This window comes from Canis lupus, chromosome 5 (genome assembly GCF_011100685.1).
Source record: "Canis lupus familiaris isolate Mischka breed German Shepherd chromosome 5, alternate assembly UU_Cfam_GSD_1.0, whole genome shotgun sequence".
Taxonomy (NCBI): Eukaryota; Metazoa; Chordata; class Mammalia; order Carnivora; family Canidae; genus Canis; species Canis lupus.
In genome coordinates, this window is record NC_049226.1 from 57,060,787 (window position 1) to 57,193,534 (window position 132,748).

General features: G+C 53.0%; 8 protein-coding genes and 5 long non-coding RNA genes across 38 annotated transcripts in view; 6 read left to right on the forward strand and 7 right to left on the reverse strand.

The window, feature by feature from the left end:
* Positions 1-328: 328 nt before the first annotated feature.
* On the reverse strand, positions 329-1,875 carry LOC119871890. Its single transcript, XR_005359784.1, has 2 exons — positions 1,539-1,875; positions 329-588 (listed from the first exon to the last, which is right to left on the reverse strand). It is a non-coding gene; the product is annotated as an uncharacterized LOC119871890 (long non-coding RNA).
* Positions 1,876-2,003: 128 nt separating this feature from the next.
* Positions 2,004-28,045, forward strand: ATAD3A (ATPase family AAA domain containing 3A). 3 transcript variants are annotated; one of them, XR_005359782.1, is made up of 16 exons: positions 2,004-2,293; positions 6,533-6,609; positions 7,322-7,423; positions 7,743-7,802; positions 9,196-9,265; positions 9,570-9,735; positions 9,933-10,002; positions 14,459-14,614; positions 15,571-15,627; positions 15,851-15,976; positions 16,219-16,343; positions 16,826-16,877; positions 17,205-17,275; positions 18,132-18,299; positions 19,511-19,704; positions 27,147-27,280. XR_005359782.1 is itself a non-coding variant. In XM_038537615.1 (16 exons), exons 1-16 carry the CDS (start codon positions 2,092-2,094, stop codon positions 27,309-27,311), a joined length of 1,776 nt encoding a protein of 591 aa, XP_038393543.1. In that variant the 5' UTR covers positions 2,013-2,091; the 3' UTR covers positions 27,312-28,045. The 3 variants fall into 3 exon arrangements, 2 of the variants coding, with proteins under 2 accessions (XP_038393544.1, XP_038393543.1); XM_038537615.1 differs by having other exon boundaries at positions 2,013-2,293; positions 19,596-19,704; positions 27,147-28,045; XM_038537616.1 differs by lacking the exon at positions 14,459-14,614 and having other exon boundaries at positions 2,009-2,293; positions 19,596-19,704; positions 27,147-28,045.
* Positions 28,046-28,125: 80 nt separating this feature from the next.
* On the reverse strand, positions 28,126-34,259 carry TMEM240 (transmembrane protein 240). Its single transcript, XM_038537620.1, has 4 exons — positions 34,203-34,259; positions 33,658-33,764; positions 29,122-29,330; positions 28,126-28,914 (listed from the first exon to the last, which is right to left on the reverse strand). Exons 1-4 carry the CDS (start codon positions 34,257-34,259, stop codon positions 28,766-28,768), a joined length of 522 nt encoding a protein of 173 aa, XP_038393548.1. The 3' UTR covers positions 28,126-28,765.
* LOC119871891 lies at positions 29,133-30,511 on the forward strand. Its single transcript, XR_005359785.1, has 2 exons — positions 29,133-29,302; positions 29,998-30,511. It is a non-coding gene; the product is annotated as an uncharacterized LOC119871891 (long non-coding RNA).
* A 1,072-nt stretch (positions 34,260-35,331) lies between the features above and the next one.
* On the reverse strand, positions 35,332-64,782 carry SSU72 (SSU72 homolog, RNA polymerase II CTD phosphatase). The gene is made up of 5 exons (NM_001252325.1): positions 64,631-64,782; positions 53,457-53,600; positions 37,883-38,022; positions 37,244-37,362; positions 35,332-35,828 (listed from the first exon to the last, which is right to left on the reverse strand). The coding sequence occupies exons 1-5, from the start codon at positions 64,708-64,710 to the stop codon at positions 35,727-35,729; spliced, it is 585 nt and encodes a 194-aa protein (NP_001239254.1). The 5' UTR covers positions 64,711-64,782; the 3' UTR covers positions 35,332-35,726.
* On the reverse strand, positions 39,585-49,105 carry LOC119871892. The gene is made up of 3 exons (XR_005359788.1): positions 46,065-49,105; positions 43,624-43,878; positions 39,585-40,774 (listed from the first exon to the last, which is right to left on the reverse strand). It is a non-coding gene; the product is annotated as an uncharacterized LOC119871892 (long non-coding RNA).
* Positions 64,783-65,141: 359 nt separating the features above from the next.
* LOC119872026 lies at positions 65,142-66,594 on the forward strand. The gene is made up of 2 exons (XR_005359789.1): positions 65,142-65,414; positions 65,930-66,594. It is a non-coding gene; the product is annotated as an uncharacterized LOC119872026 (long non-coding RNA).
* Positions 66,595-75,159: 8,565 nt separating this feature from the next.
* On the reverse strand, positions 75,160-77,183 carry FNDC10 (fibronectin type III domain containing 10). The gene has a single exon (XM_038537638.1). It carries the CDS (start codon positions 77,181-77,183, stop codon positions 76,491-76,493), a length of 693 nt encoding a protein of 230 aa, XP_038393566.1. The 3' UTR covers positions 75,160-76,490.
* Positions 77,184-77,466: 283 nt separating this feature from the next.
* Positions 77,467-79,986, forward strand: LOC111095962. 2 transcript variants are annotated; one of them, XR_005359787.1, is made up of 3 exons: positions 77,467-77,701; positions 77,848-78,165; positions 79,412-79,986. It is a non-coding gene; the product is annotated as an uncharacterized LOC111095962 (long non-coding RNA). The 2 variants fall into 2 exon arrangements; XR_005359786.1 differs by lacking the exon at positions 77,467-77,701 and having other exon boundaries at positions 77,713-78,165.
* Positions 79,987-94,765: 14,779 nt separating this feature from the next.
* Positions 94,766-107,701, forward strand: MIB2 (MIB E3 ubiquitin protein ligase 2). Of its 9 annotated transcripts, none has more exons than XM_038537625.1 (21): positions 94,769-95,022; positions 96,679-96,832; positions 97,337-97,431; positions 101,176-101,445; positions 101,517-101,688; positions 102,638-102,744; positions 102,829-103,023; positions 103,187-103,329; positions 103,449-103,544; positions 104,477-104,581; positions 104,665-104,827; positions 104,909-105,042; positions 105,145-105,293; positions 105,379-105,535; positions 105,627-105,787; positions 105,887-106,013; positions 106,088-106,321; positions 106,768-106,946; positions 107,018-107,205; positions 107,298-107,363; positions 107,444-107,700. In XM_038537625.1, exons 4-21 carry the CDS (start codon positions 101,199-101,201, stop codon positions 107,680-107,682), a joined length of 2,862 nt encoding a protein of 953 aa, XP_038393553.1. In that variant the 5' UTR covers positions 94,769-95,022; positions 96,679-96,832; positions 97,337-97,431; positions 101,176-101,198; the 3' UTR covers positions 107,683-107,700. The 9 variants fall into 9 exon arrangements, with proteins under 9 accessions (XP_038393554.1, XP_038393553.1, XP_038393550.1 ...); XM_038537622.1 differs by having other exon boundaries at positions 103,437-103,544; positions 107,444-107,699; XM_038537627.1 differs by lacking the exon at positions 103,449-103,544.
* Positions 107,702-107,936: 235 nt separating this feature from the next.
* On the forward strand, positions 107,937-111,538 carry MMP23 (matrix metallopeptidase 23). Of its 4 annotated transcripts, none has more exons than XM_038537635.1 (8): positions 107,954-109,378; positions 109,709-109,848; positions 109,930-110,069; positions 110,203-110,301; positions 110,672-110,836; positions 110,910-111,020; positions 111,111-111,237; positions 111,318-111,538. In XM_038537635.1, exons 1-8 carry the CDS (start codon positions 109,220-109,222, stop codon positions 111,490-111,492), a joined length of 1,116 nt encoding a protein of 371 aa, XP_038393563.1. In that variant the 5' UTR covers positions 107,954-109,219; the 3' UTR covers positions 111,493-111,538. The 4 variants fall into 4 exon arrangements, with proteins under 4 accessions (XP_038393565.1, XP_038393564.1, XP_038393563.1 ...); XM_038537634.1 differs by having other exon boundaries at positions 107,960-109,378; positions 110,134-110,301; XM_038537637.1 differs by lacking the exon at positions 110,672-110,836 and having other exon boundaries at positions 107,937-109,378.
* A 982-nt stretch (positions 111,539-112,520) lies between these two features.
* LOC489591 (cyclin-dependent kinase 11B) lies at positions 112,521-128,398 on the reverse strand. Of its 4 annotated transcripts, none has more exons than XM_038537632.1 (20): positions 128,259-128,398; positions 127,661-127,784; positions 126,763-126,878; positions 124,620-124,747; positions 122,844-122,982; positions 118,242-118,378; positions 117,627-117,749; positions 117,216-117,305; positions 116,979-117,137; positions 116,628-116,693; positions 115,990-116,165; positions 115,506-115,596; positions 114,503-114,624; positions 114,246-114,351; positions 113,894-114,015; positions 113,708-113,815; positions 113,514-113,630; positions 113,247-113,395; positions 112,965-113,154; positions 112,521-112,867 (listed from the first exon to the last, which is right to left on the reverse strand). In XM_038537632.1, exons 2-20 carry the CDS (start codon positions 127,769-127,771, stop codon positions 112,775-112,777), a joined length of 2,343 nt encoding a protein of 780 aa, XP_038393560.1. In that variant the 5' UTR covers positions 127,772-127,784; positions 128,259-128,398; the 3' UTR covers positions 112,521-112,774. The 4 variants fall into 4 exon arrangements, with proteins under 4 accessions (XP_038393560.1, XP_038393559.1, XP_038393558.1 ...); XM_038537631.1 differs by having other exon boundaries at positions 115,990-116,159; positions 117,216-117,311; XM_038537630.1 differs by having other exon boundaries at positions 117,216-117,311.
* A 1,698-nt stretch (positions 128,399-130,096) lies between these two features.
* Positions 130,097-132,748, reverse strand: part of LOC489590 (solute carrier family 35 member E2A) — a 23,778-nt gene continuing 21,126 nt past the window's right edge. For all 9 annotated transcript variants that reach the window (XM_038537641.1, XM_038537646.1, XM_038537642.1 and 6 more), the window contains one exon: positions 130,097-132,748. This exon is cut by the window's right edge and continues 377 nt beyond it. The gene's annotated coding sequence lies outside the window, so the exon portion shown is untranslated.

Here is a 132,748-nt window from a genome sequence, read left to right on the forward strand (position 1 = left end):
ATAGGGATGCCTGGGTGGCTTAACGGTTGAGCATCTGCCTTTGGCTCAGGGCATGATCCGCAGTTCCAAGATCGAGTCCCATATCGGGCTTCCTGCATAGGGCTTGTCTCTCCCTCTATGTCTCTGCCTCTCTCTCTGTCTCTCGTGAATAAATAAAATCTTTTTTTTTAAAAAAGTATCTACATAGAGAGAGAGGGAAATTGCAAAGTACGGAGCTCTTAGATGAGGGAAACTGGGACCCCCTCTCCCCCCATCAAAGGGAGTGCACCTACCTTACCTAAATCCTTAAACAACCATCACCTCTTTCTGTTTTTCGAATTAAGGCAAGTTAAATGAAACTGATTTTATTTTTTTGAAACTGGTTTTTAAATGCAAGACTATTCTCAAAGCCATTCCTTTTTATATAAAAGTACACAAGCTTGCCAAATGCTGGCCTGGGCTGGACGGAGCAGAGTGGATGCCTTTTACCCACTTCCTCTTCTCGTTCCAGCAGAGCCTCTATGGGGTGCTGTGGGAGGTGCAGCTGGTGGCCGGTCCACTGCTGTTGGACAGGGAGGGCATCTGGCTGGGAAACTCATCTAGCCTTCTCTATGTGGGTGGGTGAAAGATCACAGAATTATCTTTAATTTTCCCCTCCTTTTCTTTGAGGGGAAAGACACGGGGGCTGGGGGGGGGGGGCAGAGACAGAGAGAGAGAGAGAGAGACATAGACAGGGCAGCCCTGGTGGCGCAGCAGTTTAGCGCCGCCTGCAGCCCAGGGCTTGATCCTGGAGACCCTGGATCGAGTCCCACGTCGGGCTCTCTGCATGGAGCCTGCTTCTCCCTCTGCCTGAGTCTCTGCCTCTCTCTCTCTCTGTCTCTATGAATAAGTAAATAAAAATCTTTAAAAAATAAAAATGATAAAGTTAAAAAAAAGAGACATAGGCAGAGGGAGAAGCAGGAAGCCCGATGTGGGACTCGATCCCGGGACTCCAGGGTCACGCCCTGGGCCAAAGTCAGAGGCTCATCCGCTGAGCCACCCAGGCTTCCCAATTTTCCCCATATTTTCACCCAGGCTCAAAATTCTCCAATCTGGTAGCCCGGGTGGCTCAGCGGTTTAGCGCCGCCTTCAGCCCAGGGCGTGATCCAGGAGACCCAGGATCGAGTCCCACGTCGGGCTCCCGGTGCATGGAGCCTGCTTCTCCCTCTGCCTGTGTCTCTGCCTCTCTGTGTGTGTGTGTCTCATGAACAAATAAAATCTTAATTAGAAAGAAACTCTCCAATCTAGTGTGTGTGTGTGTGTGGGGGAGGTTCCCCCTCATTCTGGGACTTCACCGGCCCGTCAAGGAGACGAAAAGGGCAACTCAGATGTTGGCCCCAGAAGCGAACTTTGCTAAGTCGAAGCAGCGCCTTCTCCGTCCACCCTCCCCCGGCCCCGGCCCCGGCCCTCGGACTCCCGGGCGGGGCCGGCACGCAGCCTCGGAGGCTCCACCTCCGCGGAGGGCGCCGTGTCGTGGGACTCCTGGGCTTGAGATCCGTATCCATCCCATCCTCACCCACCCTGTTGCGGCACGAAGATCGCAGGCGCACTGAGGATGGAGCTCTGCGGAGGCCCCTTAAGGAGCTTGTCTTCCGCCGCCTGGGGCCCCACCGGCTTCCGCCCGACCGCCGCTTTCCGCAGGCTCTCCCTACGCCGCGTTGCCCGGACCACGCGAACCCCGCTCCGGCTCCCGGGCACCGGTCTCTCCGCCCCCGCTCCATTGGGGTAGCGCGGAGGCCTACAGCAGCAGGACACGTGCGTCCACCAACCGACTTTGTCCCTGATCGGTCCCCGTAACGGGGCGATTCGCCCCGCCCCTCGACGGCCCGCCCCCAGGGCCAGTCTGGGCAATCGTGGCGACGCGGCTGGTGACGTCGCGGAGCGGCGGCTAATCGGAACGCCGCACCATACGTGGCCCTCTTGCGCTTCCGTCGCCTGGGAGAAAGGGGCGTCCTTGCGCCTGCGCAGGCCCTCTGACCACCGGCTCGCTCCGCGTGGAGGTTGCCCGGACCCGCACGCTTCAGCTCCGCCAGAGCTCCCCGCGGCGACCGTGCCGGGCGGCTCTCGCGCGCCATGTCTTGGCTCTTCGGGATCAAGGGCCCCAAGGGCGAGGGCGCGGGGCCGCCGCTGTCCCTGCCGCCCGCTCAGCCCGGGGCCGAGGGCGGCGGAGACCGCGGCGGGGGGGACCGGCCGGCTCCCAAGGACAAATGGAGCAACTTTGACCCCACGGGCCTGGAACGTGCGGCCAAGGCGGCGCGGGAGCTGGAGCACTCGAGTAAGTGCAGCGGCGGGGGCGGGGGGCCAGCCTTCCGAGCGCCGGGCGTGCCGGGTCCCTGGGCGCAGGAGAGGTGCGCAGCTGTGTCCGCCGCACCTGCCCGGTGGGGACACCGCTCTGCGGGAATCAGCCTGGTGGCTGAAGCCGCCGTGCGTGCGGGGAGGGTGGGGTACCAGCACCTTCCCAGTTGCGACGCGTCCTTTGGTGAGGAAGCTGGTGCAGACGAACTTTGAGAGGTCGCAGGTGGCAGGTGCTCGGGCTGGAGTTCCTCAGTTACTGTCGACCAGGGGAGCTGCAGCCACGTGGCCGAAGCCCGGCCAACTCTGGGAGCCGAGTGCAGTGTTGTTAGCAGTTTTCCCCTTGAGAAGGGACCCGCAGTTGAGGGCCACTGGTTTTATGGAAAATAAAGCAGATGTGTGCTCGTTGGAAAGCATTAGCGTTCCGATAGGTGGGGTCTGTAAAACCACCAGATCAGTCTGTTCCGGCCCCACCTGATGGCCTTCCTGACCCAGGCCTTTGAGGCACCGTTATCTGCTGGACCTTCACTAAACTCACGTCTTTTCTTCCCCACTCTCTTTTATCACATTGGCTTAACGATTTTTGATTTAGGCTGTAGGGTAAGGGTGTGAGGACCTAGGATACAGAAGGTGCAGAATAAATATTGATCGGAAGAACACAGTAGTTCTCAAACTTTTGTTTGAACGGAGATAGTCTTTTTTTCCGAGGTTGTATGGAGAAGTCACGTTGTAAACAGGTCTAAACAGAAGTCTGAGGAGGGGGAGGCCTGGCACTTCGTGGTTCAGTCCCTGCACTTCCCCAGGGCTGTGAGAACACCCTCGTGCAAGGATCCCCGGAGGAACATTAAAAACATTTACGTTTGGGTTGGGCCTAGGACAGCCTGCTTCCTTAGGCCTAGCTGGAACACCACTGGTCCCAAACCACGTGTATTGAGTTTGCAAGGTAATTTCAGTTACCAGGGTAGTTTGAGAAACCCTGGTTGGGCTGGGCATCAGGGCACCTCAGATAATGACAGGATTTTCTTTTTTTTTTTTTTTTTAAAGTCAAGTGTTTTTTTTTTTTTATTTTAATTTTTATTTATTTATGATAGTCACAGAGAGAGAAAGAGAGAGGCAGAGACATAGGCAGAGGGAGAAGCAGGCTCCATGCACCGGAAGCCCGATGTGGGATTCGATCCCGGGTCTCCAGGATCGCGCCCTGGGCCAAAGGCAGGCGCCAAACCACTGCGCCACCCAGGGATCCCCAGGATTTTCTTTTTTTTATTAAGGTTTTATTTATTTATTCATGAGAGACACCCAGAGAGAGAGAGAGGCAGAGACACAGGCAGAGGGAGAAGCAGGCTCCATGCAGGGAGCCTGACATAGGACTTGATCCTGGGTCTCCAGGATCACGCCCTGGACGGATGCAGTGCTAAACCGCTGAGCCACCCGTGCTGCCCAGATGACAGATTTTTGACACATGACTCAATTTCTTGTCAGAGGTTTAGTTGGGGCAAATCTTTCTGCCCAGCTCTTGGGACATTTCTTCCACTCAGTCGTGCATAGAATTTCAAAGTTCTCTCTTTCTTGGAAGCTGAATCCTACTATCTCCAAACACATGTAATTATATGGGCTTTGGTGAATAGCCTTGAGTGTGTCTAAGAGGGGGTACGTAGGGACCCTTCCTCATGGAATTATGTCTCTGAATAGCCACAGAGCTCCTCCCCCACAATATACTCCACCTGGTCCTCAGGGCCTTGGCTTTTGCTCTCCCATGACCACGCCTTCATTTCTCCACCAAGCAGCATCTTCTGCAGAGTCCCCAGGGGCCAGTGTCTGGAAGTGATGGTCCCCCATCAGTCTCTACATCTAGGAGTTCTATTCTAAGTGTGGGCCCTACTTCATTTTATTTTTTAAAATTTTTAAGTAATTTTTACACCCAATGTGGAGCTCAGACTCCCAGCCCTGAGATCAAGAGTCACACGCTCCACCAACTCCGTCAGCTGGGTGCTCCCTCCTTCATTTTTGTTCCTGCCATCTTCCTGGCCTAACTGCTAGCCAGTGGGAGAGGTTTTACCCTGACGGATCACCTCCTTCTGTCCCCAAACACTTCTTCCCAGGGTGCCGCCTCATGCCCCTTTACTCAACAACCCCTCTGCAAACCCGTCTTTGTGGCATGCTCAGCTCATAGGCAGCAGTGCCTGCCTGGTTAGGCCCAGGCTGTTCATTTGACCTTACTACTGTCTCCAAGCAAACTAAGATGTCCTCAGCTGCTCCTGCGGTATGACCACTTGCTCTGTCCTTTGGGCCCAGCCTGATGCTTCTTCATTCTCTAGTCTCTAGGCTTACCTGAGTGCTCCAGGTATAACCCTATGAAGGTGGTTGTGTAAAAGAGCACTTTGCCTGTAGTGGGTACTAAACTAATGCTTTGGAATGCACCACTCCTGTTACAGGATGATTTCAAGGCGGTAAATGATCATCGGTAGTGTTGAAATTGTAGCTTGTGCTTAGTGGGGCATGTGGATGCCAGGCACTGTGCTGAGGTTACCTGCTCTTTTGTTTCCCTCTTTTGACAGTCAGTGGCTGAGAGATCTCTGTTTTCAGGTGAGGTTAACCTGACTGGCCGAAGGTCATGCTGTGAGTACAAAGGGCAGCTAGGACCTAATCTCAGCATTGTTGATCTGTGGCACCCACGCTCCTCTATGCTGCATCCAGATGAGCACTGTTGTTGGTCTCACTCCCTCCTGGTCAAGTGTCATTTATGTTAAAGGGGCTCCTAAAGTCTGTTCAAGCTTTGGCTTTGTGGCTTCCCAGATTTACAGTGCAGGGTATGGGACCTGGTGCCTTTGTGCTGCCTCTCCTTGGGGGCAGGTCCTCAGGTGTCCTGCACCCCTGATCACCAGGGCCCTAGGGAAGAGCCTTGAGGTGAGTTGTGGAGGCTGTGTCAGCCCAGTCTGGACTGGCTCTGAAGGTACTTCCCAGGGTTAGGCAATATGTTCTCGCCATACTGCCTTCCCTAACAGACTGAACACCGTGACTTCCACGTCCATTTCGATGTGTGGGTTGCTTATAGAACTACACACAGAAGTCATGCTCTAATTACTGATGTGTTTGCTGCAGCTTGGGCGTGTTGGGTACTGGGTTTGAAGGCTTCGAAAAGTAACACAGACCATGACACCGAGGTTGAAGGATAGATGTGAGGTCCGCAAAGGGAGAAAGCTATGTACGTTGTAGTGTCAGGGAACTGGGTTCACAGAGGTTCCCTACCTTCTTTCCATGCTGTTATGTATTAGAACATTTTTTTATGGTGAAACCTTATATATGGGGGAGAACTGTGTCATCACTGAAATATTTAAGAAGCTGGGTGCACAGGCTTTTTTGGCAAGGAGAGCACCAGAAATTAGTTTTTTTCCAGAATAGCCAAGTATTGATGGATATGAATTACGCCTTATGAATAAGATACACAAAAAAGATATTTATAACATATGTGTTTATAACACGAAGTCTGTGAAGAGCCATCACTCTGTGCGTTGGCTTATTTCTAACATAATTGTTTATTCCTAATCCTTTGTGTTACCTGTGTGTGTTTGATAGCAGATTAATAATAGGTATTGGAGGGACGCCTGGTTGGTTCAGCGGTTAAGTGTCTGCCTTCAGTCTAGGGTGTAATCCTGGAGACCCGGAATCGAGTCCTGCATTGGGCTCCCTGCATGGAGCCTGCTTCTCCCTCTGCCTCTGCCTCTGCCTGTGTCTCTGCCTCTCTCTGTCTCTTGGGAATAAATAAATATAACTTTAAGAGTAATAATAATAATAGATACTAGAGACTTAAAAGAAATGGGCCTACCACGAAAAATATGGTACTGTAGCCACCCATTGTTTTTTGTTTAATTGGGAAATGACTGCCATGTTGACCATCCTACTCTCAACTAGCATGGGATAGCCTTTCTGATAGCTCTCCAGGATGTGACAGCTACGGGCGGGGGGGCGGGGCGGGGGGGGGGGGGAGGATAAGGTCTTGTATGTGGGATTTTCTGTTGGGGGTGGGGCAGACATAGGTGACGAGAAGGGGCTGTGGTCTTTGGAGGGTGGGGTCACCAAACAAGATCTGGCCTAGGAATGAGAGTGGGAACATGTGTTTTGTGGTTGAGATTAGCTGTGGTCTCCCTGAAAGCCCCTTGGCACGCATGAATGCTTGCCTGGTGCCCCAGTGTCCTGACACCTGCTCTCTTCCTCTTCCCTACAGGACATGCTAAGGAGGCACTGAGTCTTGCACAGATGCAGGAGCAGACATTGCAGCTGGAGCAACAGTCCAAGCTAAAGGTAAGTAGTGGGTGTGGTGCTGGCAGTGGTCAGCCTCATCCCTGCGGCAGAGGAAGGACCTGGAAAGAGATGTGCACGTAGGCAGTAGGCACAGGGTGGGTGCTTCAGACCTCTCCTTTCTCAAATTTGCTTTCTTGCTTATGGTTAAGAAGGAAATAGGAGGAGGTCAAAGACAGTGGATTTGTGGCCCGAGTACAGTAGCAGAACTACCTGGAAGGGCTGTTGTAGGTGAGGACCATCTGGTCTCCCCAAGGGAGATTCTGACCTGGTTTCTCTGCATCCGGCAGGACCTTTATGCTGAGCATGTAGCAAGCATAAAAAAGGCACAGGCTCTGCCCTCCACCATTGGCTGTTGTAAAGCATAATTAAAAAGTGAGCACATTATATAAGGCACTGTGGAAGCAGTGTTGGGGAAGGGAGTGACAGACTTCCCAGGATACTGTCTCGCTCCTTGGGGGCCCACCCTGTCTGGTTCCCTGGTGCTTCCCTACCTGTGGGTCTGGGTCATCCTGGGGCTTGGTGCCCAAGTGGCCAGCAGATACGTAGGGTGCTGGTCCAGGCTATGTCTTCTGGACACACCGCCTGCTCCTGTCCAGCCCCTTTGGAGCCCACAGGGGAGAGGGTTGTTGAGGCAGTGTGAGCCCTGAGCTCAGAGCCCTGAGGAGGAGGCCCCAACAGTCTCTAGGCTTGCAGCAGCTGGTATATTCTATAGGAGTACGAGGCTGCTGTGGAGCAGCTGAAGAGTGAGCAGATCCGCGTGCAGGCTGAGGAAAGGAGGAAGACTCTGAGTGAGGAGACACGGCAACACCAGGCTGTAAGGATCACATGGGCACAGGGGGGCCAGGGTGGAGCACTTTGGGGGCACACCAGGGTCCTTAACGTTCAGTCTGGGTCAGTTACTGCCTCGTTGAGGCTCTGGGATGACCTTGTGCAAACCTCAAAAACCCATGGATCCGTCAGTGCTCAGTATGATGGGGAGCACACGAGTCCCAAGTGTGTTCGTTAACAGCAGGTGGAGGTGGGTGGCTTCTCTGAGGCCAACACCCAGTAAAGTCTGGATTCTTATGCTGGTTTCAGGCCATACACCAGTTTTTCCAGCTGAGCCATATTCACACTGCCCTCTTCCTCCCTAGAGAGCCCAGTACCAAGACAAGCTGGCCCGGCAGCGCTATGACGACCAGTTGAAGCAACAGGTGAGCTTAGCACACTTGCATGGAAGGGGTGCTGCCTCTGTCTTCCCTGAGAGCACAGGCATCTTTTGGGGCAGCGGGTAGGCCAGAATTCAGAGTTGTTTTACCAACTGTTAGTGCTGGGTCCCAGGAAAGCGTGCATGTGCATGCTTTTACACACACAACACACCGGCCCCCAGGCTCTGGCTGTGCTGAGGGTTCTGGGTGAGAATCTGGAAACCTGGCTGTGACATGTTCATGGTAAGGTGGTTTCCAAACATCTGTACCCGTTACGGCATTACAGCTTTTAAATTTCCCAGGGAAACTTGGGTTATCTGAAAGAATGAAATCTTACCATTTTCTACAACATGGTTGGAAGCTAGAGAATGTTATGCCAAGTCAGTCACAGAAAGACAAATATCGAAGGATTTCACCCGTATGTGTAATTTAAGAAACAAAACAGGTGAACATGGGGGAAGGGGGGAGAACAAAGGATGGAGGGAAACAAACCATAAAAAATTCTTAACAGAGAACAAACAAATAGATTTGTTGGATGGGAAGAGGGGAGGGGCAGAGGGGGATGAGCATTCAGGAGGGCACATGATGGGATGGGCACTGGGTGTTGTAAGTGATGAACCACTCAATTCTACTCCTGAAACCAATATTGCACTCTGTGTTAACTACAATTTAAATAAAAAATTTAAAAAAAAAAAAAGAAAAGTAAACCTAATAGGGGAAAGACAGTGTTTTGAAGACTAGACTGGGGGATCCCTGGGTGGCTCAGCGGTTTAGTGCATGCCTTCGGCCCAGGGTGTGATCCTGGAGTCCCAGGATCAAGTCCCACATTAGGCTCCCTGCATGGAGTCTGCTTCTCCCTCTGCCTGTGTCTCTGCCTCTCTCTCTGTGTCTCTCATGAATAAATAAAATATAAAAAAAAAAAAATGAAGACTGGACTGGGGATGCCCAGAGGTCTGCCCTGTGGCAGAACTTTGCTAGAGCATGAGCTCCTGTGCCACCGCCCCCCACTTCATGCACATGTGCACATGTCCTAGGTGAGATTCAAACTTGCTTGTAGAGGGCTATAGTGTGTGTAGGCCCTGGGGCGTCATTCTCAGAGAAGTTCTCAGGGGAACAGAGGCTTCCCCACAGGTTGGAGTATCTCCTCTCTTAGATTGTTGATCTTTCATAATATTTTTTAAATGGTATTTATTTATTCTTGAGAGAGAGAATGTGCATAAGCAAGGAGGAGGCACAGATGGAAGAGGAGTGAGATTCAGGCAGTCTCCCTGTTGAGCACAGAGCCCGACATGCAGCTCAATCCCATGAGTCTGACACTCAGAAGACTGAGCCACCCAGGTGCTCCTGATTGTTTCATAATTTTGAAAACTTTTCCCTTTCCTCTGTGGCTGCTTCTCAGCAACTTCTCAATGAGGAGAATTTACGGAAGCAGGAGGAGTCGGTGCAGAAGCAGGAGGCCATGAGGAGAGGTAGAGTTGTCATTTCTGCCTGGGGTTTGGGTGGCTGTGTCCTTGGAGCTGACCTGGGCTCGAGAAAGGCTTCTAGGGAAAGCAGGCTGTAGGCAAGCAACATTCCAAATGCTCCCGATGGGGTCTCCTAGGGGCTCCATGTCCTTCAGTTGGGACTTTGTAGCAGAGAACCTAGGCAGGCTAGGTGTTCCCACAGGGTCTGCCATGTGTTGCCTCCCTCCTGTGAGAACAGTTGCCGGGGCCTCACTGGAAGGGATTAGGGACCCTGGGCTGAACACCATCTTCCTGTTGTTTCCCTGGGCAGCCACAGTGGAACGGGAGATGGAACTGCGCCACAAGAATGAAATGCTTCGCGTGGAGGCCGAGGCTCGGGCACGGGCCAAGGCTGAGCGTGAGAACGCGGACATTATTCGTGAGCAGATACGCTTGAAGGCTGCTGAGCACCGCCAGACCATCCTGGAGTCCATCAGGTGAGGCCCAATCCCCAGTGGGCCCCTGGCAGAGTCCTGTCGCAGATGTCTTCTGGCCCTTCACCTGTGTCAGGAGGCAGCCTCAACAGGTGCTCCCATGTGCTCACCTTCAGGGCTGACCTTCAAAGCCCTGGCCCTTTCTCCAGCCAACTGCCTAGATCCATTCTTCCCTGGTCACATTGCTGCTTCCTCTACAGGACAGCTGGCACCCTGTTTGGTGAAGGATTCCGTACCTTCGTGACAGACTGGGACAAAGTGACAGCCACGGTAAACATCCCTGCCACATATTCCTGCTTGTGGCCTATGTCGGGGTCTCCGGTGGGTCATGTCCCTCCCTCCTGCCAGCACTGAAAAGTGCCTGGTACTCAGTGGTGGGAAGTGTGCCAAGCAGGTCCAAGGTGTAAGCATGTGCTGCCGTTGTTCCTTCTCGCTCCCCTCTGGTGAAAACAGGATGTGGTGCAGCCTCTGGGTGGAGGGCACGCGAACAAGTCAGTGTTGACACTGGCAGCAGATGTGCTGGTAGAGGGGCTGGATGATGTGGGAGGAGGTGCTAGAGTTTCAGTTTCCCTCTTCCTAAAAAGGGTTGCCCTTTAGAAGGTGTAACTGGAAATCTACCTGGTGGCCTCAGGTGTGAGGCCCAGCTAAAACTCCAGGGGGTCCCAGAGATGTGGCAGTGAACCCCCTTTAAACCATGTGCCTGTGAGGGTTCCCACCCTCTGGTGGGAAGCAGAAGGCAGCCAACAAGGCTGTAGGACTCCAGGCACATGTTCTGTGCCATGCAGCTCTTTAGCACTCAAGGCAGAGGGAAGGGCATTGGCTAGGACTGGTTCCTAAAAAGCCCCCCAATTCTGTAAGTACTTCTGCATGCCAGCATTGTACCAACCCGTCTAGGCTGCACAGTGTGACTGGGTGCCTGCTCACATGGTACTGATGTCTTAGCAAGGGGTGAGGCAAGTAACCATGCTGACCGTGAGTGTCCTGAGCATCTGCGTTCCTGGCCTTCTGACCTTTGAGGTGGTTTCTGCAAGTGCCTTGCTTTGTATGGAGTTCCAGCATCATTCTGGAGACAGTGAGGGGTGATAGATGAGGTCAGTTTGTGGCTCGAGGAAAGCAGGGTCTGGACTATCTAGGGAAGGTTAGCGAGGAAACCTGCAGCTAGTGAGAATGCTGGGATTTTTTTTGTTTTAAGATTTTATTTATTTGTTAGGATGTGTACACACGAGGTGGGGGGGTAAGCAGACCCCCTGCTGAGCAGGGAGCCTGACCTGGGGCTCCATCCCAGGACCGCAGGATCATGACCCTAGTTGAAGGCAGATGCTTCATTGATGGAGTCACCCAGGCACACCTGACTGCTGGTTCTTTTTTTTTTTTTTTTTTTTTTTACTGGTTCTTAAAATGGACCCTGGAGTCCTCTGACTCAGCCAGTGACTTGGGGTGAACAAGGGCACCCATCACACTCTTCCCAAACATCTTTTGAGTAACACCTGGTTGGTAGTGGGGATCCTGCTAAATGTGGGTGTAGGCTCCGTGGGTAGTGCAGCCTGAGGCCTGTTGGGGCTGGGTAAGCGGGGCAGTTGCTCTGGCTTCAGAACAGGGCTGCCTGGAGGTAGGTGCTGGCTTGGGGGTCTGACCATATCCTTCCATTCATTGCACAGGGAGCTGCTAGGACTGCAGCCTCGTGTTCAGATGAAGAAAATGGGCTTTCCTCCTGTCTGCCTTGGGTGCCCTTGGCTCAGAGCAGGGTTCATGCAGGAGGGACACCCAGCATTCATTCTAGCACAGATCTGGGTAGGGATACACATCCAAACCTTGTGGACAGAGCTGGTGTGGGCTTGGCTGCACTGTGTCCAAGCTCCTACCTCAAGCCTTGGTGCCTTACCTGCATGCTTACCTGCCCTCCTGACCCTCCTCCTTGCCCATCTCTTCTTTGGGACTCTGGCACTTGCACATTGTCGCAGGTGCTGTGCCAGGTGACACAGAGTCTGGAATCTAAATGTCAGTGCCTGTCAGTATTGACAAAGAGAGCTGTACATGATAAAATTGGTGCAGTCAGTATGCTGACCTGTTCATTGTTTGAAGGAACTACTGGCTTTCGTTTAACTGTGGAATTCATTTATTCAGAAAAAGAAGAAAGAAGCTTCAGAAACTTCAGAAAGAAGTTTAGCTTTGAGTGATGGAGGGCATGGCCTGTACACAGGAGACCTGGCCACCACTCTGAGCTGTGCTCAGCCCTGCAGTGGCCTCTATGTGGATGTGGAGGCTCGCAGTTGAAAGCCACAGATAAAGATGTTCTAAACCTCAGGGGCTTGCTTCCCAGCTTATGTCTGAAATTGGCCACTGGATTGTGAGTGTTGCAGGGAAGGAAGAGGCTAATGAACCTGCAGGAAGAACTCAGGTCTTGTTACTGTAGTTTTGGTAAATAAGCAGTGGCTTTTCACCATCTACTCACATGTCTGATGTCTTTCTCATGACCCTGCATCATGCAGGGCTGAAGGAGGTTATGTGTGGGTGGTCAGAGGCCCTTAGGGCCAGTTTAGGCAGAGACCCAGCAAAGTGGCAAGAAGTTCTGAGGAAGGAGCTGTGTGGCTTTTTTTTTTTTTTTTTTTTTTCTTTAAGCTGTGTGGCTTTACATCTGGGTGAGCTGCCATGCTGCTTCCTCTCCATTCTTTTTTTTTTTTTTCAAATTAATTTTTATTTATTTATGATAGTCACACAAAGAGAGGGAGAGGCAGAGACACAGGCAGAGGGAGAAGCAGGCTCCATGCACCGGGAGCCCAACATGGGATTCGATCCCGGGTCTCCAGGATCGCGCTCTGGGCCAAAGGCAGGCGGTAAACCGCTGCGCCACCCAGGGATCCCTCTTTTTTTTTTTTTTTAATATTTATTCATGAGAGACACAGGCAGAGAGAGCAGCAGACTCCATGCAGAGAGCCCAATGTGGGACTCAATCTTGGGACTCCAGGATCATGCCCTGGGCTGAAGGCAGACGCTCAACCGCTGAGCCACCCAGGCATCCCTCCATTCTTTTTTTTTAAATAAGTTCTACATCCAACGTGCAGCTTAACTCACGACCCCAAGATTGAGTCACATGCTTTTCCTATTCAGCCAGCCGGGTGCCCTCCCTCTGTTTTGATAGGAGAGGCAGGTTGGCCTTTCTGGGAGGCACCTGTAGGCGTCTCACTGTGTCTGGGCTGTGAAGGTGCACACCCTCCCCAGTGCCCACTGCTGCATGGTCAGAGTAGCATCCTATTGTAGCATCTCTCTCTGTGACAAAGGGTCACAGAGAGAGATGTGTGAACTGGCTGAGGCACAGGAGACAGTGAGAGGAGCCCTGGGTGGACTTGACCTTGGGGGTAGCTGAACCTTTATATCCTGGGGTCCTGACACCAGGTGACACCACTTTTTCCTACTTTTGGCTTTGCCACAGTGTCTCTAAAAGGAACTCTATTTTAACTTTTTAAAGAAAACTTCCAGTGACCCACATCCATCATCCCCTGCCTCCAGTGGGGGTCACCTTTCTGGGGTGTCCATTTTACTACTCATTTTTCCCTGAAGTGTTTTATTTTTTATTTTATTAAGAGTTTATTTATTTTAGTGTGAAAAATGGAGACGTACGTGTGAGCAGTGGGGAGAGGTAGAAGGGGAGAGAATCTGGGCAGAGTCCACACTGAGCTCAGAGCTGGATGCAGGACCCAATTCCATTACTGAGAGGTCATGATCTGAGCCAAAACCAGAGTCAAGACACTCAACTGACTGCCCCCCCCCACCTGGCCCCCCGCCCCCTCAAGTGTTTTAAGGTGAATTAAGAGCATTCCGACTAGTCTTGTGGTACCCCGTGTACTCAGATCTCTTTAGTGCTTTCCAGCTGTTGTAAACATCTGTGTTTGCTAGTTGAGTCTCTAATGTCCATCTTCAGTTTGGAATCCCTGCCTGCCCAGGGCGGTGTTGTGGGCTAGCAGTCCCGGCCTGCCCCCTGACAAAACCAGCAGGGATTCTGGACACAGGACTGGCTGAGGGGGAAAATGTCCTCTTGGCCATTCTTCCTGTTTGATAAGCTGCTCCTAAGTCAATCATCAACCTTCCCAGTGAGATGGGTAGAGGGGTGGTCGCTGGAGAATGCTGGGCAATGTCAGATTCGGAAGCTGATGGCTACTTTGGGGCGGGTGCAGTCCCACCTCCCCCATCACAGTCCCTTTGGGCCCTTGTTTCTGTCACTGTGATCGCCATCTGGTCTCCTGGAACCTTGTGTGTGTGGTTTAAGAGTCGTTGTTTTCCCCTGCAGTGGCCAGGTTGTCTTGGAGGGAAGATGTTTCGGTTGAGTTTCTAAGTGTTGGTGTACTTTCCAGAAACCTCTTCTTACTGTTGGTCATGTGCCCTGTGATTGTGCTCCCCACCCCTGCCCCCGTGTTTGGTCTGTTCCCCATGAGCCTCAGGATCTCTGTCTACAGCTGAGGCTCTTGTCGCCTGGAAGCTTCCCTAGTATAGCTGGAGTGCATCCTCCAGTAGCTTTCTGAGAAAGAGTGGTTATGGTAAGCTTTTTGATAGGTCGCCTGTCTGGAAATATCTGCAATCATATGACATCGAGCACCAGCTGGGATGCTCCTGTGTCAGCCTTGTCACCACCTCTCATGGGATGGGATGAGGTGAGGGCCCAGTGCCGACTACTAAACAGTGTGGCACAGGATGGGTGGAAGGCATTCACCTTCCTGCTGCCCCGCTCCAGGTGGCTGGGCTGACACTGCTGGCCCTCGGAGTCTACTCTGCTAAGAATGCCACATCTGTTGCTGGACGGTACATTGAAGCCCGGCTGGGGAAGCCGTCCCTGGTGCGAGAGACGTCTCGTATCACGGTGCTGGAGGCTCTGAGACACCCTGTGCAGGTAATTGTGGGCTCAGTCCTCACTGGAGTGGCATGTCCTGCCCAGTTCCTTCCGACATTTCAGCCAAGTTGTGAACATGTATTTTCACTTTCCCCTCTTCATCCAAATACTGTCTATTCTCTCTGGCTCATTGGATTTGGTTGTGGCTTTTTACTCCTTGATGTTGTCCTGGGAGCCTGTGCACATTTGCACTGCAGAGACCCTCAGCCTAGTCCACTCCGTTGCCTCTGGATCTGTTGATGTGCCTGTCCTCCTGGGGCTCCTGTGAGAGAAGTTGCTGGAAGTAGTATGGTGTCTGCTCTCCTCCTCTAGGAGAGCCAGGCTTCCTGCCCAGCTTCATGTCACTCCAGTTGTCACTCCATGTCCATCCATGGGCTGTGGCTGCATCTCCAAAGCAATCACTTGTGCTTGTGGATAATTGGAAAAATAAAGATCAGTAAAGAATTTTTTTTTTCTTGTAAGATTTTATTTATTAGAGAGCACAAGCAGGGGGGAGGAGCAGACTCCTTGCCAAGCAGGAAGCCTGATGTGGGGCTTGATCCCAGGACCCCAGAATCATGACCTGAGCTGAAGGCAGGCACTACCCGACTGCACCACCCAGTTATCCCAAGATCAGTAAAGAATCTGAAGGGCCTCCTGGGTGGCTCTGTCACTTTAGTATTTGGCTCTTGATTGCAGCTCAGGTCGTGATCTCACTGTCGTGGGATCAGGCACCGAGTTGGGCTCTGTGCTGTGGCGCTCTCGTGTGCTCTCTCTGTAAATCGTCTAGCCCAGTGCCACAGCCAGCCCTGTGTGACCCTTCTAGAGCGGGAGCAGGGCCCAGTCCTGTGCGGCCTGGAGTGTGATCGCCACGGCAGTTGTTTCCATGCGGTGGTCTGGTTGTGCCCGGCACTCCATTCCTGTTTGATAGGCTCTGCAGATGAGCCTGTGTCCATGTTCCTCCTTTCTGTCTGTAGGTCAGCAGGCGGCTCCTCAGTAAGCCTCAGGACGCACTAGAGGGCGTCGTCCTCAGTGTAAGTGGTACTACCCTTCTGGGGGTTGTCACGAGCATTGGGGTGGGAGGTGCCCTTCTGCTGGGGGAGCTTTTCTATAGGATGGGGCTGCTTCTTATTCCTAAAGTAGAATTTGCTGCCTGAGGCCCAACCTGGGGTAAGCTGCCTCTTGGGGTTGGTCCAGATGCTCAGGAGGAGCATCCTGGCAACAGAGCGTCCCTCAAACTGCCATGTGCCCTGGCAGCCCAGCCTGGAAGCACGCGTGCGGGATATCGCCATAGCAACGAGGAACACCATGAAAAACAGGAGCCTATACAGGAATATTCTGGCATATGGGCCTCCTGGCACCGGCAAGACACTGTTCGCCAAGGTGGGGGCACTTGGCCACACAGCGGGATGGGTTGCCATGGGCAGGGGCTGCAGCTGGGGCTTGTAGGGATACGGCGCTGGGAATCAGGGCTCATGTGGGGGGCCAGCTCTCCAGGCAAGGGGGACCCCTAGCAGCAGCTGGTAGTGGGGCTAAGCTCAGTCTACACGGGCTGTGAAGGGTAGGGGAGTAAACACGCTTTGCCCTCTGCCCGCGCCACCTGCCCCCCCCCCCGCCCCCCCCAGAAACTGGCGCTGCATTCAGGCATGGACTACGCCATCATGACAGGCGGGGATGTGGCCCCGATGGGGCGGGACGGCGTGACTGCCATGCACAAGGTCTTCGACTGGGCCAGCACCAGCCGGCGAGGGTGAGCTGGGCCCCTCCTGGGATGGCTACCCCCAAGCATGCGCATGCAGTCCAGATTTCTAGTGGCCACTGAGCTCTAGCTGTCGGGGTAGGGGGTAGGGGAGGTCAGTGACTTTCCCTGCAGCCCAACTACATGGTTGCACACAAGACTGGAACGCTCTGGGATAGAATCTGAGGGAGAAGTTCACCCCAAGGATGGATTCCTGGTGGCTTGTGCTTATCACAGGCCTCTTCCTGCCTCTGACATTGACACATTGAAGTCACAATAATTTACTGCCAAATTAGGATGTTTAGTATGAACCAGTTGCTTTCCCACAATACTGGCACTGGGCATACCCCTTTCGGGCCTGGGGTCCCTACCACCACTGAGGTTAGCAGGTGCTTTGGGTTCCTGAAACTGAGTTCAGTTGCTGTGTGCTCAGCACCTTAGTGTGCATTGGGTGGCCCTCACCTACTTCTCATTTGATCTTTTCTCTTTCACAGCCTCCTGCTCTTCGTGGATGAAGCCGATGCCTTCCTCAGGAAGCGAGCGACTGTAAGTATTCTGGAAGCTTCTTTCTGGCCTGCTGGGCCTGGCTGGCATAGGTGAGCGATCAGGAGTGGTGTGTTCAGTGGCTGCATTGGCACTTTACAGGGAGATTGCTGGTCGCTCACGATAGAGTCTCACCCAAACCTGCTCCTCAGCCACGCTTTCTTCATAAATTTGGTCTGAGAAACAGGAGTTGATCCTGTGGCATTTTTAGAGTTTTCCCTGGAGTTAAGTTTCATGGAGACCTTGTTGTGTGTGGCTCCCAGAGGGTTGGAGTGGAGCCTTCAACTTCCCTTGGCTGCCTTCCCCCTGACACCAGAACTTTCTCTGCAGGAGAAGATAAGTGAGGATCTCAGGGCCACCCTGAATGCATTCCTGCACCGGACGGGGCAGCACAGCAGCAAGTGAGGGCCACCCGCCGGTGCGGAGCCCCTTCCTAGAGGGAAACTGAGGTTCCATTTGAGCTCACGTGCCTGCTGGGGGCAGAACTGGAATAGGCCGGGCCCCAAGGGTGATGGGAAGGGCTAGTCGGGGTGAAGGGGTACTTTGTGGAGACCCCTGAGAAAACATGCTGGGGGAGTCTCAGGACAGCCTGGTGGCAAGTCCTCACCCACAGGTCACTGTACTTGGTGTTTCTGGCTGCCCTCCAGCGATGGGCTATTGGGATGGTCACCCCACGGCCAGGTCCCCTGGGACATTGGTTGCTCCAGTAAAGGGCTCACAAATCCTCTATTATTGCTCTCCTGGATCATTGAGGGCCTTCTAGTACTGTGCCCACTGGTCACGCAGGGGCACACCTATCCTTGCTGCTCAGCTGTGCAGCCACCAAGTCATATGTGTCCCCCTTCCCTGCCACAGCTGCTGCCAGCAGAGACTCCCCGCCCCTGCTCAGACCCCTTGAAAGTCTGGTCCAGATTCCTGCTGAGTTGGCGCTTCTGCTCAATTAGCAAAATCCCAGACCCTGTAGATTAGGTTGGGGAGGGGCAGAGGTCTGTCTCAGACCATGGGTTCCCTGTTCCTCCTGTGCATAGCACAGCTTATGTGGCCACCACATCAGGCTGGACTGTTGGTCTGCAGAGAAGTGTGGGAGGGAGGGATGGGTGGCTGGACAATGCTGGGCCTTCCTGACATTTTCTGGGTTAAAAGCTACCAGATAGATTCTGCTAGAAAATTGTTCTATGTGGGTTTGAGAGGCCCCTACTCTGGGGGCAAGTGCCCAGCTTGAGCAGCCCCTTAACCCCTGCTGTCTGCTGGCTTCAGGTTCATGCTGGTCCTGGCCAGCAACCAACCCGAGCAGTTTGACTGGGCTGTCAACGACCGCATTGACGAGATGGTCCGCTTTGACCTGCCCGGGCGGGAGGAGCGGGAGCGCCTGGTGAGGATGTATTTTGACAAGTATGTTCTGAAGCCAGCCACAGAAGGAAAGCAGTAAGTGTCCTGATGGCCCAAGTGCTGTGGGGCCCTTGGCACCCCACCAGCTCCTGGCTCAGGTGCTACACCCCAGTCCTAAGCCTGTGGTTTCACATTGGGTTCAGGTGTGTTCACCTGCTGGACCCCATGCCTCTATCCTGCTTTTTGCTGGGTTTTTGACTTAGTCTTCCACTGTCAACAAACCAGCATCTCCATCCTTTTGTCTCACATGAAGGATTTCTTAACAGTTTGCGGCTTTTGAGGAATCTAGGCTGCAGTCAAGCCCTGGAGAGTGAAGGGACCGGCATGGCAGTTGCCAGACATTGGCCGAGCTTTGTTCACTTCGGGGCTGATTGGGCAGTCTTGGAGGTGGACTTACCGTTGTTCACTACTCACCCTGACTCCCGGGAGTCTCAGGCACCTTGCCAGCACACTGCAAGGCCTCAGTTCTGCGGAAGTCACCAGGCAATGGGGGAGCCCTCCACATTCTGTCCGCGCCACCCTCACTCATCACTCTGTCCACAGTGCTCCAAATAGGCGATGGCCTATTTTTAACCATCTCCAGGGAGCCAGATCTCAAAGCAGCACTGACCTGAATCCCTCCTGTCGCTGGTGGCAGTGAGAGCCGTCTTCTGTTCTAGGACGGGCTTTGCCTGCCAGCTCCTACTGTCCCTCTGCTGCCTGAGCTCTTGCGTTCCACTATCTGGGCCTCTCTCCTTTGCACCCGGGTGGCCCCAGTACTCCTCACTGTTCCAGTGGTTCATTCTAGCCTGACTGCAGCCCAAATATCAAATGTGGTCTGACTTTCTGAGATCTTTTTTTCTGTGAGTGTTTGACCCATTCTCCTGGGTCTTCAGCCAGACCTGATTGGGGAGGGGTCAGCACACGAACAAGAGATGTGAAACAGCACTCTAACCTGGACGTGTCACCTTTCCTTTGATTTCCCACTTGTTTATTAGCAGCTCACGCTGGACAGGATTTCTGCAGCTGCTGTGCTGTGTGGGCCCTGCGGGAGGTCTGAGTGAGAAGGACGTGGTTCCTGCCCCGACAGTGCATCATGCACTGCTTTCTGCACATAGCCCAGAAAGAAGAGAGGTGCCCAGCGGGGTAAAAAAAGGCAGACCAGGCATCAAGAGCAGATATTAGGGCAGAGTTTGGCTCTTTAAAAATTGGGGCATTCAGTTGGGGTTGCTGTCACTGGCAGATACCCCACTTGTCCTTTCATGTAGGAACCAAGGGGCCCTCCTCGACCTCCAATCTTGCCCTGAGTCCCTCAGGCACCCAGAGCATCATGTGGGAATTCCTCCTTCCCAGGCGCTTGAAGCTCGCTCAGTTTGACTACGGGAAGAAGTGCTCCGAGATTGCACAGCTGACAGAGGGCATGTCGGGCCGGGAGATCTCCCAGCTTGCTGTGGCATGGCAGGTGAGCAGGGGACACTTGCCTTACAGCTGCGAGGTTGGCCCATTGGGAAATAGTCACATGAAGATGGCTGGTGCCGACCCCTGCCTCCCCCGAGGTGTTTCTGTTGGAAGGATTTTCTGCACACAGATATGATGCCCTGCCCTACTTTCCAGCCACCACCTGTTTCTGCCTCCACTGCAGGGAAGGTGTGGAGAGGTATCACTGGCTTTATGTATTATGGCCTACTCATTGTCATTGTGGGTTTATTTATTTACTCATTCATTCATTCATTTATTCATTTATTTTAAAGATTTTATTTATTTACTCCTGAGAGACACACAGAGAGAGAGAGAAAGAGAGAGGCAGAGACACAGGCAGAGAGAGAAGCAGGCTCCATGCAGGGAGCCGGACATGGGACTTGATCTCGGGTCTCCAGGATCATGCCCTGGGTCCAAAGGCAGCGCTAAACCACTAAGCCACCCAGGCTGCCCTCATTGTGGTTTTAGTCCAAATCAGGTGGGGCTTCTCTGAAATCATGTGTGTTCCCTGGAATGAACCAAGTGTCCATATGGGCATCAGTGTTCCATAGGCCTTGATGTCTCAGTAACCACTGGAGTCTGTTCCAAGCTGGGTCCTAGCACATTTGGGACAGGTAATTCTATAGTTAGTGGGGGTTAAGGGACCATGGGGGGCACATAGGGCATCCTGTGAGCTATCTGGCTCCTCAGAGGGCAAGTGAGATGAGGAAGAATGAGTGAATCTGATCTGATAAGGGGTCAGGCATCTCCTTCCCAGCAATTCTCCAGATGGAGACCATGAGTGTTGAGGATTGTCTGCTCCATGTAGTTTATTGTGGTGTCCTGAGGGTAGCATGGAGCACACGAGTTGACTTTATCCTTGTTCTGTGGCCCAAGGGCACACAGCCTAGGGTAGTTCTTGTCATTCCCATCACCCACTGTTTGCTCCTGAAATGTCCACAGTCTCCCCGCCCCACCCACCGTACTCCCAGGGCAGAAAAGCCAGCTGATCCCCAGGAGTCCTCAGTGCAGCCATCCAGAAAGCATTTGCAGATTGGTGATCGCTGAGGAGTGAAAAGCCCTATAGGTGCAGGGTGCTGACTGGCTCCTGTCTCTGACCATCCCTTAGTTTTGTGCTGACATCGCTTCCTCTGTGGGGTCTGTGCTCAGATCTGTCTGAGGCTACATGACAATCCAAACATTAGAAATACAACAGTGCTTTTAAGTGAACATCTATTTTGTTAATTAGATACCTACTTTGATTCGAACATGGTAGCTTGGGTACATAGGGACTGTGTTAGTCTGAGAGAGCTGGGTTGTGCTGCTGTGACAGCTCCAGACTGAGTTCTCCCTGCATGGATCTGCTGAGTGCTCTGCTCCAAGCTGTCGTTCTTCAGGATCCACGTCTCATGAGGGTGGCTCTGTTTCCACAACCAACAGGGTATAGGATAGGACACCTGTCAGCTTGCACTGCTCTAATAGTACTGCAGCCCAGGGTCACTAACCATAGACTTTCCTTTCCTTCGAAGGTTCCGAAGGTAGGAAGTCCCAGATCAGGGTGTCAGCCAGGGTGGCCCCCTTCCTGCCTTTCAGATGGTTGTTTTTTGGCTTTGTCCTCGTCATGTGGCAGAGAGAGCTCTGGTGTTTAAGGACACTTGTCCCATAGGATCAGGGCCCCACTCTCATGACCTCCTTGAACATTAATCACTTCCTTAGACACTCCAACTCTAAATACAGCTGCACTAGGGGATAAAGGCTTCACTGTATGAATTTAGGGACACATTCAGGCCCTGACAGCAAACCATCCCTGCTTCTCAGTGTTTCCACCATGAACCAGCATACCTCCTTTCTGTCCACATCACATGTCAGCTGGTTGCAACAAGCCTGGTGGATAGAGAGCTGTTTACTGTCAGATGCCACACAAGTGTGGGAGGCAGTGGATAGATTCCCAGAGCCCCTGGGATGCTTTCCCTGGGAGGTCCAGTCCTCCACCAGGGTGTATCCAGTCATTGACCAGTGAGCTCAGCCCAAGACATGTCAGATCATCCTATCATGCTCATGGGAGAGGAGAGTGAGGGACAGAGAGGAGGTACCACAGTGTGTTGTGTACCCCTGGCTCAAGAGGAGTGTGCTCACATGCTCTTGTGCCCTCGGGCGTAGTGCTGATGGTTGGGCTTGCTCCTGCCTGCTCTGCCTCTCCTCCTGGGCTAGACTGCTTGGGGGTCCCTTCACGTACTCACTCTAAAGTCCCTGCTGCTTGTATGATGGTTTTATCTGTGGAGTTCATGCTGCCTCTTAACCACTCTGTTGTGGGAATTCACTGTGTTGTTATTCTTTAAAGGAAATTTATCATTTTAACCGTTTTAAGGTACATACTTGGCTTTAAGCGCATTCCTGTTGCTGTGGAACCATCACCACCATCTGTCTCCAGAACATCTTCCCAAGCTGAGATGCCACTCTGTTAAACACTAATCCCCATCCCCCTCCCTGGTCCTTTGCACCCACACATCCACTTTCTGTGAATGTAATTCCTCTAGGCAATGCATATGAGTGGAACCATGCAGTATTTGTCCTTTTGTGACTGATTTCACTAAGCATAATGTCCTCAGGTCCATCTGTCTTGTAGCACGTGTCAACATTTTCTTCCCTTTTAAGGAGGAATTGTAGTCCCTTGTGGATGTATTTCATTAATCCATTCATCCATTGAGATGGACCTTTGAGTGGCCATTGTGAATAATGCTGGTGTGAACGTGGGTGTACAGGTATCTGACACTGCACTCTTCATTCCTTTTGAGTATATACTCAAGTGAAGGTACTATTTTTTTTTTAATTTTTATTTATTTATGATAGTCACAGAGAGAGAGAGAGAGAGAGAGAGAGGCAGAGACACAGGCAGAGGGAGAAGCAGGCTCCATGCACCGGGAGCCTGATGTGGGATTCGATCCCGGGTCTCCAGGATCACGCCCTGGGCCAAAGGCAGGCGCCAAACCGCTGCGCCACCCAGGGATCCCTGAAGGTACTATTTTTAATGTTTGAGGAGCTGCCATGCCATTTCCCACAGTGGTTACACCACTTTACATTCTCAGCAGAAGTGCACACAAGGTGGTTTCTCACCCCTCTCACCAACATTTGTTATCTTCTGGTTTTTTTGAAAAACAGACATCTTTGTGGATGTGAAGTGATGTATCATTGCAATTTGAGTTGCGTTTCTCTGATGATTATTGACATGGATATCTCGTGTGCTTTCTGGCCATGTGCTTTGTTTTTTGTGTTTTTTTAATAAAGATGATTTATTTATTTGAGAGAGAGCATGAGTGGGCAGAGAGGGAGAAGCAGGCTTCCTGCTGAGCAGGGAATGGGACACTGGGCTCAATACCAGGATTCTGGGATCATGACCTGAGCTGAAGGTGCCTGAGCCACACAGGACCCCCTCAGCATGTATATTTTATTACAGGAATGTCTATCCATGTCCTTAGCCCATTTATGAATAGGGTTATTTTTTGTTGAACTTTAGGAGGGTTTGTTTTCTTTTTGTTTTTTAAGATTTTTTTTATTCATGAGAGACAGAGAGAGAGACAGGCAGAGGAAGAAGCAGGCTCCATGCAGGGAGCCCGATGTGAGATTCAACCCCAGAACTCTAGGATCACACCCTGAGCTGAAGGCAGATGCCTAACTGCTGAGCCACCCAGGCGTCCTAGGAGTTCTTTATGTATAGTGGATACTAACCTTTAATCAGATAGGTGATTTATAGAAATTTTCTGCCCTTCAATGGGTTGCTTTTCACTCTTTTTTTTTTTTTTAAGATTTTTTTATTTATTTATTCATAGAGACACAGAGAGAGAGAGGCAGAGACACAGGCAGAGGGAGAAGCAGACTCCATGTAGGGAGCCCGACGTGGGACCTGATCCTGGGTCTCCAGGATCACACCCCCAGCCGTAGGCGGTGCTAAACCGCTGCACCACTGGGGCTACCCTTCACTCTTTATTTTGTTGATAGTGTCCTTTGATGCACAAAAGGTTTAAGATTTTATTTTTAAGTAATCTATACCCAACATGGGGCTCAGACTCACCATCCAGAGATAAAGAGTCATATACTCTACTGATTGAGCCAGCTGAGTGGCCTCCCCCCCCCCCTTTTTTTTTAAGATTTTGGTACACAAAAGATTTTTATTTTGCTAATAGTTCAATTTGTTTTGTTTCTCATCTGTGCTTTCAGTGTCATAGCCAAGAAATCATCACTAAATCCAATGTTTGGAAGTTTCCTCTGCATTTTCTTCTAGTAGCTTTATAATTTGAGGTCTTACAACTAGGTGGTTCATGGTTTTTTTGGTTTTTTGGTTTTTTTAAGATTTTATTTATTCATGAGAAACACAGAGAAGCAGAGACACAGGCAGAGTGAGGAGAAATATGCTCCATGCAAGGAGCCTGATGCGGGACCCGATCCCGGGAATTTGGGATTACTCCCTAAACCAAAGGCAGATGTTCAACCACTGAGCCACCCAGGCGTCCTTGGTGTGATTTATGTTTAGTTCAGTTTTGTATGTGGTGTGAGGTAGGGGTTCACCATCATTCTTTTGCATGTGGATATCCAGTGTTCCGCGTACATTGGTTGAAAAGACTGTCCTCTTCCCTTTGAATGGTCTTGGCATCTTTCTTGGAAGTCATCTGACCATACATGTGAGGGTTTCTGGGCTCTCCATTCTGCTCCACTGGTCTGTATCACTGTCATGCCAATACCACACTGATTTGTAGTCAATTTTAAAATCAGGAAATATGAAACCTGAAAATCTTACCCGAGACTGTTTTGGTTATTTGGCCTCCCTTAAGAAGCCAAATTCATATAAAAGAATTCTATATGATTTTTACAATGGATTTCTTTTTTAAAAAAGATTTTATTTGTTTATTCATGACAGACACACACACAGAGAGGCAGAGACACAGGCAGAGGGAGAAGCAGGTCCACGCAGGGATCCCTGTTCTCCAGGATCAAGCCCTGGGCTGAAGGCAGTGCTAAACCACTGCCCCACCCGCGCTGCCCTTTAGGATGGATTTTTTTTTTTTTTTAATTATTATTTCTGTAAAAAGGTCATTGAGATTTTTGATAAGGATTGCGGTGAATCTGTAGATCACTTGGACATAACAAGTTTAAGTCTTCCAACATATGAATGTGCATATCTAATTTGGTATCTAATTTTGATATCTTTTAATTTTTTTTATTTTATTTTATTTTATTTTTGATATCTTTTAATTTTTAAAATTTTGAAGTGGGCTTCATGCCCTGAGATCAGGACCTGAGCTGAGATCAAGAGTCAGACACTTCACTCAATGAGTGACCTTAATTTATTAGTTTTAACTTTTGGGGAGAATCTTTAGGGTTTACTACATATAAAATTATATCATCTGGAAACATAATTTTACTTCTCCCCTGCCAATCTGGATCCCTTTTATTTCTTTTTCTTGCGTAATTGCTCTGCCTAGGATTTCTAGTACTATGTTGAATAGAAGTGGTGAGAGTGGGCATCCGTGCGTGACTTGTTCCTGACCTGAGAGGAACTGCTCTCAGGCTTTCACATTGTTAATGTGTTTGCTGTGTGGATTCTTCATATATGACCTTTAGAAAGTTAAGAAAAATTTCCTCTATTCCTAGTTTATTAAATGTTTTCACCAAGAAAGAGTGTTGAATTTTGTCAGATTCATTCTCTGCATCAATTGAAATGATCGTATAGTTTTTGTTCTTCATTCTGTTAACATGGTACGTCATGTTGATTAATTTTCCTGTGCTCCATGATCGTGCTTTCCAGGAGTAAATCCCACCTGGCCATTGGGTAGAATTCCCTCACTGTGCTACTGATTTGGTTTGCAAGTATTTTATTGAAGAATTTTGCATCATTGTTCATAGAGGGTATTGCTCAGTAGTTTTATTGGGAGTTTTTGTCTGATTTTAATATCAAAGTTATGCTGGGCTCAGAATGAGTTAGGAAGTGTTCCTTCCTCATCAATATTTTGGCAGAGTTCGAGGAGGATCAATGTTTGTAAGTGTTGACAGAATTCATTGGTGAGCCCATCGAGTCCAGAGCTTGCTGTTTTTTGTTGTTGTTTTTAACGCAGTTTCCTACGTCTCAATAATCTCAGGCTCACGGGAAAGTTGCAAGGATGACATGGAGCCTCCCCCACCCCCATGCCGAGACTTCTTTCATGATGCACATTGGCCATGTCACTGTAGACTCCACCTCAGACTTAATCTTTTCCTGATCCCCTCCAAGGTCTCCCATGTTATTCAGTTGCCATGTCTGCTTCAGCTCCTCTGGGCTATGACAGTTCCTTAGATGACTCTTGTTTTTGATGATCCTGGCAGTTTTGAGGAGTGCTGATCAGGTAGGTGTTAAAGAGATTGTCCTGATGTTTTTCTCACAGTTAGACTGAGATTGTAGGTTTTGGGAGAAGATCCCAGAGATGAGGTACCCTTCTGGTCACATCCTGACAGGAGACGCATGACATCTGTACAACATCACAGGGATGTGACCTGTTGAGGGTGGTGCCCCCCAGGTTTCTCTATGGTACTAAGTTCAGCCATCCCCCAGTAGGGATCCTGGCCTCCTTGGGCAGACATGCCTTCTCAAAGGGGCTCCTGACTCCCTGTACCTCCCACCAGGGAAGCTTCCAGGTGCTTTGGGTGCCCAGTGATCAGGGGCAGTGGAGCCTGGTGGGATACTCTGACCAAGCTGGAATTGCTGGGGGCTCCCAGGGAGCTCTCTTCCTAGGGGCCCTGCCCTCCCCTCAGTATCAAAATGGACCTGCCCCTCAGTGGCATGTGGTGGTTCTGTTATCTATGCCCTGGCCTGAGGGGAGCTTTGGTCTCTGAAGTAGGGGCCTTTCGGGTCTACGGTGGGGGTGCTGAACTGCTTCCTGACAGCTGGAAGCTTTCTGTTTTTAGAAAGTCATTGAGAAATTCAGAGATGTGAGAACATAGCACTGGTGCCAACGGGGGATGTGGGCAAAGCCACAGGCCTTGCAAGGATGGTGGCTGCCCTGGGCTGTGGATTCACTTGTAAGCACACGTGTATGTGTGGATACACCTGCACACGGGGAAGCAAAGCATGTGCTTTTGGCATGTTGGCATGTGTGTGTTCTGCTGGGGGGCCAGTCCCTTCCTAAGACTGAGCACAGGCCTGTGGTAGAAGTTACCGGCTAGCAATCTCCTTGGTGGACTCCACATCCCAGTCTGCCCCCACCCCCAGGAAGTCTTTCAGGGTCTTGGAGGGCATCTCCATAGGCAAGCACATGGGTGGGGCAAGGCAGGCTGCCTCATCCCTGGGTCTGGCCCTGTCCTGCAGGGTGGGTGGTTCCTGGTGACTGGCGTGCTCTGAAAGCCTGGGGCTGGGAGACACTTTTCCCCTGCAGGTGGCCACTCTGGGTGCCCTGCATCAGTACTCTCTTTTCCTGCCAGGCCATGGCATATGCTTCCGAGGATGGGGTCCTCACTGAGGCGATGATGGATGCCCGAGTCCAGGATGCCATGCAGCAGCACCAGCAGAAGATGCAGTGGTTGAAGGCTGAGGGGACCAGACCTGAGGGTGGCCAGTTCCTGATCCCAAGTACACAGGCTGAATGAGCTGGGCCTGAGTACCCAGATGGCTTTACCAGGAAGAAGCACCAAGATGCCCACATCTCATGGTGATCGGCCTACACAGCCGCCCACCTCAGCATTTTTAAATACTCCTCCAGTCAGGGCCAGGACAGCATTAAAGGCCTCTGCTTGGGACCAGCGGCAGCTGTGGCGTCTTTGTGGTGGGGTTGGCTCCTCTGTCCTCCAGACTGTGGTGCTTGCTGGAGAGAGCCAGGCTGGGGCCATCCCCTGACCCCAGGACGCTACTGGGAGATATGTTTCCAAGCCAGACCCATGCCTAGGAACAGTGGTGAAGTTGGCACTGCCGGTTCTCAGGTGCTGGCTAAGCTCTCCTGGCTGCTACATCTGTGACCAGAGGGGCCTAGGTGAGGGAGGTCGGGGCATGGGTAGGGGCCTGACCTTGCCCAGTCTCACCCAGCAAGTGAGGGTTGTGCAGAGCACGTCATTGTACTGCTGGGTGGGAGCTGCTTCTCCCAGTCTGCCCCCACTCCCTGAACTAGGGAGAGGGAGAAGCCCTGCACACATCTGACTGTGATGCACCCAGGGGTAAGAACTAGCTGCCAGCAATTGGTGCGAGTGCCTGCAAGACCCCAGACCCATTGGCCAGGAACTTCTGGTGTGTGGTGGGGTTTCCCTTACCCAAGGGATGTGGCCCTCCATCCATTGGAGTTGGGGTCTTTTTATCAGAATCCAATAAAAACTCTTGACAGGATACCTCACAATGTGTATCTCATGGCTGATTTGGGGGGGCAGGGGTTGAAGGGGTTACAGGTTCAGAGATGAAAGAAGAGGCAGAGGCTGGAGCTTTCTGGAGAATTTACTGACCAGCAGGGGTGGGGGTCACAGTGAGGCGCCCGACCGGGGATGCCCTGGGCAGGGTGGCCACACTTGCCGCAGTGGGGCTCGGGGGCCTTATTGCTGCTAGGCTGGGGCCTCCACCAGACCCCTGCCCCCCGCCCTCCACCCCCATTGCGGCCCGCGGACGCACACGCCCCATGCACATGCTCCCGTGTGCAGACGTGGGCGCGGCCGGGGGCCGCCCCCTTCCCTGCCAAGACCCTCTCCTGGCCTCGTTTCCCTCTGCCAGGACTGGCCCCAAGAGGCCGCCGGGCGCACAGGAAACAGCCGGGTTTAAGTAACAGACGTGGGCCCGGCACAGGCGAGACTGCAGCGCGTGGGGGCGAGCAGGTGGTCCTGGCGGCCCGCACAGGTGCCCGTGCCCCCCGCCCCGGTTCCCGCGCCCCGTCCAGCCCGGGAGGCCAGGGTCCTGCCCCCAGACCGGCGGCCTTCCCCGCCCCGACCCCCTTTATAAAAAGAAGAGGAGACAGCACCTTCCGCTGGACACGCCCGGCAGCTGCGGGCGCCCTGGCCCGGGGCGGCCGTCCAGTCCCGTGTGCGTGGGCGCGTTGGCCGAAGGCCCCGCGAGTCCTGCGCGCGGCTCAGAGATGCCGCGGGCTCGGGTGGCCGTTGTGGTAGAGTTTCTGCTTCACGTGCACCATGTTGCCGGCCGCCTCCTCGAAGGGCCTGTGCGGCCGCCGGCCCAGCTCCCGCAGGCTGCACAGCTTGGGCAGCCAGGTCCACGAGCCATCTGCGGAGGGGGGCGCGGTCAGGGCGCGGCGTGTCTAAGGGGGCGTGGCTGTCCTTGGGGGCGTGTTCTGGTGGGGGCGGTGCGGGGCCGGTGCGGGGGGGCACCGGCAGGGTCTTGTGGGAGGCGGGGCCTGGACCCGTTAGCCGGGGGCGGGGCAGGGCCGGGGTGACCCCGGGGCGGGGCCCGTGCCCCGCCGCCCTCACTCACCGTAGCGCCGGCCAGCCCTCCAGGCGCGCACGGCGCAGTGCAGGACGCCGTCCATCCACACCAGGAACCAGCTGATGCAGAAGCCCAGCAGCAGCCCCAGCATGAGGTCGATCTCCTGCTTGGTGACGTTGTCGGTCACGAAGTAGTTCTCGGAGGCGTCCACCACCGACTGGTCCCCGTCGTAAGGGATCACGTAGTGGATGTGGTGCCTGGGGGCGGCAGGGCGGGCTGGCACCTGTCCCGCGGGGCGGGCGGCGACCCCGGCAGGAAGCGGCCCCCTTCGCCCGCCCTGCTGGTCCTAAAGCAGCCCTCGGGCCGAGCTGAGGTCAGGAAGGGGCCGGCGGACTCGCCCAGGCAGGGCCGGCTCACCAGGCAAGAGGCTGTCCGGGGTGTGAGGCCAGTGGTTGGAGCGAAGCGCCCGGGGGGCGGGGCGGGGGGGGGGCGCTTGCCCATGTATCTCCCTCCTCCCTCCTCTGGCGCAGGGGCTCAGAGGCGACCCTGCTGGGTCACCGCCCATTTGCTGGCCCCTGGCTCTGCCCCTCTGTCCTCCCTTCTCTGGCCCTTTCATCCTTGTCCTTTCTGCCCAAGGCCCCTTGGGCCTCTGGTCTTCCTTCTGCTCCTTCATCCTTTGCAGGCATCTCCCCTTCCTCACTTCTCTGTGGGGAGGCCCAGGGGGCTCTGCCTGGAGTCCATCTCTCACCCCCTCTCCCAGGGGGGTTCTCCTGCCCTGTCTCCACGGAGTCACATGTCTGTGGCCTGCTCTGCCACTCCTGGGATGTTCCAGCTGCCCAGGCAGGGTTCCCTGGACTCTTGCCGGTTCCATCTCCCACCAAGGCCATGCGGTGTTTCTCACCCTCCCTTCCCTCCACTGTCCAGGCTCAGGCCACGAACCCTCTGAACTGCAGAACTGTTTGCCTCTAAGGAACTCTGAATTCTCCTCACAAGGCTCCATCCAGCATCAGGCCTGTCAAGATTCCCTCCTCCTCCAAGAAGCTCTCCTGGGCCTAGAGATCCTGGGTGGGGTGGCCCCACTCAGGAGATCAGCACCCAGGACAACAGATCTGGGCCTGTCCCCACCTTGACCTCCTGTTTGGCCCACAGGAGAGCCCAGGAGAGGGACCTCTGGGTTCCACCCTTGGGTCTTGTCATCCCCGCTGGCTGCAACCCTTCCTCCTGCCTGGCAGCATGGGGACGGTTCTGGAGGCCTCCTTCCCAGAGGCCCACCTCTCATGGTCCCCTCTCCTCCCTGAGCCCCTTTGCTGGTTTCTCCACCTCTCCTGCCTGCCCCCCACCCCGTCTGCTCTGAGCTCTCGCTGCCTGTGTGGCATCTCCACGTGGGATCTACAGACACCTCAAATTCATACCTAAAAATAGCTCCTCCCTCCCCGAACCTCTTCTCCCATCTTTGCCTCAGTTAGATGCCGGCACCTCCGCCTGGTGTTCAGCTGAGACAGTCCCTATCTCCCACCACAGCCTCACAACTGGCCATGTTCCACACGCCCCCACAGGGACTGTCTCAAAAATGGAAAGCCCACTACTCCCCCAAGTCCCCTGCGGTTCCCTCCTCCAGGTGTCCCTGCACCAGCGGGTCCATGCAGTGTCTTCCTCCCGGTAGGAGCCCCGCGGGGTCGGCAGCAGGCAGGCCTCTCCTCACACCCCTCCTGCTCCTTCTGGGAACTCCTGGAGGCCATTCTGCTCAGCATGTCCAGGGTGGGACCAGTCCCAGCAGTGGGGCCATGGCCACAGCCCCACAGAGCAGAGGCCACGAGCCCTGCGGCGCAGTCAGCAAGGATGGCCCGATACCTGGCAGCCATGCTTGTCTGAGCACAGTCTGTCAGTAGCCACCAATAAGTGATGGAGAAGTATTAGTCCCCTCCCAGAATGTGCAGCAGCTGCCGGTCCCCTAGGAGTGGACACCATTCCCGACCCGTGCAAGGCCCCAATCACATGGGTGACCAGGGCAGGCAGGCCACACAGGTGCTACTAACACAGAGTCTCCACTGTCACCTCCTGCCCTACCCAGCCTTCTGGGCCCAGGACCCCTGACAGGGCCTTCCGCAGTCCTGCTGCTCCCTGCCCCCGACACACAGCTGGGGAGGCAGGGAACTTGAAGATCAAGCTGCCAAGAAGCCAGAAATGCACCTGGGGCCCTGTGAGCCAGGTGAGGCCAGGGCCCCAACCACCCCTGGTGGCTCAGGACCTCCAGAGGGTCAGAGATCACCACCTGTGCCCCCATCACTGGCCTGGCATCTGCTGTTCCTCCCGGCCCCTGCCCCTCCTCCTTCACCAAGTCAGGCCCCTGGGGGCAGGGGCTCAGGTCTCACACTTGCACACGTATTTTTATGATGTGTACATACTTGAGTCTTGCCTGGGCCACGCATGCTACCTGTGCCTGCCTGAGGTCTGATGTGTGTTGTGTATACACGCTGGCCACATGCACAAGACATGGCGTGTATACCATGGACTCAGGCCCACGAGTTCCACATGTGTGCATGTGCACACTTGCCCAGGCATGAGCACAGTGCGCATCACATGTGTACGCACATGCACGCAGTCTGGCACACAGCTACCCTCTGTGGAGGCTGTGGCATCTGCGTGGGTTTGTGTGCACGCAGACACTGCCTGCTGGCACATGTACTTCAGAGCATTCATTTACACATGTGTCCTCCGTGTAAAATTCTCCATACAGGCATGTCAAAGGCATACACATGTGCAGGCTCGCTCCACATGGCATGTGCACACATGGATAAAGTCCATTGTGGCAATTTGTGTACATGGTTTACACACATACTTCATGTGCAAAACTGTTCTCTGCAGACACACTCGCTGTGCCCACATGGAGCACAGTCTTTGCTGTATGTTGTATTTATGATATACATGTACTGTGCATACACATATATGTCAAGATATAAGAATACGTTATACACTGAGTTCACGTATCCTGTATGAAGTGATGTGGACACAGCACACATGTGGACACACACACCCAGAAACTCCACATCTGCAACAGGGGTGGCTCTCCATGATTTCTGCATCCACAGACATGCTAACCTAGCCTCAGCTTGCACTCTGTGGGCACTCATTTTACCTGAGTCCACACATACTCTGGATGCTGCATATGACGCATACATGCATCCTGGGCAAATACACTCTGCAAACACACCCTGTCTGCCCAGATGGGTCCCCAGTGTGAGGTCACAGGCACATACACGCGGGTCATTACACAATAGCCCACACATGTAAAATGTGCATTCGTCATGTCTACAGGACTAAAAGTCTGGGCCTGGTGTGTGCACACTGCCAGCCTCTAGGAGGGTCTCAGGAACACCTTGGTTTAACCTGCCCATAGTCATGGCTGTGTCGGAGGCAATGGTGCTGATCTCATGCCTTTCCTTAGTTTGGGGCTGTGTGCACCAGGAAAGAATATGGGGATCTCTGGAAAAGAGTGGCCACCCACCCAGCAAACTCTTGGTGGTTCCTGGGCAGCACACGTGAGGGTTGTTTAAACTCCCCTCTCCACCTTCCCTAATGTCTCTATGTTCTGCTCCCACCTACTGCTCTGCACCCACAGGCATGTAGCATGCTTAATGAGGCATGTAACTGTCCTGTCTCTCTTGCACACACACATACACACCCCACCCATTGTGTGCATACATGTCCCTGGAGCAGAAATACAGGCCAGGGGTGAGGAACACAGCTTCTGGGCTCATGCCCCAAGTTCCTTGCTAGCTGTGTGACCTTGGGCAAGTCCCTATCCACTCAAGCATCTTTCTGCTCTCTATTTGGTCCCAGTGTGAGGGCTTCCTGGGGGGATGGTGTGCATGCGAGTGTGTGCGTGTGCTATGTGTACGTACATGTATATGCACAGACAGTACACATATGCGCGTCTCATGAGAAGATGTTTATTTTGTACATGGACGTACAAACATGCATGGCCAGGAAGACTCCGTTGCTACATGTGCACACAGTGCATGTAGGGGGCCTGGGCTCCTCCCCCGGCTCTCTGAATGACCTTGAGCAAGCCACACCCAGCTTTGCCTCAGTTCCTCCTCCGTGCAACCAGAGGGTTGGACCAGACGCCCTCGAGGTAGGCCCTGCCCACCTTGACCTTCTGCACTTCCCTGTACCTGGCTTGCAGGAAAGTTCATGAACATTAGTGCAGGGCCTGGGGAGGATGGTGTACTCTGTGGGCACAGCCCTGCCCAGGATCCCTCCTGACACACAGGGCTGGGCTGTTGCTTTCCTGGCCTCCAGGCCCTGGACCAGGAGGCCTGGGGCCCATCCTGCCCCTCACCCTGGCAAAGGCCCTTGCACTACAGGCATTTTGGGAGGGGGTCCTAACTACTCAGGCATGCTCCCCCTCCTGGAACCGGATTGGCCAATCCCCAGGTGCCCAGCAGAGGCTGGGCAGTCCTTCCCCCGTGGGCCTAGCGCAGTCCTGCAGCCAGGCCTGCTTGGGGCTTGCCAGTGCCCCCTGGGCCCTGCCACCACCGCACATGTGTGATCACGCGTGTGCCCCACCGGGCGCGGACTCACCGGCCACAGTTGCAGTGGCAGACGCGGTCCTCGCCCCGCAGATGCGGGAGGATGTAGTTGTGGAATCGGTCCAGCAATGCGTTCATGTCCATCAAGCACGCGATGGCCTGGAAGAGCCCATGACCGGTCAGCGCGGAGGAGCGGGCCTGGCTGGGGCCCTGGGGCGTAGGGTGGAGGGGTGGGGGCGGCGCGCTGAGGCTAGGGGAGCGCAGGCCAGGGAGAGGGGTCCCCGGGGCAGCCCCAGAATCGGGGAGCTGGGGGCAGTCAGGATGGGAAGCCCAGGCCAGGATGGGGATCGCGGCGCTGCCCGGAGGTGGGGAGCGCAGCCCAGGACCGGGAGCGCAGGCCGGGATGGGGAGCGCAGGCCGGGATGGGGAGCGCGGGCCAGCCCGGGATGGGGAGCGCAGGCCGGGATGGGGAGCGCGGGGCAGCCCGGGATGGGGAGCGCAGGCCGCGCGGGCCGGTAAACAAGGCGCGGGAGGTGGGGGAGGCGGCGCGCGGGCGCGGGAGGCGGGCGCGGGCGCACGGGAAGCCCCTCCGCTCACCATCACGATCGACGCCCCCAGAATCATGAAGATCATGGTGTTCGCGCTCATGGACATCGGGCGGGGCCGGGCCGGGCCGGAGCGCCGCCCCCCGGCCCCGGCGCCCCCCCGGCCCCGGCCCGATGCTGGGCCCCCGCCGCCTCCGCAGAGGTCAGCCCGCCGCGCACCCGCCGGGGAGGGAGGCGCGGGGCGGGGCGGGCAGGGGACGCGGCCGCTCCCGGGGTCGCTCGGCCGCCCGGCCGCCGCGCTCGCCGCGCCCGCGCGCTCCGCTCCGCCCTCGGCCTCCTCCCTCCGCGCGCTCCGTGCCGCTCCGGCCTCCACCGCCTGCCCGCCCTCCGCGCCCGCCTCCCGGGAGGGGCCGCGCTGCCCGCCCCGCCCCGCGCCGCCGGCCGGACCCCTCCCCGGGGGCCGCGGGGCGGGATCTCGTCCCCATTTGGCCAGGCCGGGCCGTCGTCTCCCGCCCGGCGCCCCTGGCCCCAGGCCACGTCCCGACCAGAACGAGCAGTCCTGGAGAGGGCCCTGGGGCTCCTCCCCGGACCTTCCTCCAGGGTTTCGGGGTCGCAAGCACCTGCCTTTAGCAGAGGGCCTGCAGGGCCGCTGGGGAGCTGCCAGGGAGCTCACTCCAAAGCCATAGCCAATGGCCCAGCAAAGACCAAAGAATGCCCCACAGTGGTGGCATCCTCCCTTCGGGACTGGGCAGCCTGAAAGTCCAGGCCACTGTCCACTGCTCTCCTCAGGCTGCCCCCTGAACCCGGGAGCCTGGGGAGGAGTCCACAGCCCCAGGATGGCACATGAACTCAGGAGTCCCCGACACTTCCCCATGGAGACCTGAGGTTTTCCAAAACCTCTGGAAGTCAGGAGGGGTCATGGGGAAGTGAGGGGACATCTGATACCGGCCCCAGAAGCTGCCATAGGAGAAGGGCTCCATGCTTCCAGCAGTCCTCGTGGGCAGCAGGACCTCAGGGTACTGCTAGGAAGTCAGGGCCCCCACAGGCTCAGGGTCCCACCTCCCAACTTCAGAAATGGTGTGAGTGGCAGGGTCAGGCCCAGGGGTCCCTCCAGAGGGCCCAGGCCAGCAGGACCAGGCCAGAGCAAAGACAAATGGCAACATCAACTTATTGGACCACTGTTAAATTCTTTCCTAGTAAGACCAAGCCCATTGCTTTATTCAGATTATTTGTACATTACAGCATGTTTGAGGGTGGAACGAAGGAGCCACAATGAAGCCACAAATGCATGGGGGAAAGGTACTAGAAACCGTTGTTTACTGTTTTGGTTAAAGAAAAAAAAAACTTTATAATCAACATCCCACTCGTTAAGTCAAAGCGGACAGAGAAACTTGATTGTTTTTAATCTGGCATTTATGTGTAGCTTTGCGTTTCATATGTACAATTTATTGGGTACTGCTACCGTCGGCCGGCAGAATACCTAAAGGTAAAAACAAATATCAGGAGGGAAAAAATATTAACAAAAGGAAGCTCAACAAGGCGCTTCAGGAGGGGGCGGCGCGCCAGGCCAGGCGGCTCAGTAGAAGCAGACCGTGTGCAGGAAGGCTCTGCCACTCTTCTCCTCGAACTCCTGAAGCAGCTCGTCGATCTCGTTCTCCATGTCCTCCGTGTGCTGAATCTGGAGGGAGCACACAGGCCGACTAGAGCAGGTGCAGAGGTAGGGGCGCCCCCGTGGGCACAGCCGGGGCTGGGGGTTTGGTCTATCACCGCTGAGCTGCCTCCCACCTGTCCTGGGGCCGTCCTGGGCCCTGGAGGCTCCTTCTCACCCACCCCAGGCCGCGGCCTGAGGATGGAGGGTTCAGGATAGTTGCACCCCGAGGCACAGAGCGGCTGCCCCAGGACGTGACCTTTGGAACTTCACAGACCCCCTGCCCACACTCTGCAAAGGTAGTCGCCTGCTAGGGCACTGAGTGAGAAAGCTGGCCCATACCCTTCAGTGGCCTCCACCCACTAGCTGTCACTACCATCCCTCCAGGTTGTGAGATCCATATGTGTGTGCAGATATGGCCAGACATCCCCTGGTGGCGAACCACTGCCCTAAAGGAGCAAGTGCTGCCGATGGACAGCCCAAGGATGATTCAGGGCTGGTATGGGCTGGACGGCGGCTGAGGCTGGTCATTGGCCCCAGGCCTAGCCTGTAAGCAGTGCCTCTCTGATGTGAAGAGCAACCCCTCTGTAACTTGTTTCTAATCAGGGTGACCCAAATGGAAGTCACGTGTGCAACTTCTGGGACATGTGTCCCTCTTCAGCCCTTTCTCTTGCGTGGTGGCCAGAACAAAGGCACAACTGCTAGAGCTTCAGCAGCCACGCTGGGCCATGAGGCATCTTGGGAACAGAAGCTGTTCTGGGCGCAACAACATGAAAGCAGGACCTGGGCCCCTCACATGGCAAATGAGTCCAGGCCCACCTGTCTCTGGACTTCTTGGTAAGCCATCTGTCTCCCTCATTTTTCTGTCACTCAAAGTCAGCTGACCTAAATGCAAATCTCCCAGGAGGAAAACAGTATAGGACATATGGGTCTCTTCCTGGGTAGGTCCCTAGGTCCTTTTGTCGTATCTAAGAGGAAATGTTTTTGCTCTGAGCACAGCTGCACAGCAGCTGCAAAGCCCCCATGATTTTCTACACAAGGGAGGATACCCAGGGCCACTGGGGGGAAGTCCAAGGACTGATCGGTCCTGAGGGTGAAGAGGAGCACATTACAGCATCCACGGAGCTTGGACACCACCTCTGGGGCCCCTGGGCTCTGCCAGATATGACTAGGGTTTTGGCAGAAGCTCTTATGGGCACACACGGCCAGACTGAGCAGGGCACTGCATGACCATCAAGCAAACAGAAAGCATAGGGGGCAAGTTAAGCCAAAGCCGTTTGGTCGATATGCAAACCTGTGGGCAGCTCTGCATCTACTTGGGTTTTAGTATTTGAAAGTAAGTCAAACGTGAGCACAAATGGAATCGCATGATAGCCCCTTTCCTGGTAAAATCGTGTGTCAGGAGGAGAGGGTCCTGGGCCCAGGAGCAGGTGCAGGATACTCACACACTGGCACAGCTCACAGATGAGGAATGCCCCCAGGGTGGCCTCCTCGTGGTTGTCCTGAATGTCCACATTGATCACGTGCACCGGCTGGCAGGTCTCCTGCTCTCTGGAATTCAGATCTGACAGGAACAAGATGACACAACTGTCAGAGGCCTCGGAACCAGGTCACAGGAGGGCAAGGGGCCACCGGCTCCAGCCGCCTCTGGCCTTGGGGTGATAAACCAGGCTGAGGACTTCCTTCCTGAGAAGGAGACTCACACTGAACACCGTATAACTCAAGGAAACATGGTGATTCTCGACCTCGTCTCACGAACAGCCAGGCTGTCCTGGGGGAAAGCATCCCAGAGCATTTCACTCATGAAAAACCAGTCCCCTGGTTCCTCCACTTCACACATACTCTTCCTGTGCCCCAAAGACCTTAAAACCTGCACCACAGAGTCAGCCCACACACTGGTGCTCTGCTCCGATGCATGTGGCCAGCCAGAGGCCACGGAGGCAGGAGAGTCCCAGCCACCTCACTACGGCCATACCCACCTTCTCAGCCCACAGGAACCAACAGATACGTCAGGGCAGCCACGGTGACCGTGATGGGCAGAGATGAGAGCCCAGGCACGGGGCACACTCAGTCTGGGGCCTTACCTTCTACCACCTGATCGTACACTCTCTCTTCACAGGTGAGGATCAGATCGAACAGGTCTCTGCAGTTCTGGAACCTTTCTGGCCGAGGCTTGATCCTCTTATTTCTGTCCAACATATGTAAGATGCCATTCTGCGTATAGCTAAGTGCTAGAGTCAAGGAACTTTATAAAGACTTTTATCAATCCCAGCCCAGTGCCTCAGTGTGAGCGCCAGCAGGGCCGCCAGGCCCCTCTCCAGCAGTGCATCAAAGCAGTGGAGGGGTTGAGGCAGTTCTGGGGAGCAGGCCGTGCCTGTCCCCAGGGTCCTGCAAAAGACAAGCCAGTGGGGGAGGTGCTCACTCTAGGCCCTGCAGACTGGCCCTGAGCAGCATGTACTTGCTCCCCTCAGCCTGCCAGGCTGGCTGCAGCCCTCAGACCAATGTTCTCTAGAAAGCAGACCTGGTGTCTGCAACCTTTGCTTATCTTTCTGTAACCTGCTGCTCTGACTCCTCTTGAAGCAACTTGGTGACCATTCCCACTGAACACAAGCCCTTCAGCAGAGACAGTCAGTCCCCCAAGGGCTCAGTTACAGTGGTACCAATAAGATCTGGAGACCACTGAAATAGGGAACTTCTGAGAAAGAAGTGGGCACAGGGGGAGAAGCCCAGGTCAGCTGGGAACAGAGAGTGAGAGTGGCCCCAGCCCAGAGTCCCTCAGAGCTGAGGGGATGCACAGGCCCCAGAGCAGGTGTTACCCTTACCCATCCCCAGTGGCCCTGTCTATACTCTGGGCCCTAGGGACAGGGTTCATCGCCCCCAAGGAACTGGGCCAAGGGCCCTCAACATGCACACATAGCCCATGGTCTCTAAAGGTCCTTCTAGACAGCTGGGGATCAGCATCTCCTTAATCCTATTCAAGAGACACAGACTAGCTGACCGAGGACTTCTGAGCAAAAGGTTTCATGGCTTTCCTAGATTTTAAATTGTAACAATTTACTTAAGCTATTACTGAAAACACATTTGCCTACCTTTTTGGACAGTGAAAATGGCTTCTAGAATATATTCAAATGGTCTAAGAGTGTTAAGTTGAAAAGACACTTGACTATTAGCTGAGAGGGCTCTGGCTCCTGATCATCTCCCATGTGCTTGTCCTGGTGGCTGCTGCCTGCACCTCCCTGCTCCGCCCCAGTGGCTGTACTGCTCCATGGTCAGGTAGCACATGGTCCTTCAAATGCTTAGCATTGAAGTCCAGGGTAAAGAATGGCTTAGGGGAGGCCAATGTGTCAGAGCAGGATGGGCAGAGGCAGCTCAAGCATTCAGAACAGCCTGTGATCCTGCTCCCTGTACACTGGCCAAGCAGATGAAGACTCTGGACCTCTATCATGTCCTCAGAGACAGACCTGCCATCCAGCAGAGCACAGCTCTGGGACCCACTGTAGCTCCCAGGAATCACCCTTGAGGAGGGATGGCCAGCCACCAGGCACTCCAAGGCCTCACACAACTATTCCTCCTCTATGTAAGCCTCAATTATTGATGTAAAGAAAAACAAATGAAACTAGGATTCATGTCATTAAGGAAAAAGTGCTTAGTTCAGGGATCAAACCCTAACCTTTATCAGCGTTATGAGGGATGTGGTAACTATTTCCTGGCAAACATCAGAAGACGCAAAGCACAGGCTGGGCCAAGCAGGAAGTGCGCAGCAAGGAGCCCTGGACACAAACCCACCTGTAGCTCCGAGTCACAGGGAACTGGAGCCCCATTGGAAACCTCACCAGGACAGGACAGGACGTGAAGGAACAGAGCAAGGCTGAAGCACAGCTGGTCACAGAGGGTCCCACTTCTGGAGGAAGGCCCACCTCTGCATGGGTAGAGAGGGCAGTGAGACGCTGTATCACATCATCCTGGACGGCTGCCAGCCAATCCCAGAGGCAGGATGGTGCCTCCAGTGATGGCAGAGCAGCAGGCGAGTCTCACCTCCTGAGAAATGAGCTCCCTTGACTGGCTGGGCAACCGGGTTCCTAGGTGGCTGAACGCATAGAATGTGGCATGTGGGCACCCACTCTCCCTAGCACCCTGGCCCAAAGTGCCCCAGGATCAATCAGGGGACCTCTTCACAAAGCTCCAACCTGCAAGTGAACCCCAAGATACTTCTGGAAGGCAGAGGAAATGGGGATGAAGCCACTGAGATGCCGAGTGAAGTCCCATCACCTTGCCCTGCTGAGTCACATGGTCTGAGGCCAAGAGGCCACCATGCACTCCCAGCTCACCCCTGTTTCGTTCACTCCTAGCCCAGGCCTTCAGAAGACACCTGTCTTTACTGTTCTCACCTGCAACAGGTGAAGGCAGCAGGTGTGTCCGTCTGTACTCCCACCCCCCCCCAGCTGCAAGGCCAGCACAGATGCGGGGGTGTACCTTGAGGGTGGGAGGGCCCAAGGAAGGATCACATTGACCACTCCACGGTCTTAACCATCACATAGACCCTCCAGACCGTGCCAGCACAGAGCACGTGATCTTTAAAAGCTATTATGTCAACATTTGTGTGTAGGCCAAACGAAACCTAAGGGCAAGCTCACCAGATGCAGGAGGGAAGACACGTCCTTGGAAAGAGAAGTGGGAGATGAGAAAAGACACAAGCAGCCACAATAGATCTGTCTTCTCTGCAAAGCTGAAACACAAGTCCCGTGGAGCAGAGATGGACAGGGACCTGAGGGTCGGGGGGGCAACCTGGTCGCAGGCCCCATGTCCAGGGTCAGCGTACCCCAGGAGGCCAGGCTGGAGGCGCCTGGGAAGGCTGTCCTTCTGGACTCGGCATCTGTCCTGCACACTTGCTCCTGTCCTGAGAGCTGAGGCATGTTAGTCTAGTTCTGATTCAGGGCAACTGTTCCAACATCAGGTTCCGCTTCAACCACAGTGTTCTTGGTACAAGAAAGAGAGATTTAGCCAGATGTTTATCTCTACAGTGATTCCCCCAAAACACGGACTTCAGCAGCCCATCTAATGGACATGAATGCTGGGTCCTCCAGAGACAGGCCCTCACCCCAAAGGAAGCATGTGGAAGCCCGTTTCCATGCAGAGGATGCTTGGCTTGCTGTTCTGGGAGGAGGGTGTTGGAAGGGACAGAGGGAGCAAGGCCCATGCCTGTGGAGCCCACCTGCAGAACCCTGGCTCAAACCCGAGGTTTCCACAAAGGAGGTGGAGGGGAGGCAGAGGGTTAATCTAAAGGCAAACAAGCGAGATGAGCAGAAGAGCCGTTTCCAGAGCAAGGAAAGGTGCTGGCAAAAATCCGAACGAGGGACCCGATGCTCACCCTCCAAGGTCATGGATTTACTGTGGAGCCACGTTGAGGCAGGATCTGCTCCCCTTGGCTCTGCCAGTCCTGGCTGGACAGAGGCACTTGCCAAGGACGGGTGAGCACAGCTCAAGCCTCATTTCCCCCACAAATGTCACAAACCAAACATAAAACAAAGCCAGGTAAGACAGGGTTGGGACAGCGAGGACAGAGCAGGGTCTCTGAGTGGAAACCACCTCAGAGGGTGACGGGCACCCAGTTGAAAAGGGGCTTCAGAGCAAAGTGGCCTCACAGTTCTTGCCGATAGGGGCAGGAACACAGGGCAACACCACCCAATGGGCCCCACGTATTCCCTCTTAGCAGCCAGGGAAGTTGAAGCTTCACCATGGGCCAGCAGAGCCAGACAGAGGCGCACGGGGCTCCCCTCACACCTTCCATAGGGGTTAACATGCTCCTGGCGGCTTGTCAGGCCCTAGTTTGACCAAATGCTGCCCACACTTCCCTAATGGAGATGCCGGGGGAACGGATATGAGGACACCCTGGGAGGTTATCAAGGTCTGCTGTCCCCAAAGCCAGCCAATGCCTCATTCAGGTCTTTCCACTTTCTGACCTTGGAGGTAAACCTCAATCCTGTGTAGCGGAGGATCCCTGAGAGTGGGCCACACAGAGAACCTGTTCATCTTTTTGAATCCTGTAATCTAGTTTTACTTCCAATTTTAGGCTTGATCAAATAAACTATAAGACATGGAGCAAGATTTCTTATTCGGAGACCCAGGGACTCTCTGGGGCAAGATCTTCAGAGGCTGCCTAGCTCAGGAATGCCTGTGTCACCCATCCTGCAGGGTGGGCCCTGGGAGCCAGTCGAGACACAGCAATGGGAGTGGGTGATTTTGAAGAGGCCACCACCCCGCTGAGCGCAGGCCCATGGTCCTGAGATGGACAATAGCCAGCTGCACACCAGGAGGGGACTGGAGCTTCTGAAAGCCCCCCACCCCACCCCACCCCCGAGGCTCGAGGACAGAGCACATGAGGATCAGCAAGGCCATGCTCCTGGGAAGCCCAGGGCAATCTCTCAATCCCAAATCTACCATGAGGGACAGCCCCCAGTCAGGAGCCCTTCTTTCTCTTTTCTGCTGGCCTTCCTACCCCTGGGGCTTCCCTCTGGATTGTGCGCCACACGTTAAGTGGGGGAGATGTCCAGGGAGCCCCCTCCATGCAGCTGGAACCTTGCAGGCTGCTCCCCTCAGCAGGAAATGGAGTCTCCCCACCCCATCTCAGGATTATGCAGCAGGAACACTTCTGCCTTCACTTCAAATCAGGGCCAATGGAGGAGTGAACGGAGCCAGCCTGTGGCCCAGCGAGGTCTAGCATTCGGTGAACACATGGGCGGGTGCCCTCCCTGACCCCTGGGCCACACAGTATGCGCAAGATGGTCTGCTCTGAGCCCACTCAGGGGGTGCCCGAGCCCACACACTCAGGGCCAGACACTGCAGGGGGTCTCCAGTATCACTGATAATCTGTTTTAACAAAACCTCCAGGGTTTAGTTTAAGGCCTCATTAAAACAAAAACCCAAGAACCACAGGCACTGGCCACCAGAGGTCAGGACAGGCGCACTCCTGCCTCCATGGGAACCTTTCAGGTTAATTTTATGTTAAACAGCCCACGCCCCCAGACAGAACACCCAAGAACACACTGGATCCTGCAGAGGCAGAAGTAGTAGAAGTGGCAACAGGAAACCGCCGTGTTGCACACTCGGCACCTCCTAGAGAACACAGCCCCTGAGAGCCTGCCAGAATATGTCAACAGCACCATTTTTAGGCACAAGTGTTACTTATAGGAAAAAATAACATTAGGAAAGCAAGCCTTGAGGTTTGCATGTTCCCAGTGTGGGGAGCAGAGGCTCCCCGCGGGCACCAACCTGCAACCCCACAGTGCGAACGCTCTAAATGGCGACACAGCCCTGGGAGGCAAGGCTGTGGGCAGCAGGGGCAAACAGCAGAAACGGCAGAGCAGAGGCACCCACAGTGCACAGAACCACAGTAGCAGCCCAGTCACTTTCGCCAGGCTAATGTGTGGGAAAGGAGACATTTGTATTTATAATCATACTGTGCATGCCCCCAGGGCGTGCCCAAGTTGGACCATCCCCTCAAGTCGCAGCCGACACTTGCTGGCTGCTCTCGCCCTGCACACTTGGGCCGCTGCACTACAGGGCACCGATAGCCTCTCCTCCACAAGTGGTAGGTGTGGGCAGCAGTCGGCCCCTAGCCTCACTGGGGACGTTTTCGGTTCTGAGGTGTGGGGTCGCTCTCAACTTGTCGGATTGATCAGCACTCAGGATGCAGAAAAATGCTGCCCTCAAGTGCCTAACCTGATACTTTGCAAGTTGTGCTGCTTGGAACAGATGCTTCTGGAAAGTGCGTGCTTGCCCTGTGTGGACAGAATGCATCACACGCAGCACAGGAGCTTCTGCTCACCTCAAATTCATCTGCATGAAGCATCAGTGGACTGCAGAGCAGATTAGGCCATCCCATTTCTTCAAAGGAAACACGCCCTTTTGAACAGCGTTTGGCAGGACAATTCTTTGGATCCTTCATGCCAGGGAGGGCAGTGAGGTCAAATTTCAGGACCTGGCCTGGGGCTCTTCTTGCCTTAGCGACACCAAGGGTCTCCCTCTGGCCACTGTTAAGTCGGCTTGATGTGAACAGATGACAAGGATCCATCATAATGCACTGTCCAGCAAAATTAGATAAAAAACTGCATTCACTGCCCCTTCATGTGTGTTTTTAAACTTTTTTAAAAAAGATTTTATTTATTCATGAGAGACACAGAGAGAGAGGCAGAGACAGGCAGAGGGAGAAGCAGGCTCCGTGCAGGGAGCCCGATGTGGGACTTGATCCCAGGTCTCCAGGATCACGCTTTAGGCTGAAGGCGGCACCAAACTGCTGAGCCACCGAGGCTGCCCTCATGTGTTTTTAAAGTAGACTATAGGAAAGCCTGGGTCGCTCAGTGTTTGGGCATCTGTCTTCGGCTCAGGGCATGATCCCAGGGTACAGGGATCAAGTCCCACATCGGGCTCCCAGCATGGAGCTGTTTCTCCCTCTGCCTGTGTCTCTCTCATGAATAAAATCTTAAAAAAAAAAAAAAAAAAAAAAAAAAGTAGACTCTACACCCAACATGGGGTTCTAAGTCTTCACCCCAAGATCTAGTCACATGCTCTACTTACTGAGCCACCCAGGCGCCCCACCCCCCTCCTTAATCTTGGTTTAGGACACAAACCTACCCCCATCTGTTCAATTTTATAAAACTTTCAACCTCAGGGGCCTGGGTGGCTCAGCTGGTGAAGCGTCTGCCTTCAGCTCAGGTTGTGGTCCCAGGGTCCTGGGATAGAGTCCTGCATCCAGCTCCCTGCTCAGTGGGGAGTCTGCTTCTCCCTCTGTCACTCCCTCCCTGCTTGTGCTCTCTCTCAAACAAATAAAAAAATTTAAGAAAAAAATTTAACCTCAAAACAAAAAGCTGAGACTGAATATGAATTTTAGTGAAACTTTCTGAAATTTTAAGATTTAAAGTTATGAATTCATCTGCAACATGTTTTGCCTTTTTTTTTCAACATGTCTTTTCTACATAAATGGTTCAAAACTGGACTAAATCCCAAGCATCACGTGGAGAGGAAGACTGAGCCCAGCAGGATGGACACACACCACACTGCTGCTCTCTGGAAAGTGTCTGCCATCCGTGTGGACAGAATGCGTGGCAACACACAGAGCTCTGCTGTCAGAGAATGGTTTGCAACTCCCCCAACGCCTGATATTACTGCAACTGAGTAGGAAGAAAAAAATAAAACGACTCCTCTTCCTCAGAAATTCTAGTTACTTAGTGATTTAAAGAAAAATAGTTGTCATCACAAAATTGAAGAATCTTAAAGAAAAAAAGGTAAGCCAAAAGCAGGAACAGGACACAGTAACGAGACAAAGCCTAGGTTGGTCCTTGAGCTGAAACCGGCCCTGCCTTACTCTGCCAACATCCTCCCCTGCCCCTTGCGCAGCTTCCACACTGTCCAAATGATGCATTTTGTGCAACAAACCTGTCTGCCTCAGAGGGAAGAATCGGCCCAAACAAGAAGCCAATGGTCACTGGAAACCAACCCACCTGCCCCCAGCAGGACTGCTCATGGGGACCAGCAGGAGTAGCCTGATCCACAGACCCCTAAGGAGACAGACGGGGGGGGGGGGGGGGGGGGGGGGGGGGAACGTGCGGCCAACACGGCAAGGCTCAGCGAGGTTCCCTGTCTGCAGGAAATCCTGCTGAGCATCTCCCACTAACTGGGATGTGTCCAGAACTGCATGCATGAAATGTGGCCGGGGGGGGCTCTTCCTCATAAAGACCTGGAAATCTTCCTCTTGGGGGAAACGGTGATGCCCCATGTGCCCTGAGTGGGGCAGGAACCAGGCCCTCCCTGAAGGTGCTGACAGTTCTGTCAACTCTACAGGACATGTGTCCTCACAGGCACTCTGATGAAGCCCCTTGTTTTATGGGTTACACACCCACTGGGAGCCACACTTGGACACATGGCCGGGAGCATCTGCTGGCAACACAGCTGGGGCAGGGTGATGCCCTGATGTGGCACCTATGCTCCAAACTCTCATAGTCAGTACCAAGGGAGACACAGCTAGACCAGTGTCTTTACTCAGGACTCTCTCTATGGGCACTCCACCCCCAAGGTTGGTGGGACTGTGGGGACCCCTGGAACCCCAGATCCATACCTCCTGCTCAGCTTGGTGTCTCCCTGGAGCCCTCCTACTCAACCCACTCCTTGCCCCCTGCATGTCCATCCTGGGCAGTCTCCCCAGCCCTGGGAAGAGGACACATTCCCACATGCCCATCAAGCCCACCTCCATCAGAGCTCATGGCAGCTCACCTGGATTCCATCCAGTGCTGGCAACGTGCATAGGCTGGCACCAACTCCGAGTTTCCATTCAGGGCAGAGAGGCCAAAGGATACTGCACATGTGACTCCCTGAGAAGCAGGCCAAGTGCTACCATGCAGAGGACAAAGAGGAAGGCCCAAGTAAAGGAATTCAGACCACCCCTAACCCACAGGGCCACAGGAGACACCATTCAGCCCATATTTTCAGAGAAAAGCACTAAAAAGCATTTTGGAAGCAAGGTTTCTTACAGCTGCTCTTAAACTAGCAAGCTGTAGGCTGGAGTGACGCACAGCAGCCTCATTACAGCCCCCAGGGTCTCGTGCTCCACAGGTGTCACAGTGGCCAACCACACCGAGTAGCTCTATCCCCCTTCCTTCCTGTCGTGAGAGGAAAACAACACCTGGAGTCTGAGCCTGGTGCTTCAGGGAATTCACAGGCTTGGGGCCAATCTGGGGCTGTTGCAGGTCTTCACAATACAAACACAGCCCATCAGGCATCACAGGGAGGACTGGTACGCAGTGGGCGGGAGCCTGACAGAGCCCTTGGCACACTTTGGGGAGACTGAGAACAGCAAACAGCAAATGGCTTTAAGCCTGGGATCTTCTGAAAGGGCTATGGGGACAGCTGGAATCCTGGAAATCCTGGAACCACGCCTTGAGAACCACTACATAAAAAGCTTTCAAGCTAGGACTTCTTTACATATAGTAAGAAATAAATTCATTTTGGAAATCAAAGTAGTTTTTGCAAAGCACGCAGGCTGCACACACAAGAACCCAGGAACTCCTGGAGGAATTTCAGGTAGCTCCTGAGCCACTGGAGCCCAAGCCAACTGTTTCCCCAATATGAGGCTCGGCAGCCAGGAGTCCTGGCCCGTCTACAACACCCTCTTCCCACTACCCTTGAGGTTATTAGGCAAAATGAAACCACCAGCATGATTCACGTCATGTAGCCCACTTTCAACACACCTGGTGTCAGCATCTCACCTACCGTGGGCTGGGAAGACCAGGTGTGTTCCTGGCCCTGGGCAAGTTCTGGAAGCAGTGGGCGAGGTCAGTGTGGTTCTGTTACACCTAGATGCACCAGTCCCCCCGGCCGCTACCCCAACCAATCGTCTCTTTTCAACATCTGGCATCTCCACACAGTGGCGGTTCTTCTGCCTCCTCTGTAGTATCTTAAGGCCATGATTTATATTTTAGGTACAAGTGCTTTTCTAAAACCTGAAAGCTTAAATATCAGCAACACTAGATCGGTTTCTCTAGAAATCAGTGTTTGGCTTAGGGATATGCTCATTTGTTAAACAGATACACACTACTTTCAAAAGCTTCTAAAAACATAGCTGCCAACTGACATGAAATTAGATAAGGTCCAATACAGCAGAAGTATTGCTGTCCAATATGCCCCAGTGTGGTGAGCCATATGGGCAGCCAGGGACCACAGGCAAGGTGAGCAGGCCAGGATGTGGCTAACGGAGCAGAACCTGAACCCACAGAGGCAGGTCAAAAAGCACAGGCATGAGCAGAGCTGTGGGGACCCAGCGGCCAGGCACAGAAGGGGAAGGCATGCTGAGCTTGAAACAAAAGCCTCCCCCCAGGGGCCCCCAAAAAAGAAAAAGGCTAGTAGCCCCACTGCAGAACTGGCCTCAGGGAGGACAGGCTCCCCTTGAGCTTCTGTGTCCACTGGCCTGGATCCAGGACAGAGGTCAGCAAGCTGTGGGGACCTACAATCGTAGAAATTATTTTTATTTTCAGCTTTTACTGCAACACAAGAAAATGCGCGCAGAGATTGGTCTATAGCTGGAAAACATCGAGGTGAGGGGCGCCCCCTGCAGGCAAAAAATCCAAGTATGACTGACTCCAAAACCTCACTGAGACCAAAGGTCCACTAACAGTTTGTATATGTCATATACTGTATTGTTGGAATAAAGTTAAGCTACAGAAAAAAAAGATGTTAAGGAAATCAAGAGAAGAGACAAAGCATTTACAGCACTGGACTGGATCATCAAGAAAATCTGTGTATCAGTGATCCATGTCACTCAGGGTCACTTGCACACAAACATTAACCCAAGGCCTAAAGTGTGAGAGGATGAAAATGAGTGTGTGGTTTAAAGAAAGCCCAACTGCTAAGGTTAGGACAATAGCTGGAGAGAAATCAGACACGTCTGCTGGATACAGGCTCACACCAAGTGTCTCCTAATTATGTGGACAAAGGACCCAGGAAATGTTAATTCTACCTGTGTTTCCAATCAGTTTAGGGAGCAAGCGGTCACCCGTATTAAAAATGTCACTGGGGACGTGTGGGTGGCTAGGTGGTTGAGCTTCTGCCTTTGGCTCCTGATCTTAGAGTCCCAGGATGGGGTCCCGCATCGGACTCCCTGCAGGGAGCCTGCTTTTCCCTGTCTCTGACTCTGTGTCTCTCATGAATAAATAAATACAAATTTAAAAAATAAATTTTAAAAAGTCACTGACGATTAGAACTGCACATTTACCTGCTTTTTAGACAAGTGATTTTAAGTGACTTTGTAGTTCACAAAGTGGTCATCTCCTGAGAGGTTTGAAGTGGGCATCTAACTTGAATTTCTAAGACCCCATCGTGCCTCCTGTAGACACTGTAGCCCTCATCCCAGAGACACCCCACAGAGCCCCATGATCTGGGCATGAGGCCCCACCCCAGCCACTCTGACAGGTAGAAGGAACTATATTGTCGTTCCAGTGAGGGTCCTCAGGCAAGCTGATGGTTCAGCTGCAGACTCCGTTCATTAAGTGATGGAGAGCCTGGGGCAGCTCCAGCCCAGCACACAGCTCCATAGGTAAAGGACAAAAACTGGAAGCCTCCACCACTCTACCCTGGGAGCTTCGCTAAAGCCCACAGGGCAAAACACTAAGTTTAAGGCTGCTTTGTATTCAAAACAACTTCAAGGCAAAGGAAGAAAAAAGTTAAGGTTAAGAGAAAAAAATTATAGGGATCCCTGGGTGGCGCAGCGGTTTAGCGCCTGCCTTTGGCCCAGGGTGCGATCCTGGATCGGGATCGGGATCCCGGGATCGAATCCCACGTCGGGCTCCCGGTGCGCCTGCCTTTGGCCCAGGGTGCGATCCTGGATCGGGATCGGGATCCCGGGATCGAATCCCACGTCGGGCTCCCGGTGCATGGAGCCTGCTTCTCCCTCTGCCTGTGTCTCTGCCTCTCTCTCTCTCAATTTGTGTGTGACTATCATAAATAAATAAAAAAAAAAAAAGAGAAAAAATTATATTTAAAAATAGACAGTGTGGGGGCGCCTGGGTGGTTCAGATGGTTAGGAGTCTGCCTTCAGCTCAGGTCATGATCTTCAGGTCCTGGGTTCAAGCCCTGCATCAGGCTCCCAGCTCAGCAAGGAGTCTGCTTCTCCCTCTCCCTGCTGCTCCCTCTCCAATGAATAAATAAAAAAATCTTAAAAAAAAACAAAAACAAAACAAAACCGGTTTGATCCTCACGAAAGCCAAGACATGGGTGAGCCCTGCAAACATGATGGGAGAATCCTGCTCCAGAAGACCACATGTTGCAGGACTCCATGTATAGAAATGTTTGGGAGAGGTAAACCCTGAGACAAAAGGTAGACCAGGAGTTGCCAGGGGACAGGGGGTCATGGGGGGATGGATGACAATGTCCTAAAATCTGGGTGGGGGGGATGGGGTAACTGGGTGACAGGCATTAAGGAGGGCATATGGTGGGATGAGCACTGGGTGTCTTATACACTGATGAATCACTGACATCTACCTCTGAAACTAATGATACACTATGTTAATTAACTGAATTTTTTTTTAAAAGTGGACAGGGACACCTGGGTGGTTTAGTGGTTGTGCATCTCCCTTTGGCTCAGGCTGTGATCCTAGGGTCCTAGGATCAAGTCCCCCATCGGGGTCCCCACAGGGAGTCTGCTTCTCCCTCTGCCTGTGTCTCTGCCTCTCTCTCTCAAGTAAATAAAATCTTTAGAAAAAAATTAGGGGCGGCCCGGGTGGCTCAGTGGTTTAGCGCTGCCTTCAGCCCAGGGCCTGATCCTGGAGACCGGGAATCGAGTCCCGCATCGGGCTCCCTGCATGGAGCCTGCTTCTCCCTCTGCCTGCGTCTCTGACTCTCTCTCTCTCTCTCTCTGTCTCTACTAAATAAAAAATCTTAAAAAAAAAAAAAAAAAGATTAAAAAAATAGAAAAAAATTAAAAAAAAATTTAAATAAAATTGTAAAATGTCTTAAAATCTACCATAGACATGGCTGCACAACCCTGTAAAATACACTAGTGCCCACAGTGCACTTTGCCTGCTCCACAGATTCCCCCCAACACTGCTCTTCTGTAAAAAACAAACGGTTCCCCTCATCAGACATTTCTGTTTGTCTGGAGAATCAGGTGAACTTGGATTCCCTGTACTACTGGTAGATAATCCTCACAGGGAACTGGTAACCAGCCCAGCCTAGCTTCACTAACTGGTTTAGGGTTAGTTTAACACGGTTTCCATCCCAACTAGCATCCCTGGCCCCCAGACCTCCCAGGGGCAGGTCCTGCAGGGACCACAGACCCATGCTTGGCCACTCAAGTGTCACCTGTCAAGAATCTGAGGCAGGAGGCCCACCCTGCCCGCAGACGGAAAACCACCTACAAAGAGCCAAATATTTTAAGAAATAATGTGCTTTTACACAAATAGGACCACTGGCCAAAACTTACTAAAGCTTAATAACCTCAGGGTCCCTTCAGCATCCTAGTTCCTGACTCAGCCCCAGGAGTGCTTCCCCCCACCACAGCCCCCCCACCCCCATCACTCAGCCTCACCGCCAGGCTCCGCCAACCAGGTGCGACTAGTTTCCTCCTGTCATGTCACTCTCTCCCTTAAAAAGTAGAACATTTAGTGGATGTGCTTTATCTGCAGTTTACACCCTAAAATACTTTTCTAGCTTTCCACTTCAGGTTATAACCATCACTTCCACAAAAGCCCCGGTATTCTAGCTTACAGACTTGGCTTTTTGCACATATCTGCTTGTATCTTATGCCAACTGGGAAGCAACCAAAACGCCAGGCCTCCCAGCAGCTGGATATGTGTCCCCAGCTAGTCAAGTGTTCCCCTCCTGTGTTCTCAGGGCACCTCCAACACCAGACATGTGACCCCCCAATACACAGCTGATCCTCCTCCACCACCTCCTACCTCTGCTCCCCTCATACATGAAAGACTTGTGCCTCTGTCCCCAGAGTCTTGCCAGTGTGCACCGTGACACGCCTTCCTGGAGCAGATGACCCTTCTTTACTGGCCCAGGGCTGTAGTTAGGTGAGCTAAGCACCAAGCACAGCACCTTTCCTAGAAGACAGATATTCCACCCAAGTGAAGTCAATAAACCAAAAAAGGAGTTTCTCCCAGAGCTTTGCAAGGTACAATCAAAAGGGGAGATCTAAAGTTGACCTTCCTACATAGGGTCTCAGGAGGTAAATACTGCTGGTGACAGTAGGAACAGCCATGTCCCCCCAACCACCACACCTTCCCCACAATGCATCAAAGGCACACACGGGTGGCTGTCTTCTGGACTGGATGCTTCGTGGAGAGACCATGCATCTGTACAAAGTCAGCCCACAAAGGAAATTCTGAATTCTGAGCAGCTGGACTCTGCTCCTTCATTCAGAACTGCTAAGACCTACACATCAACCCTCCTACTCCAAATCCTTTTTTCCAGTCTCTTTAAAATGTGGTTAAGTGCTGCCCACTCCTAGAAACAAAAAGATCAGTCAGCTCCAACGTCAAAAAGCCTAATTTCTAATAAATATGGGAGTATGAACAAGTGTGTTATTTTTCGTTTCTCTCGTTGAGTACCAGAGTTTAAAAATGAATGGTGCTAGCTGAATAAGAATCTTCAAAGACAGATGAGGTCTCAAGATAAGCTTAACAACACATGGAGAATTCATACCAAGCTAGAAAAACTCAGAGTTAAGGTCACAGGTTTCTCCAGGATAAGAGGGCTTGTGGTCAACACAAAGAATTTCAGGGAGAGAAGCCTGAGACACTGCCTCTAGGTGAGCCAGAGCACAGCCTTCCTTCTTGGCCCAAGGATGTGAGCAGCACATGGCCCTGCAATGCAGAGACCAGAGCACAGCTCAACAGAAATACTTAGGGTCTTCTCCCCAGCACAGGCTCTGCAGCTTCTGAGAAAGGAGGCACACAGGACTTCCCAGGAGAACCTCGGATCTGCCTCCTAGACTCCTGGGCGCAGTGCACCACAGGTGACCCACCACCCACAGCAATCCGCAGCCAGCCCCACACGTTTGGCTATGGCATCTGCACCTCAATGCCCTTGACAATTAATGGTAGATGAGGGAGAAGAACACAGGGGTAACTGTCAGGGTCCACTTTTATACTTTGCTTGAAATGGCCTTTGGGGTCACACTCCCAGCTAAGTAATCTACAGATTTACAGAAAACATTCGTAGTTTATTAAAAATTACAAAAGCACCAACATGAAGGCAGAGTTTTCTCTCCAGTGTTTATATTCCTTTTGCTTGGCGTATGTTTGGGCTCCATCCCGAGAACTAGAAATCCCTCACTGTAACAGGGAAGGCCCAAGAGTTCTAAAGCAGCACAGATGATCATGAAGTATCCTGGTCAAATGCCAGGCAACAATGATCTTAACCACTGTATAGCCGGACGTCATTCTCATAAACATCTCTTTAAAAAATACCTTTCTTGGGGCACCTGGGTGGTGCAGTTAAGTGTCCGACTCTTGGTTTGAGCTCAGGTTGTCATCTTAGGGTTGTGAGATTGAGCCCTGTGTTGGGCTCTACACTCAGCATGGAGTCGGCTTGGGATTCTCTCTCCTTCTCCCTCTGCCCCTCCCGCTTGTGAGCTCTCTCTCTCTAAAAATGAGTAATAATAATAATAATAAATACCTTTCTTTCACATGAGTCTTAAGTAGCAGATCCAGTCTGTTTTGCCTCTTCCTGAAATGAAGTCAAGTTCTCTCGGATTATTTGTTTCTAACATGCTTCCTTTGGTAGCAAATGTGGCAGAGATGTGTGAAGCAGCCTGCCTACATGTGAATCAGTGCACATGGTGCTCACATGTGTGCGCACACACACCTACCTGCAGAGAGTGGTGGGCAGCCCCGCAGTGGGAAAAACAACTCCACTCTGCCTTCCTCACCTACACTGCCCTGTTTCTTGTTACATCAGAACCTGCCCTTGGCTTTGTCAACATGGGCTCTACGTTGACATCTGAACGCGCCTTAACATCATTTTTGCATCAAGTGTGCCATGACTCAGCACATGCAGAGGCAGCCACTATGTAGCTGCGTCACAGGCACCCCTGATCAACACATGCCACAGATTACACCTGCCAGAGACAAGTACAGGGGTTTGTAAAAGGGCAACCCACTGGGATACAGTTCTTTATCCTTCCTAAGGAGATCATTGTACATCTGATCGTATGTAGTTTTGAAATCATAAACATTTGGCTTGTCAGGTGCTGGTCCTGGGAGCTTCACATGAGTTCCTGTTCCAAAGGACCGGACACTGAATCCACGTTTGCTGAAAGACACAGAAGGAAAGAAAAAAAAAATCACAGTTGGATTGAGACACAAAATTCTAAAACCAAGGAATATGAAGCAGAATATAGACAAAATGAGTATCTGTTGATACTACAAACAGGTTCTTATATTCTTAACTTTAAGCATTTTATTCACAAATTTTTAAAAATTCTGTAGCATACTGGGGTGCCTGGGTGGCGCAGTGAGTTAAATGTCTGACTCTTGGTTTTAGCTCAGCTCCTGATCTCAGGGTCATGCATCGGGCTCTGTGCTCAGTGCAGTCTGCTTGAGATTCTCTCTCTCCTTTCTGCACCTCCCAATACTCGTGTGCATACACACATGAATAAATAAATCAATTTTTTAAAAAGATTTTATTTATTCACGACAGACAGAGAGACAGCGACATAGGCAGAGGGAGAAGCAGACTCCCCGCAGGGAGCCCAATGCGGGACTCAATCCCCAGACCCCAGGATCACACCCTGAGCCAAAGGCAGACACTCAACCACTGAGCCACCCAGGAGTCCCATAAATAAGCCAATCTTAAATAAAAATCCTATAGCATATCATACAAAAATTGGATGAAACCACTGCAGAAGAAAGACAAAAGGTTTGTGAACCCAGTTACAAGGTGGCGTGTGAGGAGTACAGCTTGTTCAATGCACCTCTCTAGAACCTCTCTGACCCTCAGAGGACTGACAGACACGCAGGGTTAGGGAAGATTTCTTCTGAAACATACCTGACCACTGCCCTGACCTCTGTAGAGGGTTCAGGTTCACAGGACCCCTATTTTGTGACTCCTAAGAAACTCCCATAGACTTGACAGCACACGACACCACAGGAGCACCCTGAGTTCAGTTCCTGATGTCCTGTGATGTGGGCTTGCCAGGAAACCAAACTGAGAGCCCAGGGGCATTGGGCCTACAGGGGCACCTCCGCAGCCTGTTACATTATCACATCGGCCCTGAGGGTTAAGAACAGACAGCTTCTGAGCTATGGAGACTCTTGTAACCTGGAGTCCAAGAAAAGCGAAGGAGCAAAAGACATGTCTATTACGAAACTAGGGGAATGTGCATGAAGCGCAGCCCCTGTGACTGACAACATAAATCATTATCATTTTAAGTGACATAAAAAATGTTATCTGAAAACAAACCTCACAGACTTAAGGGGCCATGTGTTTCCATTGGCGCCCCGATCCTCCCCACAGGCTCACCTGGCTCTGAAATCCCTGGTGGTAATGGTCTCACGCTTTCCTAAGTTTTACTGTAACTCTTATGTGACTATGCCTGGAGATAGATTTGGTTTTCACAATGAAAGGTGCTCCTGGCATCTAGAGACCAGGGAGGCTGCTAAACCTCCTATGATGAACAGGAGAGTCCTCCAACCCAAAATGTCAAGAGTGCAGAGTCTGACATATAAAATGAAATGAGGGGATCCCTGGGTGGCGCAGCGGTTTGGCGCCTGCCTTTGGCCCAGGGTATGATCCTGGAGACCCGGGATTGAATCCCACATCGGGCTCCCGGTGCATGGAGCCTGCTTCTCCCTCTGCCTGTGTCTCTGCCTCTCTCTCTCTCTCTCTGTGACTATCATGAATAAATAAATAAAATCTTAAAAATAAATAAATAAATAAAATAAAATAAAATGAATAAGCCCCACAGAGAGGCAAAGGTATGAACATAAAAGTCACAGGGAAGGAAACAGCTTAATCTCCTTCATCATAAGAGAAACACATCATATTAAGGTCCAAGGCTGTTTATGGGTTAGCACTCTCCCACTGCCATGTCAGCGCCATGCAGTAGGGATGTGGTCCCTCTGCTCGCTGCTGTGTCCCTAGCACCCATAGCAGCACACAGCCGGCACACAATCAACATCTGGCAAATGGCAAATGAATAACAATTTTACAAGGAAGGAAAACCTCAGTCAAATGGTGCAGCTGGATGTGACTCGTGAACTTCTGGAGAAGGTGCCAACATCCACCAAGTGAAAAATCACTGTGCCCTCCAACACAGACACTTCACTCTGGAAGACCATCCTACAGGACACATGTATGCATCTGCAAATGTCCCCAGATGATGCTCACTGCAGCCCTGACCATAACCAAAGAAGACAAGAATCAGTTGTGTCCCTCCATCCAGCAGGTTATCGTAGACCACGTGAACAAGGCGAGGAGCACCACATACACCAGAATCTCCTGCAATTATTCACAGCAAAAGCAGAGTGGAAACACGTCCAACTCTAGTGGCTCAAGGGACTGGGCAGCACTGTGTCCCCAAGGAAAAGACACCTCCACGCCTGCCCACCTGGCACCCACACAAAGCATCAAGTAAGCATACATGGAAACAGTAATCTTAAAAAGCATTCTTGTCGTTTTCTTTAAACACTTCATCTGAGTCCTCTGAGGTTGGTAAGAACTGAGTCATGTACCTGCATCTCTAGAAGCCTGAGCTGTGCAAGCAGGCCCCCAGAAAGTCACTTGTGACAAAGAACACAGCATAACAGAGATTTTGGATTAGCAAACCAAGACCCACGTATAACTGAACTGTTAAAATGACCCTAAATACAACCAACATTTCTGACACTTGATCACAGCCACAGACCACGGATATGCAGCACACCTCGACTTGAGTGCCCCAAGAATGTCCATGCAGACCATCTTCACCCCAAATCTGAACTTATTTCCTCACCAGATTACATACAATAAATATTTTCTGCCAAAGCACCAACAAGCCTGTGACGAAGGTCATCTCAACAGCGGAGGAGGTTAACAAGCTGTTGCCCAGCCACCCACTACCTGCTCACCTCCATGCAAGAAAGGTCAGCAGGGCACTTCCTTCTGTGCAGGTCCCATTCTCCTAAAACTGTCCCAGCAGAGCAGGTCATGGCCATGAGAGCCACAGAGAACACACTGGGGTGAGCCGAAGTCTGCACCACTCTGGAAGAACAGTCTGAAACAAGAAGCTTGCTTTTTACACTCCAAGCCACTTCCCTGAGGTGTCCTAAAGACTCTCCCACTGCCTGGGACCCTGCCACTGTTACAGCAGCTTAAAGGCTGTTGAAATATAAAAGCTGCACGTTAAAAACAAAACAAAACAAAACTGCACATTATTGAGGGATAAAGAGAATTACTCCTGAAACTAACCCAGGGTCGGCAGCATGACCTTCCTCTAACCCTGCTAACTCAGGTCTCCTTTCAGTTTACTGTGTGACTGCTGGAAAAACAAAGGTGCCCAGAAGCACAAGTATCCTGGATGCTGGTAAGTCAACTCCACCGACCACTTCACCTGTATTCAGGGGCAGCTTTACTCCGAGAGCACTGGGCCATTCACACACCCAATACCTGAATGTAAAGCACTGCCTCTTCAGCTGGCAGGGGAATGAAGGGACCTGTGCTAAGAAACCACGAGTCCACGGAAATAAGCCCGCCCAAGGACATGACTACAGCTTCAAACATTAAAAACCACCACCACTTTCAGGGGTGGCAGGGTTTTTTTGTTTTTGTTTTAAGATTTTATTTATTTATTCATGATAGACACACGGGGTGGGGGTGGGGAGAGGCAGAGACACAGGCAGAGGGAGAAGCAGGCTCCATGCAGGGAGCCTGACGCAGGACTCGATCCTGGGTCTCTAGGATCACGCCCTGGGCCAAAGATAGGCGTTAAACCGCTGAGCCACCCAGGGATCCCAGGGGTGGCAGGTTTATCCTTCATTTTGATTCAACATATTACAGATACAATAATAATCATAACATACCCAACTCGGAACGCCTGGTGGCTCAGTGGTTGAAAGCCTGCCTTTGGTTCAGGTCGTGATCCCAGGGGTCCTGGGATCTCCTCCATAGGGCTTCCCAAAAGAACCCTGCTTCTCCCTCTGCCTGTGTCTATGCCTCTCTCTCTCATGAATAAAATCTTAAAAAAACAAAACAAAAAAAACAACCCAGACCCAACCTTCTGTCCTTCGATAACTGAAAAGGGGGGGGGGGGGGGAGGTGGCAGTGACAAAGTAGGTAAAACATCCAGTACACAGGACAGTGAGGACAGTGATGGAGAAAGCCATGGGCAGGAGCAGAGGGGACCAGGGAGTGGGAATTAGGAGACAGAGCACCTCAAGGAGTTTCACAGCACACACCCCATGATACAGACCCTGGACAGGGCCCCAAGGTGTTTCAGGCTGGGGTAGGGAAGACAGGGTACCCGAAAGCTACCCACAGGGTTCTCGGGAGGCTCCTGAACCAGAGACTCACATCCCCATCCTGCTGGGGCAGCCCGAGTCTGAATTGCCTGGACAGTGCCACCTGGCAGACCCAACTATCTCTTCTACACATTTTATGTAGGGTCTGACGCTTGCATTAGGTGTCCAAATGGAACATTCTCCACTTTAGTCTGTCCATATCTGTAATTTTTTTTTTTTTTAATTTATGATAGTCACAGAGAGAGAGAGAGAGAGGCAGAGACACAGGCAGAGGGAGAAGCAGGCTCCATGCACCGGGAGCCCGACGTGGGACTCGATCCCGGGTCTCCAGGATCGCGCCCTGGGCCAAAGGCAGGCGCCAAACCGCTGCGCCACCCAGGGATCCCCTAGTCTGTCCATATCTGTAAAAGTAGATCATCCCAAAGATAATTGAGCCCAATATTCCACCTGGCTGATCCTTTACAAGGCCTTCGAGGGGATGAGCGCTGGATCTCCAAAGGGACAGGTAGAACTCTGAACAGAGGAAGCTGCCCGCCATAAGATATGGTGTAGTGGCCTGTCCTCACCATCCTTCTCAACTTTCTGAAATGGCAGTCAAGTGTATTTAAAAATAAAACAATGTGGCTTGTTCTTCCCCCAACAGAATGTTCCCAAGTGGCAAAAAGGCTAATTAGCAACAGAAGCGTGGTTTTTTCTGAGCTGATGCAACTGCCAGAGCAGCACAACAGCGGTGTGACAACGATCTTACATAAAAGAACTAAAGGCTAAAAAAATATTCCTGACCAAGAGGCTTTGTCTCAAAGGCCAACTATTCCAGACAAGTGTTTATCAAATGTCTTCACAAGTACCAAAAAAATCTATCATAAAGAACTTCTCACAGGAGCACCTGAGTGGATCAATGGTTGAGTGTCTGCCTTTGGCTCGGGTCGTGATCTCAAGGTCCTGGGATTGAGTCCTGCATTGGGCTCCTCAAGGGGAGCCTACTTCTCCCTCAGCCTACACCTCTGTCTCTCATGGATAAAATCTTAAAAAAAAAAAATAAGATAAAGAACTTATAACAGAAAATGTCAAATTTGGAGGAAGAGAAATTGTTTCCACCATTATCCCAATAGCTAAAGGTAAAATGACGATGTTCAAATGAACACCAAAAAGAATCACAAGTTAATATCCAAATTAAGGGATCCCTGGGTGGCGCAGAGGTTTGGCGCCTGCCTTTGGCCCAGGGATCGGGTCCCACGTCGGGCTCCCGGTGCATGGAGCCTGCTTCTCCCTCTGCCTATGTCTCTGCCTCTCTCTCTCTCTGTGTGTGTGTGTGACTATCATAAGTAAATAAAAAAAAATTAAAAAAAAATCCAAATTAACAGCATGGATTGTATTATGTTTTCTATTTTCCATCATATGATTATTAATTGAATTTCATACACTTCTTTGGCCAAGACTGAAATCCTAGACCCACTGCCAACTCTGTGAAAGCACACCCTGTCTCTAAGTAGGGCACGATGCGCTCCCAATCCCAGGTCACCTTCCCTATAGGCACATCACTCACTGCTAATCAGCCTACCTATGTGATGATCTCATATTTACAGAACACAAATCAAATGCTCAGAAGCCACCAAACTTTGAAGGCCTGCCTGCAATGTCACTGTCCCGGAAGTCACAAAAGCCTGCAAAATGAACTCTTCTGAAATGTTAGTGCTCCAGTAAAATTAATGTCATCCCCTGCTAAATGTGGGCTGTAAACACATTTCAGTAAATATGTTCTAGGGTTTACATCTCCCTTTCTTATCCTCCCACAAGGTCAACAATAAAACTGAACAACTGGACAGCCCGGGTGGCTCAGCGGTTTATCATCGCCTTCAGCCCAGGGCGTGATCCTGGAGACCCAGGATCGAGTCCCACATCGGGTTCCCAGCATGGAGCCTGCTTCTCCCTCTGCCTGTCTCTGCCTCTCTCTCTGTGTCTCTCATGAATAAATAAAATCTTTTAAAAAAAATAATAAAACTGAACTAAGGGTGGGATGACTGTGTCAAGCTTGTGACAAGTGCACCCTTATGTCCAGCCCCCCATCAGCACCCCTGCTTAGACGTTCCTCCCTCCACAGCTACTTTTCCTTAACCTTGGCTTCTCGTGGGCCACCTTGCTCTGCTGGTTGCTCTATCTCTCCAGTGTCTTCCCTGTGCACAGTGCCAGCAGAGTGGGACCTCAAGATCTGGTACTTCGGATGGGTCAGCAACAAATCACCACCAATATGCTGCTCTCCTGCCCCAACACGAAGTGACCCTATACAGCAACATGTTACTAACAGGGTGAACCTGCTGCACTGTCTTTCCTGCTTTGGACTCCACCTGTTCTCATGTATAAAAGATTAGAGAAGATGATCCTTTATGCAGGAAAGAAATGTTTTAGCCGTCGGACCTGTTACCATGCTTGGTCTACTCAGTTTTGAATCCATGTTCGCACAAAAACTGACCTTTCTCCAACCATCCTCCTCACTTTAGTTCTGCCTCCTGAAGACAAAAACACAACGCAGTCCATTAAAACCCAGGAAGGTAAATGTGTTCCTCTGTAGGCGCTTCTTCTGCAGTCTCTGTCATTCTTAAAAACATGATTTTTAATCCTCTCACCTTTCCAAATGACTTCTAGTTTACTTTCTTCAAGGGTACCCAGAACCAAAGTAAAGATGCAGCCAGAGAGGCTACAGGGCAGAGCCGACTATCTCTCCCTGGTAAAGGAAAAGAGACTTCTGGAATGGGTCCAAGACCAGGAAGGGTCTAGTGCCATGACTGCGTACGCTCTTATGGCACAACTACAGGCAGCCTGAGACTTGGTCCCATCTGGGAGAGGACAATTTTGCCCCTATCCCAGTGTGGCTGGGGGCCTACATACATGCTCTGGTCATGATTTGGGAGCCCTATCCAAAATGGAGAACCACAGGACCATAGCTGATTCTGTTGCCCTGCCCTCACCCTTGACCCTTTTACAGCCGATGCTTTTCCCATCTGGAGTCTCGATTCTGTTACTCATTCTAATCAGATACCCACATATCCAAATCCTTGCTGTCATTCAGGAGTCAGGGCTTCTTGTTCTGAATACTGCCTCGTCACCTGTGTTAAGTGTGGACATCCTAAAGTTGCAAGGATGAAATCAAATGGTATTTAGAAAGCACCTAGCAGAGAGCAGCTCAAGAGACTGACCCTCAACCTAGTTTCCTCATTTGCAGCCTCCCTGCTCATGTTCCTCAAATCAGTGCCTTAGGGCTGAAAACAGACTTGTGAACTCAGTTCAGCAATATGCATAAGTCCATGAAAGAACTTCCAAAAATCAACATGCTCCTTAACATCCAGGAGATCACTCTGAACAAGAAAATAAAATTGGCTCCAAAGGGAAATCTCAATCCACTGCACACCAAAAACAGAAGCCTTTGTGGAAACTCTCCTAAAAAACCTAAAGAATTAAAACAAACAAACAAACAAAAAAAAAAAACAAAACAAAAAAACAAAAAACCCTAAAGAACTCCCAGGGCTGGTATTTGAAACAGTTTAGCCTCAAAAGATCAAAATGAAACAGGAAACATTATGACTAAAAATGCCAACATTTGTTACAATCTGTATTTGACTTGTCAGAAAAATTGTCAAAGCTGATTTTCAATAGCTCAAAAATAAAATATCAAATAGGGTTTCAGCAATCAAACTACCTCCTGTGTGGATTTAATTAACTGCATTCCTTTTAATATTTCATTTCAGAAGCTTTCCTGTTTCACAAAAGTCCTCTTGAAGGCCCTAATGTTCATAAGGTCTCATGTGGTGACAAAACCACATCAAGTTCTTAAAGATCATCAAGCTTCTAAATGCTGTAAATAATCCAAACAGAGACAAAACAATAAATAATTGTCAAAAGTGAAAATGACAGAAGTTGTTGCATCTCAATACTACTTTAAAACTAAAAGAGGGGGAGATCCTCTTTTGCCTTAGTAGCGTGAAAAAAAGAAAGAAAAAGAAAGAAAAGAAAAGAAAAGAAAAGAAAAGAAAAGAGAAAAGAAAAGAGAAAAGAAAAGAAAAGAAAGAAAAGAAAAGAAAAGAAAGAAAAGAAAAGAAAAGAAAAGAAAAGAAAAGAAAAGAAAAGAAAAGAAAAGAAAAGAATACCCAGATTGAGAAAACATCAATTCTATACTTAGGTACCTTTCTGGAAGACAGTCTGGCAAAATGTATGAAAATGTGAAATAGGCCTACCTTTTGACTCAGCAGTCTACCCCCAGGAATTCATCCAAGGAAACAATCAGATAACTATGTAAAGTTTATATTTATATGGCACCAGGATATTGACATTTTAAGAGTGAAAGGTAAAAAAAACAGCCAAAACGCCTACTAATGGGGGGCTGGCTACAAAATTAATTGCTGCACGGAACTCCTCTGGATGACTGTGTGCTGATTCTGTAACCACTGCTGCTACTCAATATAAACAGATGTATTCAAACTCAATACATCCAAATAAGAACCAAAATATAACATCACTTGAAAAAAATTACAAAACAACACCTTAACCTCCTGCATATACACACAGGAGATACCCAGAAGGTGCTACAAGGATCCTGTGACTGTCATCACCTCTATCTTCAGTGTATTTTGTTTATGGAGAGATCTTTTTATAAACAAACACTAGTTTATGACAAAGGAAAATCTCTCCCCAAATAGCCACATTCACGATGTCAATAACACAGGTTACTCTAAACTTACCTTTTGCCTCCATTCCGAGTCTCTTTTTTTTTAAAGATTTATTTATTTATTTATGAGAGAGAGAGGCAGAGACATAGGCAAAGGGAGAAGCAGGCTCCATGCAGGGAGCCCATTGTGGGACTCAATCCCAGGACCCCAGGATCACTCCCTGAGCTGAAGGCAGACGCTCAACTGCTGAGCCACCCAGGCGTCCCCTGAATCTCTTTTTTTTTTTTTTTTTTTAATATTTTTTTAAGTTTTATTTATTTATGATAGTCACAGAGAGAGAAAGAGAGGCAGAGACACAGGCAGAGGGAGAAGCAGGCTCCATGCACCGGGAGCCCGACGTGGGATTCGATCCCGGGTCTCCAGGATCACGCCCTGGGCCAAAGGCAGGCGCCAAACCGCTGCGCCACCCAGGGATCCCCCCTGAATCTCTTTTTTAAGTAAATTTGAAACACAGTGAAATGGGTAAAAGCACACTTAAGCATTTCTACCTGGCGATTATCTGTAGAGGTTTTCCTGTGCCCCTTTTCCATAGGATAATCCATGCTGGGCCACCTGCCACTGCTTTGAACTACACAAGGACCTGTCATCTTGTAGTGATGGTCTAAAAGACGTATCCGACGGCCAAGTTCTGGAACTGGTTCTATTAACAAAATTGCTACAGAGAACTAAAAAAAACCATTTCCCTTTTGTAAGATTTCACCTCAACTTTGTTATGCAGATATAGCGCCAGACCTTAAACTAAAGATCACAGCCAGAGCCAGCAGAATGAGGTGCTCTCCAGATCACTCTTTCTGAGAACATTAAACTTCCACTTTCCTTGAGTTATTTTCCAGGAGTGTTGTTAACTTTACATTCTCCCGCTTAAATTTACTCAACTTCTAATGACTGTAAACAATAGCACATTTTCTAGCTTTAAAGCAAGTTTGCAGTTTTAAAACTTTCTGTTTAATTATTTTTTTAAAGTTTCTGTTTAAAAACAACGTTTACGTTGAATTGTTAGGTTCAAAGTATCCCACTCTAACCAAAAAATGACATTAAGCAAATCGCCGGTGTGGGAGGTTAGGAAAAAATTAAACTCTTAATAGATCCTGGAACCCTGACACTTCCACCTTCATTAAAAGATGAGAGGAGGTATTTAGAAAACTAAAACTAAAAACTAAATATTTAAAAGAAATATTTAGTTTTCCAAGTTACTGAGGAGAGAAAATTGGAATGTGGTAAGCAGGAGGCTGCTACGGCGGCACTGCTGTCCTTTATGTTATGTGGAAATTTTGGGAAAAAAGGCGGTTTCAATTTTACTTCCCTATCAAAGTTGACGTGTACACCAAACTTTAACACAAACACAAATAGTTAATTCCACAGTCTGCAAAGTGATTTTGAACGAGAAAACTTACCAAGCAGGAATAAACTTTTATTAAACACGTACAATGCCAGGGTCACAAAAGAGAAGTCAGTACTGACAAACAAACCAGAAGCGCAAAGCTGAGTTCGCATGGAGTCCAGAAATTACCAGCTGCAGGCTTTGGGAGGAAGAGCATTTTTTTTTTTTTTTTTTTTTGGCCCGAAACTCGAAAACGTAGATAGGAGCAAATACACAAATTTACGAAGTAAATAAAACAAAATAGGCCGTTTCCATGTTCGGGCTTTTGCTTTATCCCGAGGTTAGCTGTGCACGTCCTCCGGCAGAGCTGGGACCGGACGACGGCGCCTGCCGTAGACCCTATCCTGATCTCTCACTTACCGGCCCGGGGACGGAATCCCACCGAAGCTGCGCTATTCTGAGGTGCACAGATACGCGAGCGGAGTAGATGCAAAACCACCAACCCTGGGTTTACCGGGAGCTTGGAGGTCTGCGCGCCCGGGAACCTCTGGGCTCAAAACCTGAAACTTCCCGGGACGCACAGGCAGGCGCAGGGCCCGCAGACGACCGAGCCTGTGCACTCCTCGCTGCGCTCGTCCCCGGAGCCCCCGAGCCCTACTACTGGCGTCGGGCGTGCAGGGAGCGGGGCCCGGACCACCGCCGTTGCCGCCCAGCACCGGTCCGGGCGGGCGGCGGGGCCGGAAGGACGGCCGGTCAGCCGGCGTCCGACAGGGCGCGCGAGGCCAGGGCGGAGGCCCCAACTACCTGAGGATGTTGTGCGCCTCCATACTCCGGTTCTGGTTGCTCGAGCACACCACCGCCACCCGCAGCGGCGACGACGGCATAGCAGCGGCCGCACCGACCGCGACGCCACCGCTTCGAGACCGCCACCCAGCCGCGGCGCTTCCGCGCGAGCAATATGGCGGCCACGGCGCCCGGAAATCATGACGCCAAGGCGGCGGCGGTAGCGTCGGCGACGTAGCGCGTCGGGACGCGCGGGGTGGGCGTTTGCACGGCGTCCGGGCGGCCTACTCGCGCCGGCCCATAACTCGCGGCCGCTGGAGGGGAGAGGCCCCGCCCCCAGGCCCGGGTCTCGGGCGAGCGCACCCCGGCTCCTGGCGTGGGCGGCCGCAGCGGGAGCTCCTCAGAGGGGCCTGCGTCGGCCCGGAGCCCCGCGCAGGCATCTACGTCACGAAACCGCGACGCCGTCGCCGGCAGTGACGCGCGGACGTCGCGCCGTCGCCCTTGACACCTCAATCGTCCCGCCGACGTCGCCGGGAGTGACGCGGTGGACGCTGCGCCCGCAGGTTGTGGGTCCGCAGTTGCCGCGCGCTCCTTCTCTGCCTCGGTGGGCCTCGGGGTCTCGTTGCTGCGGCCGAGCCGGGCCCAGACCCCGCACCTCTGTTGGATCGGCCGCTTCCTGGTCTGTCGTGAGCGCGTCGCTCTCCTCGGCCCTGCCAAGTTGAACGTTTAGTCGCAGTTCTGGAAGCTTTTGAAGAGGATTCGTGAAGGATCCTCGAGTGGGAGTGCAGATTGGCTGGGCGCGAGGGTTGGTTTGGAGGCTCTGGGGGCTGAGCGGTGGGGTCGCAGGGCCTTTGATTCCGGCGCAGAGGGGGCGCAGCGAAGGGGCCTGGGCGACAAGTGAGGATCCGAGAGGGTGGGTGACGGCGGGAAGACGCCGCTGGCGCGGAAGCGAGAGTGCTGGAGGGTGCTGGGTCCGAGACTGGGCCTGGGGCAGAGGCCGGGGGCGCCCGGCGGCACGTTGTTGGCAGAGAAACTCCGGGGAGCGGAGGGAAGGGAACGGAACGCCCACCAGTCAGGCGGTGAGGGGAGCCTGGATGGCTCAGCTGGTTAAACGTCTGCGACTCAGGCCATGATCCCAGGATCCTGGGTCAAGCCCCGCATCGGCAATCCCAGCTCAGCAGGAAGTCGGCTTCTCCCTCTCCCTCTTCCCCTCCCCCTACTTGTTCTATCTCTGTCGAATTTTAAAAATCTACAGAGAAGAAAAAAAAAGAACAAAGCTGAGAACGAGGCTCTCAGAATTTTTTCCTTTTTTTCTTTAAGATCTTACATTCAGTCATCTCTGTACTCAAGGCGGGGCTGGAACTCACAACCCCGAGAAAAGAGGCGTCCCTAGGCCCTCAGGATCTTCCAGGGTCGCTGGACATGGTTGTGGTGAGCGGAGGACAGGATGTGACTGCCCCGAGGAAGCATTTACCTGGAAGGACGTGGGTGTTTGAGGGAAGAACCGGGGAAGGAGTACACTCTGCCCGCCTGCTTTGTCTGAATATGTGCAGAATGTAGGGAGAAAAACACACCAAAGAGTGTGATGCAGGTACTTAAGGGTGGTAGAGTTAAGGGTGCTTACGTTACGTTTACGTCCTTTATATTTTTTTAATTCCCTTAGTTTTCTATGAGGAACACCTAGTTTTTTGTGATGAACACCTATTTTCTTTTACATTCACAACAAATACTAGAGCTATTTCCTTTTTTTTTTTCTTTTTTTAAGATTTTATTTATTCATAAGAGACAGAGAAAGAGGCAGACACAGGCAGAGGGAGAAGCAGGCTCTCCGCAGGAGCCTGATGGGGGACCCAATCCCAGACCCTAGGATCTCACCCTGAGTCAAAGGAAGACGTCCAGCTGCTGAGCCACCCAGGTGTCCCAGCTGTTTTCATGTTAAGAACAAAACCCCTCAATGGCTTCCCCAGTGTGCTCAGAACATACTAACCTAAATTGAAAGGCTTTGTGGTCTGACAGTACCAGGCTGTTACCTCCTTCCTACTCCTGGTTTGGAACTTAATGGCCCATCAACTGAAAACTGCTTGTCTTGTGCCTTTTTTACCTCTGTAAATACCACCCCCAAAACTCAAGTCTCAGTCCAGGGATTGAGAGTCAGATAAATATCACCAGCTTGAAGAAAGTTTACTCTCTCCCCTCTTTCCTCCCACTGGCCTTCCTGTGCTCCCAACACTATATTCACAGACAGCTCTAGAGGCGTGAGGCCTCTTCCAGATGAAACAGAGGCTTTTTTGCTTTTTTTTTTTTTAAAGCCGTTGACCCGGGATCCCTGGATGGCACAGCGGTTTGGCACCTGCCTTTGGCCCAGGGCGCGATCCTGGAGACCTGGGATCGAATCCCACGTCGGGCTCCCGGTGCATGGAGCCTGCTTCTCCCTCTGCCTGTGTCTCTGCCTCTCTCTCTCTGTGACTATCATAAATAAATAAATACCTTAAAAAATTTAAAAAAAATAAAAATAAAAATAAAAAAATAAAGCCGTTGACCCTGTGGAGGCACTTGCTGAGTGCTTGTAGAGCAGATGTTGCACAAATCAGCTGTGGTTCATTTCACTGTGGAGTAGTATTCCAGTATATGTGTGGGCTATACTTTATCTCTTTTTTTTTTTTTAAGATTTTATTTATTTATTTATTCATGAGAGAGGCAGAGGCACTGGCAGAGGCAGAAGCAGAAGCAGGCTCCCGATGTGGGACTGGATCCCGGGTCTCCAGAATCAGGCCCTGGGCTGAAGGCGGTGCTAAACCGCTGAGCCACCCAGGCTCTTTATTCATCTCTTGACTTTTTTCATCTCTTGACTGACATTTGGGTTTTCCCTTTTATCTATTACATAAAGCTGCTTTGAACATCCATATGAGAGTTTTTTTACAGACATACTTTGCTTCTAGAGTAGGATGATTAGGTCATGTTTGTGTGTGTGTTTAACTTTTTAAGAAACTGACAGGTTGTATTACTATTTTTTTATTTTTATTTGTTTATTCATGAGAGAGAGACAGAGACAGGCAGAGTGAGAAGCAGGCTCCATGCAGGGAGTCCGATGTGGGATTCTAGGATCACGCCCTGAGCCAAAGGCAGACACTTGATCATTGAGCCACCCAGGTGTCCCTCACAGATTGTATTAAAAGTGGACATGCTAGCTTGCCTCCCCACTAGCAGTGTTGTAGTTACCTTACCAACACTTGATATGATTAGTCTTTTTAGTTTTGGACAGTCTAATATGTAGTATCTTATGATCTCTTAATTTGGTTTTACTTTTTTTTTCTTTTTTAAGTTGGCTCCATGCCCAATGTGGGGCTCAAAGTCATGACTCTGGAATTAGGAGTCACACACTTTACCAACTGAGTTAGCCATGTGCCCCTCTTCTTGTGGTTTTAATGTATATATATATTTTTTTAATGTGTATTTTCTTAATGACTAGTGAAACTGAACATATTTTAATGTGCTTGTTGGTCATTGCTACATCTTCAGTGAAGTGTCTGAATCATTTATACATTTATCATATAGAGTTTCAAGCTGTGTATCTGTTTTACATATATATACATACATACATATCAGATATGTAATTTACAAGTATTTTCTTCCTCTCATCAATGTCTTTTGAAAGACAAAAGTTCATAAGCTTAATAAACTATGTTAATCAATTTGTTCTTTTATGATTTGTGCTGAAATATCTATATGAAAAATACACTGGGTGGAAATAATGGTATAGGGGTTCCCTGGGTGGCTCAGCCTTCGGCGCAGGGTGTGATCCTGGAGTCCGTGGGATCAGGTCCCACATCGGGCTCCCTGCATGGACCTTGCTTCTCCTGCCTGTGTTTCTGCCTCTCTCTCTCTCTCTCTCTCTCTCATGAATAAAATCTTAAAAAAAAAAGGAAATAAAAAAAAAAGGAAATAATAGTATATTAGACATCACAGAAAATGAAATTGAAGACATACAAAGAGCATCAGTGAGCTGCACAGCAATGCCAAACAGCTGATACAGGTGTTATTAGGCCCCAAACAGCAGACATGCACTTTGGCTGGTTGTTGGGGGCACTGCTCCTGGCTCTGCTTCAGCTCTGGGAGGTTTCCCTCTAATTGTCTTTGTTGGTTCTTCTCTTGGCCTCATGGTCCCCTCATACATACTAGTCAGTACTAAGCTATTCATCCCCATGTATTCTCTTCTTACTTCAATGTTTCACCTGTGAACTCTGGCCAACTTCGCCTCCCTTCCTCCCAGACCCATCCATTCAGCTCAGGCCAACCACTGGGCTCTGCCCAAGTTCTTCCTCCTTGCTGCGCATTCTGAAAACCAAATGGAAAGCTGAAGCAGTCTTAGAACTCAATTCATTTGGGGATGCCTGGGTGGTTCAGCAGTTGAGCATCTGCCTTCGACTCGGCATGATCCCAGGGTTCCAGGATCAAGTTCCACATCAGGCTCCCTGCATGGAGCCTGCTTCTCCCTCTGCCTGTGTCTGCCTCTGTCTCTCATGAATAAATAAATAAAATCTTAAAAAAAATTCATTTGTTCCTTTCTCTCAAGGGTCACAGCCCTTCAGTGCTTAGAACTTTTGTTTTACATATTTTGTGTTTTTTAGTTTTCAGGTAGGAAATAATTCTGGTTCCTGTTATTTCATCTTGGCTTGAACTAAAAATCTTCATCTTGGCTTGAACTAGAAATCTCATTAAGTCTTTTTAAAACCATAAATTGGGATCCCTGGGTGGCGCAGCGGTTTGGCGCCTGCCTTTGGCCCAGGGCGCGATCCTGGAGACCCGGGATCGAATCCCACATCGGGCTCCCGGTGCATGGAGCCTGCTTCTCTCTCTGCCTATGTCTCTGCCTCCCTCTCTTTCTCTCTCTGTGACTATCATAAATAAAAAAATAAAAATTAAAAAATTTTAAAAAAACATAAAATGTGGAAACTCACCCTATAAAGTTTTAATAAAGATAGTAAATATGGTACTGTAGGAAAAGACACACCGACCTACAGAATGCAATAGCCATAAACAGACCCACGTAAATGTGGGAACATGGTAAATGATGGGAGCACTACATACTAGGAAAGAATGGATTGTTTCTGTACAATGGGATGGGAAAATTGGTTCAGTGTATGGATATAAAAAGCTGGATCTCAACTTCACATATTATACAAAGCTCTAGATAGATTAAGGGAATATATAAAAGGTATATGCATAATGCATATATGCATTAAGGGTATATATAAGAGGTATAAAATCAGAGCCAGTTGAAAAAACAGGAAAATACATTTTTTAAGTAAGCCCTATGTCCATCATAGGGCTTGAACTCATGACCCCGGTATTAATAGTTCCCTGCTCTTCTGACAGCCAGTCAGGCACCCAAGGAAGGTATCTGTATTCCTTGTGTGTGCAAGGATTGCTTCAAACCAAAAAGATGCATACAACACGTAGTAGAAAACAAAAGGTCTCCTGTCACTAGAATTAAGGATTTCTTTTAAACAGAACCTGGAGAGAGGCACCAAACAGATTTTCCCCTCAGAGCCTTCAGAAGGAGCCAACACAGCTGACCTTTTTATTTCAGACGTCTAGCCTCCAAAACTGTTGGAATGTCTGCTGTTTTAAGCCATCCAGTTTATGGTGATTTGTTATAATAACCCTGGAAAACTAACCCAGCACAGATTTAAAAAAAAGTTTCATAATTTCAGAAAGCCCTATTGAGCAGTGCTGATCTAGAATATTTGTGGAACTCTTGAAAATCCAAAGGAAAAATTCATAGCAATAGAAAAATGTACAAAGAATAGGAATAAACACTTCATTCAAGGAGAAATTCAAATGTCTCATAAGGATAGTAGGTGGGGCGCTTGGACAGCTCAGTCAGTTAAGCATCCTACTCTTGGTTTCCGCTCAGCTTATGATCTTGAGGTCATGGAACTGAGCCCCATGTTAGGCTCTGCGCTCCGCAAGAAGTTGGCTTAGGATTCTATCTCCTGCCCCTCCCTGTCTGCTCTCCCACTCTCTCAAAATCTTAAAAAAAAAAAAAATTGTGGGATCCCTGGGTGGCGCAGCGGTTTGGCGCCTGCCTTTGGCCCAGGGCGCGATCCTGGAGACCCGGGATCGAATCCCACGTCAGGCTCCCGGTGCATGGAGCCTGCTTCTCCCTCTGCCTGTGTCTCTGCCTCCCTCTCTCTCTCTGTGTGACTATCATAAATAAATAAAAATTAAAAAAAAATTGTAAGTAACTTGCAGCCTCAGGTCACTGCTACACAGCTAGCAGACGGCAAAAGAAAGCTGATACACAGTATTTGTGAGAAATTAGGGAAATAAAACCTCAAGCGTACTGCTGATAGGAGCGTTAAGTGCTTTTTTAGTCATTTAGAATAAATTGATAGGGGGGCAGCCCCAGTGACTCAGTGGTTTAGTGCCGCCTTCAGCCCGGCGTGTGATCCTAGAGACCAGGGATCGAGTCCCACGTTGGGGTCCCTGCATCGAACCTGCTTCTCTTTCTGCCTGTATCTCTGCCTCTCTCTCTCTGTGTGTGTGTGTGTGTGTGTGTGTGTGTGTGTGTGTGTGTGTCTCATGAATGAATAAATAAAATCTTTAAGGGGCAGCCCCGGTGGCGCAGTGGTTTAGTGCTGCCTGCAGCCCAGGGTGTGATCCTGGGGACTCAGGATCGAGTCCCACATCGGGCTCCTTGCATGGAGCCTGCTTCTCCCCCTGCCTGTGTCTCTGCCTCTGTGTGTGTGTGTGTGTGTGTCTCATGAATAAATAAATAAAATCTTTAAAAAAATATTTGTGCATTCTGCAACATGGATAAATCCCATATATTGTGTTGAGTAAAGATAATAAAGATCCACAGCACAACTTTGAGGTAAGTTAAAAAAAACAAAAACCAAACAGGACACATCAGAGTGGTTGCTAATAGAGAAAAAGGGAACGGGCATGAAAGAACCCAAACTGAGCAGGATGGAGACACCAGGGCAAAGGAAATCCAAGTTCAGATAAAAGTGGACGAGGGGAGAAGAAAGGCAGATCCCAGACACAATGAGGCTACATATTTAATGATGTTGGAAAGATGTTAGGGTTCAAAGCCAATAGCCAAGAAGGAATTCTTGAGATGTCTTTTGTGCAAAAAAAGTGGTATTTGTGTTTGGTTTTTTAAAAAGATTTTGTTTATTTGACAGAGCACAAGCATGAGGAAGGGCAGAGGGAGAGGGAGAAGCAGACTCCCTGTTGAGCGGGGAGCCCGACGTGGGGCTCAATCCAAGGACCCCAAGATTATGACCTTAGCCGAAGGCCAGATGCTTCACCGACTAAGCCCCCCACGTGCCCCAGCAAAAAAGGTGTTTTGTTTTTTTTTAATTATTTATTCATGAGACAGAGAGAGAGAAGAGAGGCAGAGACATAAGCAGAAGGAGAAGCAGGCTCCATGCAGGGAGCCTGATGCGGGACTCGATCCAGGGACTCCAGGATCATGCCCTCAGCTGAAGGCAGGCGCCCAACCGCTGAGCCATCCAGGCATCCCAAAAGATGGTTTTATTAAAGCACTGGGACAGGACCGGAGGGCAGGAATAGCTGCATCTGGGTCCTGAGGAGGGGCCAGCTCATTATAGACTCAAGTTGGGAGGGGGTTAGGGAGAATGTGAGTCTCTAAGGAATTTGGAAGCAAGGTTTCTAGGACCTTGAGGGGGCTGGTTGTTGGGAGGTCATTTATTACTGTCTAATAAAACCTAAGTCATGAGACCCTTCAGATGGATATTGGTGGGTCATGTGCTTGGGGGATGATGGTCAACGTATGTCTGAGGGTGGGGTAGAGATAAAGGAAGTTTCCAAAGGAATTTTTATATGCTAGCATGGACTCACAGGGTCCTGGAGGTCGGGATAAGATTGCTTTTTGCCGTCAGCAAGGTATTAACATGCAGACAGCCAAGTCCCTAGTAAGGTCCTTCCGTTACAAGGACTTGTCAATGGGCTGTAGGCAGCTAGGAAATGTAAATTTTCTTCTGCCTTTGTATCCCACATCATTTAACAGAGTAGGAATGTCAGGGAAGCTATCTCGGCCCCCCTACTCCTCACCTAGGAGCCTAGGGAAAGCATCTCTGTTATACGTGACCAAGAGAACAGAGTAGCAGCTGAACCCCACGCAGATTTACAGTAAGAAAAGCATAGTAATGCCCCTGCAGATAAAAGAGGCATAGCAGAAAGCCATACCCAGAAAACAGATAAAGATCTTAACCGCGTATATTATCAAAGCTAAACAAGACATGACAGCAGTTAGGGAAGAAATGGACGTGGCAGAGATGTGGTGGGGCTAGGAGGCTCTGGGTGTCAGCCCCACCTCTCCAGACCCAGGCTGAAGCGGCCAAACCACCGGTCCCCCAGGCCAGCGTTCTTGGCAGCTCCTGAACGTCCCTGAAAGCCAGACCCAACAGCCCTGACCCCCAGCCCTGAGGTAACGGGGAAACACCAGCTCCACAACCTGTTCGTTGTGAAACTTTGCCTCTCTGCCTTTCGCTGTCTCCCCCACCTGCTCTCTAGCTTTACAACCTCTGAGGCTCACGGCAGGAGCCTGGGCCCACCCTCTGGGACCAGGGGAGCAGGCAGTTGCCTTGGACGGTGGGGAGGGGCCCTGGGCAGGCAGGTCAGCATCCTGCAATCACTGCTAAGCCCCAGAGCCAGCCATGGAGGGTCTTGGGCCTGTATTCACAGGATGATGGTGGCTCTTTCCTGTTGGCTGGGCAAGGACTATAGGCTGTGAATCAGCTTTGGGGAGTGAGCAAGGAATCAGGGGTTTGTACACAGAAGCCATCATAATGGGAATTTCAAGGAGGACCACCAATCTAGATTTTGCATAGGGTTAGGCTGAAGATGTAGCCCTGGGGTCTCAGCCCCAGGTACTTATGCCCCAGTAACTGGTGGCATAAGTATTCATCTCTACCTGCCTGATCTCATGTAAGCTTTAAAAGAAACCTGTGAGTTAGGTTCCAGGACCGTTTGTATTTTGCAAAGAAAGAAATAGAGGCTTCCAAAGGCTACATGGCTCTTCAAAGGCAGAGCCAGGCTGACAGGCCAGGAAAACCTTCAGTGTAGCAGGACCAGAGCAGTTGCTTCTATTCCACATCAAAAAATTAATAACCTGACGTGTTTTCAGGCACCAATGAGAAAGGAAAAGTCTTGACCCACAAATGAGGTATCTGGACCCCACCTGCAGAGTCCAGGGCAGCCATGAAGATGTTACAGGACAGTGACAGGTCTATCCACTGGCCAGTTAGAGCCGGAGTGGCTACAAGGAGAGCAGAGACAATGACAAGGAGAGAAGTAGGGAGAGAAGGGGGCAGGGGAGGGAGGCTCCTCTAGAAGCTGGTAGGGATGGAGGAGGTATGGGTCAGTCTTTTGGGTGGACTGGCTGGGCTAGGATCCTGGTGTTCCTGTCACTCCTGGGAGAATGATGGGCACATGAAGAACGCACAGTTTGTGAGGATGACAGGGAACTCAAAAGAAGTGCTCAGCCTGAGACCAGCTCTGGGGTGTCTCCCAAACCCAGGATGCCCTACTGGACGGTGCTGGGGCACGGCTGCTCAGCTCTGTCTTGGCAAACCTAAAGCTGGGCTCAAATGCTTCCAGAAGCCCCTGGAATGAAACTCTATGGAGCAGAAGGCTACAAACCAGCCTTGTGGAGCAGCTAATGGGACGGGCTTCTGGGTCCAGCTGGTATGAGCACAACCCCACAAAGAAGCCCCAAACTAGGTGGAGGGCCAGGGGAGGACAAGAAAGGGATGAGAGCAGGCCTCACAGAACCTCACAATGGCTCCAGTCCTGGAACCCAACTGCACTCAGGAGCTGAGGATGGACGACAGGGCTCCTCACACCAGGGCTGCCAAGGACTCCCACTTCTACCCTGTGTAAGATGCCCAAGTGCACAACAGGTCAAGAGGGGCTGCAGCCAGCAAAGCCCCCTGCACCACCACCACCACCACCCCCGCCCCGCCCCCACCAGAATGAAGACTGCTAGAAGCAGAACCCCTCCCACTCCTGCCAGGGGCTGTCTAGACATGTAGCTTTACCCCGCCCTCTCTGAAGGGATGAGTCACTCCTCAGATCCTGGCCCGCCCCCAGCTGTGTTTGATCCTCAGGGTCACAGCCAGCTCCAGGATCTCAAGGACAGCCAAGGACAGCCAAGGAGGAGGAGGGCTTTTGGGAAGGTGGGTTGTGATCTAGTGCACATCCCCCAAGCCCCTCCGCCCACCATCCCGCTCCCCAGGAAGGGCGAGGCCGGCGAGGGGACCCTCCTGGAGCTGCCTAATTGCTGCATGTCACAAAACTGGGTCACCAGTGAGACTGGGCTATTTCTAACTGCAGCAAATGCTGTCCGAACGCCCCCCACCCCAACACAGCAGGCCTAGGAAAAGATGCTTTTCCAAGGTTTGAGGGCAAACAGAAGCACCCGTCCCCTGCTTGAAACAGGGTGCTTTGGAACTGGGAAAGGGACCCACTTCCCCCCCACCCCTCCCTTCCCTCTCCCCAGTAAGCACACAAGACAGTGGTTTTGGTCTAAAATGATGGACATTTAGACATTGACGCCAGGCTCACGCCTGACCAGCGCCATGCCAGGGGCAGGCCGAGCAAAGACAGAGAGGTAGGGAGCGGGCACTGTGGGGACACCAGCCAGGACCTGGGGTCACTGGAGGCTGCTGGGGTGACGGTGGAGAGGGGTTAGCCACAGTGACTCCAGAAGTACAAGGTCCAGGATGGTCAGTCAGGGACTTGCGGAGAGCCGAGGTGTGCCTTACCCCTCTTGGTGATGCCAGGTGCCCAGCTCAAGGAGCAACCTTGGCCAGGGTGCTTGGGTCTTCCCAGAAAGGGACAGTCCAGTGGGTAGCAGCATCACCAGCCATATCCTGGGCTCTTGGCTGCCAACGCGAGTAAGAGGTGGAGTGGTGCTGTCCATCATGCTGTGGTTGAGGCCTGGGATAAACACCACAGTGGCAAGTTGTGCCGGGAAAGGCCGGCATCAATTCTGCTCTCCAGATGCAACACTGTCCTCTGAGACAAGCCGTCTTCCCAGCCACTTGCCCCCACTCACTGAAAGCCCTCATCAGAAGCAGCACCCACAAAAGAAAATGAGACGCAGCCCTGAAGAGCTGCCAGCTTCCCGGAAGGTCAGAGAACATTCAGCCCTGGACATGGCAAGTGCAGGTGGGGTTCACCTGCTGCGCTACATCATGGTTCCCAGCCTGTCACCCAGGTAGGGGAACACCATCGCACACTCCTTACCCACACTTGGGGCTCCTGCAAAGCTTGAAAGGAGGTTTCTCAAGGGGCTCTGGCCAGGACCAGGGCCACAGAACCCCTTGGTCAGCACAGGACGGGTGGTTGGCTCCCGCAGTGGGCCCAAGACACTAAGGCACGACGCTAATCTAAGCCCACTGGGGTGAGGTGGGGAGAGGACAGGCTCCAAGGGGCCTCCTCCAGTTGGCAAAGCACACAGTGACCAAGCAATGATGACAGCCTGTTTTTTCCAACTTGGCACAGGCTGGAGGTGCAGGGTGATGACCTGGGGTTCCAATGGCTCTTGCTAGAAGGGGCTGTTATGTCCCGGTGGCCCCTATAAAGGCCTCTGGAAAGCAGGGAGAGCCCTAGACGAGGCTGGCACCCCTGCGCAGGCCCAAGGGTGAGTCCCGAGCTGGAGTCTGGGAGGCAGCTGCCGGGCTCCAAAGGTCGTGCAATGACTCCGAGGCCCAGGCGTGGGGCCGGGGCCCTACCAGTCTCCAGCAGGCCCTGCGTGGAGATCCTAAGGAGGGAGCAGGAGCGAGGAGTGGGGAGCGGGCGCCAGTCTCCGGCCGGCAGAGCCCCGGTGGGGCGACCGCCCGGTGCTTCAGGGCTGCCTGCGCAGGCCGGGGCGCCCGAAAGCTGGGTGCATGAGGTTCTCGGTGATGTAGGCCACGAGCAGGCAGATGACCACCAGCATGACGCAGATGGAGCCGCCCACCGCCGTCATGGCCACTACGATCTCCCGCATGCCGGCCGGCTCGGCTGCGAACTCCACGCACTCGGCGGGCGCGGCGGGCTCCGGGGGGGCGGCGGCGGCGGCGGGCTCGGCGCGCAGCGGCAGCGGCTGCAGGCACAGGCGGTAGCGCACGCCGTCGTGCACGTCGGGCAGCAGGTAGTCGCGGCAGGAGGCGCCGAGCAGCACGCGCTCGCACGGGAAGCGCGTGTAGGCGCCGCGCCACGAGCAGTTGAGCGCGAAGGCGCGCACGCGGTGCGCCTCGGCCGGCGCCAGGCGCCACTGCAGCAGCACGCTACGGTTGCGCAGGACGCTGGCGCGCAGGGAGCGGCCGGCCGAGGCGTGCGCCGCGCAGCCGGGCGCCTGGCAGCGGAAGCCGCGCGCGGGGCTGCGGAAGCACAGGCGTCCGCCGCCCGCCTCGGGGCCCTCGGGCAGCACCTTGTAGGGGCACCAGGGCGCGTCGGCCGCCGGCTCCCAACCCGGAGGCGTCGGGGCGGCGGCGGCGGTGGCGCGGGGCGGCGGCGCGCAGGCGGCCAGCAGCAGCAGCAGCGGCGGGGCGCGCATCCTGCGGCTGGGCGGCGCGGCGGGGCGCGGGCTCGCGGGCTCACGGGCGCGGCGGAGGGTCACGCGGGGCCGCGCCGCCGCCGCTCCCCGCGCTCCCCGGCGCGCCGCGCCCTCCGCCGCCGCCGCCTCCCGCTCCGACCCGCCCCCGCGCCCCGTGCGCGCTCGGACCCGGCGTGGCGGCGGGGGCGGGGCCGCCCCACGCCCCGCCCCCCTTAACCCTCGCGGGCCCGCGGCCCACGGAGGGCGGATCGCGAAGGGGAGGGGGCGACCGGGGCAAGACCCCTGGAGTGTGGGGTGCTGGGGGCCCCTGCGACCCACACTGGCCTGTCCCGTCTTCTGTCCCCGAGTGAACGGGTTCCTGTCCCTCCGCGCCCCCGCCAGGCCTCTGCTGAGGCTTTCGGGGACTGGGGATCCCGGTCGTGGCCCCCGAGGGCAGCCCCTAGCGACCAAGGGGAGCGCGCAGGACTCGGGTCGGTGTGCCGCAGGCCGCCCCTCCCAGAGGCGCGGTGGGACCCAGAGTAAGGGTCGGTTGACCCTGCCGGGGAAGGGAGAAGGCGGCAGGGGCGCGGGAGAGAGGAGGCTTCGTTTGCTGAAAACTCCGCGCTTCTTGCCGGAGACCAGGCTGAGCTCTAACCAGCCCTCCGCGCGTCTCTTCCACCCACAGACGCGGCCCGGGGCGAGCCCTCTCGGTGCTCTGGGTCCCACAGGTTCAGCCGGTGCACCACCCGGGAAGGAGGAACGTCCCCCATCTCCTACTGTGGTCTCCAGGAGCTGCCGGAGGCCTCAGCACCTCAGAACCATCCCTCCTAGAGCCCCTCCAGGGCCAGGGGTCTGCCTAACCCGTCTGCACTTGAAGCAGAAATGCCTCAGGGGCAGGGGGCCGTCTCTGGCTGAGAGGCCCCTCCGTGTCCTGGCAGGGAGATGAGGAGTGGTCCCTGGCCTCTGTGCGGTGGACCTTGGGTTCCCTTGTAGCAGTTCCCAGGTACGGTTTTCACCTGGGATGGGGGGGGGGGGGGGTCCTGTGTGAGCTGCAGTGCTCATGGAGGCCTCCTCTCCACATCCCCACCCCCAGCCTTACTAATTCCTGGTCATCCCCAAAAATTCTGGGTCAGCACCAGATTTCAAAGATTCTAGCAAAGCTGGAGGCTGAGGGTCAGGACCCTGTACCCAGGCCAGGCCCAGCATGCCTCATTACCAGCCTCGGGGACCCTGACCTCAACACCAGGCCCCATCAGCTACTTGGGACCCTGAACTGGATCTCTCCAGGTCTCTATACCTAGTGGGGGAAGGGTTGGGGGTAAAGATTTGGGGAGGGTCACTCCCTGGCCCTGGCCCTGGCTTCTACCCTCCCATCAGGTCCAGAGATCCCTGGGCTTGGACTCCTGTCCCAGCTTGATGGGGGAACTCAGGAGCTTCCGTGGGGAAGCAGAAAGTGATGATGATCTAGCAACCCCCATGTCCCTATCCCAGCTCCCTGGGCCTCGGTTTGCAGTGGAAGGAACTGCAGCCACTCTGTCCCAGGTGACAGTGTGGGGGGAGAGAGGAGGCCCCATACTGTCCAGTGGCCCAGATCACTACTCTGGCATCTCTGGGCCTGAAGGGAGGGTAGAAGCCCAATGGAGGGGGAAGAGCCAGGCGGGAAACAGGAGGGCTGTAAAGGGTTTTGAAAGTTGGCAGGTAGAGAGATCCACTTAAAGCCAGCCTGATGCCCTCTTGGGGAATCTGGTGCCCATACCCTGAGCCTGTCCTGAGGCTGGGGGCTCTCCAGTACGGAGCTTTTCCCGGTCAGGGCAACTCCTGGATGGTAGAAGGGCTAACCATGGGGCTGTGGGCTCTGCTGTTCCCCACCCTCCCTGTGGGCATTTGTTCGGTCCAGGGCATCTTGCCTACTGGGGGCAAAGAGCACGGTGGGGGAAGCACTGTGCCCAGGTGCCCCTGTGTACTTTCTGTTAAGCTGTAGCAGGATTAGGGAGGGCAGATGGGAGAAAGCCTTTCTTCCCATGTGAGGGTTTTGGGCTGATGAAGCAAAGGAACTGTGCTCAGAGACTGAGGGACTCCCCCACCCTTTACCTGCACAGCTACCCCTGCCAATGGCCAGTAGGGACATCTTCCCTAGTCCTACCCGAGTCTCAGGGTGTGGCTCTGTGAGGGCCTGGAACCTGCACTGCCACTAGCCACAGCCTCAAGGGAATATGGGAGGATTGGGGCCCTTTTCTCTGGCGCCACAGGGACAGTCCATCTCTGATCCTGGACCCAAGTCCTGAGAGCCTCCAGCAAGAGCCCTTCAGCAGCCCCCGCCCAGAAATACAGGTGCTGGTGGGGTTTGGAGGGTCATCTGAGCCTGTTGTAATCTCTGCTCTGTTAAGGGGAGGGGAGGAGGAGGCTTAAGGTCAGCACCCGCCTTCCCCAGGAAGCTGAACGTGGTTCTGGTGGCCTCCGTACCCCCAGAAGGGTGTGTGGGCACAACTGCAAAGATGAGGGCCCAAGGCACACCAAACAGCATGGACCGCCTCCTGTGTGCAGAAGACATGTGGCGTGTTCCCCAAGTTCGCACACACACGCCAGAAGCTTTCCCTTCATTGGCCTCTCTCAGGACCCCAGAGGCGAGGGGGAGGTGGGCTGGAAGATGTGTCACCCCACCTCTGACCAGAGCCACCTTTCTAGGCTGTCCTACTGGCAACCAGAGGAAGGAGCCTGGACTCTGCAGGTGTGGTGGCTGGGTGCTGGGTGCCACCAGGCTGACATGAGAGGGAAGAGACAAGGCCCAACTGGGCAGCTGAAGCTAAGCCCCAGGGAGCTCCCACAGCATCGTGGCCAGGGTGGTGCCCACCCGCCCCACAACCATTCTGACTTCCAGTAGTAGTGACCCCCCATTTCTCTCTGGGAAGCTCCATTCTTCGTCCTCATCTGTGGAGGTCTGGGTGGGACTCACCCATCCTTGCCCAGGGACGCAGGCCTTGGCCAGTCAGACCATTTGGTCCCCTTAGGCCTCGAGGCCTTTGCTGAAGCTCGCAGGGAAGGGGGATTGCTCCCCTGGAATCCACTAGCTGGGGTGGACTGCCAGCTGTTGTCTAAAGGTGTTGTGTGGGAAGAGCTGGTCTGAGAATGAAACCAACCCCAGGGAGATGAAAGAAACCCCGCCAGGGTGTTTGCTCCAAATGTCTGGATCCAACCTTGCCTAAAGCAAGGATCTCCCGAACTTCAGTCACTGGAGCCAGGAAATCTCCTTTTGTATAAACATTGAAACACTCTTTTCCAATGTTGAGACTCGGAGTCCCACTGGATGCAGGACCACCACCCTCACCAACGTCACCTCCCACTCCTCCACCATGACCCCTTTTCTTTTTTGGAACCCCAGGTCACTGTCTCTGCCTGATGGGCCCTCCCTGCAGAACTGAGCATCTTCCCCCAGCTCCACCTCCCACACCCTTGCTGGGCTCAATGGAGGGGGGGGCTGCTTGTTGGGCTCCCCCCAACCTCCCCAGCTCGTGTGCGCAGACACTCTCTCTCTCACTCTTACTCTTTCTCAAATAAAACCTTTTTAAAAGCACATTTACATTTCATTAACAGAGGTTTTTTGTAAGATACTTCATATCATGAGTATAAATAGAAGGTGCCAGAAAAATAAATACCAGACAGTCTTCTTGTCCTGTTTGGAGGTACCACACTGACCTTAAAAGGGGTGTCCCCCCAAAAAAAGGGGTGTCCCAGGGGCACCTCAGTGGCGCAGTTGGTTAAGCATCTGACTCTTGGTTTTGGTTCAGATGGTGGAATCGAGCCCCAACTCGGCCTCACCGCTCAGCAAGGAGTCTGCCTGGGACTCTTTCTTCCTCTCCCTCTGCCCCTCCCCAGGCTCACTCATTCTCCCTCCGTCTCTCACTCTCTCAAATAAATAAGTCTTTTTTTTCTAAGATTTTATTTATTTATTAATGATAGACATAGAGAGAGAGGTAGAGACACAGGCAAAGGGAGAAGCAGGCTCCATGCCAGGAGCCCGACGCAGAACTCGATCCCAGGACTCCAGGATCGTGCCCCGGGCCAGAGGCAGGCTGAGCCACCCAGGGATTCCCTCAAATAAATAAGTCTTGATAAAGGAGAAAGGGTGTCCCCAGAAGCCTCATGGCCCTCATCCTTTCTACACCCCCACTGTGGCCCATTCCTTACCTGCATGCAGCCCATGAGCTTCCTGGCCTGTCCCAGAGCCCAGTGGGCATGGCCACCCATAGAGTCCCTTTAGTTGCTGCTCCTACCTGCTGGAAATGCTTCTGCCCATCAGGACAGCCAGAGCAGCCTGAAGTGACAACTTCTAGGGATTGCCCCCTCCAAGGGAGGGGAGCTTGCAGAAAACATGGTCATCCTGGTCAGGGCCTGGAGAGAGCCAGGGGCCTCCCTGAAGCTGGCAGCAGACCTGCTGGGACCTGGATCATAGAGACATAGGGACATGGCTGGCTGCTGCTCAGACTGTGTGAGCACTGTGGGGGCCACAGCCCTCTGGGCCTCCCAGGGCACTGAACACTACCATTCCACTCCCTTCTTCCAGTTGCAGGGACACCTTTCTCTTCTGGAGAAGCAGGGCCCTGACAGCTAAGCTCTGGCCGAGCCCCAAGGCACTAGGGTCGGACTGTGATCCTAGCAAGGCAAGGGGTAGGCCCTGGACCCGACATTGGGGCAGATGGCCTTTGTTGGGAGCCATGCCTCGTTCTCAGAATCTGGCTTCTGGAAGTGGGCAAAGCCTTCACCTCAAGTGGAAGGTAAGTCTCAGTTCCTCTCTAGGAGGTGGCCTTTCTCATGTGCTATCTCCTGCCTCTGTCCACAAAAGCAGGAGTGTGGCCCAGTTACCCTGCAAGTGCCTCAGCCACCACTGGGCCACACTGTGCCATGGCCTGGCCATCTGTGTGGCCTGAGCTGGGGGAGGGGGTGGCCTCCACCGCTCCCCCACTGCCCTGCCCCCGGCAGGCATCCACAGTGGGCATCAAGATGTATGAGCAATGAACTTGGGGGAAGATGCCCCACAGATCCCAGGCCCAGGGCATGGTGGCCACTAGTGGCCAACAGGGAGGGCAGAGAAAACACTTTCTGAATGGCTGCTCCTGTCCCCAGATGCCAGGGCCCCAGGGGCAGGCCTCAGTACCAGAGTCACCTCAGCCCTGGGACACGACCATTGAAAGCAACAACAGGGCAGCCCCGGTGGTGCAGCGGTTTAGCGCCGCCTGCAGCCTAGGGCGTGATCTGGAGACCCTGGATCAAGTCCCACGTCGGGCTCTCTGCATGGAGCCTGCTTCTCCCTCTGCCTGTGTCTCTGCCTCTCTCTCTCTCTCTCTGCATCTCTATGAATAAATAAGTAAAATCTTAAAAAAAAAAAAAAAAAAAGAAAGCAACAACAGATGCCCTGGCACTGGGCGATGCTCCAAGGTGTGCCGTGGGACCCTCTGCCTGCCTTACCCATCATCACCTTTGCTTCTGAGTGGGAGAAGCTGGTGCAGAGGCTGACCGACTGTTCTGGGTACTTGGAAGCACATCTCCAGGGCAGTATGGGCAGCAGGCTGCCATCTGCTGTCCCCACCACCACTTAGTCTTGTTTTCTCACTTGTAGGGCAAGTCCCAAATTCCAGGGTCCCTGTGGCCTGCCTGGCTCTGAACTCTGGGGTTTGGGCAGCTGCTCTGGGGTTCCAGTGGCTTCCCGAGACATGGGCAGATGGGAGCACAGCACTTCGTGCATGGCTGAGACTCCGAGGACAGGAAGGACTGTAAGCCTGGCTTGTGACCCCAATCCCTTCACTACCTAGTATAGGTAGCCAAGTGTGACAGGGTGGCCATTGAGTCCAAAGGGCCACGTGACAACCAGCAGGGCAAACAGGCTGATTCCACCCGGTGTAGAAGGGAAACTGAGGCTCAGGGGGTCTGGGAGGCTGGAACATGGAGCCATGTCCCACCCAGGACCCCATCAAGGAGTCTGCAGGTGCAGGGACTCCTGATGGGGCTCCCCCTCAGGTGCTGCCCATGGCTCTGTACCTTACCACCCCCTCCCCGAACAGATTAGGACAGGCCTTGGCAAGACAGTGGCTTTGGCCTCACATGCCTTAAATTGAGCAATAAGAGTGGCGAGCAGAGCAGAGTACAATCTGCGTGTATTGTTTCCAAGGGTCAGGAAGAAGGTACACGCAGAGGTCACCCAATTTCCATCAGGTTCATTTCCGCTTTTTTTTTCTCCTTCATATAGGATTTTTTTTAACAGAAGTATAGTTGACACGCAATGTCACTGTAGTTACCCTGTGCCCCCCACAAGTGCAGCTTCTGCTCTGGGACAGAGACCCTTGTGCAGCCAGTGGTGGCCAAGGACATCAGGAAGGCAGAGCAGGAGTGGGCCTGCTGTGGTCAGGGCATTGTGGCCCCTCCCCACCTCCCCACAGGACACTCTACTGACTTAAGTCTACTCAGTTTCTTTAGGAAATTATCCATTTTGTTCTCAAATGTTTCAGCATGAACATGTCCACAGTGTTTTTGTTCTTGCTGCATATGTAATTGTACCCTCTCGTCCACTCCTAAAAACGGTCCTGTGTGGCGCTCTGTTCTTGCTAGGAAAAGTCTACTCCGCCCTTTGGTAAGTTTGAGCTCTGCAGGCCAGTGTTTCCAGAAGTTTTACAGGAGAGCTATTGCCTCTGGCCTTGCTCTGTTCCCAGCTGCTGCAGGACAGGGATCTTGGGGGGATGAGAGAGGGACACTCAGCGCTCCTGCTCTCTGGCATCCGCAGATATCCAGACCCTGGGAAAGTTTGGCGTGGAGCATTGGGAGAAGCCTCTCCTGTTTTCCTGCTGATGCTGTAAAGGTGATTCTGGTCATGCTGTCTGCACAAGGGCACCTTCTCCCACACCTGGACTTCTAAGAGTGTGACCTGTCACCCCCAAATCCAACATTCTGGTTGGATCCATCATTAGTAACTGCTATCTAAACTGACGTGTTCTTTTCTGGAGGACATGTGAGAGACTTCCCTGTGAAGCCAGAGGAAAGCACTGGAATCTCTATTTTCTCCCTTTCTGCAAAAAGTTATGCTGAATCTCATAACTGTGCTGGTCTCATTACTTAAAAAGCATCAAAGTCTCTGTTTCATATCCTCCTCCATGCAGTGTTCTTCTTTTTCTTTTTTCTTTTTAAGATTTTATTTATTGGGACACCTGGGTGGCTTAATGGTTGGGCGTCTGCCTTTGACTCAGGGCCTGATCCTAAATAAAATCTTTTTTTTTAAGATTTTTTTAAGATTTTATTTATTTATTCATGAGAGACATAGAGAGAGGCAGAGACACACAGGCAGAGGGAGAAGCAGGCTCCGTGCCGGGAGCCTGACGCGGGACTCGATCCCAGACTGGATCCGGGACTCCAGGACCACGCCCTGGGCCAAAAGCAGGCACCGAACAGCTTAGCCACCCAGGGATCCCCCGCCCCCCCCCCCCCCCTGCGCCATGCAGTGTTTTTCCTGAAGGCGTCGTCCTCAGCGCTGGTCCCCCGAGGACACGAGGACACAAGGAAACGTCTAAGTCGGAGCCACTCCTCCCAGCCCTGCGTGAGCGCGCCCCTGCCACCCAGTGGCTAATCATGCAGGACCTGCTCACTTGTCCCTGAGTCATTGAAGGACACGGGGCCCTGCTGGCCAGGGAGACCAGAGAGAAGGCAGGATGCCTGCAGTACACTGAGCGCACCTGCTGGTTCTCGGCGTCCCCCCCTTCCCGGCCCACCGAGGGCAGTGCCCCCCACCCCCCTCCACTTCTGTGGGCAGTGTCCCCCCTCCTGACCGCCCCCCTCTGCAGACAGTGTCCCCCCACCCTGGCCTCTGGGGACAGCGTCCCCCCCCCTCCCCGCGCCTCTGCAGGCAGTGCCTCTCGCCCCGCCCACCCCTGCAGACAGTGCCCCCCCCACCCTCTCCTCTGTGGGCTCCCCCTCCTCTCTGTGGGGAGGTGGGGCACTTTGGTTCCTGGTTCCCTGCACTCATTTCCCTCAGCTCAGCCATGCACATAAAATGACACTTTCTACATTCTACACAATTTTCCATCATTCCACTGAGGACTTTCAAGTGATTAAATCCACGTTGTTGCGGAAAGTGGGCCTCTTCTTGCTCAATAGTTGGTTTATTTCATCATTCGATTTTTTTTTTTTTTCAGGGGCAAAACCTGGCTCACAAATACGTGGTTATAAAAATACGTTTGGCGGGCAGCCCCGGCAGCGCAGCGGTTTAGCGCTGCCTGCAGCCCAGGGTGTGATCCTGGAGACCAAGGATCGAGTCCCACGTTGGGCTCCCTGCGTGGAGCCTACTTCTCCCTCCGCCTGTGTCTCTGCCTCTCTCTATGTCTCTCTCTTTTTTTTTTTTTTTAATTTATTTATTCATGAAAGACACGGAGAGAGAGAGAGAGGCAGAGACACAGGCAGAGGGAGAAGTAGGCTCCACGCAGGGAGCCCGACGTGGGACTTGATCCCGGGTCTCCAGGATCACGCCCTGGGCTGCAGGCGGCGCTAACCCGCTGAGCCACCCGGGCTGCCCTCTCTCTGTCTCTCTATGTCTATCATAAATAAATAAATAAATCATATATATATATAATTTAAAAAATAAAAAATACGCTTGGGGAACTGTTCCCTAAGGCGCAGGCGGCCACGGTGGTCGGCAGGTGTGCTTCCCCGCAGAGGCAATTAGCGAGTCCTCGCCCTGTGTTTACAGCCGTAGCATACTCAGTGCTCTCTCCTTTTGCCTTTCCTCCCTGATGAGATGCCTGTGGATGCAGTGCGAGGCTGCGGCAGCAACCCGTGGCTGGCAAGCTTTGCTTTCCGTTTTCAGCACTATACACCTGCTGCACACGCTACCCGGGAACAGACGCTGTGCGAACCAGCGCGCCTAGGCCCTGGAGCGGATGCAACCAGGCCTCTAGGAACCTGGGCGCGCGCTTCACGCCGCCTCCGGGAGGGGGCGCTGCCGACCCGGCAGCATCACCACCTGCTGGTCACGCGGGGCACTGCAAGGGTCCCAGCAGCAACCACGTGATTCTCCCCTTCAGGAAGTGTCCTGGGCGTGGGGGGTGGGTTCTTGCCTTTAAAGAAACTGCTTGAACTTTCACTTAAAAAAAAAAAAAAAAAAAGACTTCTTTTTCTGTCCTTGTGGTGTACTTGGCCGATTTTCTTTTCATCTTACCAATTAGTCTTGCCCTTGACTTTTACTTGTACTGTTGGTTGTAAATCACTCGGGGATTGTGGTCCTTTGGATTTTCTCGTAAGGGTTCTGCCAGGCAAAAATGCTTCATTTTTACGTAGTAAAATGTAACACCCATTATTTATCACTTCTGGATTTGGGGTAACGTTTATAAAAACTTTCAAGTTGATGTTAAAAAAAGGATTCTCGGGATCCCTGGGTGGTACAGCGGTTTAGCGCCTGCCTTTGGCCCAGGGCGCGATCCTGGAGACCCGGGATCGAATCCCACGTCAGGCTCCCGGTGCATGGAGCCTGCTTCTCCCTCTGCCTGTGTCTCTGCCTCTCTCTCTCTCTCTCTCTCTGTGTGACTATCATAAATAAATAAAAATTTAAAAATAAATAAATAAAATAAAAAAATAAAAAAAGGATTCTCTGGGGATCACTGGATGGCTTAGCGATTTAGTGCCTGCCTTGGGCCCAGGGCCTGATCCTGGGGTCCTGGGATCAAGTCCCACATTAGGCTCCCTGCATGGAGCCTGCTTCTCCCTCTGCCTGTGTCTCTGCCTCTCTCTCTGTGTCTCTCATGAATAAATCTTAAAAAAAAAAAAAAAAAAAGGATTCTCGGGGCACATGGCTGGCTGGCTGGGTGGAAACAGCCACCTGATCTGGAGGCCCTCAGTTTAAGCCTCAGGTTGGGTGTAGAGATCACTGAAAAATAAAATCTTCAGGGAGAAAAAAGGGGGGGGGATTCTTCTTTGGTTTCCTCTAGGCTGCCATAATTTTATTTATTCCAGGTCGAATTTTGATCAACTTGGGATTTGTTCTGGCACAAGACACAAGCTCCAGAATCAACTTTATTAAATGGTCCCCCCTTTCTTCAGGAATTTATGATGGGGAGGCCCACCCCTAATACTACAGGAATTCCATGCAGTGCTTCTGGATTCCACTCTGTTTTAATTATTTGGATGTGAATAAGCTTTACCATCTAGTAGGGCTCATATCCCTTCATTTTGTTTGTGGTAAATGTTCTGGGGATTCTTGCTTTTTTTTTTTTTTTAATTTTTATTTATTTATGATAGTCACAGAGAGAGAGAGATAGAGGCAGAGACATAGGCAGAGGGAGAAGCAGGCTCCATGCACCGGGAGCCTGATGTGGGATTCGATCCCGGGTCTCCAGGATCGCGCCCTGGGCCAAAGGCAGGCGCCAAACCGCTGCGCCACCCAGGGATCCCGGATTCTTGCTTTTTTAATGTATGACCTTTAATTATCATTTTTTAAATTTAAATTCTAGCTAGTTAACATATAGTGTAGTGTCAGCTTCAGAAGTAGAATTTAGGGCAGCCCGGGTGGCTCAGCGGTTTAGCACTGCCTTCAGCCTGGGGTGTGATCCTGGAGACCTGGGATCGAGCCCCACGTCAGGCTTCTTGCATGGAGCCTGCTTCTCCCTCTGCCTATTTCTCTATGAATAAGTAAATAAAATATTTTTTTAAAAAACAAATAAATAAGTCTTTATTTTTTAAAAAGATTTTCTTGGGGATCCCTGGGTGGCTCGGCAGTTTGGCGCCTGCCTTCGGCCCAGGGCATGATCCTGGAGTCCCAGGATCGAGTCCCACATTGGGCTCCCTGCATGTAGCCTGCTTCTCCCTCTGCCTGTGTCTCTGCCTCTCTCTTTCTGTGTGTCTCTCATGAATAAAGAAAATCTTTTCTATTTTTTTTACAAATATTAATTTATTTATTCATGAGAAACACACACACAGAGGCATTTGGTCAGTGGGAACCCACACACTTTCAACATGTGTATTGAGAAGTGTTATTTCTGTTGGGGTCCTATTTACCCCAGCCACGGCATTGTGTTTGTCCACAATGATTGCAAGGTATTCAGATTCTGTAAATCCAAGTGTCATAAAAACTGTAAAAAGAAGCGCAATCCTCACAAAGTCAGGTGGACTAAAGCATTCAGTAAAGCAGCTGGTAAAAAGCTTACAGTGGATAATTCATTTGAATTTGAAAAACGTAGAAATGAACCTGTCAAATACCAGTGAGAGTTATGGAATACAACTACTGATGCAATGAAGAGAGTTGAAGAGATCAAACAGAAGTGCCAAACTAAATTTATAATGAATAGATTAAAGAAAGATAAAGAATTATAGAAAGTTCAGGACATCAAAGAAGTCCAGCAAAACATTCATCTTATCCAGGCCCATCTTGCAGGCAAAGGAAAGCAGCTGGAAGAGAAAATGGTGCAGAAATTACAAGAGGTTGTGGATATGGAAGATATTTCTTTAAAATTTTCACTCTCAGGGGATCCCTGGGTGGCTCAGCGGTTTAGGTTTAGAGTCTGCCTTTGGCCCAGGGCGCGATCTTGGAGTCCCGGGATCGAGTCCCACATCAGGCTCCCGGCATGGGCCTGCTTCTTCCTCCTCCTGTGTCTCTGCCTCTCTCTGTCTCTATGTCTATCATAAATAAATAAATCTTTAACAAATAAAAATAAAAATAAATAAAATTTTCACTCTATGTCTATACGTGTGTTTGAAAACTTAGGAGGGATCCCTGGGTGGCGCAGCGGTTTGGCGCCTGCCTTTGGCCCAGGGCGCGATCCTGGAGACCCGGCATCGAATCCCACGTCGGCCTCCCGGTACATGGAGCCTGCTTCTCCCTCTGCCTATGTCTCTGCCTCTCTCTCTCTCTCTCTCTGTGTGACTATCATAAATAAATAAAAATTAAAAAAAAAAAAAGAAAATCTCCTTAGGAGACTAAGAACTTATAAATTATCAACTTATATATATATATTTTCATATTTTTTATCAATTTATATTTTAACTAAGGTCACTCAAATGAAAGATAATTAAAAGTACATCTCTTGTACATTGCTGTCTGCAAAACATCAGATATTGTGGATGTTAGATTGCATCTTCATTGTTAAACCTTTACTGATAGTTACATTTATGTAAGTCATGCAAATTCTTTTTATAAATACAGAGTGACATGCGGACATAAAATGGTCCTGCCATTTGGATGGTGGCAGGAGGTGGTATTTATATAAGAACTAATGATAAAAATTCATAGCTAGCAATATGTAAAATAAATTTTCTTTGCAGTAAAAACAAAAAAGTTTTTAGTGATTTATTTGGCTGAGAGAGAGAGAGCACAAGTAGGCTGAGTGACAGGCAGAGGGAGAGGGAGAAGCAGCCTCCTGGCTGATAAGGGAGCCTGATGTGCGGCTCCATCCTGGACCCTGGGATCATGACCTGAGCGGAAGGTCGTGAGTTCGAGCCCCACACTGAGTGTAGAGATCACTTAAATAAAAACCAAAAACTAAAAAAAAAGAAAAAGAAAAAGAAGATTATGGTTTCATGTACACAGCCACAATGTACTTCTGTATGGAGACGAGCCCTTAGAATCCATGGAGTGTTCTATTTATTTTATTTATTTTAAAAAGATTTTATTTATTTATTTGTTTATTTATCTGTTTATTTATTTATTTATAAATATTTTATTTATTCATGGGAGACACAGATAGAGAGAGGCAGAGACACAGGCAGAGGGGAGGGAGAAGCAGGCTCCTTGCAAGGAGTCCAACGTGGCACTTGATCCCTGGACCCCGGGATCACACCCTGAGCCAAAGGCAGACACTCAACCACTGAGCCACCCAAGCATCACTTATTTTATTTTTTTTTTAAAGATTCGAAAGAGAGTAAGCCGAGCAAGGGGCAGAGGGAGATAAGTCGACTCCCCACTGAGTGCAGAGCTTGACATGGGGCTTGATCTCAAGACCCTGAGGATCATGATGAGAGCTGAAATCAAGAGTCGGTCGCTTAATCAACTGAGCCACCCAGATGCCCCGCACAGAATGTTTTAAGTGTCATGGCATGCTCATCTACATCCTTCTCCAGTGCTCATGACAAGTAAGGGTGGCTGGTCCTCACGTTACAGCTGGTCCTGTTGGGATGTCCACACCGATCAAATTTATACCCATATCAGCTCCTACTGCCTCTGGACCAATCGGTTCATCCATTTCTTGAGTGCCTTCTCTGCCTCTCTCGGGAAGGTCCAAGATTTCTTTGCTTTTCCCCATCTTTGCTCCTACTGCTTGAGATTGTAATTCTGAGGAAGTAACTTTTACTTCTATTACATGTAGCTTTAATGTCAGAGATCGACCCCTATATCTGTTTTTCCTTTTAGGAAAAGATGTAGAAGTGTGCCCCCTACCTGGAGAGTCACCCTTCTGGAATCGTGCAAAGATCTGGAGACATGATCTGGCTCTTCCTGTTTTCAACCGTCTTCCTAGTGAGGGAAGCACAGGGCTGTGTTCTCTTCACAGGGGCTTCTGTTGCTTGCAGGGTACACCTTTGCCTATGTGACAAATTTTTTCGTCTGTGGAATCCAGTAGAATTTCAGTCAAAGCATTTTTTAAAAGATCTATTTATTTGAGAGACAGAGAGACAGAGACAGAGAGACAGAGACAGAGAGAGAAAGTTCATAAGCAGGAGGGGCAGAGGGAGAGAGAATCCCAAGCAGACTCCCTGCTGAGTGTGCAACCTGACACAGAGCTCAATCTCACGACCCTGAGTTCATGACCTGAACTGAAATCAGAGGTGAGACATTCAGCTGACCTAGCCGTCCAGGCCCCTAGTCAGCAGCATTTTTGTCCAGTGATGTCATCTAAATCCCTATTCTTTGGTGACTTCAGGTCCCCTTTGTTCTTCTTGGGAACTGCACAGAGACTTCCTCTGTGCAGTTTCCAACTGCAGAGTCAACATCCCCAGTGCCTTGGTCTTCCTCAGCACCATAAATTTACTTCTCTGAGGTAAACAATGGCCATTGCCTCCATTAGCCTCTTCTGTGGCCTACTTTTCTTTTTCTGGAAAATTGTGACCATTATTTTTTTTTAAAGATTTATTTATTCATGAGAGACACAGATAAAGAGGGAGGCAGAGACAAAGGCAGGCGCCAAACCTCTGAGCCACTCAGGGATCCCCAGTTGTGACCATTATTGTTCCATTCTTTCTTGCTCCAACTTTTTATCATCCATTTTTTCTTTTTTAATATATATTTTTAAAGATTGCATCTGAGAGAGAAAGAGTGAGAGAGCTTGCACTCAAGAGAGAAAACGAGGGGACGCCTGGATGGCTCAGTGGTTAAAGTGTCTGCCTTCGGCTTGGGGCATGATCCTGGGATCGAGTCCCACATTGGGCTTGCTTCATGGAGCCTGCTTCTCTCTCTGCCTGTGTCTCTGCCTTTCTCTCTCTCTCTGAGTCTCTCATGAAAAAAGACAATTAAAAAAAAAGAGGGGGGGGGGCAGCCTGGGTGCCTCAGTGGTTTAGCGCCTCCTTCAGCCCAGGGCCTGATCCTGGAGACCCAGGATAGAGTCCTGCGTCAGGGTCCCTGAATGGAGCCTGCTTCTCCCTCTGCCTGTGTCTCTGCCCTCTCTCCTCTCTATGTGTCTCTCATGAATAAATAAATAAAATCTTGAGAGAGAGAGAGAGAGAGAAAATGAGTGGGGGGGGGGGCAGGGGAGAGGGAGCTGCAGACTCTCTGCTGCCCAGGGAGCTTGACACAGGGCTCCATTGTAGGACCCCAAGATTATGATCTGAGCCGAAGGCAGACGCTTCACCGACTGAGCAATCCAGGCGCCACTCATGTTCCAATTTTTTTTCTTTTTTTCTTTTTTTAAAGATTTTATTTATGACCTCTGGAGGTCAGGGGGTGAGACTGAGTTCCAAGCCTCTCATCCCGTGGCTGGTCTCCCCATTGCTCATCCCTAGGAGCGTGAAAACTAATAAAGGAAAACCTCACTAAAGTGGACTGCTAATGCTAGAAGGGGAAGCTGAAAGGAGCTGTAGCATTCAATCTCAATTACAGGAAGAAAGGCCTCCTCAAGAGAATCATCAACAGGAAAGAACTGTCAATTACAGGCCCCAATAGGAAAAGATGTGCATTGCATCTCCTACAAGAAATCCACTGCCTCTGCAGCTCAGCCAGTGAGAAACCATCATCATCCTCAACTCCTGTTTCTCTCCAATGGGCTTTCATTCAAAACAACCCTCCCAACCTCCCCTTGCTCCATAAAATAACAATTCTGCCTTCATTCTCTGGACTTATCTGTAGTTTTGCCATAGCTTATGTGTCCTGAAATGTAATTCTGTTTTTTCTTTTTAAGATTTTATTTATTTATGAGAGACATAGAGAGACAGGCAGAGACATAGGCAGAGAGAGGAGAAGCATGCAAGGAGCCCCAGGCGGACTCAATCCTGGGACTCAGGGATCACGCCCTGAGCCAAAAGCAGACGCTCAACCACTGAGCCACCCAGGTATCCATGTTAATTCTCTGTTATTACCAAATAAGCCCACTTTTTGTGGGTAAAACAACTGTTTTATTTTTAAGGTTAACAAAGTATTCCCAAAAACCACCTTATCAATATAAATGCAGATGTGACTGAAAGAGGCGTTTTATGAGTATCAAGACAGAGCTTTAGGACTGTTTTTACTTAGGAAGTTCAAACATTTTAGGAGCTCTGTGCTAGAAACAGGGATGCAAACCAAGTGCATGTTTATTGTTATAAGTCACAAAATCACAGGTTAACTAACCAAGAGAAGAGATGGACAGTAAATTTAAGGATATCTACCAGAAAAACACTGGGTTAGAGAATAAAGTTACAGGATTAGTCCAAGAAGTGCAATGAGAATCTGACAAACTGGGATCCCATCAGGAGCAAACAAGGGTTGCCTGGGTGGTGCAGCCCATTAAGCGTCTGGGTCCTGATCTCAGAGTCATGAGATGGAGCCCGAGTGCAGCCCTATGTTGGGCTCTGTGCTGGGCATGCCGTCTGCTTGGGTTTCTCTCTCCTTCTTCCTGTGTGTGTGCTCTCTCTCAAATAAATAAATCTTAGAAAAAAACACAGGAAAACAAGAGGGGAATTTTTAGGTTCCCCAACTGAAGGAAGAAAGAGAGCCTCCAGGATGAAGAGAAATGTGTACACAGAACAAAGTGAGGCTCACATCAAAGCATATTGGTGTGATACTTCTGAGCACCAAGGAGAAAGGGAAGATCCTAAAAGCTTTCAGGGAGAATGCGCAGAGAAGAAACCATCGACCAGGACTCAGAATAGGTTTGTACTTTTCAATAGCATCCCTGGAGGAGGGAAGCAAACAGTACTATGTGAGACATTCTGAAGGTAAAGCGTTTCCCAACTAGAATTCTACTGTCTGCGGAGCAGTCTATCAGAGATGAGCACAGAACATACTCTAGACACTGACCCTTTCCAGGAAGCTAGTGGAAGGGAGAGTAAACTGAAGGGAGATGCATGGGTTCCAGGCAGGGTGACCGCAGAGCAAGGCCAGAGGGGCCTGCCCATGGTGTGGGGACGGGGACGGGGACTGGGACAAGGCGGACAGGATCATCGGTAGGCCTGTGCAAAAACATCAGAGCGTCTGGAAAAACCAAATATGGCTTAGCAAAGATGTAGGCATGAGAACAACAGGTACGTGTGAAGCGGACAGCGGAGGACAGAGTCAGGCAGAGGTGACAATGGGCCACCACTGGGGCGGCGGCACTGCGGGCCTGCGGGCTCAGGCCTCAGGTCTCAGAGGGTCCACAACTCAGGCCTCAGGTCTCACTGGGCCCACAGCTCAGGCCTCAGGTGGCCCACAGCGTGTCCACCGGGAACCCCAAGGCAGTGGCCTCTGTTCAGATCCGGAAGGCTTCGGCCGGCGGACCGTACAAGGGCCGAAAGGACGTGCCGCTGGGGGCGACGGCAAGACTGCTGCTCTTCATCGCGAGGCTTCAATTCTGCCGGAACCAAAGCCGCACACTGGTGTCACTGATTTTCAGAGACTCTGGGTCGAGAACGCCTCTGCAGGCCGCTGCCTCCGTCTCCACGGCAACGGGCCGCGTCTCCTCGCCCGGTCTCTCCAAGCCGCGGTACGTAATGCCGGCGCGACCGTGACGCACTTCCGGGGAGGGCCCCGCCCCTCCCTGCGAGGGGGCGTGACCGCAAGTTCAGCGTACGGGCGGCGCTGACCTCGGCTCCCGGCGGCTTGGCCCACTTTCTTTGCCCGGCCCGTACAAGCCCGGTTCTCGGTGGCCTCCGGGGCACTAGGGCCCCGGCGCCCAACCCGACGAGGAGCCCAGTTCCTTCCTGTCCAGGCTGCTCAGCTCCGCGCCTCCCCGGACCCTTGGCGTGCTGAAGGGTCCACCAAGGCAGCCGCCGGCTTTTGACGACGCCTGTCACACGCTGTCCTACGTGAACGCGCTCTCCGTTCGCGTGTGCCACGGAGGCGAGCCCGGACCTTTCCCGTCGCTGTCCGGGCAGGGGCCGGGACTTCCTCCGTCACGCCCCGCCCCCTGAGGCCGCGTGCGTCACCGCCTCCGCGGGGCCTCCTGGGAGTCGTGGTTCGGACCCGCCCCCCGGCTCTGGCCCTGGCGGGCTGCAAACTACAACTCCCGGCAGGCCGCGCGGCGGCCGCAGGAGCCCCGAGCTCGGGGTCCTCGGTTGCCTCAGCCGGTGGTCTCTGCGCGGCAGAACGGCCTGGCTGGCGGGGGCCAGCAGCGGAGGGGTCGCAGGCAGGCTGCTACACACGCCAAGGCCGCTCAGCAGGCCACTAGCAGATAGACTCAGCGCTTCTCGAGCCCCGAACCCCGGGCCGAGCGGGCGGGACGCAAACTTCCGGGCAAGTGGAGGGGTCGACGGGGGCACTAGGGTCTGGCCGCGACCGGGGCCCCGGGCGCTTCCTGAGGCAGGGGGGGGATGGGGTGGCAGGAGGCGGGGCGGCCCTGGCCTGGCGGGGCGGGGTCACGCTGGGGGTGCGCGCCCGCCTTGCCCAGTCCGGCCCGGCCCTCCTACGCTGCCCCTGGCGAGTCTTGGTCGGGGCGCAGTGCCAGGCCCTGACGTCCGCAGCGCCCGGGCCACCAGCCCTCCGGCTCCAGTCCCGGCGGCAGGTGGTGCTCGGGCGCTGCGGCCCCTGCGCGCCCCACACTCGCTGCTGCAGCAGGCGCGAGGCCGCCAGAGCCAGAGGATCCCTGCAAGGCAGGGGGCAGGCGCCCCGGAGCGGCGCTGGCCGCGTTGGTGTTGGCATGGAAATGGGCATGTAGACGGCGGGCAGCGCGGGAGCGGACGGGTCGGCCCTGCCCGCCGCGGTCCTGTAGGACGTGCTAACTGTGCGTCTTGGCATCTCCCAGGCGCCATAGGGCTGGATGGCCCAGGGCTCGCGCTGAAGCTCAGCAAGGCTGCAGGCCAGTCCCCAGGTCTCCAGGCATCAGGGCTGCAGTCCAGTACTGTCAGGGGGTGCGGGGGGGAGGGCGCGACTGGACGGCCAGACAGGTGAGCTCTTGACAGGCTTGCGGTGTGATAGTTTGGATTTGGCTGTTGCATACTTTGGTTACTGTTTGATGTCATGTCAGAGGAGTTTTGGTTGTTTTGAGTGTGTGTGTGGGGTGGAGGGTGTGTGTGTGATAGATAATTCTGCTTGTCAGTCCTCTGCGTTCAGAAGTGATTGAAGAAATGAGGAAAGGTGCCAAACAGTTCTTCCTGGTAGGCACCTGTGGGGCTGGGGATGAGGCAGGCAAATGGAAGTCCAGGCAAACCCGGTCCTTCCTGGCAGGTCCCCTCCTGGCCTGTTGCTCCAGGTGCAACAAGTATCTGAATGCCTTGCTCCCGCTTTAGGTGCCCCTGTGACACCCCGGTCTGCATGGTGCCTGAGGGGACAAGATTCGGGGCTGAGATCCGGGTGATGACAGCCCTGCACTTACTTTAGGCCTTCGGAAGGCAGGTGTCTTCGTGTTGGGCCTCGTTGGGTTTCCTGGGCTGTCTCAGGGCTTCACCCCAGTCCCTCATGGGCCAGACTCCCCTGCACCCCCACCCAGGATGTCCACCTTGGTCTTAGCCAGAGCTGCTACATGACAGGAGCCTGTGATTCACCAAGTTTGGCCAGTCGACTGTGCCCCTCATGGTGTTGATTCAAACAGCATCATCAGGCACAGCCCGAGGCACAGGGAAAGGGGTGGCTGCTGCCTGTTGCATGTCGTGTCAGTGTCATGTAACTGTATTCTATTGAATAAAGGCAATTTGCCAACTTCCTAGCTAAGTGGGATTTAATCTTTATGGCTTTTAAAAGTTCTTCCAATAAAATATTCACAAATAGGGAAAATCTCGTATTTCTACACTGTCCTAAGGTATGTTTTGGAAATCCTTCTGCCTCCAAGAGCTGGCAGTTCCTTGAGATAAGAAAAACTATTACCCAACAGAACAGACCCAGATGTCCGCCTGTTTGGTTGAGGTGGTAAATACCAGAAGTGTAAAACTGCCTTTTAAAAACCATTTTCTCCAGACTTGCTTGCTGGCTGCCTGTTTGGTTTGCTGTGTTCTGTGTCGGCATGGCTGCTAGTTTCCAACAGGAAATCTTGGTGGCTGTCAAATTTGTGACCCGAGAAGTAGCCGCTAAATGTCTGGAATGCTGACACGAGACTGGTTTGTGTGCTAAGGTAAGTTATAGTCTTGCTAACGTGTATCTGTCCCTTGAGTCCTCACACTCTGACTGTCTTGAGTCTTTTTGCTTTTTTGAGAGTTTGAGAGAGTGTGAGCTGTTGCTTGCTCACGCACCAGTGGGGTTGAGGGCAGGGGGGGAGGGGCAGAGGACGAGGGAGAGAGAATCTTTTTTTTTTTTTTTTTTTTTTGGAGAGAGAATCTTAATCAGACTCCGTGGTAAGCGGACCCATAAGCTGATGGGGCTTATCTCATGAGCCTGAGATCACGACCTGAGCTAAAACCAAGATTTGGGTGCTTAACTGACTGTGTCACCCAGGCGCCCTGCTTCAGAGTGGTTTTAAACATCTGTAGTGACTGCCTCTACAGGGATTTGGGTGCTAGGCAGGGCTACAGCCTATAAGCTCTGTGGACAATGTCAGAGGACAGCATTTCTGGTAAAAGAAGAAAAATAACTCTTTGGTTGAATTTCCCACTGAAACGGGTGCTTTTCTTCTCTCTAGCCTCTCTGGGTTTGGTTGCTGCCTCCTGACTGCTGACCCTGGTCCATTTCCCACTTGCCACCTCCTCCCTGCACAGCCCGGTGGGACCTTCTGAAGTAAAGTAGTGGGTCCTAATACTAGGAGGGGTGGGCACCCGATGTCACATGGGGCATGCTCAGCGTGTGCTGGGCCCTGGGGACATCAGTGATGGAGCCCAGGCAAAGTGAAAGTGGTAGGTGTAAAGGAATGATGGAGAGACCTGGAAAGCTACCTGGCCCACGTCACGAGGGTGCTAGGATACTGTGCTGAGATGTTTCTGAGGCCCAGGAACTGAGTGCCCTGTGCCCATAGTGACATGTAGGAAGGGACAATGGGGTTGTTGGAGGTTCAGGGTCAGGCCTGAACCAAGGTGCCACCATGCTGGATGGAGATGCCAAAGCAGAGGGCAGACCTCATGACTGGTGGGGATCAGGTGCTGGAGGGGAGACAAGGGGATCCCAGGGCTAAGGCTGTGGGTGTCTCCAGAGCAGGCTGCTCCTCTGTCCTCCACCATCTTCCTCAGGGGGTGCTGGTCTGGGTACCCAAGGTGAGGGGCCGGAGGAAGCCCACGGCTCAGCGGGTCCCATCTGACTGTGTCCCACGCAGGTTTCTGGGTTCCTGTGAGGAACAGCCCTGGGAAGGCTGGCAGTTCCCCTGCTAGGCATGGGGTACAACTGATTGTGTGTGAATGCAGTGGAGGCTGGCCAGAAGCACCTCTTGCTACAGGCTGGACTGTACTGCTGCCCCACGTGGCACTGTCGTGGGCTAAAGCCCAGTCCTGGCTTCTCACAGAAACTTCTGGGCACTCTTCTACCCCGCACCTCATTTTTTGCCCATTGCCATAGAGCCAGGCCAGGCGTGGGCTACAACTCATTCTCCTTGGTTTGTCCCCTATGTCTTGTTGGAAATGATCATGCAGTGTAAGGGCAGTGGGCAGGCAGGTGTGGCCGGCTGGGCAGGTTGAGGGCATGCCATCCTGGCCCTAGAATGGCTCATGCCACTTGGGTCCTTACCTGCTCTGAGTCCTTTATTTCTGTGTGGAGCCTGTTTTGGGGCTCTGCAGATGGGCTTCTCCTGCCATCAGGGATCTTTAGTTGGCCTGTCTGCCCACACTTGTCTAGGTTTGTGGTTGCCTGGGACGAGATGCATGCTAGCTGAGTGTCGCTCAGCAAGAGCATCTGGGGAGAGCAAGGAGTAGCCCAGTGTGACCTGCCCAGTGCTGCTATTTCTGGTGGGTTCTTGGCATGAAAGAGGATCGGCAGAGGAAGGCAGGGTAGGGGGTCGGACCTGTGCATTAAGGGGCATGCCACCACGCTGCCAGCAGGCCACCAGCTCAGGCTGTGCTGCTCTGTCCAAGTCAGACATCTGTAGCAGCTGCTAATGGGCAGGCACCAGGCAGGTGGCTGAGGCCACACGTGGAGGGCCCGCTGTACCTCCTTGCCCAGGTGCAGCCCACAGGATGCCTCCCCTCATCTGCAGCTTGCTGGCATTTAAGAGTCACAGGCATTCTCGGGGGGGGGGGGGGGGCGTCCATACTGTGGCTGACCTGGGCTTGGCTGTGCTCTGTGGAAGAGAGAAGTTTTTGGTAACGGAGCCTGCAGCGGTCTCAGGCCCAGGTGCCGTGCCTTAGCAAGGGCCAGAGACCAGAAGGGAAGGGGGCTGAGAAGCAGCAGTACGGGGAGGCCAAGTGGCCCAAGAGGTGAGGCTCTCGAGATGAACAAGCAATGAGGAGTTTCTTTGAGGAAAGGCTCATAATTAGTCCATGGGTTGGAAAGGTTTGTCCTAAGACATCCACCTGCTTCTGTGAAAGCCCCAGAGGTCCTGCCTGCACAAGGTGAAGCAGCAGCTGCCATAGGGAACCCGTCCAGGAGGGAGGAGAATGTGCAGACGTTGGAGCTGGCTAGGTGGTTCATACCCCTGAGAATATGAGGCGGTCATTGACTCAAACACCAGGCTGGGCATGGACTGAGGCCCAGCCCCATGGGCAGTGCCCCTTCCCTGCCTATCCTGTGCTGGACATGGGTCTTGGTGTGGACCTGGGCAGACGGTGGATGTCAGAGGGCCCGTGGGGCTCGGCCCCTGCTCCTGGCAAAACCTGGCCACTGCCCCTCCTCACTGCTCACCTGTGGCCTCAGCTGGCTGGCAGTGTTTCCTGAGGGAGCCAGGCCTGTGATATGGTGAGTGTCAGATTTGGGGGTGGGGCAGGACCCAGGACCCTGGGGAGGGGCCTAAGTAGAGGCATGATACGGTTTTCCTCCATATTGCTGGCCAGTGTCCTGTGGCCAGGCGGGGCCACTGGGCACTCATGGGAGCTGGAAGGAGCCTGTCTGCTCTTTAGCTCCTTTTCCAGCCTCAGGGCCCTGCTGGCAACACTGCAGACCACGTCCAGAAATGGCGTGCTGATTGCTCGCTTACTATCGGGGAGTCTCTGGGTCCTCTCTGAGTCCTGTTGACTTTCTCTCTTAACAGTTACTCAAATCTATTTGTGTCATTAATTTAAAAAACTTTGTTGAAGAAACACATCTAACACAGGTCCCAGGTCATAAGGGATCCAGATTTGCGAAGTGAATAGGCACGTAGTTAGCACCCAGGTCAAGACATAGCGTGTCCCTGGGTCCCAGAGCCCCTGGGGCTGCCTCCAGCAGGTTCCCTGCCGCCATCACCCTGAGTTTGCTTGCCCTGTTTGTGTACTTTCCATAAATGGATTCAGATAGCAGGCACCTGGTGGCTTTCCTTGCACATCTGCGGAGCTGGCACGTGCATCGCGTGGTGGGTTTGTGCTCCCAGGGAGTATGTCACATCTCATGACCAGTTCACCTGGAAGGGCATGGGATCAGAGCTGCTCTGTACATAGCCGCCACTGCCCTCTGGTACAAATCCGGAGTGGGTGGGCCACAATTCTCCAGGGAAGACCCCGGAAGTGGGGCCCTGAGTGACCCCAGGCACTGTCCACTGCCCTAGGGCAGCGTTCCACTCGGAGGCAGTGGCCTGGTGGCCGGAACCTGTGTTTATTAGTCTTTGGGCAGATGCCCCTTTACTCTTGGGTCACCTGCTTTGTGTCCATCTGAGTTCCCCATATGATCTAGAGACAAGCCCTCTGTGGTGCCTGCACACACTGGTTCCTGACGTCAGCGCAGTGTCACTTACCAACTGGCTGCGTGAGAGAGAGTCTGGGTTTTTGTGAAGGCTTTATTTATTTGACAGCACAAGTTGGGGGAGAGGGAGAAGCAGACTCCTTGCTGAACAGAGAACCTGATGTGGGGCTCCATCCCAGGACCCTGGGATTGTTAGCTGAGGGCAGATGCTTAACCGACTGAGCGCCCCCTGGGTGTCCCAAATCCATTAATTTTAGAACAAATGTGTACTGATGGCCGACCACCCAGAACTGGATCTCTGAGCACAGGCGGCCACTCTTTGGGTATTTGCCAAGTCTTGTTCCCTGGGGGTCCACGGGCCTCTCTCTAGGACTGCCCCTGGACCTCTGCCTGTGTTCACCACAGCATCTCATAGTGGCTGGAGGGGCCTTTCCAAAGAAGGGTCCTACCTTTCCTCCAGGACAGGTGCCATGTTGCATCTCTGCAGCTTGTGTCCCCTGCTGCTGGCCAGTAGCCAGGTGCACCTCCTTTGGGCTGTAGCACACATGCTTATCACGCTTCTCTCTGCCTCAGGGCATTTGCACATGCCCTCATGCCCCTCCCTGCCTAGCTCTCCAAGACGTGTCCCCACCTCCTCCTTCCCCCGTGTCCCTGGCAGCCCTCCCAGAACTGGTGAGAGCCTGTGTGGCCTTCTCCATGTGGCCTGAGGGTACCGTCTGCCTGCAGGTCCCGGAGCAGTCCTGCCCACCATGGACCCAGACCCCCAGGCAGGTGTGCAGGTGGGCATGCGTGTGGTACGCGGCGTGGACTGGAAGTGGGGCCAGCAGGATGGCGGTGAGGGCGGCGTGGGCACAGTGGTGGAGCTCGGCCGCCATGGTAGCCCCTCGACCCCCGACCGCACGGTAGTTGTGCAGTGGGACCACGGCACCCGCACCAACTACCGCGCTGGCTACCAGGGTGCCCACGACCTGCTGCTCTATGACAACGCCCAGATCGGTGTGTGCGGCTGTGGTGGTGGGGGGGAGGGGCTGAAGGGTCCACACTCGCTGACCCCGCCCTGCCCCCAGGCGTCCGCCACCCCAACATCATCTGCGACTGCTGCAAGAAGCACGGCCTGCGAGGCATGCGCTGGAAGTGCCGCGTCTGCTTCGACTACGACCTGTGCACGCAGTGCTACATGCACAACAAGCATGACCTCACCCACGCCTTCGAGCGCTACGAGACAGCCCACTCCCGCCCGTGAGTTCTGCCCGCTGCCCCTGTGGCCGTGCGCTGCTCTGGAGGGCTCGAGGCTTTGGTGGCACCGCCTCCCAGCTTGCCCGTGCCCCAGGTTTGGGACAAGCAAGCATGCGCCTGAGCAGGCCTTGGCCTCCTGGAGTGGTGGGGGTGGGGAGGCATTCCCCTCCGGGCTGTGGCTGGAGCCCTTTCTGAGCTGCTTCCTGGAGGAGCGGCCAAGGTCCCGGTCACCACAGAGGCCTGGCGGTCACCACCGACCCCCACCCCCTGTGGAAGGGTAACCCAAACCAACCATTGGAGCAGGTCTGCAGGGGTGGGTGCTGTGCGCAGGGTCTTGTCCTGGCAGTGGCCCTGTAGGGGTGGAGGAGGAGGGAGCGCTGAGCGGACCTGTGTGTGGCTGTGTGGCCAGTGTCCGCCATGGGAGCCCTGGGCACCCCGTGCTGGGAACTGACCCAGAGGCACAGCTGGGGAGACGCTGTTGGCCTGCAGGGGGCCTCCTTCGCTGAGGGTGGGCAGTGGATGAAGCTGGGAGGTGTCCCCGGGGCTGGGGTGGCTGTCTAGATGCCCCGAGACCCCACCTACAAGGTCTCACACGTGGCAGGGAGTGATGCATGCTCGGTGCCAGCCACCTGCTGCCCAGAGTGGGAGCAGGGGTCGGCGGTCTGTGGCCACCTCTGGGGGAGTCCGTGTTACTGGTTCTTCTGATTCTTTGTGCCGAGCCGTACCCTGAGAGCCAGGCTATGCACTGAGCTCTGGGGACAACCCTGATAGCAGGTGGCTCATTAGGAGGCACCAGGTGTGGAGGAACAGCACGAGGCCATGCTGCAAGTGGCCTAGGGGAGGACAATAACCTGCCATGCCAGCCATCCTGGGGCAACAACTGGGTGGGCCATAGGGCTCGCACTACCTCCCTGCTTGTCGCATGGTCCAGTGCCCACTCGCTTTCTTGCAGGGTCACGCTGAGTCCCCGCCAGGGCCTCCCGAGGATCCCATTGAGGGGCATCTTCCAGGGGGCGAAGGTGGTGCGGGGCCCTGACTGGGAGTGGGGTTCGCAGGATGGTGAGTGAGGGTCTGGGCTGCCGGTGGCCGTGGCTAAGCTTCCTGGCACAGGCTGAGCCTGCAACAGGGCCCTTGTCTCCCCAGGAGGGGAAGGGAAGCTGGGCCGAGTGGTGGACATCCGTGGCTGGGATGTGGAGACGGGCCGGAGTGTGGCCAGTGTGACGTGGGCTGATGGCACCACCAATGTGTACCGTGTGGGTCACAAGGGCAAGGTGGACCTCAAGTGTGTGAACGAGGCAGCTGGTGGCTTCTACTACAAGGAGCACCTCCCGAAGCTTGGTAGGGGTCCCAGGGATGGCACCCTGCCTGCCCAGCTACCCTCCTGCCCTTGCTGTGTCCTGGGGCAGTGCTGGGTGGGGGCTGACCTGTGACATGGCCGGGGGTGGGGGATGCTGCCGAGGTGGGATGCCACTGAGGAGGGGGGCCTGTCGCCCACCCCCAGGTAAGCCAGCAGAGCTGCAGCGCAGGGTGAGTGCCGACAGCCAGCCTTTCCAGCACGGGGACAAGGTTAAGTGTCTGCTGGACACAGACATCCTGAGGGAGATGCAGGAAGGCCACGGCGGGTGGAACCCCAGGATGGCGGAGGTGAGCCGCCCCACCCGCTGAGCCCCCTGTGCCCTTCCTGTCCCTGTGTCCTCTGGACCCCCAGCCCTCCCGCTCCACCCAGCCACAGCCTCCGTGACCCGCCACAGTTTATCGGACAGACGGGCACCGTGCACCGCATCACGGACCGTGGGGATGTGCGTGTGCAGTTCGGCCGTGAGACCCGCTGGACCTTCCACCCTGGGGCTCTCACCAAGGTGCATGGGGGGCTGGGCTGAGCCCCAACTGTTCGCTTCTGCACCCCGTCTGTGTACCTGCTCGGCTCTGGGAATGCCCTTCTCCAGCCCTGAAGGAAGAGGGGAGGGCTTCATGGGGTCTAGAGGGGCTGAGTTGCACAGGGAGGGGACTCAGTCATGAGAGTGTGGTGCTGGGGGAGGCGGGGGCTGGCAGCCCAGGCCCTGGCCTTTCTCCTCCTGGCCTGAGGGACCCACTGCAACATTAGAGGTGGGAGGTGACTTTCTAAAATGTCCTGGTGGGTGTGGTGTGGGGAGCACGTGGGACTGGTGGGGAGGCCCTTGAGGAAGAGGGTGAACACTTAACCAGGCAGTGGGCACAGGGCTGGGTATAGTGAGTGCTGCTGGGGAGCAGGGTGGTTTAGTTGGGGGCCCTGGCTGAGGGCTTATACCCCTCTCGCTGGCTCTGGACCTGGAGTCCTGACCTGGGGGTTGCGGGATGTCAGAAGTCAGACAGGGGAGGGCACAGGTGTGGAGAAGTGGCCAGGAAAGGCTTGGGGATGGGGGAGGAATGGTTCCTGACCCTGCCTCCCACGGCTCTTGTGCCAGGGCCCCACCCCCATCCCCTGGGCTGGTCCGGACTAGTTTTGGCCATGCCGTCTGCTCCTCTGTCAGTGTGTAGGGACAGGCCTGCCTTGGCCTTCACCCATGTCGGCTTTGGTCTGGTCTGGATGCCACTGCCCAGTTCTATGGCTGTCACTCCCATGGCTCTGGGGCTGGCTACCCAGGGCTGCACTGGTCACTTGTGGCCCTCATCCAGCTCTCAGATGGGGGCTGGGGTCAGGTTCACGCCTGTCAGTCCTTTGGAGCTCCGTGGAGGTGCCTTCCCACCCCATGGCCTTGGGCAGCCACACATGCTTGGGGGTGCCCCTCATGTGCCCCTCTCTCTCACTCAGCACAATGCCTTCTGGGTGGGCGATGTGGTACGGGTCATCGATGACCTTGACACAGTGAAGCGGCTGCAGGCTGGGCATGGCGAGTGGACAGATGACATGGCCCCCGTGAGTACTGTTGATCCCACCCCCACCCCACCTCTCTCACCTGGTGGGAGATCTGCCCATGACCCTCCTCTCTCCCCACCTAGGCCCTGGGCCGCATTGGGAAGGTGGTGAAAGTTTTCAGAGACGGTAACCTGCGTGTGGCAGTCGGTGGTCAGCTGTGGACCTTCAGCCCCTCCTGCCTGGTGGCCTACCGGCCTGAGGAGGATGCCAACCTGGATGTGGCCGAACGTGCCAGGGAGAACAAAAGTGGGTGTGCCCACCTTGGGTGGCCGGCAGGAGGCAGGGCTGCCTTTGGCCTCCACTTAACTGAAGCCCTGCCCCACCCAGGCTTCCTGAGTGTTGCTCTGGAGAAGCTTCGAGCCCAGAAGAGTGACCTGGAGCACCCAGGGAGACTGGTGGTGGAGGTGGCCTTGGGCAGTATGGCTGGGGCTCTGGACCAGCTGAGGCGGCACCCAGAGCAGGCAAGGCCCTGACACTCGCCCTACCTGCCATCCTCCCTTCCACTGGCCTGCCCCAAGGATGGGCTGGAGGGCTGGGGACTGACCTGCTGGCTCTCCTGGTAGGTGGACACCAAGAACCAGGGCAGGACCGCTCTGCAGGTGGCCGCCTACCTAGGCCAGGTGGAGCTGGTGCGGCTGCTGCTGCAGGCACGAGCGGGCATGGACCTGGCAGATGATGAGGGCAATACGGCGCTGCACTATGCAGCCTTGGGGTGAGGCCCTGGCAGGGACACGGTGGGGGCTGGGGTGCAGGTCCAGCCAGTAGGCACAGGACCCTCCTGCTTCCTCTTCTGTCAGGAACCAGCCTGAGGCTGCCCGGTTGCTCCTGAGCTCCGGGTGTGGGGCCAATGCTCTTAACAGCACCCGGAGCGCAGCACTGCATGTGGCTGTGCAGAGGGGCTTCCTGGAGGTGGTGAAGGTCCTCTGTGAACGTGGCTGTGATGTCAACCTGCCTGTAAGTGCGGAGTCCTTTGGCTGTACCCCTGGGCCCAACGATACAGTGGCATTTACCTTCCTGCTGGGTGACCGTTGACCACTGCCGGCAGGATGCACACGCGGACACACCTCTGCACTGTGCCATCTCGGCGGGCGCCGGCGCCAGCGGCATCGTGGAGGTCCTCACTGAGGTGCCAGGTGTTGATGTCACGGCCACTAACAGCCAGGGCTTCACCCTGCTGCATCACGCATCCCTCAAGGGCCACACGCTGTGAGTGTGGGGTGGGTGCAGCTGGTGGCCAAGCTCCCGTGGTGCTGCTGGGACACTGAGGCCATTCCGGACCCCAGACATGTCTCCCTGCTCCCACAGAGCTGTCAGGAGGATTCTAGCTCGGGCACGACAGCTGGTGGACGCCAAGAAGGAGGATGGCTTCACAGCCTTACACCTGGCTGCCCTCAACAACCACCGGGAAGTGGCCCAGATTCTGATCCGAGAGGTGTGGACCAGCACAGGGCCTCGGGGGCCAGGGCTGACCTGGGGTCCCTGGGCTGAGCCTTTACCTCTTCTCAGGGCCGCTGTGATGTGAACGTTCGCAACCGTAAGCTCCAGTCCCCCCTGCACCTGGCCGTGCAGCAGGCTCATGTGGGGCTGGTGCCGCTGCTAGTGGACGCGGGCTGCAGTGTCAACGCCGAGGATGAGGAAGGGGACACAGCCTTGCACGTGGCCCTGCAGCGTCATCAGCTGCTGCCCCTGGCAGCAGATGGGGCCGGGGGGGACCCAGGGCCCTTGCAGCTGCTGTCCAGGGTGAGGAAGTGTGGATCTGGGTACTGAAGAGGTGGGCCAGAGAGCCTGGCTGCAGGCCAGAAGTGGGGCCTGAGGGACTGGCCACCTCCACTGTGGGTGTCTGACCAGGGAGCCAGGCCTTCTTGGGGGTGGGTGAGTCCAGGGGACTGCGGTTTGCTAAAGATGTTTTCTGTGACCTCAGTCACCGCAGAGTGGCCCAGGTTCCCTGAGAAGATGTGCTCCTGGCCGGCTTGGGAAGAGGGGATAGGGCACACACAGCAGGGCAGGGTGGGGTCCATCAGAACTCTGCCCCTACCCCAGAGTTCCCTGGCTGGGCGCTTGGCCCGGCCACCTGCCTCCCTCCTGTTCCAGCAGCCTCACACCGAAGCCCCAGGGGCCGGGTGCTGGGAGAGGCTCCTGCATGCCCAGGGCCTGCCTTCACCGGCCTGCCTGTGTCTGCCGTCCAGCTCCAGGCCTCAGGCCTCCCGGGCAGCGGGGAGCTGACGGTGGGAGCGGCGGTCGCATGCTTCCTGGCGCTGGAGGGCGCCGACGTGAGCTACGCCAACCACCGCGGCCGCAGCCCGCTGGACCTGGCCGCCGAGGGCCGTGTACTCAAGGCCCTGCAGGGCTGTGCGCAGCGCTTCCGGTGAGCCCGGCGGGGTGGGGGGCAGGGCCCCGGTGCCCCGGGCCCGTTCAAGCCCCCTCCTCCAACCGCAGGGAGAGGCACGCGGGCGGCAGCGGGGGTGCGGCCCCGGGCCCGAGGCTGGTGCTTGGCACCCCCAACACCGTGACGAACCTGCACGTGGCTGCGCCGTCGGGGCCCGAGGCCGCCGAGTGCCTGGTGTGCTCGGAGCTGGCGCTGCTGGTGCTGTTCTCGCCGTGCCAGCACCGCACTGTGTGCGAGGGTGAGTGCGGGGGGCCGGGGGGCATGTCCCCGGTCCCCTTGGGCCCGCCCAACCGGGCTCCGGCTTCCTCTCCCCTCCCCCGCCCCCCGCAGAGTGCGCTCGCAGGATGAAGAAGTGCATCAGATGCCAGGTGGTCATCGGCAAGAAGCTGCGACCAGGTGGGTGGCTCAGCCCCGCCTGCTTCTGTGCGCACGTCCCGCCCCCGCCGCCCCGCCCCTGACCCCGATCCCCCCGGCAGACGGCACAGAGGTGGCCAGCGCGACCCCCGCGTCCGGCCCGCCGCGGCAGCTGGTGGAGGAGCTGCAGAGTCGCTACCGGCAGATGGAGGAGCGCATCACCTGCCCCATCTGCATCGACAGCCACATCCGCCTCGTGTTCCAGTGCGGCCACGGCGCGTGCGCACCCTGCGGCGCCGCGCTCAGCGCCTGCCCCATCTGCCGCCAGCCCATCCGCGACCGCATCCAGATCTTCGTGTAGCCCGTGCCCCCCCCCCCCCCCCCCGCACTCCCGGCCGCGCCCCGCCACGTTCCGGAGCCACGTCCCGCCGTCGCCTTCGCAAGCCCCCACCACGTGTTTTATAAAAAGATTCTCGGACTTTTACGTCTGTTGCCTGCCTGGGGCGGGGTGGGGGCGGGTGGCGCAGGTCCGCTGCTGCCCTGGCTCTGCGCTCTGGACCGGCCCCCGCGTCCAGCGGTGTCCAGCGTCCACCGTCCTGGCCTGGGTTCGTGGAAGGACGGCGCCCAGGAGCGTGATGTCCCCCGGAAGCCAAGGCTTGGCCATTACCCCAGTGTCTGTCGGGGGCGGGGGGGGGGGGGTGTGTGTCTCCCTCCGACCCCTGCCCCTTCCTCCTCCCCTGGGCAGGCTGTGCAGTCGCCTCTGACCCAGGGAGTTGGGGGAGGTGTTAGTTTTCGGCCTGAGACCCCTAGGGTCTTGGGACCATGGAGCGTGGGAGGCAGACACAGGGCAGGAGGACCTCCTGTGGGGGCAAATATTTAGCCTTGGAGAGCGGGGCGCAGCTCTCGCCTGGGCTCTGGCTGGCAGGGCGCTTTCCAAGAACCACCCGGAATGCTCCCCCAGAGCCTCAGGGCTGTCGGCCAGCAACTTGGCACTGACCCCGCTGGCCCGCTGTGCTGCTGTCACTGGGCGCCAGGCCTGGATGGAGAATGGGGACAGCCAAGCCCCCCAGCTGGTCTGGCCCTCTGCCTCTCCCTCTGCTCCCTGTCCCTCTGGCCAGGCGTCCCCAATCCCAGGTCCCCCAGCCCCGAGGGGCCCACACCAATAACCCTTTGAGGCTGGAGGCTTCCGGCCTCAGGACGCTGTTTCCTCGCCTTCCCATCCGGCTGTTCCAGACCTTGGCCCCAGCCAGGGGAACAGTTCTTGGCTCCCACAGCCGCCGCACTCCATGAGCTTCCCCACTAGCTCCCATGGGGTCTCTTCCCGCCAGCTCCCGCATCTGGGTCCTCCCTGGCACCATCCCCATTCCGCCTGCCCCCTCCCCCGCGTCTCGCCCCGACCTCTTCCCTGCCCAGTGCCCAGTACTCCACTCTCCTCATCCCCACCCCTCTCAGAGACCTGGTCAGGCAGCTCCAAGGACAGGGGACAGGTCCCAAGTTGGCTAGAATGCAGGCTCCACTCCCAGGTCTCATTCAGGAGTAGGGGGACTGGGGGACACCCCATCCAGGAAAAGAGCTCTCTCAGGACCCCAACTGACTACCCTTCCCTGGGCCTGAGCCTCTGGCATCTGTCCCTTTCCTTGCTGCTGGGCCCTCCTCGTCCCCCCCTCCCCAAGTGACCCCGCCCAGCAGGCCCTGCCCAGGCTGCTGCCACCGACCCACAGGCCCCGGGTCCGCACTCCAGGCAGGCGGCGGGGCTGTCCTGACGGCGGGGACGGCCAGCTGGTTCCCTTCAGGGGCGCGCCTCCCCCAGCACCCACCCCTGTAACCGGAGCCGACTGCAGCGCCTCCCCGCCCAGCCCCAGTGGGCTCTAGGCCCCGACAGCGAGTCCGCAGGCGCCATGGGCCTCGGGGCCTGCGTGTCCTCAGCAGCGTCGGGGGCCCAAGCCCAGGCTCGCTGGCTGGGAGCTGTGCTGGGCGCCCTGTGCCTGTTGCCGGTGCTCCTGCTGCTGGCGCGGCCCGGGGCCCCTGCAGCCCGGCTGGGGGCCAGCGCAGCGCAGGTGAGAGCAGCCGGGGATGGGCAGAGGGGCCAGCGGCCTGAGGGTCCAGGAGCCTGCATGTCCCTGGTTGGGGGGAGGGAAGGGGGAGGGGGAAGCCGGCATCAGGCCTCCGGCTCCACCCACTCGGACCCCGCCTGTGGTCAGTCACCTTCCCCCCCACCCAGGCTGTAAAGTAACACCGTTGCCGGGTGAAAAACCTGAAAATGCAGAGACCAAAAAAGGTCCCTGAACCACGCACCCCGCCCCATTTTCTTTAGTTCTTTCTCTGAGTGTTTTCAGATGTGGGGATGATCCCTACTTCCTCCCCAAGAGTACTCGCTTTCCTTGAAGGGAGACCTCGCCGCACCCTACCCTGTGGGTGTCTTCGCCACCCCAGGACCCAGTCCCCTGCCCCTCCAGGCACCCCGCAGACGCCGCTACACGCTGACCCCAGCCAGGCTGCGCTGGGACCACTTCAACCTCACCTACAGGTGTGACCGGGGGCCCAGATGGTGGGGCTGAGGGAACTTGCCCAGCCTGGCCGCCACCCCTGACCTTGACCCCCATCCCAGGATCCTCTCCTTCCCACGGAACCTGCTGAGCCCCAGTGAGACCCGGCGGGGCCTGGCCACTGCCTTTCGCATGTGGAGTGACGTGTCCCCCTTCAGCTTCCGAGAGGTGGCCCCTGAGCAGCCCAGCGACCTGCGCATAGGTGGGCGCCGTGCCCCCGCCCCCACCTGGCCCTGTGGCCCCCTCTCAGCCCTGTGCTCCCCCAGGCTTCTACCCGGTCAACCATACGGACTGCCTGGTCTCCGCGCTGCACCACTGCTTCGATGGCCCAACAGGCGAGCTGGCTCACGCCTTCTTTCCCCCGCACGGCGGCATCCACTTTGATGACAGCGAATACTGGGTCCTGGGTCCCACACGCTACAGCTGGAAGAAAGGTGATGGCCTGGCCTCCTGTGGGGCCCTCTGCACCTCGGTGGGCAGAGCAGGAGGGCTTTGGGGGTGGTGGCTGCGATTTGGGGTTGAGGAGGCAGGAAGAAGAGGCTGGGAGGAGGCCATAGGCCTGGGTTCCAGGAGCCCCGAACCACCCCCCACCCCCGCCCCCTGCTGCTGGAGAGGGAGCTGGAGTTACATTCCTGGGGGCCGAGCTCACTGCCTCTGCTGGCCTGGAACATTCTTATCTTCCCATGGCTGTGCTGAGGGAGGCTCTGTGGCCACACTGCAGATGTGGCCATGGCAAGTGAGGCTGGTGGGCAAAGCTGGGAGAGCTGGGCCAGGGTTCGAGGGCCTGACCCACGGGACCTGCAGGCGTTTGGCTCACTGACCTGGTGCACGTGGCGGCCCATGAGATTGGCCATGCGCTGGGCCTGATGCACTCACAGCATGGCCGGGCGCTCATGCACCTTAATGCCACTCTGCGTGGCTGGAAGACCCTGTCGCAGGATGAACTGTGGGGGCTGCACCGACTCTATGGTGAGTGCTGTGGGCAGGTGGGCAGGCCAGCGGGCTGGCAGGCCGGCCCTAAGGCCATGTTGCCCTCCTGCAGGCTGCCTAGACCGGCTGTTCGTGTGCACATCCTGGGCTCGGAGGGGATTTTGTGACACCCGCCGGAGGCTCATGAAGAGGCTCTGCCCCAGCAGCTGTGACTTCTGCTATGGTGAGGCTGGGTCCCAATTCCTGGCTTGGGTCTGGTCAGAGGCAGGGCACTATGTGGCCCCTCTGACCCCTCTTCCCCCACACCGAATAGAGTTCCCCTTCCCCACGGTGGCCGCCACTGCACCACCACCCAGGACCAAGACCAGGCTGGTGCCTGAGGGTCGGAATGTGACCTTCCGATGTGGCCAGAAGATCCTTCACAAGAAAGGCAAAGTGTAGTGAGTGGCCCTGCCCCATGACCCCGAGGGGGGGCAGTGGGGGCTCAGGACCCTGGCCAGCCCTCCTACCCTCCTCGCAGCTGGTACAAGGACCAGGAACCCCTGGAGTTCTCCTACCCTGGCTACCTGGCGCTGGGCGAAGCACATCTGAGCATCATTGCCAACGCCATCAACGAGGGCACGTATACGTGTGTGGTGCGCCGGCGGCAGCGTGTGCTCAGCACCTACTCCTGGCGAGTCCGAGTGCGGGGCTGAGTGTCCTGCCAGGCTGAGGCTGCTGATAAAGCACTTATTCTCTGAAGTCTGCGCAACCTTTCTTGGAAGGGAGGGGGATCAGCTTTGGGCTCTGTGGGGTGGGGCCATTCAGCCTGTGCTCAGCTTGACGTGGGGAGCCTGGGGCCAGGACTCCTGACTTCCCTGCAGTGGCCTGGGGTGTGGGTGCAGTCCTCAGAAGCCAAGGCCAAGAGGGTTTTTCCTGGCTGGTCCTGGAGAAATGGGGTAAACTGACACCCAAATGTGAACAGCATCTTTGGGAGAGCAGGCTGAACCCGAGGATCCCGGGGGGCCTGGGTATGTGGTAGGTTTGCTCAGGGATGGGTGAGGCAGGAAGGCTGTGAAGGGCAGGCCTCTGGGGGGAGAGGGATGGGGGTTGGGGCAAGTGAGGCCCAGGAGTGGGGCCCCAGACAGGATCTGTGGTAGTGCCAATACAAGGGGCAGGTGGAAGGCCCCCGCAAGGGCAGGTGGCCCCCTTTGCCAGAGCTACACCCTGTCCAGCTAGACTGGGAGCTGGAGACCTGGCGGGACACATGGGTCAGAGGCATCCTTCCTCCCACCCTCCCACCATCCTTTTTCCAGAGAGCATGGGCCTGAGGCCCCTCCAGGCAGCACGAGTGAAGGACCAGTCCCCTAGGGGCTGAAAAGGACATACCACAGCTTTCCTCCAGGAATATTTTACTGTGGTCTTAAAATGCGTTAATGATCTTGTACAAAACTCACTGTGGCCAAGGGCTCACACACCAGGCTCTGGGGTGCCTGGGTCTGTGGATGCCCTGAGGGGCAGGAAGGTGTGAAGCAGGAGAGTGAAGATTAAAAGTAGAAAAATCCCCCCCACACCCACCCCACGGCTCCATTCCAAATCAAGGCTATATTCTCACACCACAGCCCCCAGGGGTCAGCATACAAGTCTGCGTGTCGGGGATATGCTGTCCACACTGGCCACCTACTGATGCCCGCCCACTCCTTGCAGGGCAAGTCTGACACATCTGAAAAAATATAGCCTTTCCTTCCACAACAAGGAAAATGTGATTTAATTCTACAAATTTACAAGCCAAGATAAAATAAAAATGAAACGTGGAAAAGCAAACAGAACAGGCAGTCTGAGACTTGAGGTGGAGATCCAGGGCCGTCCCAGCCTGTGGCAGCTGAGTACACACAAAGCAGGGCTTGGGTCTGGACCTGCATGCTGCCTCCAGCACCGACCCCCGCCGAGTGTTCCTGAGCGGCCCCCATGGGGCTGGGGTGGGCTCCGTACAGAACCTCAGAACTTGAGGCTGAAGCCAGGGCCCGCGGCTGAGGCCCCCTGGTTTGTGGTCGTGAGGTGGAAACCCGTCTCCTTCAGGTCGTCGTCGCCCTGGGGAGCAAGTGGTGCCGTGGGGCCCCGGCTGGGCCAGCCCCGCCTCAGGGAACCCCCACACCTTCCCTCCTCCTCTGCTAGCCCTGCCCCTCACCAGCTGGCTGTAGCCTAGGCCTCCTTCCGGCGGCCGTGGGCTCGTGCCACGCTTCACCCTTTGCTGCTCACTCTTGGCGGGCCACGTGGGGAACATCGACGGGTCGATGGGGAGGGGCGTCTCTCGGAAGTACTCATGCTTGAGGCCATCCTCTGCACTGACTCTCCGCCCAGGGAAGTAGGTCAGGAACCTGGGAGGACAAGAGCAATTGACACTTGGCACAGGGGTAGGGGTGGGCGTGGGCTGGGGCATAGGGGGCGCACGCCCTGCATGTTTACACACTTGTTCATGAGATCGAAACCCTGGTCTGAGAGCAGGGCCCCAAAGCGTTTGCGGAGATTATTATAGGGGTATTCAGTAAAGGTCATCTTCTTGACTGCGGGGAGGTCATTGTAGCCAGGCCAGATTTTCTCACTGGGGGTCCCCAGGTCCTGAGAGAGAGACAGAGAGAGATGTCTCAGAGCAGCCACAGCCTGCAGGGAAGGATCTGGTTTGGGGTGCCTGCGTACACCTCACAGGATGCCCTGCAGGTAGGAGCCACAGACAAACCTTAAACACTTTGTTGATCTGATCGATTTCCGACTTCCCAGGGAATAGTGGCTTCTGAGTCAGCAGCTCCCCAAAGATGCAGCCCACCGACCACATGTCCACAGCCGTGGAGTACTCCTGGGAGGCCAGGGGGCACACTCAGGGCTGGTGGGGCAGTGAGCGCAGGTTAGGCCCCCACAGCCCCCGGCACTCACCTTGGCACCCAGCAGCAGCTCTGGGGCACGGTACCACAGGGTCACCACGACTGGAGTGTAGGCCTTCAGAGGGGACCCATACTCCCTTGCCAGGCCAAAGTCCCCAACCTGCAAGGATGGAGGGTGGGCTATGGGCAGGCCCCCGAGGCCCGGGCATCAGGGGCCCCATGGGGTGAGCCCTATTACCTTGAGGATGCCGGCGTGGCTCAGCAGCAGGTTGGATGTCTTGAGGTCCCGGTGCAGGATCCAGTTGTCATGTAAGTGCTTCACCCCACGCAGCAGCTGGATCATCAGGGTCTTCACCTCCCCTAGAGAGCAAAGGGTCAGTCCCAGGTTATCTACCCACCTCAGGAGCGACCAGGCTTCTTGGGGTGTGTCCATCCTGGGGAGGCTCCCAGCTCAGCATGACCCTCACATGCGCAAACACTCGTGCACAGCATGAGGAGGTCAGAGTTACAAGGTCAGGGACACGGCCTGCAGCTTGGGCAGCCCAAGCATGGGATGTTTCTCGTTGGAGACACTGGCCAGAGGGCCCCACCTGGCAGGAAAGGCTGCTTCATGGTCTCCATCAGGCTTTTGAGGTCATGTTCCACGTAGTTCATCACTATGTAGATCTTGTCCATATTGCTGCCCACGACAATTTCCTAGAGAAGGAAAGCCGGTCTGTGGGTGCCCTGCTCCTCTCAGGCTCCACCCATGCAGTGGTTGATTCCTGGGGCATGGGCATGCAGAGACGGTAGGGAACTAGACCATGTGATGAGCATCAAGGCATGGACATTTTGGGGGCTGCCATACCCGGACAGTGACGATATTGGGGTGCTGCGCCTTCAGGATGGTGTTGATCTCTCTGAGAGATGTGATCGGGAAGCCCTCTTTCTCCTTCTCCATCTTCAGCCGCTTCAAGGCCACAATTTCATCTGAAAATGATTCAGAGACAGTCTGAGAAAACCTTTTACATACACACATTTGGCTGGGACCTGGGAAGCGTTTGTTTTGCACTGAAAAGCCTTGTTTTAATTGGAAAGTCCCGTATCACATCAGCACCACATAAAAAAGCCCAAATCTGTTGCCCAACAGAAACATTAGGCCTATTTCTAGACCAGCTTTTGTCCAAAATAGCTGAGAATTTTCCCATTTCTCTCTGTGATTTGCAATGAGACTCAGCAAACCTCAACATTTCAACACAGAAACATCCACCAGGGTCTTAGGTGGCTTCCCTGAGTTTCCAATACCCAGCTTCGGGTGCTGGGGAAACTTCCGGTCCATGGCTCACACACCTGCTCAGGTGCTACCGCTCACCAGACTCCATACTCTGCTATGGGGCCGAAGTACCTGCTGTCACAACCAAGCAAGTGCAGAGCCTCATGGTCTGGCTGACCTCTGGACTCCACAGGCACCAACAAGTCAACTGCTCATGGGCCCACGAGTCATTAGCTGGCGCTCACAGGTAAGATGAGTCCATACCCAGGCATCTGGGGAGGGAGGACTCCCAGGAGAATTGGAACTGTGTTCAAGGACCTTGACACCGAGGGTGCCAAAGGCCAGGACAGCCACGCCTGGATCTCAGTACCTGCAAACTGGCTGTGGCTCCAGCAGGACACCCTGCCTCTGTCGCAGTGCCTGCAGATGGCCTCGGAGACGCTGTGCACAGTAAACATGACAGGTTGGGCCCGAGAAATTGCAGTGGGTACACCCATGGACAATGTTCCTCAGAAGAAACTCCTTCCTGCCTGAGGATAGGTTCTCTGTGCCACATCTCCCCTTCCCCCCTCGGGGGACACCCCAACACTGTACACACCTGTCTTCTTGTCCTTTGCTCTGTACACTACCCCATAAGTGCCTTCTTCGATCCTGTTCAGGCACTGGAATTCCTCCACACTTCGACAGCCCTGGAAAGCAGCAGGTTGTGAGGATGCAGCAGCTGCAGCCGTACTTACACATGCAGTAAACCCTGCCTGGAATCTGGGGGTGGTGCCAGGAGTAGCCCTCCTCTCCAGTTTCTTCAGTGAGGATATGCTTCTTAAGAGATAAAACCAACATGAACAAAACCTCAGAAGGACCCATCCTTCTGAGCCAGGCCTGGCCTGCAGGCCCCACAATAAGAGAACACTGAGGGCAGTAGCACCCACAGCACCCCATCTCCAAAGCCCTGGCTTCCCTGGCTGCATGTATGACCCTGGTGGCAGATACCCACCAGGGGCCCCCCCCATGTGTTCTTAGCTACCGGCCTTGTCCACAATCAGCAAAGCTGAAATAACCCCGGGGTGGGGAGGACGTCTGACCTGCAGGGCAGGGAGGTACTTGGGCAGCTCCTGTTTGAGTTCAATGGGTGACAAGGCAGGAGAGTCGGGCACGAAGTCTCCTTCAGTCAGGGCACTGCTCTGTGGAGTGCCCTCACCGGCTTCTTCCTCCCCTTCCTCACTGTCACCGGAGTCTCGATCAAATCGGGACTCTGGAACTTCAAAAATTAAACCCAATTATGGAACCAGGAACAAGCATCGTCATCACCCCTCTCCTGCCCTGGGGCAGGGGGAACAGTGAGGGCATGTGGATGCTGTATACGGGCTGCGTATCCCACCATCCTGGACAGAGGGCGCTGGGGTCTTGGGGTTTACCAGCTCAGCTGTGAGCACCAGGAGGTGCTGACTGTGCTCAGAGGCAGCACACCCAGGACTTGTCTCAGGGCCTGAGGGCACCTCCCTGCCACATCTAAGCCATGGTGACACTCCGGACAATGCTCAGTATGGCCCCAGGAAGGGATGCTGGCCCTCCACAGTCACAAGCGCATCTCTCAGGGAGTTGGCTGCTTATGTCTCTGGGTCAGGCTACGCACACAAGACGGTGATCTACTTGCTTCAGAAAGGGCTGCAGTGCCAAGGGGCAGTGGAGGGACGGACCATCCAACAGGGATGCCGCTCACCAACAAGGACGTGGTTCTCGCTCTCCCGCTCCCCGTCCTCACTCATCTCGTCCTCACTCACTTCCTCTGTAAGACAGAGAGGACGTCTGCTCAGACCTGCAAGGCCCCCGCACCACACAAGTTTGGGTTCTGCCTCTTTCTAGGGCTCTCCAGAACCTCTAGAGGCACAAACAGGATCTCCTTCAGCTAATGGAAAGCAAGAACCACTGTAAATAATCAATTTTAGAGTCTCATGTGAGTCCCAGATACCATAGGATTTTCTGTTTGGAAATATTTTTAAATCAAGAGTTCAAATGATTTCTCTCGTTTCTAAACACCAAATGAAACCATGGTGCCCTGTGCCCTCCTCACCAGCCGACTGCCCAGACGCATCCTCGGAGTTGCTTCCTGTCTCCTCTTCCTCTTCCTCCTCCTCCTCTGATTCTTCACTGCTGCTCCCCTCCTCCTCTTCCTCCTCTTCCTCCTCCTCTTCTTCCTCCTCCTCCTCCTCTGAACCCGACCCCGACTCCGCTTCAGGAAGAAAACAGCTGGAAGTGCATGGCAGGGGGTGGTGGGCCCTCCCCGTGTGGCAGCAGAGCCGGTGGTTACCTGATGAGGACTCGGCAGAGCTGCTTTTCCTTTCACTATCACTGACGTCTTGTAGATCAGACAGCAGGTCTCTCTCTTCCATTTTCTCTTCTTTTACTTACGAAACAAACCATCAAAGGTGAACATGGAAAACATTTTACAATAAACAAGACCTGATGGCAGCTCCATCAGTCTCTCGCAGAGACTGTGGTCTGTAGGACAACACAGCTCACCCACACTGCTCTCAAAGACCTGTAACCAATGTCCCCACCAACAGACAAATAGGCTTCACACAAATGATGGTCCCACCACACGATACGAAAACACTTGAGCCTATCATTTCATTGCACAAAAAGAGTGAATTTTGTGCTAGACTATTTGTCACCAGAAAGCTGTCGCAGGCTGACCCCAGGAGGTTCTGCGCACCCTCACCTGGCTTCCGGCCGTCCGTCAGCTCAAACCTTTCCCGAGGTGGCCGTAGCGGGCTGCGACTCCAGTGGCTTGCTTTCACTTTGTCACCATAGTCTTCTCTCATCGTTCGGTGATGTGCAGAAACTGGGGCGCCAAACACAGTGGGAGGTGGTGTGGCAGCACCATCTCCAGCAGAGCCCAACCTCGATCAGATCCCACCCACACCCTGGCTGGTGGTGACGCACTACACGTACTCATAGCCCTGGCCGCACTGGCATGGAGGCAGCGAACTCTTTCTGAGGACCCACATGGACCTTCCAGAATCTTCTCTATTGGTCAGAAAAGAGAGAGCCACCACCTACCTCTTCAAGCCTATGCCTCACCAGCGTGGGCAGCAGACACAAGTGACATGTGGCACCTGGTGCAGCTGTCCAGAACCAGGCCTGGGAAGGTCCTGTGGCTGCACACCCTCACCTCATACCTCAAGGAACTGTGGCCTTCCCCAGCCTGAGCCCCACGGCCTGTCCCCACTTGGCTCTGCCACCATCCAGAGCACTTCATCCTTCAGGGTCACTACGCAGCCCTGAGCTCACCCATGGGAACAGCACCCCAACCGCAGAGTGCGCCCCCACACACCTTCCCTCCGGGCCTCGCGTTCCTTGCGTCGCTCCTCAGCGCGCCGCTCCCGTTCTTTCTGTTCCCGCTGCTCTTTCTGCTGCTCACGCATCTTCCGTTCCCTCTCCCGCTTCCTCTCCAGCTGCTCAAGGCGGTCCCTGCAACAAGCACAGCCCAACTCTCTCTCTCCGCAAACACAAAGTTTTCTTTTTTTACCCCAAGAGCTTTTTGCTGAAATTTAAAAATCGCCATTTAGGTTGTTCAATCCATAAAGGGCTCTTTAAAGATTTTATTTGACAAAGAGAGAGAACAATTAAAGTGAGTGGCAGAGGGAGAAGCAGACTCCCCGCTGAGCAGGAAGCCCAACACAAGGCTTGATCACAGAACCCTGAGAGCATAACCTGAGCCAAAGGCAGAGACTTAACCAACTAAGCCACTCAGGTGCACCATAAAGAGCTTTTTATTTATTTTTATTTTTATTTTTATTTATTTTTATTTTTTTTTGAGCTTTTTATTTTTTTAAATTTATTTTTTAAAAAGATTTTATTTATTCATGAGAGACACACACACAGAGAAAGGCAGAGACACAGGCAGAGGGAGAGGCAGGCTCCACGAGCCTGTGTGTATCTCTCATGAATAAATAAATAAAATCTTAAAAAAAAAAAGCTAATATATTTTTAAAAAAGAAAAAAAGAGTATCAGTACACACAAACAGAAATGAGCATAAAGAATGGTGAAAATGGAACAAGGCCTGTGGTACAATCACTGGTACCAACTTGGGGCCCATCAGAGGTTACCACTGCAGAAGGCTGGGATTCTAGAACTATTCTGTATGTGCCCAGAGTCCAAACTGTTGCAAAATAAAAACTAATTTAACACATGAAATCCAACCACAGAATTCCATTTTTCATATATTTATAAAATTGTGTAATCATCACAAGCCAGTTTTAAAACATTTCCATCAGCTGATATGGCCCCTCATGCCCATCTGTGGCTAGCTTCTAGCCTGCCCCACGAAACTGTTTCTCTGCTTGGGATTCTGTGGACATTCCTTCTGCTTGCTTTGGGTTGAGCCTGCTTCTCTCTTCTGCTTTCTGGGGGTAGCTCAGGATGCTGACTGACAATTTCCTTTTCTGTTTATCAGTGCTTAAAAACCAAAACATCTCACTCTACAACACGGCTTTTTCTGTATCCCTAACTTTTGGCATGCTGTGTTTTTCCTGCAGTTCAAGTTTTTTTTTTTTTTAAGTTCCATGCTCAGTGAGGCGCCCAAAGCAGGGCTTGAACTCATGACCCTGAGATCAAGAGTCAGACGCTTAACTGACTAAACCACCCAGTGCCCCTGCTTTTCCTTTTAATTTCTTCTTTGGGTCATGGGTGATTTGGAAAAAGACTGTTGAATATCCGAACATTCAAAGTTGAGGATTTCCCCAGCTTTGTGTTGATTTCTACTTTAATCCTTTTGTGGTAAGGTGTGCTTTGTACAATTTTAATTCTCTGGGATTTGAAACTTGTTGTGTGGACCACATGTGATCTGTGTTGGACAATATCCCCTCTTGAAGTGAGTGTGTACTCTGCAGCTGTGGATGGAGTGCTGTATGCAGGTGAGACTGAGCCGGTACAGGCTACTTTCTAGACACCTTACATCCTTGTTTTGTCTAGTTGTTCTATCAACAAGAGTATCGGGACTGAAATTTCCAATTAGATTTGATGAACTGCCTATTTCTTTCAGCTGTTTGTTTTTGCATCATGTATTCTTTCTGCTGTCAGGCACATACTCTTTCGCTACCATCACTTCTTCCTGACGTACAGACCCTTCTGTCTTTGGGAAGCCTGTGTCAGTGCTGGTCTGACTTGTTAGAGAACTCTGATGCCATGCCTATTGCTGAGCCACTGGTGCTCTGTGGTTGCTGTGGGTATGATACATCTCCGTCCACACGTTTAATTTTGCCCTACTTTTGTCCTTCACTCTAAGAGGTCTTCCTTACAGACAACATACATACTGGACCTTGCTTTGCTATCAAAGAACCCCTTTGAGATATAGAAACTACTGCATGTTTCATGTAATTACGGATTTGGCTGAACTTAGTTTTGTTGTTGTTTTGATGTCTTCTTTCTGTTTTTTTTTAGGTCCTGTTTCTCTGCCCTTTTTTTTTTTTTTTTTTTTAAGATTTATTTATTTATGAGAGACACACAGAGAGAGAGACAGGCAGAGACACAGAGGGTGCAGCAGGCTCCATTCAGGAAGCCCGACAAGGGACCCGATCCTGGGTCTCCAGGATCACGTCCCGGGCCAAAGGTAGGTGCTAAACCGCTGAGCCACCCAGGGATCCCGTTTTGGGTTTAAACAAGGATTTTTTAGAATGCCATGTTAATACCTGTTTGTACTACTTTGTTGGTTATTTTCCTAGCAGTTGCTCTAGCAATAGCAGTATGCACCTTATTAGGTTAATAAGGAACATTTGTAGATTCTGTTATGTTAACCTATGCCTTTACCATTTCTGGAGCTTCTCTTTCCTCCTGAATAGGATTACTTTCTGCTGTCATTTCCATTCAAAACAAAGGTCTTTTCTGAGTATTTAAGGTGGGTCTTACTAACAATGGATTCCACCAGTTTATCTTTATCTCTCCTCACTTTTGAAGAGCAGTTTTGCTAGATACAGAATTCCCAGTTGCCAGGTTTTCTTTCAGCAGTGCGACCATGCCATTCCACTACCTTCTGCCTTCTGCCCCCCACTGATTCTGAGAAGTCAGCCACCAATCACACTAAAGCCCCCCTTTTATGTAATTTTTTCTCCTGCTGCCTTTCTAGATTTTCTTCTGTGAAAAGTGAAACCAGTTTCACTGTTTAACTAATTAATTAATTCATGAGACACATAGAGAGGCAGATAGACAAAGGGAGCATTCATTCATGAGAGACACAGAGAGAGGGGCAGACAGACAGAATGAGGGAGAAGCATGCTCCTCGCAGAGAGCCCAATGCGGTACTCGATCCTGGGACCAGGATCACGCCCTGAGCCAAAGGCAGACACTCAAGCATTGAACCACCCAGGTGTCCTTCACCAGTTTCACTTTGATTTGACTTTATATTTATCCTACTGGGGTACTGAGCTTCTTAAATGTATAAATGTTTTTCATTATATAAAAAAAAATCTTTGTGCTGCTTCCTTCTCTCCTGGGATCGCCAATTATAGGATGTTAGAACAAAATGCTGTCCCACAGACCTTTGAGGCTCTGTTCATCTTTCATCAATTCTCTCCATTCTTCAGAGTATAATTGCTGTTGCTCCATTTCAAGTTCTTGCTAATCTGGAACACTTGGTTTCTACTGGCCCATGTGAACAGATCTAGGGCTAAAGAGATGCTTTCTCTTCGGAATCCAAGTACACACAGATGTGTAGTTGGAGACTAATGTCTAAGAGTCTGGTGTCTCAGCTCCCAGGCTGCTACAAAGTCTTTAGGATTTCCTTGTTTGAAAAAAACCACAGTCTATTTCTGCTATGATGCAGAGAACTCTAAGCAATGTATTTCCTTGGTTTTCCTGGCTTAGGCCACCTAGAACAGAGCTTAGTACAGAGCAGGGCCTCAATAAATACTTGCCCAGAGCAAATGATGAAATCACTCTACATCAGACTTCTCTTGGGCACAGAGTGTGTGTCAGAATTTCTTTTTTTTGTGTGTGTGTGTGTCAGAATTTCTATACATGAAATGGGCTACCTCCGAGAGGGCCTTACTATACTCGAACACAGTACTGCAACGAAAACATAGTACATAGCACTCCCATCCTTCTCACAAGGCATGCCCCAACCTAAAGTACCAAGCTCAGAAGGTATTTACAATTCCTCCTCCCCCTTACCAGGAAACAGCTGACAAGATCTATGAATATCACTTCTTCCTATTCTACCTTCCTTTCCCTTTCCATCATTATGCATTTGGCCTCGAAACTTCACTCCTGCGTCTGAGTTAATAGACCCAGCTCCTGCTAGCAATGCCCCTTCCTTCAAGTACAAATCACACTCTTATACAGGGTCTCGAGACACAATGGCCAGGCCGTCCCCCTTGCTCCAAGTACTTCCCCCAGCAGCCTCCACCTGTAGGAAACCAACACACAGAGTTCCATTTCCTTCACAATTTTTTCTCAGGAAGACCCACACCCATTTCTGTCTTTACAGATGAAGTAAAGGGACGCCTAGGTGGCTCAGCAGGTTGAGTGCCCGCCTTCAGCCCAGGGCATGATCCTGGAGTCCCGGGATCAAGTCCCACATCGGGCTCCCTGCATGGAGCCTGCTTCTCCCTCTGCCTGTATCTCTGCTCCACCCACCCCGCCCGTGTGTGTGTGTGTGTGTGTGTGTGTGTGTGCGCGCGCGCGCCGCCTCTCATGAATAAATAAAATCTTAAAAATAATAATAAATAAAGATGCAGTAAAAACTCAATCCCCGCAGGACAGATGTCTTGGTTAGCACCACCCTACAATACTGCACCATGACTCTGGGCTCCCAAACCACTTCTGCATCACATCTGTGTTATGCTGCCAGGTTACTGTGTGTGTCTTTCGTCACTTTGTGGGGCTGCTGGCCATCAGGAGTGCTCAGTTCAGGCTCCTTAGCAAATTGCGCTCACTCACCTCTCCCTCCTGGAGTGTTCCCGAGCCATCTCCCTCCTCTTCTGCCTCTCCCACTCTCTGCGAGCCTTATCCTGCTCCTCTCGGTGTCGCTTCCGGCGCTCGTGCTCTCGTTCTTTTTCCTTTGCTCTAGCGTGCTTCCCTAAGGAGAAAGAGAGTGTCACATAAAGGGATCCAACTCCCAAAACTTAATTTAAAATACCCCATGAGGGATCCCTGGGTGGCGCAGCGGTTTGGCGCCTGCCTTTGGCCCAGGGCGTGATCCTGGAGACCCAGGATCGAATCCCACGTCTGGCTCCCGGTGCATGGAGCCTGCTTCTCCCTCTGCCTGTGTCTCTGGCTCTGTCTCTCCTTCTCTCTCTCAAGAATAAATAAATAAAATCTTTAAAAAAAAAATAAAATAAATAAAATAAAATACCCCATGAAGAAAAGAATATTTAATTAATGACTTGGAAAAATGATCACAATTTTATGTTTAAAAAAACAAACAAACAAACAGTGAGGACTTAAAACCCAATGCAGTGGGGCTCCAAACAAGGAAAAAATAACGTGATTATGACTGAATAGAATTGTAACTCTTGCCTTGTCTTTCAATTTTCTGTATTAAACTATGATTGGACACTAGCTGACCCCTGAACAACACACAGCAGGAGCACGGACACCCAGTGCAGTCAGAAATCCAAGGATAACTGAGCCTGAACATTTAATCAGAAGTCTTAGTGGCAACACAGTTGAGTAACACCTCTTTTGTGTGTTATATGTGTTCCCTACTGTACTCTTACAAACCTGTAAGCTACAGAAAAGAGATATCATTAGAAGAATTAGGAGGGACACCTGGGTGGCTCAGGGGTTGAGTGTGTGATCTTGGGGTCCTGGGATCAAGTCCTGCATTGGGCTCCCTGCAGGGAACCTGCTTCTCCTTCTGCCTATGTTTTTCATGAATGAATAAATAAAATATTAAAAAGGAGAGAGGCAAAAGGTTTGTGGTACCATCCTGGGTTTACCAGTAAATAGCCGTATACAAATAGACCCCAGAATTTGAGCCCGTGTTGTTCAAGGGTCAGCTATATACTAGTTTCATAATTAAAAACCAACAAACAGCACTGTTCATAAAGAACACAGGACAAAGCTTAGCTCCTTCTGGTGGATTTCCATCTGGTGGGACAGAACCCTGTTCATCAACTGCCATTTTTAACAATGAGATTAAAACTAGATGCCAAGGCATCTTAATTAATATCCTTAAGAATCTCTTAATATGGACGTCTGGGTAGCTCAGTGGTTGAGCATCTGCCTTTGGCTCAAGGTGTTATCCCAGGGTCCTGGGATTAAGTCTGGTATTGGGCTCCCCACAGGGAGCCTGCTTATCCCTCTGCTTTTGTCTCTACCTCTGTGTCTCTTGTGAATAAATACATAAGGTCTTAAACATAAAAGAACTCTTTAATAATAATGGTAGAACATCAAACCCATCTGGACTTCCATCAATCATCCTTTTTTATCCCCAGTTAAATTAATTCAACACTGAGTTGCTATAAATATTGCAAATATATCCCCTATATTTGTTGAATTAAGACAGAATTACATTTAAACTAACCCAAAACATAACAAGGGGGGAAAAAAACATCAGAATGATCCACAAAATATTTATGCTTTCAACTAAAATTTCACTTTCTCTTCTCTTTCAATTGTGCTATGGAGAAAGCAGCAGATCATGATATAGGAAACAGACCATTCTTGAACATGATACAAATAAATAAAAACTCAAAAATAAAGCTTCTGTACCCCCTTCCGCTGAATGGCTACGATGCCTACGTTTCTCTTTCCTCTTTTCATCTTTCCTGTGATGAGCTTTTTCTTTCCGAGACATTTGTTGTGGTGGTTTGATAGCCAAAGAATCATCTTCCTCTCCTCTGAAATAAGACACAACAGCGTCACATCATAGTAAAGAAAGTAATGCAAGGAACATCACAGCACCATGGAGCTTCTCCAACCCAGAAAAATGCAGTGTTCAGAATACAAAAAAGTTTAATCTAAACCATCATTTTAAACAGGACACTACAAAACTTAAGCCAAGACTGCTTATTAAATACAGACTCAAATCAAAAGTATAAGTGAAAAACCAATGTGTATGTATAACGACGTCTCTCTGAGGAAACTTTAGAGGGCAATGGACATGCTCATTACCCGGATTACAGTGACAACCACACAAGTGTATACGAATACATCAAACTGCACGCTTCATATATATGTAATTTATCATTTATACATCAACAATGCTGTTAAAAAAAAGATATTATGGTAATTTAATGACCCCCAAATGTCCCTCAATGATATCTTCAATGGCCTATATGACCAAAATCCCGGGAGACTTCTTGATCTACGTTTGTTTGTTTGTTTGTTTGTTTCTTTCTTTCTTTCTTTATTTATTTATTTATGATAGTCACACAGAGAGAAGAGAGAGGCAGAGACACAGGCAGAGGGAGAAGCAGGCTCCATGCACAAGGAGCCCGACGTGGGATTCGATCCCGGGTCTCCAGGATCGCGCCCTGGGCCAAAGGCAGGCGCTAAACCGCTGCGCCACCCAGGGATCCCTACGTCTGTTTCTTAATTTCTGGTTAGGTTGGCTTTAATTATTTGATGGAGGGATCCCGGGATGGCGCAGCGGTTTAGCGCCTGCCTTTGGCCCAGGGCGCGATCCTGGAGACCCGGGATCGAATCCCACGTCGGGCTCCTTGTGCATGGAGCCTGCTTCTCCCTCTGCCTGTGTCTCTGCCTCTCTCTCTCTCTCTCTGTGACTACCATAAATAAATAAAAATTTTTAAAAAATTATTTGATGGATAATTGGGCGCTGAAGATGGATACAAGAAGGAATCAAGTGTAAAAAAAAAAAAAAAAAACAGAAGGAATCAAGTGGGGCAGGAAGAAATGCTAGATAGAACATTTTTCTAAATGTTTCTGCCCACAGGCCTTGCTTAATATACTTCAGTACTGTAGTGTGGTTTATCTGTGTACAATTTTAGGCAGTGATTTTACTCATCAAAAGCACACAGCACAATTATGTAAATGTACCTTGGGAGGGACGCCTGGGGGACTCAGTTGTAAATGTCTTGCCTTCAGCTCAGGTCATGATCTCAGAGTCCTGGGATCAAGCCCCACGTCGGGCTCCCTGCTCAGTGAGGTGTCTGTCTCTCCTTCTCTGCTTCTGCCCCTCCCTCTGCTCACACACTCTTCCCCCGCCAAAAAAATAAAAATCTTAAAAAGTAATAAAGAATAAATAAATGTAACCTGTGAATGGGGTAGATTTGACTAAATGACAACTGCAAGGAAAGGGATATACACTCAATCTTTTCCTTCTTTTTAAAAAATTTTATTTATTTGAGAGAAAGAAAGTGAGAGACAGACCACTTGTGGAGAGGAAGGGGCAAAGGAAGAGGGAGAAACAGACTCCCTGCTGAGCAGAGAGCCTGATGTGAGGTTTGATCCCAGGACCCTGAGATCATGACCTGAGCTGAAGGCAGACACTTCAACTGAGCCACTGTCACCCCTCATTCAATCTTTTCATAAGAGATGTGAGGTAGCAACTGATACCATGCGGAGTCCATCTCAACTGTGAGGTACACCTAAAGTCATGATTAAGGGGACACTGTAGTTAAGCTTCTGCCTTCAGTTCAGGTAATAATCCTAGGGTCCTGGGATGAGTCCTACATGGGGCTCCTTGTTCAGCAGGGAGTTTGCTTCCCCTCTGCCTACCATTCCCCTTGCTTGTGCTCACATGCTCTTCCTCCCTCTTCTGACAAATAAGTAATAAAATAAAATAAAAAAGAAAACGACTACAGTTTCAAAGTAATGGTGGGACCAATCCTGCCTCCACAGTGAAGCACATGTGTAGCCTGGACACCTTCCTCATTGTGCACCTCACCCCCACCTGTCTTCCATGGAGTCCTCTCTTCTGTATGGCGAATTCCGTATTGTAATCTCCATGCGGTGGTCCCTCAGCTCCCCCTCCTCAAGGGAATCCCGCTTGGAATCCCGGTCATCAGACTAAGAAGCAAGAGAAAGTCATTTTCCTCACAGATAAGTGTCTTTTTAATGATAATCAAACCTTGCCAACATCCAAAAACAAAGTTTCACATATATTTTGAAAGGACCAATGTTATGAAATATAAAAAACATTCACTCAAATCATACAACGTTATGATTAAAACTCTGTAAATTCAGAAACTGAGATGAAAAATCTGAAACCAGTATACAGGATCAGGAATATTAAGACTCTGCCAAGTATGCTACTTGTTTATATAACCTGAAATTGAGCCTTAAAGCATATTTTATGCCAAATACTTTGTGCTATCTCAGAAATAGTTAAGGGTGACTAGCATTATCAGAAGCTACTTCTGCCAATATCCCTTTCAAAATTACCAAGAGTTTCTCTAAATATGTTATGCAAACCAAAAAAGGAAAAGACAGAATATTAATTCCAACGTAACTTCCTACTATCCTTAACAAACTTAGAGATGGTGCCACAAACAGAAATACTGATATGAGAAAATTTAGTTCAATAGCACTAATGAATTTAGGCTCAAAGTACTTCATGCTCCATGTAGATCCTGCCATCTACACACAGCTGTAATACGTTATCAACGTGTCTTCAATGTAAACTGAGTATTTGAATGTTTTTGTTAATTTTAGAATAGATTTTGGGCTCACCTGAGACATTTGGAAGTACAAAAGAACTTCACCGAAGAAGCGTTGTTCTAATGGAAAAACGAGGGCAAAGAAATTAAATCTCCTTTAAGAAAACCACTTACTTAAAAAACATGGCTTACATTTTTTAAGCGTTTTATCTCTGCTTTCTCTTCTTGTTCCTTCCGTCTTTTCTTTTCCTGAAGAATCTCATCTAAAGTTTTCACTTTCCAAGAGTCCTTTTCATCACCCATTGGAGTTAAGACACTGCAAAGAGAAGAGAATTGGAGCAAGGGCAGGACGCTGGCAGTGTGGCTGCGAAGGCGCCGACGGGGCGGCAGAGGTTGTCGTCGGGGCGGGTGTGAGGGCAACTACCGTGATGGGAGTGGGCGTAGTCGGGGCAGCCGTCGGGGGGGGGGGGGCGCCGTCAAGGGGGCGTGAGGGGAGCTGCCGGACGGGTGGGGGCCGCCCCCGCGCCCCGGTGGCAGGACAGCCCCTTGGTGCGGAGCCCGCTCCCCGGCCCCCCGCGCCCGAGGTCTGACGTCAGGAGGGTCCGGGCGGCCGGCGTGGGGCGCTGCGACGCGGCGGCGGCTGGGACCCTTGTCCCTCGGCTCGGCCGCCACGAGCCCGGGTTCGGGCCCGACGCCGCCTCAACGCCCAGCGCCGCGCGGGGTCCGCTTGGTCCCAAGAGCTCAGGGAGGCGGCTGCGCCTGCCGCCCGCTCCGGCCCTCCGCCACTCACCCCTGTGCTGTTGCCGCTGCTGCTACCGTCGCCGCTACCGCCGGTCCCGGAGCCTGAGGAGAAACAGCGCCCGGCGCGCGCCAGTAGCGTCCCCACTTCCTGCGTCGGCGCGGACAGATGGCGCACGGGGGCGTAGCCCGCCGCCCCTCGCGACGAGGACATCCGGCGCGCGGCCTCACGTCACTTCCGGTCCCGGAGCCCGCGCGGCAGTGGCCGACCCAAGCGCTTCCCCCAGCTCCCCGGTCCCGCCCGGTCCCTTCTCCTACCTCCCAGGCTTTGCGGTTGGAAAGGGCCCCAGGGACAGTGAGGGCACGGGCGTCTATAGGAAAGGTACCTGAAGTGGGAGAGGCGGTGGATGAAGACTGCCGTCCTCGGCTTCCGGGGTCAGGAGGGCAGCGAGGACGCACTTACATGGTCCGCGCCCACTGTTGGTGCAGAACCCGAATTCCAGGTGGAGGATGGAGACCAGAACGTCACGAGTCCAACAGTGCTGATCGTCTGAACACAGCGCGCTGTCCATTCTGTTTTGTTGGGTGTAAAGCAAATACACCTTGGTTCTTTTTTTTTTTTTTAAAGATTTTATTTATTATTTATTCATAGAGACAGAGAAAGAGAGAGGCAGAGACGCAGGCAGAGGGAGAAGCAGGCTCCATGCAGGGAGCCTGACGTGGGACTCGATCCAGCGTCTCCAGGATCACGCCCAGGGCTGCAGGCGGCGCTAACCCGCTGAGCCACCGGGGCTGCCCCTACACCTTGGTTCTGATGTAGACAATCACGGACGTGATTTTCAAGTTTTTCAGTGTGGGAAAGGTTCGGTGACAGACCCTCCCGGACCTAGGGTCGAGGACGCCCCCTTGGCAGGTTCAGACTCAACTCACGCATCTGCACACAGACTAGAAACAGCCAATAAGTATGTTTTACTCAAAAGGGGAGGGGTGCGGAGATTTGGGGTACCTGGTGGACTCCGTTGGTGGAGCATGTTACTTCGTCTCGAGATTGTAGATTGAGCTCCACATTGGGTTTAGAGATTGCTTTAAAAATTTTTTAAATTTATTCATGAGAGATACGTGGGGGGGGGGGGGGCGAGAGACATAGAGGGATTCATGCAGCGAGCCAGCCACGCCTTGAGGCAAAGACAGACGCTCAACCACTGAGCCGTCCAGGTGTCCCCCAAATAAAAATATTTTTAAAAGTGGTTTGGTTTTGTTTCAAACCAGTTAGAATAGCTTACAATTCCGTTTGGAATCTGGGGAAGGATCCAGTGCCCATGAATCCCTGAATCGGAACCCTCAGGAAAACTGGAAGAAATTCTTCGGAGACAGCAAAGTCGAAAGGTTTCAACCAAGCAGCAGGGTCGTTAGCACAAGCTCACCTCTGCTCTTGGCTCCTCAGCCAGGACAGAGGAAACAGGCAGATTCACCAAGGTAGCTGGGGCATTCCTTTTTTATAAACTAAGGAAATGAAGAGGACCCAACCAGAGCATGTACAGATTTTGTGAAAGAATGAAGGTCTTAGTATGATGTTGGTCAAAGGCAAAAAAAGATTTTTATCTGCAATAATATCCTTGTTTAATTATTCAAACCCAGGGAAATCATGAAAATACTTTCAGGCCTTGGGAAAGCACATCACTCGGATGTAAAAACCCCCGTGGTACACACGTCAACCCTATTGGCCTGCCCAGAACCCACTGGTTCTGGGAAGAGCATTTCCAGGGGAGGTTACAAGCACAACTGCACTTGGCCGATGTTTTTTGTGCAGCATGTGACCGTTTCTGATTCACCATGTATATTTTTCTCAAATTAAAGACACATTTTGGATTGTGCAAGAATCTTCTCAGCTTCCCAGGGCAGATTATTTTAATGCTGATACACGGGAAATAATGACTTGGATTTTTTTTTAATTTTTTTATGCTCTTCAGTGGAAGTTTCATTGAAAGCCAGACATACGTACATCTCTAGATAGCGATGTAGGTAGCAGATAACCTGACTTGAGACCTGTTTGAAGTGTTTTTTTGCAAAGGCACAGACAACAACCATGGACATGGTAGGAAATGACCAAGTAAGTGATGACACCCAGTGTCAATGTTGATACAAGCATGTCTTCAATGGTTCAATAAGAACATACTATAAACACTACTACATAGAGCTAATAAAAAACATATGTCTATACATTCATTCAACAAATGGCCAAGACAGGCCATGGGTTTTGTCTCCTGGCAGGACTGTCCTGGACATGCAGTATGTGGACGGCTTCAGGGCGGAGACCAGTCAATGGAAGAAGGAATGTAAGCCCCAGGCGAGGGCAGTGCTGACCATAGCTTGTGTTCTGAGGCAATGTCTCAAAAGCAGTTTTGTTGGAAATTACGTTTGGTAATACTTTAGAAAAAATCTTCATTTTGTTTCTGATCCAAGAATCTGGAAAATCAAAACTAGCAGACAGCCACTTGTGAGAGGAGACAGGGCAGGTGACATGCAAGGTGGTTGGTTCCATAGGAGACTTGGACCCAGGTCTCTCATGAGGCTCAGAAGCAGGCTCTGCCCATCTCGTTACACTCAAATAACCACATCCATGAGAGAGGCAACAGAAATCATCTTGCAACAGGATGACTGCAGATGTGATCTCTGCTCACATCCCATCAGTAGCTGGCCATGGAAGCCACATTCTCGAAGGGCAGGGGCAGGGCCCTGTGGAAGCTGTGCTTTCCCCTGGTCCTCACAGATCCACGCACATCCTGCCACCCCAGCCACCTCCAGCGAGTCCTCTTCGCTGTTGTTTTTGAAGGAAGCAGAGAGGAAAGGGGATAGAAACCTGGGGAAAGTCTCATTAGAAACAGCTTCATGGTGGAGGTGAGCTTGGTATGCAGGCGAGCACACACCTGCCTGTCCTCTAGACACAGGAAGTCAACTTCATAAAAAGGTTGTAGTTTTTTATTTGTTTTTGGTGGAAAATATGGGCATTGATTAAAAAAAAAAAAAGGTTGTAGTTTTAAAGGTCTAATTTTAACCCATCATCATGGCAAGCTTTTTCAAGTAGGCAGAAGTTAATGAGACGTGATTATTGCTCTTTGTGTCCAAGAGATTGATCTCTAGGAGGGCCTATTTTTACATTTTCCAGTCAAGAAGCCAACTGGAAAACCAGAGAAGAGATGATGGGAGCCAAGGACGTGAACAACAGGGAGAGGAAATCAGATGAGGGAGCCATTAGTGCCTGAGGCACTCATGTTGGCTGGTTCACTCAGTGGGGGCAGGACTCAGAGACTATGTCCTCTGTCCTCCGTCCTTGAAGTCAGGCTGCAGGTGACATGCCCCAGTGCTTCAGCTTGGCACCATGGAGAGGTTGCAAAGCCTGGCTGGTAGCAGACTGCGCCTCAATCAGAAATCCCACCAGGATGTGAGATCAACAGAGTGAAGAGGGTAGGAGCCTGAACTCAACAGAGGACTCAGATACCCAGTGTGGTGGACTCTGTTCTGGGAGGTGGGAAGCAGGCCAAGCCAGGCGGCAGGTTCAGTGCGGGTTACCTGCCGTGGGGGATGCCTTCCAGAAGCCACCTGCTTCCTTCTTTAAAAACTTCACTGTCATTTTCAGTGCAGTGTGACAAAAACTGTGAACACTCCAAATATCCTTCCCAACGCTTCCCTGTTCATTCATTCATGAGGGAAACCTTTAACACCCTTGTCCACAAGACAAAGTATGGTGTGGGCCCTGACTAGCTGGGTGATGGCAGGAGCACCTCTAGGTTACACACAGGGGCCCAAAAAACAAAAAGGAATGTCGGTATATCCCTGTCCTGAGTAAATGCCACATGTCTGTCCTCCACCTCTGGAACCAGCAATCACTATATTAGGGGTCCCTGACTGAAGGCCTGCCACAGGTAAGGGTTGGGACCCTCAGGAGGTAGGGGGCCTAGTGCAGCAGAGACCCTGGAAGGGGCGGGGCACCTTCCCTTCCACAAGTGGCCTTTCCCTAAGTGGTAGTGGATGTTGGGAGTTTTGGGGTGGAGAGGACACCTTGGGTGGGAGGGCAGGAAGGCAAGGGCCCAATAGCCTGCTGTCAGCAGCAGGGACCCTTATTACTGTGCCCTTCTGTTCCCTTTCCATTCTTTCCTGACTCTGTGGTCACTTGGCTGCTGTGGCCTCCAACCCAGGCAGTGGGCACCTCGGCCTGTCTCAGCAGGGCAGTCTCCCCAGATGGTGGAAGGGCAGGGCATGCCTTCACTGGCCTCCAATGGCAAGCACCAAGCAGCAGGAATGGTGCATGTTGGCAGCTGTGGCTGTTACCCACAGAGGAACTAGGACCTGGGCTCGCTGCAGCCAGCTCTGCGTGCTAGTGAGAGCGTGCAGAAGCCAGTGTGCTCACCACAGGGTCAGCAGGAGGGGGTTTTCACATTACGTGGCCATGGCTCAGCAGCAGCTGGCTCTGGTCTCCACCCCAGGAAGCTGACGTTTGGGATCCCTGTTCTAGTTCCCATTGGTTTTCACTGAAAACCCAAG

What these genes read in the sequence shown, in the direction of transcription:
- ATAD3A (XM_038537615.1), top strand. Translation starts at nt 2,092, where the DNA reads ATGTCTTGGCTCTTCGGGATCAAGGGCCCCAAGGGCGAGGGCGCGGGG. An exon ending in ACGACCAGTTGAAGCAACAG is followed by an intron (nt 7,803 to 9,195) that starts GTGAGCTTAGCA and finishes GCTGCTTCTCAG; the next exon opens with CAACTTCTCAATGAGGAGAA. An exon ending in ACCATCCTGGAGTCCATCAG is followed by an intron (nt 9,736 to 9,932) that starts GTGAGGCCCAAT and finishes CTTCCTCTACAG; the next exon opens with GACAGCTGGCACCCTGTTTG.
- TMEM240 (XM_038537620.1), bottom strand. Translation starts at nt 34,259, where the DNA reads ATGTCCATGAGCGCGAACACCATGATCTTCATGATTCTGGGGGCGTCG. An exon ending in TGCCACTGCAACTGTGGCCG is followed by an intron (nt 29,331 to 33,657) that starts GTGAGTCCGCGC and finishes TGCCGCCCCCAG; the next exon opens with GCACCACATCCACTACGTGA. An exon ending in GAGGGCTGGCCGGCGCTACG is followed by an intron (nt 28,915 to 29,121) that starts GTGAGTGAGGGC and finishes CCCCCTCCGCAG; the next exon opens with ATGGCTCGTGGACCTGGCTG.
- SSU72 (NM_001252325.1), bottom strand. Translation starts at nt 64,710, where the DNA reads ATGCCGTCGTCGCCGCTGCGGGTGGCGGTGGTGTGCTCGAGCAACCAG. An exon ending in GAGGCGCACAACATCCTCAG is followed by an intron (nt 53,601 to 64,630) that starts GTAGTTGGGGCC and finishes TGTGTCTTTCAG; the next exon opens with CAAACGTGGATTCAGTGTCC. An exon ending in GTACGATCAGGTGGTAGAAG is followed by an intron (nt 37,363 to 37,882) that starts GTAAGGCCCCAG and finishes TGTTCCTGTCAG; the next exon opens with ATCTGAATTCCAGAGAGCAG.
- FNDC10 (XM_038537638.1), bottom strand. Translation starts at nt 77,183, where the DNA reads ATGCGCGCCCCGCCGCTGCTGCTGCTGCTGGCCGCCTGCGCGCCGCCG.
- MIB2 (XM_038537621.1), top strand. Translation starts at nt 99,335, where the DNA reads ATGGGCAGTGCCCCTTCCCTGCCTATCCTGTGCTGGACATGGGTCTTG. An exon ending in ACCCTGGGGCTCTCACCAAG is followed by an intron (nt 103,545 to 104,476) that starts GTGCATGGGGGG and finishes TCTCTCACTCAG; the next exon opens with CACAATGCCTTCTGGGTGGG. An exon ending in GGACAGATGACATGGCCCCC is followed by an intron (nt 104,582 to 104,664) that starts GTGAGTACTGTT and finishes CTCCCCACCTAG; the next exon opens with GCCCTGGGCCGCATTGGGAA.
- MMP23 (XM_038537634.1), top strand. Translation starts at nt 109,220, where the DNA reads ATGGGCCTCGGGGCCTGCGTGTCCTCAGCAGCGTCGGGGGCCCAAGCC. An exon ending in CACTTCAACCTCACCTACAG is followed by an intron (nt 109,849 to 109,929) that starts GTGTGACCGGGG and finishes CCCCCATCCCAG; the next exon opens with GATCCTCTCCTTCCCACGGA. An exon ending in CAGCTGTGACTTCTGCTATG is followed by an intron (nt 111,021 to 111,110) that starts GTGAGGCTGGGT and finishes CACACCGAATAG; the next exon opens with AGTTCCCCTTCCCCACGGTG.
- LOC489591 (XM_038537630.1), bottom strand. Translation starts at nt 127,771, where the DNA reads ATGGGTGATGAAAAGGACTCTTGGAAAGTGAAAACTTTAGATGAGATT. An exon ending in GCCACGCCGGCATCCTCAAG is followed by an intron (nt 113,816 to 113,893) that starts GTAATAGGGCTC and finishes CCATCCTTGCAG; the next exon opens with GTTGGGGACTTTGGCCTGGC. An exon ending in AGATCAACAAAGTGTTTAAG is followed by an intron (nt 113,396 to 113,513) that starts GTTTGTCTGTGG and finishes TCTCTCTCTCAG; the next exon opens with GACCTGGGGACCCCCAGTGA.